The sequence below is a fragment of the Papilio machaon genome, chromosome 13 (genome assembly GCF_912999745.1).
Source record: "Papilio machaon chromosome 13, ilPapMach1.1, whole genome shotgun sequence".
Taxonomy (NCBI): Eukaryota; Metazoa; Arthropoda; class Insecta; order Lepidoptera; family Papilionidae; genus Papilio; species Papilio machaon.
In genome coordinates this window covers 6,181,752-6,325,930 of record NC_059998.1, presented here as the reverse complement: position 1 = coordinate 6,325,930, position 144,179 = coordinate 6,181,752, and the positions used below count along the sequence as shown (strand labels likewise).

Sequence of the window (144,179 nt, the reverse complement as noted above, 5' to 3'; positions counted from 1 at the left end):
AGTACACTACTTTAGTTTCAGCCTGGAGAGGCTTATCTTAATATATATTATACATATCGACCAGACAATATTAATTCAAATCTAAAAATATATAGCTTGCATTGACTTCTGAACATTGTCACTTAATCCTAGAGTTTCGTACATTAGACTTACAAAAAATAATTCTCAACTTTTATAATTATCCTTAATGAATCAGTAATGCCAAGTACCAAGAACATGCGATCTGCACTTAGCATCGAGGTATCGGATATTTAGTTTGCTTTGGGGCGGCGCGGGGCGCAGGGCGGGGTGGTTAAGTCCAACTATAAATTAGGAAGGGTACGGTTTCATTAATCACCCATACGCCGTTATTATTAATTAACCCCCTTTGGAACTATCGTCGGCATTAATTATCGACCGGTACACCAGTCGCTACTGTCAAATCTTACCCTCCTGGTATTTTTTTATTATTACATACTAATAATATCAATAACTAATAAGTATAGTATAATATTTCAATTGACTATACCATTTAAAGCTTAGCCCTTGACATAACAAAGCCAAATTTTCTGTTCCGTTTTAAAAAAATAAAGCTCAATGTATGGACAAGTTCAGATTTTGTATTAAGTTGGCGTTGGTAGGTTCATTATCGGTAAATACCGTGGTCATTGAACAGCTAGTACCTACTTCAATTATTTACTTTACTATTAATATTTAATACTATTACAAAAAATATTTAATTTTAATTTATTCCTCCCCAGTAGAGTTGACGAAAGGCCGGCTGTAAAAAAAATTAAGCCATAACATAAAACCTCGTGCGCCGACTCCACGTGACTTGGATAAGGCCAGGGAGATGATGACTCCAAGAAAAGCAGCTAATTTAATGAGGCTATAACGATAAGCTGTTAATACCTCTTCAAGGCAAACAGTGACTAGTCAGCCGCAAAAAATTCTAGAATATTACTTCTTATAATAACGATAAGACTTAAAACAAATATATGTACAAGTAAATAACTTTGTCCGGTTAAAATGTGAGAACACTGCATGTTCAGTAGTGTTTAGATACGAGAGTGCGGTCCGTCGCGAAGGGCCACGCTGTTAGCTGCAAACACCTCATTATGTAAGACTAGGGCTGTCACTGTTGAGATTGACAATAAAATAAAATAATTTTTTTACACTTAAAATTCAATATCGAATAGAAAACTGACACTATAAGAGCTATAATTTTTATGTATGTATGTTGCAATGACTTGGTAATTAAGTTTTCGACTTAATTGAATTATGAGCGACAAATAAGATTTTGTCGTAATGCTTGGGAAATAAATAATTATTATGTGTGGGAAAAATGTCACTGTATGTGGTTACTTTTTACTCCTCCGCTAAAATGACAAAGGTTGACAAGTCATTGGTCGTGTATTTTGCAGCCTGTGTTCGTGGCTTAGTTTCTTGAAACTTGGCAGCCCTAGTCGAGTGTCTCGACTTTGTTCGGAACGAAATCACCCCAGAATGTTGCAATTTAAACCTTATCTCATAGACATAGAATATAAAATATAAATAAATGAGGAGTTTAAAACTAAAACAAATGAAACTATCAAATCCCGCAATTGTAATGTAAAATTATTCTATAACTGAAGACTAACTTACAAATGAGTTAACTTGACTATGGTATGACCACATCTTCGAAGAGAAACACAGAATAATATATTGTATTAATTCATAAATGAGAAATAACCGTATGTTTCCATTCATACATAAAATATATAATTATCTCTCACATACCCATTTAAAATACAGAGATATCTATAATTTTGTACGAGTGTTTCAACAGTAGTAACTTACTGTAACACGTATTAAAAAATCAATAATTTTTACAAACCAAATTAAAAACTCTATTTAGAAAAATAATAATATTCACTAACTCTTTCTAATCTTTTTCAAATATAAGGTCATAGAGTTAATAAAAATTACTTTTTATAAATACATTAAGGACTTCTTAAAATTAATGAATCCGTCCGAATTAATAAAACCTAATTAGTACTCTATATGTCCTTCCAGGCTATGTTCTACATGTATGACAAATTTCATCGAGATCCATGAAGCCGTTCCGAGATACCTTCAAACAAACATCCATCTATCTATCAAAATTTTCGCCTTTTATTAAGATTTAGATTTTTATTTTATCTTAAGAAACCCGCCAGATACAAAAGGCAGTTATTTTAGAAACCACGCGCATAGTGTGGATGTTCCTGTCTTTGTAGCCCTTACTACTGGTTGTTTGAGTCATAGTATACCATTTTTATATAGTATACTTCTTTATTTTTTTATAACATGTATTATACAGATAATAAGTTAATAAATGAACATGATAATTAGTAAGGTTAAAAACACTATTTCAAGGTTATTTAAAAAATGTAAAACATCACGTTTGAAGCCCAGCACTATATTTAGCTGGATAAAAGCTAATTATTCATTTAATTATTCATAACAACATTGGAATTTGTACGCTAAAACATAATTAACTTTTGTTAAATATTTAAATAGACTAATTTAAATTAACAAAAAATGTACAAGTAATTTATTAGCAGTTAAATGTTGGAGTAATCTTGTTAATATAAAATGTACAATGTTAAACAATAGTTTGGGGAGCAAGTCATTATCGGCCACTAAACGAACTTCAGTAAGTACATATAAAGCAATTTATTTATGCTAATAATTTCGACTGCGTTACCTCGCGTGAAGTGCGGCTTACTTGAGTAACTTGTAGTACCGCGTTTCCATTGTTAGATCACGTCACGTCACTTGAAAATTAAATAGTTTTACATTAAAGATTTTTATGTGGCAATTGTTTACGGATCAAGGGTACACATCACGAGGTCGTGGATTCGAATCCGTCATTCGACTATTGTGAACCATATTTTTTTCTTTAACAATATGTTAGCATTTCAAATTATAAAAGAAATGGTTAATTTTAACTTAGTTTGTGTTTTCCGACGTTCTTACGGTGAAGGAAACATAGTGATGAAACCTGCATATATCTGAGAAGAAATTCAACGATATGTGTGAAGTTTACCCGAACTGGACCAGCGTGGTTGACCTAGTCACCCTAACTTGAGGTAAGCTCCGAGCCCCTCAGTGGGGACTTACAGTAAGCTGTTGATGATGTGGTTTTTGGATGCAAGTATTTTTCAAGAAAACGTTCAGTGATTTTTCACACTTTTATAGAATTAAGAAAATACAATGGAAACATGTTAAAAGATGTGTAATCTTGCTTTCGTATTTAGAGAGGTGTAAAATTAAAATTTTGTAATGATGTACTAATTTAGTCTGCAATTGTAAAATAATGAACTTATTTTTAGTCTGAACTATGAATATGCATATAAAACCGAAAATATTTAAAATGTGATGAAAGAAATCCAGTAAGTATAATAAAGCTCAACTCAAGGCTGGTTAACATATTAAAAATAAGAAGTTCAGGCTTTGACTTCAAACATTTTTATTTTTAAACAAGCCATAAACATCAATGAGTATTATATCAAGTTGTACAAATTCTATTATTAAGTATTAGTAGTATTAGTACTTAAGTATATTAATACTAGTATTTTATTAGAGTAAACATTTGAAGACCTAATCTAGTCTTCATAGTGTTTCGTAAAACAAAACTAAATTATTATAATTTGTATTTCAGCTAAACAATAGAGAGTCGCTTACGTACGCAGCCGGTTGCAGTCGACGCAAACTATACGTACTTTGACTACATCTAGCTATATCCAGCTATCCGTCGACTGACCCCACCCTTATAAATAATAGTGGTAAGTCTCCCATCCGCACCCCCTACACCCCTTAAGGGTAACCGGGCTACCCTCCGGATCTCATTTCCAAATTGCATCTCGAAACTGAATCTCGACTTTACAACTAGCTATTATCGATGTAATGTACACCTTAATTGATGACCATAAGGTTGTTTTCGAATCGTTGTTTTAAGATCGAAATTTAGTGCTTACTTGTAAGGCCATAACCTAAGAAGGGGCCGGTGGCCCGTTCTGTACAAGCACTAACTCGTATAATGAGATATGATAATAAACGCCCCGGTTGAATATTGATGCTGGCAAGTTAGGGATGCACTGCCAATGTTTACGGCCCCGAGCCACGGACTCCGCTCATTATAAATCAGCTCCGTCCGTCTTAGTATTATTTATTAATTACTAGCTATTGCCTGCGACTTCATCAGAGTTAAATTAAAAAAGAAGTGTATAAGTAATATATACTCTATTCCTTTCAGTTTTGAAGTTACGTGGTAAATTTCTATACTCTCTTAGTATCCACTAAAGTACTCTGAGTACTTCAGTTAATCTAGCTTTGAAAACTTATCTGAAGAAATTTTTGACCAATCCAGCTTGTTCAAACATGTTGTGACAACCATAGGAGCCGTATGGTTTGTGAAAATGATCGTATTACGAACGCTATATGCGTACATTCATAATTGTCCTCCATTGCTTTACCAAGCTCGCCTCTTATGATGATTGAGGCGTTTACATACGAAGTGTTAGGCGTTCATTAAGTATGACATCAGCGGATTGAACCCTGTACGTAGCGCACCGTGAGACGGATGAATCACTCGTTGACACACCGCGCGTAATCATACAGCCTCGCACCATTACGATTAATTGTAATGTTTGCTTATTATAGTATAACCTGAAAACTCAGATAAAACACGAAGTTTAATCTTACTAATATTATAAATGCGAAAGTTTGGATGTATGGATGGATGGATGTTTGTTTGAATTTATCTCCAGAATGGCTCTCCGGATCTTGATGAAGTTTGGCACAGATGTACAGCATATTCTGGAAGAACACATAGGCTACTTATTAAGTTTTTTTAATTACGCGCGGACGAATCGCGGGGGACAGCTAGATTTCGATAAATGTTTAAAACTTGTCCACTTTTGATTTATTTGTTATAAGTTCCTTTGGTTTGATTACTCTACATTAAGATGATGAAGACTGTATGGAGTATATGCTTCACCCTTTATGTAGGTTCATCGTTACGGGTAATATTTACCATAAATATCCAGGCAAAAGAAAAAAAAGAGATCTCAGAATATAAATTTTACTAATACGAACGTCTGATCACTTACCATCTCTACCCGCTATCTTATAAGATGTTATATTAGTTTCTCTACATTTTCATTGTACTATAATCTTAGCAACAATAGTGGTAAGTCAGTACGCAATTAATACTTTTACGGCGGCGCCTAAATGTGGCACTGACAGCAGATATGGCGTGATTGTGATCCTTGGCGTCCTGTATAATCTTATGTCAACGTCAAATACAATCTTACTAATATTATAAATGCGAATGTTTGGATGGATAGATGGATGTTTGTTTGAAGGTATCCTCGGAACGGCTCAACAGATCTTGATGAAATTTGGCATAGGTCTGGAAAAACCCATAGACTACTTATGTTTTTTAATTCTGCGCGGACGGAGTCGCGGGCGACTGCTAGTATCCACATAAGTATCAATATAGAAGTTATAGGAACCAAACCTTAAGCAAAGACTTGTTATAATTAGGTAACAAGTCTGTTTGATAAGCCCGTGAAGTAGCATTTGTTAATTACTAAGTTTTAGTACTGACGATTAGGATTAAAGTTGTCACAACTAAATACTTCTTAAATATCTATCATACTCCTCTGATGACACCAAAAGTGAATCTTGACACCTTGGCATCTACAAGACTGAAGACAATATATAAATAACGTGAGCCAAACCTTGGAAGTTTAATTATTTCAGATTATACCAACGACCTTAATAAAAGACAACTAAAAGTGGTAATTGTCACATTTTAATTAAACATATCAACTCATCTACACAAGGTTTCTTAGAAACCAACAATATGTGACCCACTCAGCTATTTACAGACCACTGACTCATGTATTAATTTATTCGTTTTGCCAAATATAGTACTAATAGCTGTGTTGAAGACAATAAGAGACGAGAACCATAGACATCAATGTCTATCTTAGTAAACTACGACCCGTATTACTCCAAAAAATACAGTTAGACATTGTTTAGTTAAACCATGATTAACTCTTTGAACGCCGGTGATTGATATTATGGACGTCAACGTGGTTATAAAATAGTACACCCTTAAATATCACCGAAACTGCTTCTGGTATAAGTTCTTTGTTATTTATTGGCCAAGATCACTTTTCTGAAGCCTACGCAGAATTTCTGGTAGTTTCTAATATCAGCATACGAAAAAAAAACGTTAATAAATGTTTATGCACCTGCGATTCCTCTGGTATTGCAGATGTCCATGGGCGTCGGTGAACACCTTGCTGTTCCCGCTGCTCGTTTGCCCCCTTCTCTTATAAAAAAAAGCTAAAATTTAATAGAAACACTGTCTTCATTTATTTTGGTTAAGCCTAATATGACTTTAGTTAGTTTTAGTTTAATTTAAAATTAAAATATATTTTAAATGAACTAAATTATATCAAACTGTGAATAATTTAGCACAACCATAAATTGTCATTGAGCGAACTTTTGAATAGAAAGATAATCAACCTTCGTATTTTCCTTAAAACTGAGATATCAACATGTTTTTACGAGTGTTATATTATAATCTATTGAAATACGTCAAAGGGGCAAGTTGTCCTTGTGAATATATCTATATATTTAAAAATGAATTGCTGTTCGTTAGTCTCACTAAAATTCGAGAACGGATGAACGGATTTATCTTATCTTAGTCTTGAAATGTTCGTAGAGGTCTAGGCAAGGTTTAAAAGGTGAGAAAAAATCGAATAATTTCCGGGAAAACCCTAAAAACAGTCCTTTTCTATTTCCCATACAAACGTTTTCTAGAGTCAATTTGAACTTTTTTGCTATTCTAAAAGTTTAGGTCTTTTATTTATCGATTGAGGCAGTACGTTGTCTGCCGGGTCAGCTAGTTGTCTCATACAAACATTATGTTCAATAAGTTATATACAATTTTGTAATGATTTAACACACTTATTGCATAATATATAGGTAGTATTAAGAAAACGTATACATTAGAGCGTGGTCGCTGGCTTGTGGACTCATTACAGCAGTTTCAGATCACTGTTTCAGGTCCGCACAATGCCGCACAAGTTCACGTCACATCTTCACTGTTTCCATTTCCTCCGACACAACATATTATATTTATTTATTTTTTATTCTACGAAGTTCGGATTATCCAGCCATCATCACAGTCGATTATATACTAAGATTTGCCGCTGATAAGACACGTCTTGGAGAACACTATATTAATAAAAAATATATATATATATATATAAGATTTTTTTTTAAATTTAACTAATCAGCAACAGAAACACGCGGCTATTCAAAGGATGAACAAAATACAATTGTTAATATATCATCCGAAACACAGTGATGTAGCAAAATATTTGTTCTATTTACTCAGTTTCGCCGACATGCCACAGACGCTTTCTTTCTGTTCATACTATTTTTCTTTTAGAAATGTTGACTTGTATCATCGGATAAGTTCATTACTGAAACACTTAATTATTAGGTCCTTACATATGAAATTGGTGTTTTGTATGGGAGGAACAAAAAGTCGAATATTTTTTAATATAATATATTTAATGAATCAAAGTATGAACCATTATTTTCTATGCACTTTTGCCATCTCATAGGTAGTTCATTGATCCCTTTACTAAAAAAACCAGTCGGACGGGAATCAATAAAATCTTTGAAGGTGATTTGGACTGCCCCATCGGAGTTGAATTTTTTCCCTTGCAAGAAGTTATTCAAATTTCGAAAAAAATGGTAATCTGTTGGAGCAAGGTCCGGGGAGTACGGAGGATGTCTTAGACTTTCCAATTGAAGCTCTTCTAATTTAGTAGCCGTCTGTTGCGCAGTGTGTGGTCTAGCGTTGTCGTGAAGCAGCAGTGGCGTGGAGCGATTGACCAGCCTAGGTTGTTTAGCCGCTAGCTTTTCCATCATGGTTTGCAATTGCTGACAATAGACATCAGCTGTAATAGTCTGGCCAGATTTGAGAAAACTGTAATGAACAATACCGGCACTAGTCCACCAAACGCTTACAAGTAACTTTTTTGGGGTTAATTTTCGCTTGGGGCAGGATTTGGCTGGCTGGCCAGGATCCAACCATTGCGCTGAGCGCTTACGATTATCGTAAAGAACCCATTTTACATCACAGGTAATGATTCGGTTTAAAATACCTTCATTATTGAGCCGGTTTAGTAATGTAACGCAACAGTCGACGCGCGTTTGCCGGTTTGCTTCAGTCAATTCGTGAGGTACCCACCTTTCAAGCTTTTTAATCTTCCCAATTTGCTTCAAGTGAATTAAAACAGTTTTATCACTAACATCGCAGCCTGCAGCTAACTCGGACGTGGTTTGCGATGGATCCGCTTCCACAATAGCCTTCAACTCTTCATTATCAACTTGAGTCTCAGGCCATCCACGGGGCTTGTTCTGCAGATCGAAATTTCCAGAACGAAAACGTTGAAACCAAAAACGAACTGTGTTTTCTTTTGCAACACGACCGCCATACACATCATTCACCCTTCGAGTCGTTTCCGCAGCACTAGTGCCACGGCGGAACTCGTACTCGTAAATAATGCGATATTTTAAGTTTTCCATTTTGTAAAATGAGGGACGCAAACAGAAAAAAACAGATGAAAAAAAACAAATGAATGACGGTCATCGAACCACAGATACATGAGTCTATAGCTGTACAAATTTGAATTTGGAATTCCTTACCAAAGAGGAGAAATTCGTGATTAAAGTGGCCAGTACGAAAAACGCCAATTTCATATGTAAGGACCTAATATTTGTATATCAAATTATCTCCTTACTTTGGAATAAATACCACTTATTGAGACATTGTCTAAACATCGTAACGTCGGCTTTTTTCTACAGTTATTTTAAACCGAGGATAGTCACGTCAATATCGAACATTCCGTTCCGACACATTGTGTCGATATCTATGGACACGTGCGAACTATTCGTTGGCGGGCTATTTGGCGACAGTAAGTAATTTAGTGGCACATTGTATTTCTGTGAGAGTAATGCCGCCTTTGTTATTACGCTGTTAACACGTTCACTGCGGATCAGGCCTAGATCGACCTGCCGCGGAATTTCAGCTGGTGCGGACGAAGAAAACTATGTCCCTCTCACTGGTGCGGAACGATTATCTCATAAAAAATCACGGCAGGCCTTTATCGGCCTACCACGCACTGACGGTGAAAAATATCAACTCGGTGCGGCAGGGGTCTATCGCGGCCCGCCGTCCCAACAGGCGGTTGGCGACCCGATACCGCACGGAGCGCCCCGCTTCGCTAGTTAGTGTTGAGCCATCTCACTGAACTGTACGTCGCGTTTTTTCTTTTCGTAAAATTAACGACGTACGATGGCAGGAAACAAAAGAAAAATACAAATTTTGGAAAATAAACTAATTCGCGAGGCAGATAAAAGTGATAGTGACAGCAGTGAGGAAATATTTTCCTTTAAGAAAAAAAATAGATATTTTCCTTCAAGAAAAAAATAGATATTTTCCTTCAAGAAAAAAAAAATAGGATGTGCACACAAAATCTTTGTGCGAAATGTTTTAAAGACAAGCATAAATAAATAATTAAATAAACTATTTTTCATTTCTTTTCTACAATTCTATTTTATTTTCGATATCTCTTTATTTTTGTCTTTCCATCACTACTAAAAATACTTTCTAGTGCGGTGCTGGTCGATATCGACCCGCCACTTTCCCTGGTTCATTTCTCATTTCCTGTTTGGCAGATCCCGGGGCGAATCAACTCTAAAGAAGGTGGGTTCAAGGTTTTTCTAACAGTCCAAAAAGTACACACCTATATTATGTTTTCGCAAAGTTATAGCGATTTAATCTAACCTTATGCTGGTGGGTCGAGAAAGGCCTGCCACGCACTGGCGGAAAAATCATTGGGGGCACACTTTGGCCCGCCGCCGCACCAGACGAAGGTTTAAGATTTTACTTGCCGCAGCTAAGGTGTTAATGAAGACATGTTGTGTATAATACTCGTAGCTACACTGTGTTAGAACACATAGTAGACTATTGTCTGAAGTGCTTATCAAAGTATATTCTAGGAATGATACAAACTAATTTCTGTGATTGCATAAAAATCTTTATTAAAACAATTAAAAACATGTATCAATTTTACATTCCATAACCAAATTTTTGGAACGAAGTTCCTTATCGCGCGTTGTGAAAGGGGGCTAGACGGAAAAATTTCTTACGAAAAGTTGTCACGACACTTTTTGCTATAGTAAGTATGTTAACGACGAATGAGCGCTACTTCACCATGGCAACGACGTGACAATATATAACGAAAATTCATAGAAATAAAATGTACTTCTTGTGAAGACTTAAGTTTTTTATTCATAGGATAAACATTGGTTCCTTCACTAATTAATAGAAAGGAACTTCGTTCCATCCGGGTGTCCCTTGACACCTCTCAAGTTTTTTTTGTGTAGTAAGTCATGTTGATGAAACTATTAAAGAACACCATTATTGTATTCTAAAAATACAGTGAGACACTGTTTAGTTAAACACACATTTTAACCCTTTGACTGCTGAACATTGATATAATAGACATTAACGTGGTTCTAAAAGAGTTATACTCTTAAATATGTATCACCAAAACTGCTTTCGGTATAAGTACTTTATTATTTATTTGTTAAATTCACATTTCGGAAGCCTACGCATAATCGTATTTCTTGGTTATGCATAATACTTGAAAAGAGTTCAAAAATATTTAAGCTAAAATGTATTTGAAACAGTTTTGATACTAAGACTTAAAACATTTTTTTAATGTTTTTATTCCCCGATTTTTTACAAATGATTCTTTTGCTCGTAACTTTATGACTACGAGCTCCGTGATAAGAGCACGCACTTTGGGAATTCAAAACGAACAAAGCATATCACTTACTGTAAGTTTTCATTATTAACACACTAGTACAAAAACATATTCTTACCTCTATTTTTTTAAATATATTGAAAGGCATAATATCAAGTATTATAAGGTGTTTAATAAACACGTGAAACAAAGCGTCAATAAATTTGGCCTACGATTTTATCCGCATGGAATAAAAAATCTAATAATAAATATAGCCTATGTTACTCATTGATAATATAGCTTTGTAATGGCAAAAGTATTTTTGAAATAAGTCCAGTAGTTTTTGAGTATATTCGTTACATATAAAAATACAATTTTTTTTCTTTATAATATTAGTATAGACATTTTATAATCGTAGGAGCGCAGAATTTAAATAAAACAAAACAATAGGTGTGGAAGTCCACAGTGATAATATAAAAGATCATAGTAAGGTGGGAGCGACGAAGAAACAGCTCTGTGAAATATTGGACCACCAACATTTTGGCGCCCTTTCGTCCTTTGATATATCTACAGAGTTGAACAAATGTAATTTCTTATCATTTTAGTATGACTAGACTAGTTAAATAAACATATAAATTATTTTACGTTGAAAGTTAAATGAAGAATATTTAGATTTAATTTATATTTCTAAAGTTGTTAATAATATTTTTTATTTAGTTTATTGTTCCTGCTAAGAAAATATCGTATAATATGTTGTTATTCATATTGTCAGCATGTAACTCTTTTAATTACACCTCTTAATAAACGTCTCTGTATATCGCTTAAAGATAAGTAAAAGTTACTACCGGCTACTGATTGTTAAGTTGTGTTGAAAAGCAAAGCCCAAAAAAAAATAAAAAAAATATTAACATTAAAAACAGCTCTATAGAATATACCATCTTCTCCCCTTCGTACTTTTATTTGGTAACTCGTAACCGAGTAGCAGACGTTCCTACTCGCTACCGGTTTGTTCAGTCGTAATATTTTTGTTTACCGACCTTCACCTTACGAGGTCAGTAGTACTTTTTGCACGACCCTTTAAAGCGAAAACAATGTGATCTTCGCAAATGTAACTATAGAATGCGTTCAGTAATTTTAAAAGGCATTCTTAGTAATTTAATGCGCATAATTTTAATAAAAACTGCCCATCCTGTTTTATGTTGTCAATAGAGGCATTTTATATAGATTCTAAGAATTACTAATAGTCTATTAACGAAATAGTGTCGTGTTAACAACTAGGGTGATAAAGTAATAAAAAATATTGCATGTAAATAAACACTAACAAGCCTCTTGACTAAGAGAAAACCCTAGTAATAAAATTTGTGCATACTTCAATGTAAGTTAAAAAATTCAATGTAGTTAATGACAATTCAACTGCCGTCACATTTATTATTATTTATTAACAATGCTGTTTTGACAAAGATAATTAAAGGGATAATATACAGTCGCGGAAATCCGCAGTGATCCACTTACAGCAAAGTGCCTTGTTACTTGCAACGAGACAAATTCCACCTTTTCTTTTAAATAACCAATTAGCCGTATACTCTCCAGCATTTCTTCGTACAAACACATTTAAAAGCTGCGTTGTACTAGTTACTCCCGCGTGGTCGCGTCATCTCAATATTTATAAAAATTTTAAACGACGCTTTTAAGGTGGAACACCGCCAGATATCCCGATTGTACATAAACATGTTAAGACAGTGGTGTTCTACTTTAAGTTCAAAATAATATATACAAGAAACAAGTATTCTGTTAATGAACCAAGTAGAAGCTTCTTCGTTAACTGTAATTAAATTTTTGCATAATTATTACAGTTAACAAGAATTTTAACTAGATAAAATAACTTTTTCTCATTTTGTATTTGGTAATGTATTTCATATTTACATATATTAAGTTGGTAATTTTTCATTTGTCATTGTCATTTTTGTATAATGCTGTTTTAGGGGTATGCCACACGGACAGTGCCACAGAACCATATCAATATGTCATCCGGTTACTTATCAAACGACTACAGAATTCATTATGAAATGATAATAGAGTATGGAAATGAAATTACTGGCAGTTAATGTATTAACTCGTTATCTTACTGACATTATGTTTGGATTTATGGATGGATGGATGTTTGTTAGAAGGTATTTCCGGAACGGATCTTAATGAAATTTGGAACATAACCTGGAAGAACACAGCCTACTAATTAAGTTTAATTCAGCGCGAACGGAGCCGCAGGCGACATCTAGTTTAAAATAAATTTAGATATTTTACATGTGAATTGTCTTTGCTGACATGACACAAATAAAAAAAGACATAGTGACTTGTGTGTTTATTCCATGAAATAAATTATTAAATGTTTTCTTACAACATGTACTTTTTTCAGACATTCTTATCGTTTACAATTATTCTACAGCAATTGCATTTACGTTTAATATCAACTATTTGTAGTACGAATTAAAAACTCGTCATAGTCAAAATGTCCAAAACTAGAAGCATGAAAGGAAGTCATGTGGCGACTCAGTGGGGTTACTCGGAAATGTCTCCAATGGTTTGTTAAGTCATTACTTGACATATTCTCTTGGACATTAATGACAGCTTGCAGGACATTTTAGTCCCGATAAAGTCTTAATTATGTACACAGACTATAACATGTTGCTATATTTGTTACGAGGATACTACTAATAAATCGTTATATAATACTTTGTGATAAATATGTAGAGGTTCGTTTTACAAAAAAAAAAACTTAAGTTTAAAAAATGCACTCTTTTGACTGAAGACATTAGTACTGTACTGTATAATGTTTGACGAAAATTTTGAATTTCCACGCGGAAAAATCTCTATTTATATCTGTTTTGACGAATAAAAGAGCAATATGAACAGCATGAACATATGCGAGTGATTAGGCAGTGGGGAAAATCCGTGATAATTTGCAACAGCGTCATTTAAACACGAAGGCCGGTAATGACGAAACTCTATCTACTTAATGTTCTATTTAACAGGCTAAATTACAGAACTTAACTGTCTAAACACTCGGACCCGGGTCACACAAACACCGGAGATATAAATATATGTAGAATGATGACGTAATATTATTTAGAATGGAATTCAAAAATAAAGAGTTAACACTCTAGAATTAACATTATCACGAACTCCAAAACGCAAAAATATCAATATTGCATTAAGATTAATATTTTTAATAACTTAAAGAAATACTAAAAGTATTAGAGTTATAATAAGTACGTCAAACATGGGAGCTAGTTAGAACTAGTAATTACTGCCAAGCCATAAACGTTTCGAAGATTGGCAAATTGCATACGCTCTGATATAAATGCAGTCGTAACTCGAAATTGTTCTAATTATAATTATACTCAACTCCCTATTTATTATAACTTAATAAAGAAAAATAAATAATGATTTCGTTACCTAAAGTATTTTTCTATCTTAGAAAGAATCGTGAAATATAATATACAATATTTTGCCTTGTTAAACAAGGATCTGCAAAAAGATCTGTTAAACTCAATGTAGAACATTGTTAAGCTTACGTAAGAAAAATATTTCAAAATGAATTTGAATAGTCTGCTGCAGATACACTATCTGATTTTCGGATTGAGAACATAACTATTTTTAATTTTTATAACAGCAACATAGACGTGACTCGTAGTTTGCAAATAAAGATTTTATATACAACCGAAGAGAAATGTTTGCTTGAACAGCATTGTAGTTAATAACTCACGATTGCTCCCGAGTTACAATTTGCACTAAATTTATCATACAATAACATTTGTACCTGAAAATTATTATTCAAATCGAGCTGCATTAATCAATGCGTCGATAAAAGAAAACGCGAGCGACGGCTCCCGCGCTCGCATGCCCTCCGCACGCGCGAGATGCGATAACGTGGATATCGATAACTTATATTTAATCGATAACAAATTCGATTTTTTGAAATTGCACAAATCGAGAAGATATTTCAATAAGAAAATAAAATAACGAATATAATCCTCTCGTCTTTTTTTTAGTCGTAAGCAAGTATTTTGTAACGCTATACTTAATCATATATTTCGTAACGAAAAAAAAAAATAGATCTTACCATGTGTTCATTTTTATAGAATTGTTATAAATTACTATTGTCTGTTTCGACAATATCAAAATAATAAATAGAATTAGCTTAGCACTCACTTTTTCTAGTTCAATTTTAGTACAAGAGTTCATTAAATGAAATATTACCAAAGGACAGAAATCACTTTTTACAAATTGAGACAAATAAAGTTTAATAGGCTTAAACTAAGTATGCCAAGCCTATTTCTTTTGCTTTTCAATTACTAATTACAATTCTAACTAGTTTACGTTACGTTAAAATACGTATATGAAACCCATATACGAAAGAACGGTCATCGCTTAGCAAGATAAAAGCCTAGTCCAACAATGTTTTAGGAAGAAATAGTCGTCTAGTATTTGCTTTACTGTAAAGTTCTTACATATGCAAAATAGTTTCTATCTTGTTTTTGTTTTTATCTGATAAATGAAAATACGACTTTACTATAATAAATAAATCGATAATCCACATGCATAATTAATTTTACCGCATATCGATGTTAACGTTATCGATAAAAATCTGAAATCACTAGGTCGTGCGTCGCGTGAAGCGCTGCGGTGTGCGTGTGCGCAGCCTCCGAGATAATGAACTATCTGCACTAATATATTATAAAGTTCATTATAAACAATTATTTATTGTTAGCGCATGTTTATTAATAAGGCCAGTTGATAGGGACTGCTACTGTACATGTATTCTTAAATCAGGGCTGACGAGTACTGATTTAATGCTTTAAGCTCGTTATTGTATTGCTATTTTTATAGTTTATCTTTTTTGTAATCAGAATATTATTGTTAAGCTCTGATATATAGGTAATTCAATTGCTGTCTGTTTTAAATAGAAGTAATACTTTGTAGTATAGTTAATTTTGTAAAAGCACATCAAAAGAACATAAAACATATTCAAGTTTTTCGGCAATGTGAGCACTTTATTGACATGAAAAATTCGAACTTAAAAAGTTAACCCAATACTTCTCAAATACTAATTACTTGAATATAATTCGTGAATGTATTATTATTATGTATTAATTCTACACATTTTTGCATTCCAATTTTTAAATGAACATGAAATTTCATGAGTATAAATTAGGGTTATGCCATAACAAGTTTAGGGAACAAATTAAAATAAATAGTAATGTACAGCCCTAGGCCTTTGGCTGTCAATGCAGAGAATATGAAAGTATGGTAGCCGTTGGGTTAGATTGTGCGGCGCTCGCAGATTGCATGCAGCGTCGCGCCGCGCACCGCACTACTAGCCTTAATAAAATCTATACAACGAGATCCTGATTGCTTCGGAAAAGCAAGCGCTATCAGATACATTAAAATTCATTCTTTAGATTTACAATGCAGAGATTTATTCTCGTAGTAAACTTAACTTGGAACTGTTACGACATACTTACTTCAAATGACAAGTTAGTTTTAATGGAATTTGTAAACCTTATCCAACTATGATGTGTGCACGTATTTATTTATCTGTTCTAAGCGAAATTTTTTGCGATATTGACTTATATAATATACTCTATTTATTAAACTCTACATATGAATACATGTAATATCTTAAATAGTATTACATTAAATATTAACTATACAACTAATTAAATGTAATCAACTATCTTAAATATAATATAAAAGCTAAAATATATCATTAAAAGGAGTCCCTTTAGGCAAGGTTCCGAAGATACTGGCAGCATTCCCCCTTTGAATAGCTAAACTAATTCTTTGTCCGAGGTAGCTGCCAGCTCTTCGGTCTCCTGTGATGTCGACTAACCTTTTTGCTACTTCCTTAAAAATACCCTTTAATAGCCTTTCACCCCTCGATTTTATTTATCTTATATACCTTGAGACAATGTCTAACGTAAATACAAATTATTAAATTAGAAGTAATTGAAGTCTGTTCTATATTGTAATATAGTTCCGACTAAACTTCTGAGGAGGAAAGTTAAAACTAGTTGCAAATGTACCAGTTAAAGTGAGTTCACAAAACACTAGCGGAAAGAAGAGGTATTAATAATATAGTTTGCATTATTTTTAGATCTCAGAACAAGATCTTTTGAGATCCTTAATCTTTAAAAAAGAAGAAGATTTGTATTAAATTAATAACTTGTAAATCATTACGTAATAATTTAGTTCCATTAACATAGCAATAAAAGAACTAATAAGTAACAAAATTATTAATAGCTGAACCTTTAAAACAGAGATAATATGTTTTATAGAGGATTTACGGCTGTTTCAAGCCACAGTAAGAGTTTGTTAAGACCCAGAGCCTATTGATTTCTAATCAAGGTTGCAACGAAAGGGACACAGCAACGCATAGAGTGATAAGAGATAAACGTATTCCGCATTGATAATGGCGTAGTTGGACCGTACATACGCATGGCTATATCGAACGTTTAACCCTATACTAAAGTGTGGTCCATTCGAAGCGCTCGATAAAAAAATAAGTCCAAAAAAAAGTACGCGCCACCCCTAGGCTCGACGGGAAAAAAACAGATAAAAATGGGTCTCGCTCGTAATTTAAATGTCGAAGCAGTTGTCGGGAGCCCGTGGTACCGCGCTGTTTCCGTCACACGTTATTTTTTTTAGCGTTTTTATTTTATTAATGCGTGAATATCGCGACAATTATTTTTTAGTCAAAACCAATACTTATAACTTCACAATTTTATAAAACCGATGATCTTTTTCTTTTAATATATATTTTTGGTGTTAACCGCAGAAAAAACGTTGTACAAATTGGATTTTTACAGATTTTACAGATATTAAATAATTAATATAATTTGCAAAAACCTCAAGATTCGTTTCATCATAACTCAAATATATTTCTCAGGCATAAATATTATCCTGTTCAACTATCCGACTCTGCTAGTAACAAAAAGGTTGCGTACCTCTGGCGTGTCCCTACATAATAACAGAGAGAAGCGCTGTCGAACTACCGGCCCCGATGGACGCGGCGGCGCGCTGAAATGATTTAGATGGATCGTGTTAAGATGTCACGATCATTAAAACAGAAGCTCGGCCGTGGACACTTCACACACTTGCGTATTAGAAAAATCGTTAGTGGAAATAAATTATTCATTTCTAAAGAGCGCATTTTTCGTCTAAACTTATTCAACGATAATGTGATTGTTAATAATAAATTGACAGAGCTATTTAAGATCCTCTGCCTTAACATCTGTAGAAAACTCTTTGTCAACCCCCTCCTCATAAAAAAAATATCAAAATGATTTCGAAGATTTTATAGAAACCGTGATTGTAAAGAGTTTGTTGTAATAACCTCCTTCTTTTTGAAGTTGGCTAAAATACAGTCCATCAGGTTTATTGTTTCTTTTTTTATTATTGATAATTTACATTTCAAAACACATACTTTAACCAAAACAGCACAAAAACTTCCATAATCAAAAAGCGAATGTACTATTACACGATCCCCCACTTTACAATGTTAATTCTCTCACTTATTCTAATACATAAATTACTAAACATGCTTTGCGACATGTGCTATAAATTATCCTGTTATATGCATATTAATAAGCGCGTCAGTTTTTTGCTCGCGCGGAGGTTTTTTACAGCCTTGTTATCGCTTGCTTTTGTTTTGTTTACAGAACTGCTTACCATTTTATGAAGTCTAGTAGCTTATATTTACTGTTAACAATTTTCTTTTAAAATAGATTTATCTAGATATAATTTTAAAGTTGGCCATGTCTATACTATTATTTTAGTTAAAAAATTTGATTGTTTGTTGCATTGAATACGAACCGATTTGAAAATTTTCTTTCACTGTTGGCAAACTACACTATCCTCAGGTTACAGGCTATATTTCGATGGCTCCTACGAATAAGGGTCAATGTGAAAATTGACATCTTTTCAGGAGAGGCTCTCAAAGTTTCAACCATATATAAAAATAGGCCGCATAGGACCTTTTACTTCAGCAAAAAATAACATTTAAACCTGTAAATGAGTATTTTTTTAGTGCATCTTGTTAACCAAACCAAAAATTTGCTTTTAATAAAAAAAGTAAAAATGTTCAATTTGTTACTTTGGCCCATATACCCATATACCTCTACATAGGACCCATTGGTAGTTTTTTAATTTACATTTATTAGTAGTTTTTTAATTCAAAAATACCACCAATAAAAAATACAAGCCAGCTACAGTACAACTAGGATCTTGTTACACTTTTTGACATTGACAGAGTGAAGCTAGTGAGCATTTATAATTTAGTTTGACTCATGCCCACCGGGTCAGATATCCTTGTTCGTGTATAACATAGTAAATAAGCGCGGATGTTACTTCGTACATCATTCGTAAGTCACGTTCAGTATTCGCACACTGTGACCTAGTAAATGCAATAATACAACGCATAAGTGGATCAAATAGTTCTAGAGCACCTATCCTGGCATTATATGCAGGATCTCTAAACATAGTCACAATGGTTGGTCATCATTCAATTGTGCCAGTGGAAATGGCCCGTTTATCTACAATAGAGCGATCATTTTATCACTTCATTGCATTTCTTTAAGTTTCATACATTATGTATGAGGGGGGATACTGTGATGTTTATTGTTCTATTGTGCTATATGTCTTAGTTGTGTTTACTATGTAAGATGTAATATTCACTCGTTATGTAGTACATACTCAGAACTAGTCGATCCTTTTGGTTATATAGCTGATTAAGTTGTCTAGTAATACATTTTATTTACATTTACGTTTTAATAAGACTAGTTACCGTTTGTTTCTAATACCAAAATCTCTGTATTAAACATATCGGAATCCCTACTTCGTCATTATCTTTGACAAAAAAAAAGATAATAATATATTTTAAGTGGAGATTTTGGTTTCAGAAATCTCCACTTAAAATATCCTCCAGTTATAAATAGTAAATAACTCCAGTTTTGATTAATCAAACATCGAAATCCTGACTATTATCTTACTAATCTTAATAATGTTAAAAATGCGAATGTTTAGATGAATGTTTGTTTGAAGTTATCTCCAGAACATCTAAATGGATCTCAATGAAATTTGGCACAGATGTAGATAGTCTGGAAGAAGACATTGGCTTAATGTTTTTTTTTTATTCTGTCCGGACATAGATAGCCGCGGGCGACTGATAGTCGAAATAAGATTGTAAGATTGTCTATTTCTATGAAAATTCACATTGTCAGAGTTGCAGGAAAAGACAAAGTGTTCCTGTTTCGACAAAACAAAAGCAATAGTGCGAGATCCTGAAGCAACAAATAGTAATCTGGAAAATTAATGCCAATCCTTAAAACAGTATCACGATTAAATAATATTTAACAATATAACATTTAGATGACATTATATTGAACAAGTCAAGGAAAAGCGAAATGGGCACGTCGTTAACCAGTAATTCATTAATAAACATATTTGTAATTGCGCTCTAGAATCGATTTATATTGGTGTTAAATATTCCATTACTAACATCTGCTAGTTTATTACGTAAAAATTTTTAAATTAAAAATCGTTTTTTTTTTAATAATAAACAGCTTTGTACAACAGTGTCTTTTCTTGTTTATTTAGCCTTTTTCGCCAACCATGTGATTTTTGGTTTTCACATTAGAGGATAATTAGGTAAATAGGAAAACTCAATTATGTGGACATTTTCATAGCAGTATAATATTTACTGTCGTCTCTCTCATTCTCTCAGAAGAAACATAGATAACAACATGTCTTTTTATTGATGTTTCAGCGGTGAAAACACAAGTAATCCCTGCTTAAAGATCGTAATACGTTTGGCATATAAGATTCAATGCGCAGGCGAGTGCTGTGTGGTGGATTCCAAGTGAATACATTACGTATGGAGGAAAGTGCGAAGGTGTGTCCCTGCACCGCAAATATCTGATATTGTCATTTACTCAGTGTCTTGTCCGAAATGGTGAGCAGCTATAAAGTTTGGATAGCACTATACCACATAGAGGGGAACTGTCCTGTGCGTCTGAGATCACGAGGCCGGCCGGACCGTGACCTTTGCCAGTCAACTACTATTATAAATCCTCTGCTACAGTTCCGTATTATTTAAATGATTTATGAACGGTGGTCTATTTGATCTAGTACTTATAAACATAATTAAGTAATATTCTATTAAAAAATCTAATAATCCGGAATAAACTGTATCTTATCTAACTCCAGGAGTGAATACTAATCGAATAGATTTTTTCAACGATCAAGCCGTTTGAGTTACTAGCTAACAATCGAAGAGACTAAGATAGATGCAGTAAGGGTTTTAGCTCTCCTAACACCCTAGGTGAGATTTCTATGGCGCCCTCTTTTTTACTATGCCTCATGCGGAGGGGGGAACAGGGTTATATGAGTTTGTGTAATTCGCAGACTTTCTGTCAGGCGCCCTGAGCGGCCGCCTAACTGCGCCCTATCCTAACGCCGGCCCTGTGAACACACCCGAAAAAAAAAAACACTTTTCAATCCGTACCCGTTTATCCGTGGATTTCCTCTGTCGAAATCTTATCTTTGTGTTTTCACACAGAGAATGATAGTTATAAGAATGTTTTTAGTATGTGTGTTGGCAGTGGAATCCAACTGTCATTTTGGTTTGCGAAATAATTGCGACAACCTACCGGTAAAAATAAAAACCTCTTTATCGCTCCCTATCATTTTGACCGCGATACCAAATAAGCTCATTTATAACGCTCGGGGGCTGAACAAAAACAAAAAAAAAATTTGAATAAGGAGAGCATTATTTATCGCCGCCCCAATGAAGGCCGTTAATGTGATTTTTTAATAATAAAAAATACACGAGCCAGCAGAACGAGGCTCGTGTATCATCCGCCGTTTCGACCAGTCATTGTCCATGAAAAAATTGTTTTTTTTTTATTTATCAACCTACACCGCGTAAACAAAGTATATTTCAAATTAATTACGTTTCGTTTAATTTTCATGAAGTTATAAATTATGGAATATTTATAGGTATAATATTGAAACTCTGGAAACATTTTCATTTTCATAAAAATTATAAATAATCAAATAAATTTCTAACTATTATATTAACATTCACATACGTCAAAATTAAATTTGTTTCAACACAATGTAAAAAGTATCAAGCAACTTTATCGCGTGCAATAATAGTAAAGTGCCATTCAATTTAATAAAAAAAAAACAGTAGGTGAGTAATGTACTTGTAATACGTAATAATAGAAATAAAAGCAATTCACTGATATAACCCTACCAGTGCCTAATTAAAAAAAATTATAAAAAAACCCTCTCCCCCAGAACGCGCGCTGTCACGTTCCATATTCCCGCGTTAATTACACGTCATTCTTTTTTCAAAAAGCGCGCCAATGACGCGCGCAATTAAAGCCGTGTACAGACAACGGGAAGACGCGACATAAAGCCGGCGCACACAATGCGTCCTCGGCGAAATTCGCCGCAGGCCCAGCGAAATTAACAAGGCGATTTACACTTGACACTAGGCGAATGTTTTTCACTACTTTCACAACCTTTGTCTGTGTTCACGTACCGCTTCTCGCTCGGTGAGTTTTTTAAAAATATTTCTAGGACAGAAGTTTTCTTGCTGGCAGTTTACGTTTTTACAGTGTACTGAAATATTTAGTCTGTGTAAAGTTTAAGCAGAGTGTTGTATGAATGCGAAGGTAGAGACGTCCGTCTCACACATTGGAGTAATTGTGTGAAATAAAGAGCGTTGTATCATTATTTTTGAGTTCTTGTTTGCTTGAGTGTTATTGTTTGTTTTTAAGTTTCGTACTCGCTCTGAGTATCGTCTGCAAGAGATGAAGTGTACTTTAAATAATTAGTTTGTACGTTTTAATAATGATTTTATATAAGTGTGTATATGTTTTATCTTACTAATATTATAAATGCGAGTTTTTAGATGGATGGATATTTGTTTGAAGATATCTCTGGAACGGCTCAATGGATCTTGCTGAAATTTTTCATAGATGTAGAACATGGTCTCGAAGATCACATAGGCTACTAATTAAGATTTTTTTTAATTCCGCTGGGATTTTTTTCTATAATTACAAATAAAAAAAAAAAAACATGATAACTTCAACGTTAGTAAGTAGATAAGCTGTAAGTAGTTCGTTTAGTGCCGCGTTGACCCGCCACGTAAGTTCAAAGTTCGCGAAGGTTCATTTAAATTCGTATCGCTTTAAGCAACTCTTGACTCGCTACAATAATGGGTGAAATATAAGTCTTTCTTTCTATAGCAATGAATACAATGCTAGATTACCTCCTTGCATTGCAAGTGAGACGCCCGCGGCCACACTTCATGTTCTTTGGAACGTCTTTAGTCCTTCATAACTAATTCTGTGCCTAACAATCTGCGCTTAACAATGAAATTGTGTCAAGACGTTTTTATTCTAATTTTGCTTCTTGTCACAGACTATTATCATTTGTGTTGATGCAAAATTTTCAATCGAAAAGTCTAGAAAACATTATTGTCGTCCCTTTCATTCTATTAGAAAATACTGAGATGGTAATATGTTTGTATACAAGTGTTACGACAAAAGATACAAATATAAAAACGTAATGTCGTTCTCATTGCCAAAAACCGTTGAAAAATCGTAAAGGTATTACATATTTAACAAAAATGACCTAATTTTAGTCCCCATTTTCTTTTGAGGAAAGGATGGGAAGGAGAAGTTTATAAGACGGAGGGGACATATAAGAAAGAGATACATCCTTCTTCAATTGCCGATGTCTATGGGCAGTTATTTCGACGTATTCAGGTGGCTGTTTGCTCGTTTGCCACCTAATGATATATAAAAAAAATTAAGAAACTTGGATCTTCAAAAAGTTCGTAGTTTAATGTGTGACAAAATTTGTACGATTTTGTGAGTGTTATTTTTTAAAACATAACTAAGTATAACCCCATAATAATTAAAAAAAAAAACAAATATTTAGCAACGGTAAAGTTAACCATGTTTAATCAATAGTAATTCAGTAAAAAAACTCTAAGTAAACAAATTCTAATACGTAAAATTTCTAGTGAAATTCACTAGAACTTAAAATGAAGTTATAGGGCGATAGCAGTGAATGTGTTAATTGTATCTTAGCATTTTATTCTAATAATTTTTATAGCAATTTCGTTATATTACGGTTTTTACTTATTTATATTGTAATTTTAGTTCTTAGTAATATATATTTTAATGAATTTTAACTTGTAGCAATCTGTAAATAGAAAAATGTTTAATGTAATGAGGATTATTAAAGAAACAAATAAAAATTGAGAGACTGGCCACAACGCCAGGGAAATAAAAAAACTCATAATCATGTATAACTTAGGGTACTAACTAAACAATAAGACTGATAAATCCATTGTCAAAATATAAACAGGGTACAACTTGCACAATTATGCAGATTTTATGTTACCCCTAATTGCCGAATTATTTAAAGAGGTTTGTTAATTTCCCCCCTTTCCTTTACCCCCTTTGAGCGAGCAAGAAAAGATTTTTCTTTTCTACGAAAATGCATGTAAATGTTATTAGGCGAGGAGTTATTGATGGGGTTCCAGTAATCAGTGGGCGATAAAAAACTTAATTTACAGTTTTATTTCTTTCTTTTGCACGCTTTAAACTCGAGTTGGAAAATAATTTATTCATAACATTGATTATAAAACTTGAATATTATTAAATTAATTTACAAAAATTATTTTTATTACATAAATAAATAAATATAAAACATTTATTAAATATACATAAAGAAATAAAATGCATTGTTGTCTATTTACATTATTTTTATTAATGACATAATTGACATAGTTGACACATTATTGATTATGATCTCACTGACTTACCGGCCAGTAACTTATTTATGAAAGAGGTGATACACCACAGTTTCTCCCCCCTAGCTTTGGACCAAGGGAGCAGCTAGGAGCTGGTCAATGTGCCTACGCCAGACAGAGCCGTCATCAGTTATTATTTTATAATGTAGTCTCCCTAAACGTTCCTGAATGGTCCCGAAACGCCAGCGCTGCGTGGAGCCGATGGTATAATCACGGGCCTGGATGCGGTCGCCTGGATTGAACTTTTTGATAAGATGTGGCTGGTGTTTATCTGATGGTCGTCGGAGTTCCCCTCTCAAGAACATGGCATGTAGCGACGTGCGTACCTCCCTACCAAACATAAGCTGGTAGGGGGTCTGGCCGTTAGCGTCCGGCGTTCGAAGAAGTCGTGTTTTAGTCGTGAGGAGCTTTTGATATATTGTGCCTCCTTCCCCCTCTAAGCTTCGTAGTATCCTTTTCACGGTTTGAACGTATCGTTCGGCTTGACCGTTCGTTGCTGGATGGTATGGAGCAGACGTCTTATGAACGATCATACTGTTTTTGAGGAATGCTTCAAACTCTTCTGAGATAAATTGTCGTCCGTTGTCAGAAACTAAAATTCGTGGTATTCCAAAGGTGCAAAATAATTCTTTCAGTTTTTGGACGCACCAAGTAGTTGTTGTGGTTTTGGTAGGTATTATCTCAATCCATTTTGAAAATGCATCTACTATTATAAAAAGTTGGTGACCCTGGAAAGGTCCCGCAAAATCAATGTGCAATCTTTGCCAAGGTCCATCAGGTCGTTCCCAATGGTGAAGTGGTGCTTTTTCAGGTTCATTCTGTTGTAGTCTGCAAGTTCTGCACGATTTCACCTTCTTTTCGATGTCGTTATCAATCCCCTTCCAATATACAAAACTGCGCGCCAATAGTTTCATCTTAACTATTCCTGGATGGCCGAGATGTAGTTCATTTAGCACGCGTTCTTGAAGTGTTCTAGGGATAAGAACGCGCGCTCCTCTTAGTATACAGCCGTCATGTAATGTGAACTCATTGTCCTTGAAACCGAGTGTTCTTAGCGAGATGCCTGAATTAAGTGCCTGTAGTAGAGGTCTGTGTTCTGAATCATTTTTAGTCTCAGTTGCTATCGTATTTGGGTTGATGTCTATAGTATTAATTTGCTCTAATTGGAAATTGTAGTTCTGGTCTATTTTATTAATCCTTGTAGACTCTATTGGAAATCTTGATAGGTAGTCGGCATTGGAGTTATTCGCTGAAGTTCTATATTCAATATTGTAGTCAAATCCGGACAAGAAGTGGGCGTAATGAAATAACCTCATAGTGCTCATTGCTGGTAAGGTTTTATTTGGATGAAATATGCTTGTAAGTGGTTTGTGGTCTGTTATGAGGGTAAATTTTCGGCCGTAGATATAGTAGAAAAATTTTTTTAATCCCCAGTAAATCGCCGTAGCTTCTTTGTCAATTTGACTATATCTTTTCTCGCTGTCTGATAATGTTCTCGAGGCAAACGCAACAGGCCTCTCTGATCCGTCAGTAAGTCTGTGAGATAGGACTGCACCAAGCCCTAGTGGTGAAGCATCAGTGGCCAATACTAGTGGTTTTGTTGGATCAAAGTGTGTCAATACTCTTTCGCTTAATATTTCTTTTTTGATTTTGGTGAAGGCTTCTTCACATTGTGTAGTCCATTGGAAGCTTGATTCTTTCTTTAATAAGTTGTTCAAGGGATTCGTGATGGATGCGAGATTGGGTATGAATTTATTATAAAAATTTGCCATACCGAGAAACGTTCTCAATCCTGCAGTGTTTACTGGGCGTTCTGTTTTTATTATAGCATTTATCTTGTCCTTGTTTTTGTGCAGGCCATCTTTATCTATAGTGTGCCCTAGGTAATTTATACTTGTTTTAAAAAATTGGCACTTATCCTTGTTTACTCTGAGGTTGCTTTCTTTCAGTTTATCAAGCACAAGCTTAAGTCTTTGTAACAATTTTTCCTTTGAATCTCCTTGAATAATTATATCATCGAAAAAGCATTTGACTCCTTCCAGTCCCTGCAAGAGTCTGTCCATAAATCCTTGCCACAAGCTCGGCGCGACTTTCACACCGAACATAAGTCTGTTTACTTTGTATGTACCTTTGTGTGTACTGAGTGTTTGTAGCATTGCGCTTTCGTCGTCCATGACCATATTAAGGTATGCTTGAGTTATGTCGAGTGTACAAAATAGCTTGCCGCCGTTCATTTCTGCAAAGATATCTTCTATCATCGGTATTGGGTATTTTTCATCCAATATAACTTTATTTAGTGTAACTTTGTAGTCTGCGCAAAGTCGGATTGACCCATTCGGCTTGACAACTGGTACCACTGGTGTTCCCCACTCAGAGTGGTCAACTTTCGTAATGACCCCTAGCTTGCAAAGTCGCTCTATTTCTTCATCCACTTTAGTTTTTAAAGCGTAGGGTATTCTTCGAGGTTTGATAAAAATTGGTTGTGTGTTTTCTTTAAGGTTTAAGTGTCCCTTGTAATTAGGTATTTTACCCAGGTCGGACTTAAAAACTGAAGTTTTATAAAGTTGTAAGAGTTGGTCTAGTTCTAAGTTCTTTGTGTCTTGTATAGTTTTTATATCTGCTAAGTTCAAGTTTTCCAGTTCCTTCATCCAACTGCGTCCAAAGATAGGATCTACATTGCCATTGATTAAATATAGTTTACCGTGAAATTCCTTCTCTTGGTATTTGCATTTAACGTAAGTGACTCCAACTGGTTTTATTACTTCTCCTGTGTAAGTACGAAGTTTAATATCTGTGTGGAACAGTCTTTTTCCAATATTCAGTTTTCTATAGTCTCGCATTGACATTGACGTTAATGTTGCTCCAGTATCAAATTCCATTTTCAGCTTTGCGTTCTCGATCTGTACTGATATCATGAATTTCTCAGTTCTTTCGCCAGATATAATATTGATATCGTTCAAGTCATCGTTATCGCTATTGTTCGGCTCTTCTAGTTGGTGCGAATTGGGTCTTGGTGCCTTGTAGTGCAGATTAGGTTTGCGTTGTAGACAAACGCGGGCAAGATGGCCGATTTTATTGCATTTCCGGCAGGTGACATTGCTGGCGTTACATATCCTGGTTTCATGAGAAGATCCGCAGCGAAAACATTTACCTAATAAATCTCGGCGTGTGATTTGTCTTGAGTTTGAAGTTTTAGGTCGATATGTGTTTGTAGAAACTTTGTCAATACTGCCGTTACTCGTGCTGGGCCATACATTTGTAGCAATAGTGTCGTTTTCTGTTTTTGCCATTTCGATTGATGTTGCTATTTGAACTAGTTCTTTAAATGTGCATTTATTTTGATCTTGTAAAATTTTTGTTCGTGCGTCATTATCTTTTAAGCCTCGTATGAATTGTAGGCAAAGGAAACTTTCTGATGTGTTCTTCTCACAATGTTGACAATTAAATTCGCAGTTTGTTGTTAATTTTTTTAGTTCCGCTGTAAATTGAGCTATTGTTTCATCAGATTTTTGTATTCTTGATATGAATTTATGTTGTAGGGCCCATTTACTAGGTTTTGGATCTATATATTCATTAAGTGTTTCGGTGATGAGATCAAATGACATATTAATTGGTTCTTCTGGGCACACTAAGTCACAGAGCTTTTCATGGAGCTCTGGTGATAATGTAGATAGTATAATGTTGGTTTTTGTTTGATCTTTGGTAATATTATTCAATCGAAAGTAGGCTTCCAGTCTTTTCTTAAAGTTGTTGAAAGTTTCTGATGCTCCTAGTGGTTGAAATTGTATTTTAGGTATGCTCTCACGTATCTGCTGCTGGTCATGCAACTGTTGTTCATTATGATGTTGCGCTTGCTGTTGTTGTTCTTGCTGTCGTTGGTTTAGTTTCTTTTTCGTTAATAGTTTCGTGATAATTGTTGTGTACAGCTCTTCGAAATCGTATCTGTACTCCTGTTCTTGCTCGTAAGCGGTCTCGTCATGCTGGTCGACGGTGTGGTCTTCGATCGTTTGCTGAAGCTCTCGCAGAGACTTAATCGCTGTATTAAGGCTCTCAGAGCGAGCATCGATGTCCTCGTCAGACATCGACGCCCTCGATGTTACATATTTTTCTATTCTAGTGAGTAACCCTCTTTGGGTACTCCGCTGTTTTTTTACTTTTTCCATCTGATCGTGGGTTTAAAACTCGTCGCCAATATTAAATATACATAAAGAAATAAAATGCATTGTTGTCTATTTACATTATTTTTATTAATGACATAATTGACATAGTTGACACATTATTGATTATGATCTCACTGACTTACCGGCCAGTAACTTATTTATGAAAGAGGTGATACACCACAACATTGAAAACAATTTATCTAAAGTTACACGAGGTGAAAGTTTTTGATCCTATATAAATCACATTAAAATTCTTACAAGTAGCCATTGATCTATAGTGTTTTTGTTTTCTGTGGTTTATATCTTTTCAGATTTCATGTTAAATTAAAATATATAACATTTATAAGTAACAATCTATGAATCTGGTAAGCCTGGTGACTCACAATTGTTTCCTTTTAAATCCATATTATATTAGTTACATGATATTATTACACAAAAAAAAAATCAATATTTATTTATATTGGTAATTAAAACAAAATAACGTAACTATCGCAACAACGGTTTCCCTTCGCCTTAGTTCGGGCGCTTGTACTCCGCCCACCTCCCTTGATCATTTATAATGCCAAAATGTTTTAATTAAGATGCTGTAAAATGTAATTTACATGCAAATTCGGTTTATGTTAATGTGCCGCGTATATCTGTTTGGGTGCGTGCTCGCTATCTAATTTTGCGACAGTGTACGCCGTCATTATCTTGGCTCTAATGAGAAATCTGGCAACGGCTTGATGTTTGCATAATTAAACTTGTGGTGGGGCGCGTTCGTTTTGATTGTTGCCATGATAAAATACTCGCTTGTGGTCGGGATCAGCGCATCTGTTACATGCTTCAATTTAACAACGCGTTTCGAATAAACACTGTTACTCTTGTTGGTAGGTATATGTGTGAAATATAAACGACATTTTTTTATGTTCACATGTGATTATTGTCCTCGATGTAAATGCTTATCTTGTAAGGTTTTTTTTAATGAAGCAAGTTTTTTTGTTACATTTAATCTGATAAAGTCAGTTCTTAGGCCTTTTAATAATATAAATCATATAATAGTAGTTTCATTAACTTAACTATGATATATTTTCAAATGTATGTTTATTAGTTTTTATCTATTTTTTGGAAAAATATTATGTAACAACTATACAATAGTTTTTTATGCAATAAATATTTTTTTTTATTTTTTTTTATTTGCAAATTTACTATTACTAATGCGATACTAAGAGTAATGTAATACTTACATACAGTGAAACATTAATATTACCATGTCGCTTTAACCTAAGAAAAAGTAAGGTTTGTTATATAAGGCCGGCAACACATCTGCGATTCCTCTGGTTTTGCAGATGTCCATGCGCGTCGATGAACACATTGGTGTTCCCGCTACTCGCTGGCCCCCTTTTGTTTTATAAAAAAAAATGATGCAGTAAAAGAGTAAGAAAATTATTGGGATATTACTTTACTATGATTAAACTTAAAATGCAAATTATATAGCAATAAACACCAACGGGAAAATGTAATGAAATCAATTAATTAAAAATGCTCGAGGGCCGATCTGTCTCCGGTACGTCCGCGAGACATTCATTAGCAAGGAGTTGAACACAATTCAGCTAATTTATTCCAATAAAAAGGAATAACAACCCCCCCCCCCCCCAACCTCCTTACACCCTTCACGTAGCGGTATAGCTAGATATTGTACATTTTCTATTTTTTCCGCTTCAACCCTTCTTCCGAGATTCAATTCGGCTAAATAAACTGAATTATATGCTACTTAAATGAGTGTCAAGTCGCCCTCGCCCCCTCGGGCATCTCCTCCCCCGCCTGCAAGGGCCACTCACTTCTGCACCTCACCCCGAGATTCTTCTGAGATTGTTTTACTACAACGTACACTGTTATAACTCTCAATATAAAAAATAATAAAATTTTAATCATTCCAACCACAATGACGAATTTAGCTTTAATACTGGTCACACAGTTAATAAAGCGAAATTTTAAAAAATAAGCGAAAATCTACTTACTCGATATTAATACCACTCTTCATACTTTTGAAATGAATAAAAATTTAAATAGACTAAAACGCTCCATACTTGATTTTCTTATTTACTTCCTCTTACCATTAAATTGAAAAGTATCAAACTTCAAATTGTAGCTATTGTTTACATACAAAGCAGTCTTTTAGTTTAATAAAATGCTTAACATAAAAAAAAATGAAAAATAAAAAACACGAGTTACACCGCAGAACGCTGGAGCGTTGCGGCGCGGAGACAAAAGTAGGCGGCCGCCCTTCGCGAAACGAATAGGCCGGGCGGCGGCGCCGAGCTTTTCTCACTCTCTTAAACGCTCTTGACTACTGCACTACAGCTTCACACAATTGATACTTGCATTATTATTAATTATATTCAAAATATCATGAGAAGTCATAACCTTTTGAAAAATTAATATTGAAAATGAAATTTATAAAACAAGATCCTAACACCAATACAGTTTGATAAATTTCAATACCTTTCGTTCGTGAAATATATTCTTTCATTGTTATTCCGACTTGTTAAACGTGAAGTAAGTCCGGTTATAATAATAATAATTCTTACTTCATTTAATCCTTTAACTATATGTGTATGTATATTAGCATGTACAACTATAATAGATACAAAAAAAAACTTGAGAGGTGTCAAGGGACACCCGGATGGAACGAAGTTCCTTTCGATTAATTAGTGAAGGAACCAATGTTTATTCTATGAATAAAAAACTTAAGTCTTCACAACAAGTACATTTTATTTCTATGAATTTTCGTTATATATTGTCACGTTGTTGCCATGGTGAAGTAGCGCTCATTTGTCGTTAACATACTTACTATAGCAAAAAGTGTCGTGACAACTTTTCGTAAGAATTTTTTCCGTCTAGCCCCCTTTCACAACGCGCGATAAGGAACTTCGTTCCAAAAATTAACTTCATTCTAAAATTCACAGTCTACAAGAAACCGGAAATGAAGCCGAAAACAAACTTATTAAACGTCTATAACTACAGGTCAATATTCATCCATCCTACATCTCTAGACATCTAAAGTATGCAAACTTATAAATTAATATTGTAAAGTATCAAATTTTATGAGTCGTAGTGTCCGCGGCAAGTGTCTGAGAAGTGTTGCGGCCGCGCGGCATTGTTGCACGCCGTGTATCGCTAATATAATAATGGCTATATGTGCCTTCATTATTATATCTTTGTTTCTTTTTAATTATTAAATATATGACATAACAGCAAAATAACCAGTGACCTTAAAACACAAGAAGAAATTCAGAGTAGAGACTTTGTCGGACTTGAAAAAGTTAATAAAAGACTCAACAAAAGTATTCAAATAATATGCCTGTGGTGTAGGCAGAGGTTAAAGAATTTAATTTATTTTGATTATGGCAATACTGTAGCGTTTTTTTTTATGTTCATACATTGTCACATACATGCTATTTGATGATAATCTAATTGTATTTGATTAATAAAATTGAATACATAAATATCAAGCTCTAATATATTCAATTGATTAATTGAAATAACGAATCCTTAAATAACAAAATGATACGAAATTACAATAGGAAATGTAAAAAAGCTCCGAACTCCATTAGAAACAAAAATAAATTGAATTACAACTCGATCGACATTTTCGATTTGGAGGCCTAACTCAATTAGATAAAAGCGCTGATGGAAAAAATAAAATAAATACGGGGCGAGGGGGAGGGGAAAATTAAACAAAAAAAAAGAGGAGTCCAGATATAATTTGAAATATCTCCGTAAATGCAAAGTGCGAGAGCTGTTATTTTATTCAAATGAGGGTGAACTTTTTTTTTCAACCCTTTCTCGTCGCGCGATCAAAGTGGCCTGATATTCAATTAAAAAAAGAAGAGCGGGGCGCGGGCCCGCGACTGAAAATTAATCAGAAAAAATGCTTTTAACTAGATCTACATTTTGATGAAATTATTATTGACGAGCATTATTACGGGCCGGCCACACTTTGGTGTGGTTCATTTTAATGCTCGTTTACAGAAAAAAAAAACGACAAACATTGAAGTTACACACTTCAAAGTCAAAGGAAAAACGAATTATTGCCAATTTATCCAAAAAATTAATACACTATAATGTCAATTTTAAGTGGCATGTGCTGTGTAAATCTTTGTAACTCTACATACGACATTTTATAATCATTCGTTAGGTCTTTGACATATGATAATTTTTTCTTCATTTAGTATTAATTAATTTAATAAAGAAAGAAACATAAATAGCCAGTATCATAATGAGATGCATTATTTATCGAGATATAATTAAAAGTTTTACGTCGCACTGACTTCATTCCATGCAGGCAAGCAATATATTTTTCTTATTTTCGAATTAAGAATTGCAAATGTATCCAATTAAACATGTAAAGCATTAGTTTCTTTTTATTCATAATTAAACATAATTGAATTTTAAATAGGTTAAAAATAACGTTTCACTTTCAATGACTTGTATACCGCCTAATGCGATGAAAACAGTTGCAACTATCATGAGATCGTTATATATCTATATACATATTCGGTGATCGCGACTTTGTCCACGTGAAATACTGTCTTATGATAGAATTTTTAATTACTTAGGTTGATTATTATACTTAAACTTTATAATAAAACATATTAAACTAACAAAATCATTTACATAAACCTTACATATTACCATACAAACTTTCATCCCTTATTCGGTATTGTTCTACACCCATGAGGGTGAAACTTTTATAAACTTTGAATGTCATATACATATATCTATATGAAATTTATATGAAATTAACAGCCTAAAAAATAAGTTTCAATCTTCTAACTGTAAAAATGACTTAAATGGAAGTAATCCATACAACTTTTCATCCCCCCTTACAACCCTTTACCACCCTACTTTCACATTACAAAGCTATTATGTCGTATGCTTATATCCTTTCTCAGGCTAAAGACTATCTGTGAACTTAATTCCATTTAAATCAGTTCAGTAGTTTTGGCGTGAAAGCGCGACAGACAGACATAATTAATTTCGCTATTGTAATATTAAAGTAAGGATTTTTCTATACATATACTGTATACACATAGATGTATATTTTTCGCCGGATAGATTGAAATACAAAATCTCGTTATTATTCACGACCGTTGCGAAATGAGTTCATTTTCATTTAAACACAAAATATAATTCAATTTTGAATACAAAAGTACCAAGTCTAGAAAAACCATTACATTATTTGAGTAGCTTCGAGAAAAATGATTAATATCGTATCGCTTTATAAATTGACAAACGTGAAAGTAATGTTAATTTAGAAGCTAAAATATTCGAATGGTGTTCTGTGTGTTGAAGGTAATCTTTATAAGCTTTAATTGATAAAATTTCATTAAAAATAAAAGCAAAATAACATTGGAGAATAATAATTATATTACGCTTTGCATATTAAGCTATAAAATCTAATTTGTGTAGTATTCTAGTTGGAGGGTATAAGAAAAATAATTACAATATATCATACTAATATTATAAATGCGAATGTTTAGATGGATGTATGGATGTATAGATGTTTGTTTGAAGGTATCTCCGGAAAGGCTTAACTGATCTTGTACATCATCATCATTTGGCATAGATGTAGGGCATAGTCTGGAAAAACACATAGGCAACTTATTATGTTTTTTTTTAAAATTCAGCGTTGATGGAGTCGCAGGCGACAGCTAGTTAAAATATAAATGACATTCCAATGCTCTATTTTTATGTATACTTGGATGATATTTTAATATCCGCATTGGGCAAAGTGGAGGCGCGCAACCCGCCAAATGGACAGGCGAACATAAATCGAGAAGGCTACCCATAATGGTCGGCTCTCTCAAATCTATGCCGGAGCCCCAAAAGCCGGATTTCTACCTTGCGTAATACACTTAAAACGGCTGAGCTTAAATCATCGTCATCGTTTGTTGAACAAGACTCTCCGGTCACATATCAGGCCGGTGACGCTCCCACCCTCCTCTTTCCACTTTAGCCCACTCTACCCCTTCCCCAAGCGCCTCCAATAATTTTCGGTCCAGCCTCTCTAGGCTTAGATTTCTAGTCTCAGTGCACTATAGTGCTATCGATGTAAAGATTCCTCCTTCATATTGTACAACGTGTTTTAGAGGCACTGGATATTGTACAGTCGGGGTAAGAAAACATTTTCTAATTTTTCCTTTACCAAGTCCACATTTAACAGCTTTTAAAACTATACAACTTAAAATACAGATACAACTTATATATACAAGGTTCTTTATTGAACACTAGCTTTTACCCGTGACTTTGTCTGCTGTCGCCATCGAAGTAAAAAAAAGAGTGACAATGTAGTTTTCTAATAGCAAAAGAATTTTTGAAATCGGTCCATTAATTTTTGAGTTTATTCGTTTCATACAAAAAAACAAATCTTTTCTCTTTATAATATTAGTATAAATAATTTCGTTTTCAATTATCATTTGTCACCTATTTATCAATAGGTGTAACTGTCTTGTACATGGAAATGCCCTCTTGATGGTGACGAAAGCTTTTCAACCCGACTGTACTTTTCGTGTTTCTCAATAGTGCATGAATTAATAGCAACATATTTTATTTGCGGTATAAAAGTTAATGACAGTTGCGCACGCGTCGATAGAATAAGCATACGTTACTTAATACTAAAATCAGGGCTGTCTCAAAATTCCCTACGTTATTGTGCCAGTAATTTCTTAAGGCTTATAACTGTTATCTATACATCTCAACTATTTTGAAGACAAAAGCTTTGAAGACCACATTTCCATATCTTAGACTAACAGTATGATACCAAGTTTAAATACCAACTAGAGTTAGACGAATTAGTGTGAAACTAATTTATGTGACAAATCGGCTAGCGAGCCAGTGCTCACTAGGATTAGTAGCCTGTCTTTGTCAAGCACTAATGCGACTACCACTATAGGCTGCAGATAGAAAATGCAAATGTATTTCCAACGCACATTACGGCACTGACGGCACTTAATGAATGGTACATTTACTTAATATTGCCTTTGTGTGTTATAGAGTAATTTTGTTGAAAGTAAAAATGAAATAATAAAAAAAACTAAATGACTGCCACACTCATAACTGTTAAGTGATTACTGTACCTCTTAATGTATTTTATACTTAATATTTATTAAGGAGACCACGAGTGCCAGAAGCCTAATTTTACTCCACGTTCCCTTCCACCTCTTTTAAGGAAATAATGGGGAGGGAAAGTGGATTTGGCGAAGGAGAATACGCATAGGAAGCTGAAATATCCTCTTTCTGCAATTGCAGATGTCTATGGACAGCGGTCGCTTCGCTATTTCAGCGAATACAGATGGCTGCTTGCTCGATTACTACTTTAAAATATATAAAAAAATTGCCATTTGCCAGTTAGTGTTTTGTTTCATATAAAATCTGCACTGAAAAACTTAATATGGCATGAAATTACTGCAGAACTATACGAGTCTATGTCCATCAATCGAAGGGCAATAAGTTAAACAGTTAAATTCAATGTGTTTTCAAAAATATATGAAAACAGCCCTGTTACCGTGTATAAGGCCTATAGACATTAGATTTAAACGTGTTGCGGCTTGATTTGCGAGACATTATGATAAGTGGTCGAACGCCGAAGCAATTAGAGCGCACACACCAACAGCCGGGGAATTAAATAAATTAACCAATAGACGCTGCAAAGTTACCGTGTAAGGTACCCTTAGGCTGCACACAGACTTAGCTTGCGATTGCTGTTAATTTTGCCGTGATATTTGTATTCAAAAACTATTGTTATTTTTGTTTTCTTCAAAAAGAATGAGTAACTGCCTATATTATTGGAATACAGGACTTAGGCCAGTGTCAAATTGACTTACAGATTCAATTGTTTTAACATCTGTAGACGGACAGTTTTCTGCAGGAGCTAAATTAATGTAAATTAACTGTCAAGTTAAGTCTTTTTATGGATGTTTCTATTTTGTAAAACTTTGATAAACAGGAGCCAAGAAAACATATGACCTTCATAGAGTAATTTTAATCTCTGGTTTCACAGTTTGCTGTAAAAAATACGAGTATAGATCTTTAAATGATGTACAATAAACGATATTTTTTTCTATATTATCTTTTAATTTTTCGGATTAATTTGAAACAGGCAAATAGCTTTGAATTTCTCTTCAATAAAATATTTCCTCAACCGCTGCGTGTATCGCTACCCTAACCTATAACGCGAAACGTTAGCGCGGCTTGACATCGACAGAAATATGCTTTTCTAATTGTAATATGATAATGAATTTAATGGCTCACCGGTGTTTATATTAAAAGCGATTCTAAAAGGCAACCAGACAACATGGTCTAAACAAAACATCTGAATATTTCATGCTACATACTAGACTGTATCTCTTAATGTTTGAATTAAATTTATGTATATCAAATCATTGAAGGAAGAAAACTCATGTAATATGTATGTATTCTTAAATATTTTTAACTAAAAGATAAGCTTCGAATAGATCTAACTGTTAGCAGTACATTTTGTAAATGAAGAAAGAGAATAAAAGAAAAAAGTCTGTAGATTCTAAAACCTAATATTTGGGTAAAAATAATGCTAGTTTTTTTATTTATCTTATCTTTTCTATTGAAGATCGACAAATAATGGTAATAAACAATTAGCTAATTAACTCTATAAATAGACTGGAAAAATGCCTCTACCTTCAAAAACGGCCGTTATGAAGGCTTTAAAAAATTAAAATTAAAAAAATCATACTTAAAAAAAATACATTCCTTGTTACAAATCCAAATAAATCTTTCTCGTAATTGTGTAATTTGTGATTAAAAAATTATTTAAAAAAAAATCACAATTTCAACGCATCCATTGGCTCTAGGAAACATTAATATATGTAGGAGCAAACCTGCAATGATACCGTCACTGTTCCACCGCTGATTCATTACTGGGGCAATTAAGGCAACGATAAGGCGTAGTAATTACGTATGCTAATCACGGACTTATACTTCTACGGAAATATGCCGCCCTGGTAGCCTGCGGCCGTTGTACTATGTCTACTTAAATAAGTTAAGTGATAAATAATAAAAGAAACTTAATTATAAAGTGGCTACTGTATATAATTTTGGATGTATAGTGGTGATTATGTATATTTTTTTTGGAGAAATGTATATTATGGATAAAGTAGTTTTTTTCCCGCGACTTCGTCTGAGCACAAACTAAAAGAAGGGGGGGGGAGGAGTATCTCATGCGTTATTGTGTTAAATTTCAATAATATAAGTAAATCAAACGTATTCCACGGGTATCTTACACATTACCGGGATCATAGATAGCTTATGTTTTTTCCACACTCTATCTGATATATATCTATGCCAAATTTCATCGACATCTATGCAGCCGTTCTGGAGATACAACAAACATTCATCCTTACATCCAAACATTCGCATTTATTAAATAACAATCATCTGTTTCGCTGAGTATTTGTAAATTATTTTAACCTCATGATTTTTAGGTAACTAATGAGATATGTACCTACAAATAATATCTAATATATAAAATTCTCGTGTCACAGTTTTCGTTGCCATACTCCTCCGAAACGGCTTGACCGATTTTCATGAAATTTTGTGAGCATATTCAGTAGGTCTGAGAATCGGCCAACATCTATTTTTCATAACCCCCCCCCCCATTTTTTAACTGCGAGCGGACGGAGTCGCGGGCGACAGCTAGTATTACATAATACAAAGTATGAAAAGAAATATTAAATTTCGAAAGAGAAAGTTAGGTACATTCACAATAATGTTGAGTGAGGTCAACTAACATACCGATATCGATGTTGTCGATTTCTCTATTATATCGATAACATCTGTTCAACCCTTTTTTTTTTTTTTTTTTTTTTTTTTTTTTTATAGTGGGGAAATGCGTTACGCATACCACCGCGCCCTAGAGGGGAAAGGCGCGGTGGTTATGTCGGACTCTCTCCCTAGACGGAAGCCTACCGACTAAAACCCCACTGTTTCCCTCAGCTCACCGAGCACCAGGGCGCGGGCACACTGCGCGTATTCATCGCACGCCCCGATGGTGACTGGCCACAACGCCTCCTCAACATGTTTGCGTCCTCTCGTTGCACGGGAAACCTGTGCGTCCTCACTACTTTGTCTGAGTGACGGACTTCCCCCTAGTCCGCCACTCTAGTTCGGTTAAGGAGGGATAAGTCGGGCGAAAGCCCTTCTTCTCCCCCCTCTGCGGCGGCTTCGGATGGGGTCCTGGCTGGACGCCTCCCTCAGCCTCTCCGCTTCCTCTTTCAGCGAAATGACTACCTCGCAAAAGGTTTGGACGGCCCTCCAGGCTCTGTCCGACTCCGTCATCCTCTGTACTACAGCCGGCAGGGAAAGATCTGGGCCCACTACCGCCACGAGATCCTGCCTTTGCAGCGCCCAGGCAGGGCATTCCGCCAGCGTGTGCTCTGCCGTGTCCGCAGGACAATCGGCACAGTGATGGCATTGCGCGGACGGCTCCCTCCCAATCCGGCACAGATAGCTGCCGAAGCAACCATGCCCCGTCAGCACCTGCGCCAGACGGAAGGTTACCGCACCGTGCTCCCTCCTCAACCAAGCCACCAGAACTGGGCCGATTGCCCCGACCGTTCTGGCGCCAGCCCGCGGCTCGCGGAGGCGGCATTGCCAGCTGGTCACTGCCGCTTCGCGTCTGCTCTGGCGAAACCTTTCGACCTCGGCTCTAGGGGGCAGAGAACCGTCAATACGGGTTCGATTTTCACGCCAAGCGTGAACCGCCGCCAACACTTCTGCCTCCAGCACCCACGGCAGAGAACCGGCCAGGGCGCAGGCCGCCTCATAAGATATGGTGCGGTACCCTCTCACCACCCTTATCGCCATCGTCCTCTGCGGTCGATGTAGGATGTCGACCGTTCGCCTGTTTAGGGCGCCGCTCCAGACTGGTGCGCCGTATAGCGCCATTGAGCTAACGACACCCATAAACAGGCGACGGCTCGCCGCCTTGGGGCCACCGACGTTGGGCAGCAAGCTGCCGAGTGCAGCGGCTGTCCGGAGGAGTTTGGGACCCAGCTGACGGAAGTGGCCCTCAAAGGTCCACCGACCGTCCAGCAAGAGGCCCAAATACCTCATGTGAGGTTCGATTTTAATATCGACGCCGCCGACCGTAATGTGCAACCCTGGAGGAGGTCTCCTCCGAGGACCGTGAAAGAAGAGGGCCTCTGATTTCTGGAGGGCGACCTCCAGACCTAGGGCCCGAATCCTCCCCACGACCTGGGCTACTCCCGCCGTCGCGAGGATCGCGCACTCCCGGTGTGTGGCGCCACGCGCCGTCACTAACGTGTCGTCGGCGTAGCAAGTCACGTCAACACCACGTATGAGAGAGCCTCGCAGGACCCAATCATAACCCACGTTCCAAAGAAGGGGGCCAAGGACTGAGCCCTGCGGAACCCCACAAGTAACCTCGTGACTACACCACCCGTTACGACCCCTATACGACACCGTTCTCTCAGATAAATAGTCGGCCACGATGCGGATCAGGTATTCCGGTACTCGATGATAGCGGAGGGCCTCGACAATGCAACTCCAGGGCAAGGTGTTAAATGCGTTCGCGATGTCCAAGGACACCGCGAGAACGACATTGCCCTGGGCAACTGCTTGTTCCGCTATCATTTTAACCCTCGCGATCGCGTGGACCGTGGACCTGCCTGGTCTGAAACCAAATTGTTTGTCGTCCAGGTCCGGGCCGACTGTCGTCATGTGATGGACGAGGCGGTTAGCGATTATCCGCTCCAGCACCTTCGCCGCTTCGTCTAATAAAACAATGGGCCGGTATGCCGCAGGAGAGTCCATTGGTCGACCCTCTTTTTTAATTAGGACCAAGGCACCATTTTTCCACGTGTTTGGGAATCGCCCTTGAGCGAGACAGTCGCTAAAAAGTTCGACGATCCTCTCTTCAAAAATATCCGCCGCCAGTACCCAGGCACGACCCGGTATGCCATCAGGCCCCGGGGCCGTCCTTTTGGCGCGCAGCCTTTGGATCGCCGCCCCGAACTCAGCAGGGGAAACAGGAGTTATGACCTCTCCCGTTTCGGGGCTTTCGTCCCTCGGAACCCTGTATGGCGGCGAGTGTGCCTCTTTGCGGGGAAAAAGGGAGGTCACAACTTCCCGCACGAGTTGGGGCGGCAGGCTCTGCGTCAATGGTGCCGCTTGCGCCCGGAGTTTACCGCGTACCATGAGATAGGGGCGGCCCCACGGATTCAGGTTTATGGAATCAATTAACTCTTCGCGCGCCCTATCTTTCGCATCTCGAATAGCCCGGCTTAGGTCATGTCTGGCAGCTTTGTACGCGTTAAGAAGGCTAGTCTCAACGACTTCGTCCCTTCGCCTCTTCCGACGTTGCCGCTGGTATTGGCGTCTGGCAGCTACACACACTGTGCGCAGTGCTGCTATTTCTAGAGACCACCAATACACATGCCTCTTTTGCGGTATTGGGCCTTGCCGAGGCATCGACGCGTCGCAGACACGGGACATCGACTCACGGAGCGCGGCAACCCTCCCGTCAATATCAAGCGAGCTGTTCGCAGGCGACCAAGTTTCCACATGGGCAGCTTCGACAAGAATATCCTGATTGAGTCGCTTCACCACCCACCGAGGGGTGTCCCTGTGAAGCGACTGGGGCCCCTGGTGTACTGGGACCGTGGACGTCTCCGACAAGACGAAACGGATGTAGCGGTGGTCGGATAGGGTTTCCGCATCTTCCACCACTTCCCAACCGCACACCCGTCTCGCAGTAGCAGGACAGGCAAACGACAAGTCGACAACGGACGTGCCCTGCGGCCGGACACAAGTGGGTGTCGACCCCCGATTCAGGATACAGAGTCCCGTGGTCAGGGCCCACTCCTCCAACACCGCACCCCGAGCATTCGTGACGGTGCCACCCCAGGCCGAGTTTCTGGCATTGAAATCCCCCATCACCAGCACGGAATGGGGGAGATCTCTGCGCAGGAGAGTTCCAATCTGGTCTAGGAGACTCTCGAACTCGGCGAGGGTTTTGCTCGGAGCGCAGTAGACGCCGATGACCAAAGTACCCCCGACTGTGGCACCCACGTAACCGCGGCCCTTTTGAACCCCGTCGAGAGACAGGGGTCTCGAGGACCGGGGCACAGTGAGCGCAACGACTCCATCCTCGTCGCCCACCCAGTCAGCCCTGCTGGGGATAAAATAGGGCTCAGCAACCACGGCAAGTTGCGTGGACCACTCGGCCATGCTCTGTACAAGCAGGTCCTGGGCCCTGGCGCAATGGTTAAGATTAACCTGTAGGACCTTGAGAGCCATTATTGTTGCCGGCTTCCTCCGTCTCCATGGCAACCTCTGCTGACGCCTGTTGTGCTGGTTGTGGCTGGCTTACATTTGTTCTTCGGGAGATCTTGGGGGCTGGTGCGGAGCAACCCTTACCACCCAGTCTATGGTCCGCCGGTCTCTTGGCCGCAGCACAGATGGTGCAATGCGGGTTTGCCGTGCACTCTTTAAATTTGTGGCCGTCCACCCCGCATCGGAAGCATTGGTTGCTTCTGTCGACGTCCGCACTGCACTGCGCTCTTACGTGCCCCTTCTGGAGGCAGCGATAACAGCGCAGTGGTCGAGGCTCGAGCAACTTCACGCTAGCCGCCACCCAAGACAGGGTTAGACGACCCGCTGCGACAACCCTCTTCGCCGTTGCAACCGGACATTCAATCCAGGCGTGTCCCACCCCGAATCTGTCTTGGACTACACCGGCGCACCGGAGGCTTTCCTTCGTGCAGCTCCCCGCTTCGGCTACAGCAACTAGTATTTCCTCGACGGTGGCTGAATCGTCCAGGCCCGACACTTTGATCTCGATGGTCTTGGCCGGTCTGGAGACGCGGACCAGACTTCCATCGAAGACCTGGGTCAGCCTCTCCGCTAGCGCGTCAGCCTGCGGGCCGTTTTCCGAGCCCATAACTTCGAATCTCCGCGCACCAGTGGCGCACACCCGGAACCGTACGCCGGTCGTGATGCCAATATCCTGCAGCCTTATCTTGCTTTTGGCCTCCGCGATGACAGAATCATACGTGAGACCTTTTGCAGTACCCTCCGGCGTTATGGTCACTACAACCGCGGCGGTTTTCGGTTCGCTGACCGTTGGCGTTCGTGGCGCTCTCTGCCTCTGGGTGTTGGTAAAGACCCGAGTTCGGTCCGCCTTTTTCCTTCCTCTAAGCCCTTTTTTTACAACCTCGCTCCACGGCAGTTCTTTAGGCTGCTGCTGTATCGCAGGCTCTGCCGCCAACGGTTGGGGCTGGGGCTGAGGCTCCGTCGTCTTAGCCTTAGCCTTAGCCTTAGATGGCCTATTCGGGGCTTTCCCTGCGGCTTTGCCCGGGGCTTTGCCCGAGGCACTGCCCGAGGCTTGCCCGCTCGTTCCTGGACTTGGGCCTTCCGGTGCGCGCTGGTCCACAGGCTCGGGTCTGTTGTCCGCCGCAAGCGGGGGGCGGATGCGCTTCTCCGGCAAAAGCCGGTCCTCCAGCGCCTCGAACCTAGCGTTCACCATCGTGCCCACTTGGCACAGGATGGTGCGCACAAGGTCCTCATTTTCATTCCTCTGCGGTTCCGGCCTCGCAATAGGTGCAGTGAGTCGTTCCTTCATTTCCGTGACCTCCTTTCGGAGCTGCGCCACCTCGGCCTGCAGGCGAGCATTGGCCGCCTGTAGGCCCTTGGTCTCCTCGGAAACGCTCCTGCTATGTAGAACTTTGGCTGTTTTGGAGATTTCTTCGGCTGCGTCCTTCAGGGCCTTAATGTAGCCTCCTTTTAGATTTTTAGATGTGGAGGCCACTTTCTTGATAACCTCTACGTTATCTTTAATAATTTGGCTCAGGGAGCCGGCCGCCTGAAAATCCTCGCCTTCCTCATCAGAGAGCATCCTCGAAAGCATACGAGCTCGGGCTCTTGTCCGCGTCGCGATAGATGCTGCAGGCGCTTCTGCCTCAGCCCGACTTTGGTTCCCCTCTAGTTGCTCGGCATCGATGATCAGGTGTTTGGCTTTCGCCAGACCTGCATATGTGCGGGTGCTGGGCGGTCGACCCCTCCTCTTCCTGACCACGGGACTACCCTGGCGACTGCTTTCCGACATCGAAGCCGAGTGATCACTCGGCATCCGCTCCGCGTCCAGGTCCATGCCCATTTCCCTCCCTCGTCCATCGTGGGCTTCCAGCCCACTACCAGTCGTCGTATCCATATCGCGTGCATCTTTATCCATGTTACTCGCCGAAGTCGTCGTGTACTCACAGCAGGTTTTGGCCCCCCCAGAGTACGAGGGCCGGCCAGAGGTCGTTCTGACAGGATTTGCCAAGATGACCTCTGGGAGGGATTCTCCACCGGATGAACCAGTGGTACCCTCCTGGGGTACTGAACTATTTAAACTTGCCATTCATACTAGTCCAGTGTTCTCGGACACCGGAAACCGCCTTTTCAATACAGGGTGAGGTCCCCTAGCCCTGACGCGCAACCTTAGAGGCTGCCATCCTCCGACCTTGGTCCGCTGCATTTTATCGTGTTGCCTCACGCTGCCGACCTCTGCCCTGACCTTTGCCCAGCAGGAGACCGAAAACGGTCGACCATGCCGCGCCCTCGACGTTTTAGCCCGACAGGGTGGCCGAATTGACCGACCCTGCCGCGCCGCTGCCTTGAAGGCACGCCAACCCACGACCCAAAGGGTCAGCTGGTGTCTTCCGTGGGCCCGTCCGGTATGAGAGGCCCTACCCGGCATGGCCCCACAGGTGACACCCCAACACCAGCACGACGGCACCAAAGTGCGCGCTGTGCCCAGCACCGTCCAAAATGGACGTGCTTGGGCCCCGACCTAAGCTCTACGCTAACCGTAGGACTCGGTGAGGCCCCTTAGTATCCGCGGGCCTTCCCGGTATGGGAAGCCCTACCCGGTATAGCCCCGCGGACACCGTCCCCCCCCCTAGCCAGTTGTTAGCCTCCCTAAAGTCGTTCGGGAGTTTCCAGGGTGCACCACGAGGAGGTCACTGGCCGTCGCACCCCACATCTGTTCAACCCTAGTATTGTCACAATATTATCTTTATTAGATCGTAAGTATAAAGTTTAAATTTGATTGGCAAGGGACTTTGACAGAAGTGATAGCGGGAAAAGTCCCTGTCCTGTAGTGTCGTCAATATTGTCACCGTGCAAAATAAGTTGGCAACGTTGAACGGTATCCATTAAAAATTAAACTTTGCATCACATTAATAAACCTCGAAGCAACGATCCGATGTCGAAGTGAATAAATTGAATTTTGACAATGAACGCTTTCAATACTGGCTGATATGGTTAATGTATGCAGCACTAATTCTTTTTTTTTTAATGTGTTCTTTTTTCAAATTTCACTTCCTAGTATACAATGAACATTTTTGATGGAAGCATTCACATTTTACTCACTTGGGAGCCATAAAAATACAATATAAACTGAAGTCAAGCTAAGATGTTGGTACAAGAATAAATATGTGTACTCAAAGGAAACTTCAGGCTAAACCGAGATAATTGTAACAAAAACTTTAGAAATTTACTGGTTGAATAGAAACGGACTGTATTACTTTAAGAAAAATAAATGCATTCGAAATATGAATTATTCTGTACTAACATGAAATACATCCTACAGATAGTAAAGCAAAAGTAAACAGATGGTAATGGGCGGAGGGTCGCCGGCTACCTTGTCACACCGGCGCATTTGTAAATGTATCGGCCTGGTATAAATTCATTAACCAAACGTGGGGTTAGTTCGCCGTTAAGTGACAAACACTGGAATCGCATCTGAGGGCTGTGACGGCCACTCAAAGAATCGATTACGTATTTAAATCGGAACGTATTCGGTTATTGTTTATTTTCGATACTCGTTAGTCGCGAATCGATTTGCGAACGTTGCGATTATGACAAATGCAAAATATGAATAATGGAAATTGATATTGAATGGTTCGTTTATACGAAATTCATTTCTCAAATAAGTGGTAAGTTAAATCGTTTGTGTTTATTTAAAGCTTTATTTAAAACAAGATCAGTGTTGACTACTGCTAAAATATTTTCTACAAGTTAGCGTTATCTTACATTTTATTTCAATGGGTTAGTTATTGTTACTAATTATTATTTCGTATTTCAAATACTTTTTTTTCAATCATAACTATAACTGGTTTCAATTAATCATACGTACAAAAAAACATCATATTGTTCGGTCCGTTGTTGATCACTTCAAAACCGTCCATCCGTCCGTCGTCTGTCGGTGCCCATTAAAATTTTGCCAAACGTAGTAACATAAAGCGTGTACGAGTCGTTACCGCAAAAAACTATCGGCACTGAATAGAAAAAAAATCGAAAATAAATGAACAAAAATGTCGCGCGCATTCTGTAAAAGGTCGCAGATTGTCGCGGTTTTGAACCCCGGACATCGGCGCGCAGTTATTAATTCTTGGACAGTCAGCGCCGCCGCAGGTCTCGATCGAAAAATAAAATAACAATCATTCATTTGCGGGGCATCATGTTTATGTGTATTCGGTAGCTTTACTCAATATTCACTTTATAAAGTAATCGCCCGATTTAAAATAAAACAGTATTTATCAATACAAACTTCGCAGTTTAAAATAATGAAATCCAGATTATTGGAACGTGAAAAAGAACACCAGTATTCAATGTATTGAATACATGGTCAAATAAAAAATGAATAATAAAAGTTTTTGCTTATAATTATAACAAATAGAACACAATAGAATTCCCTTGTCATACTAATACAAAGAACTTGTGAAAAATCGAACTTGAAACTTAGTTATTGTCAACATCTGAGCTGTGACATCACGAACTTTTTCGCTATTTTGTCAATAATTAAGTTCGAAACCAAAAAATGTCAATCGCATTCGGCGCACGATGGAGCGGCAAACAATATGCAATGTCTACTTACACCTCGCATTCAAACAAATGTCATTCGAATTTTGTTGACTTTTAATTTTTATTTTTAAACGATTTTTACTGGCCATTAAATAAGACGTAAAAACCTTTTTAGTCAATCAAAAAGATTACCAGTTTTAATATACAATTGTTTATTTAATAATTAATTAAATTAGAGGGTCTGTTTGTAAATATCGAAAAAATACATACATTTCGCGAATATGATGTATTTGCGTTGCAACAAAAATCCCATTTTTTTATATTTGCCCGTCTGTCTGTCCGCAAGTCAGGCTTTGTTCCGGGTAATCTCCAAAAGGGCCGATTTTGACAAAACTTTTACAGGTTGCTGGTGTATGCGGGCGTAAATTAAGCAATTTTTTGCGCGCTGACGAAGTCGCGGGCGACCGCTAGTCTTAATAAAGTCGCTGGAAAAGTAAGATATGTATCGCTTCATAGTATTTAAAAAATAAAACACAATTATGCTTTTCTTTTACAACTTAAGGATTGAACAGAGACCCAAGTTTTCGCATATATTGGTATACAGTCAAAAAACTACTATATCGGAATCTCCATTGATAGTATGTGTAGAATGGATATAAAGACTATGATTTGCTTAACAGTGAACCTTTGTATTAACTATGTAAATATATTCAGTCAAACCGCTAAACTATCCCAACTCAGTGAACTGTATAACGGGATTTAAAATGCTGCCAAAGTTCTTTTTGCGTCATTACCAAGTCTATTATACTGAAAGATAAATTTGCTCTTTAAAAATAGGTTTCCAACAAATTTGTAAGGAGGTTACTTTTTAATATCCATTATTAAATAACTTAAAATAAACCTTGAATACTTATCTCATTTATACTGAAGATATCTCATCCTGAGTGAGACTAGAAAAATTGCCTTTTTTCCTTAAGCTTTTTTGTGATAATTATTAAGTGTTTTTAAAAGTTTTCAATTCAATATATATATTTTTATATATATCATCATGAAATAAGTTTACATTTTAACAAATAGTTCAGTATATTCTCTTTTCAATTTTTATACAATGCTTTTTCGAATTTAAATATAATTTTCATTATACTACACATTTACGTTCCGCACACTAATAACAATTCGTAAAATAGTCTCATGCCTTTGTATGAATCTATCTATCTATAGGTCAAACTTAGACTTGTGTTGGTTCCCATTGCCAAAACATTCTATAAGAGATAGTAGTTTTGTTTTTGCAGGGGTGTTTCGCTAGTGGAAATCCACTGTTATAATGTAGTCAAATTACCACTATAGCTATCTGAATTAGGGTTGCCAGGTCGCCAAATCTACTAGCCAGACAGACCAGCCAGTTTGGCCGGACAGTTGGGTTGAAAGGTCGGATACCCTGTATTATTTAGAATTTTGTCTCAGTATTAATAGGTACACTGTCGTTTTGGAAATGTAAAAAGCCTAAGAAAAGTCGGGCACCGTTTATTTTGGCCGGACACGCAATCAAAAAGCCTACCTATGTCCGGCTTTATCCGGACGCCTGGCAACGCTAATCTGAATCCATCGCTTAGTTCTGACGTCATTTTTCTTCTTTTCGACATCTGATGTCTCTCGTTCGAAAATCTGAAATTAAAAAAAAAATTGTGAAACAAATAGCTATTTATTTTTAAAAGAATTCGTTGTTAAAACTGCTATCTGCATTAAGTTATGCGTAGGCTGAATTAACCGGGGGCTTAAGTGCATTGATTTTAATGAATAATTCAATGGTCGACTCCCTCCAACATGATACAGGCCAGTATACCGGCTTAGCTGAATACCTCATTAAGGTTATCTTCCTTTTGGAATTAACTATTGCTAATTATTGCATGACGAAACTTTGTAAAGATATACTTCTTTAGGGGTCAAGTAGAAGACAGTCACTGCTTGAACATAGCTGCCAATGTCAGTCAGTAACAACATTGAACTTCAGCTAACTTCACTCCTGAGAAACTCGAATTGTCAAAGAAACTACAATATTGTTAAATGATCTCGTATTTTAAATTAGTTGCAGGAAGTGATCCTATCTTTATGTTTATTTATTAGTTTATAGAATACTGAGCGGTATAAGATGTTCGATCAATCGCGACGTCGGAACTTAAAAATAGCGAAGTACGTTCCAGGTACCACGGCCAGTATTAAGCCTTATAAATAATAGGGCACACAAAAAACCCGATCGTGACTTATTCATACGGCCGCAAACGAGCTCCGTCTGTCAAGCAAATCTGTCACTTATTGCGGACCGAGACGACCGCTTTCGCCGCATTAACATTTTATTAACATTTCCCCGTGCGTCATTAGAGTTGAAATTTGAATATCTTTGGATCGGAAATGCACAAATTAAGCGAGTGATCTGTTGGCAGTAATGAGCTGGAGGTACGTAATGACGACTGTGGCCCGAACAAAACAACACTCGTGCTTACCTCAGCGAGTCGCGGTAACGAACACCGCTCGCTTGCTATGGACACGGCTTTACTTTCATTGTTAGAATGTAGACTTCAAGTTAGAATTTTAAAAGTTAACTTTTGTTTTCTAGACTTTTGAAGTAATTATTATTTATTTTATTTCATATTTTGTGAAAACCTTGCTGCGCTAAACTAGATAGTGCTGTAGAAGGGCAAGAGAAGTAAACAGTCTTATTTATTTCAATATATCTACTTCAATGCGTTTGTATGCAATTTCATTATTATTTTAACCTTGGTATATTGATTTTCGAGAAGAGACCATAAATAAAATAGAATTATAAAGTGAAAAGCCATTTCCATGCAGATTAGCCCAATACGGCTTATTAATAAGGAACGGTAGGTCCCGCACACAGGCGGACGAACACGCGGACACGGCGAGCGACATTTGTAATGATGCTAAATAGTTGCGCGCGGTAGGTGCCCCGTAAACGAGTAATGCGTTCACAACTCGGACGGGTATATGCAACACGCGACAGCAATTGTAAAAATCTATATATATAAAAGAAAGTCGTGTTAGTTACACTATTTATAACTCAAGAACGGCTGAATCGATTTGACTGAAAATTGATGGGCAGGTAGCTTAGAACCAGGAAACGGACATAGGATAATTTTTACCCCGTGTTCTATTTTTTATTCCGCGCGGACGGAGTCGCGGGTAAAAGCTAGTATGGTATAAATAAACATTGCAACTTTAAAGTGACTTTCCAGTGCCAAATTACTTGAACAAAAAAGAAAATCCTATGGTTATCTCAATTTTTCAGCGAGATAAAGAGAGTAGACAATATGGCTTTGTACGTGTTGGCAGCAATGATAATTTAGTGTAACTTAAATGAGCACAATCAAATCGAACATCTTTAATTAAGAGGAGGTTGTCTGTTTGTCAATTTTCAAGCATTTTCTTATCACTTAGACCGTACCTCTCTATTTATTTTTGCGCTATCAGTGTAAAAACGACCGCAATTTCTACATTCTGGAGTGCCACTCAAAGTTTAATTTTAGATGTGAAAGTTAATAAAATGAAATGGCATGCGTGATACAGGATAAAGCCATTCAGTCAATAAGTCAGAAGCACCTATCTGCGTAATGTCTCAGAACGGCATTTACATATTTTAATGAGCACCGCAGGCCTATCTCCCGCGAGCTCGCCTCTCCTAGCCACAAGCTATCTAGAACACCTAAGTCCGTCCAGGCATCTAGAACGCCTAGGTCCCGTCCAGGTATCCTAGATCGCCGCACTCCGCTTTGTTCCGAACTGATTTACATTAGACTCTAATTTGTTATCCTTGTTTCTAGTACTTTATTTTCTAACGTGCAACCAAGTTTTGTTCGTTTGAACTTGTGAATATTCAATCTTCAATCTAAACCCGACAATACCTTTACATATTTTGAAGGAATTTGTTAATTATTTTACTAACAAAGCGTTAAAAAATATGTACACATGATCTTTATTCTCAATAAATATTTAATCATAAATATTTTTTTTATTGTTTTATGGTGTTTAAACAGACAGCCACAGAAGGAGTACTTTTTAATACGTAGAGATTACAACATAAAAAGTGTGTATCGATTTGTAACAAATGATCATAACAGCCTAATTACCATATTAATTAGGTAAAGTAGCGAGTGAACTACTGGCCCTTGGGTGCCGTTCAGTTTAGACTAATAGGCCAAACGACTACTTTGAGTCCACAAAAAAGAGAATCCAATTTAATTGTAATCTTGTTTGGAAGGACTTTTTAAAATTAACCGAATAGAAATAACAACGTCGTCAGCTCATAAATGTCCCCACTAAGGAGTTGAGAGCCTATCCAAGGTTGATTAGGCCATAGTCAACGACACTGGCTAAGTGCGGATTGCTTGACATATCTTTGAATTTCTGCTCTGCAGGTTGCATCACGATGTTATCCTTCAAGTTAAGAACCACGGATAAATATAGATAGATAATATACTACATCGCGGGGATCGAACCTGGACGTTCATTCTAGTCCAGTCAAGCGCTTAGCAACTACGCCACAGGTGCTCTATTAGAAAGGTATGGTCTATTTCAACGTAAAACTTAGATTATTAATAAAAATGATCGTCCTTTAGAGCTAAACTTTACAACCAAATCAACTTTATCTTTCATAACTTTGTAACATTATCATCCATATTCAATTTTCACATAATTACGAAACCGAAAATTAAATAGTGTATGACCACCTCCGATAGTGTCATTTGTTTACACATTTTAGGGCTTGTCTAGATTGTACTCGTATAGTTGTCTCAAATTGTATGAGCAAATCAATTTATTTTGTCGTAAGCAAAATGTAACATATAAAATTTCCATGTCACAATGTTAGTTACCGTACTCCTCCGAAACGGCTTTACCGATTTTTACCAAATTTTATATGCGTATTCAGTAGGTCTGAGAATCGGCTACTATCTATTTTTCATACCCCTATTAAGTATATTCTAATTCCGCGCGGACGGAGTCGCGGGCCACAGCTAGTAAATTATAAATATTTTTCATAAGCATATTTTCTTATTCCAACAATACATGTTACCGAATGTTTACAGGGTGTTAGTCTACATGAAATTCATTAACAAAGCTGCCTAATAACTCCCCCCCTAGCCGCAGGGGGTGGTCAGCGTAGGGGGATGGGGGTTGACAAACAGCGCCCTGTAATGTGCTACTGTTGAATTGCAAAAATCTCATTATACTCTAACTGTCGTTATAGGAGTAATTAACCACTGGGAACAGAGAAACGAATAGAGTCGAATTTCTTTTTTTCAAGATAACTAATAAATCATTCACATAATCAAAATTTTACCTAGAATATTGTCTACAAAATGTAAAATTATATTTTTTCACACAACAGCACCGGCTTGATGATATAAGGTTAAAGGAGCGTAAGGCCATACCGAATGCTTGCTTTATGCTTAACAGCTTGCTTTGTACCTAACCTTAGAACGTAACTTGTGACCAGAGCTGTTCTAATACATTATTTATGTGTAATGCGCTATACATATCAATAAGATATGATCATAACCCAAGCTTCAAGTTATTTAGCTCACTTTAATAAGTCGTTTCATATGTTCGTAAATGGACCTTGTTTCTATCTTAGCACATAATCAAATTTAAATAATTCATATTAACAAATAGATAGTAGAAAAAGATAGTAAAGTTATTTGAATTAAAAAAAAAATAATACATATTTCTGTAGCAGCTCTGAGGATTCTTCTAGTCTTTAGTAATTGTGTTCCGTTATAACGAGTTTTTTGGCGGTCGATGTACGTACCTACTTGTTGGTTGTATGGTAGGCAAAGCAGTTTTTGTATACCTCAGATAAATTTACTGTGTTTAATTTCTAAGTTGAATTCTATTTGTTACATATCTTACTAATATTATAAATACAAATGTTTAGATGGATGGATGGATGGATGGATGTTTATTTGAAGGTATCTCCTGAATGGCTCAACGGATTTTGATGAAATTTGGCACAGATGTAGAACATAATCTGCAACACATAGGCAACTTATTAAGTTTTTTTTTTTAATTCCACGCAGGCGGAGTCGCGGGCGACAGCTAGCATTTTAATATATATAAATATAATCAGTAATTTTCTGAAGATTTCGGAATAATAAACCGCATGTGGAATATTTTTTAATCAAAAGTTAAATCTATAGTACCATCTATAGACATATCCTTAATTCTATTGTCCATTTTAAAGTCATTTTCTATTCCTTTTTCTTTATCTTTCTTCTCTTTGTTTACTTTTTCTTTGTCTATCTTTTCACTTTCGATTTCTGATTTCGATGTTGTAACTGTAAGAGTTTCTTTTAAGTTTGCCACAGCAATTGTCTTTCTTCTTTTATCTTTTGAAGTCGAAGGTTGATTACTTATTAGATCACTTAAATGTGCTTTCTGAAAGAAATTATACACAAACTAATTATCAATTTAATAAATCACTAACCGTAGGTTTCTGAGACTGAAATCCCCATTTAAAACTTTATCTCAGTTTTGTAAAAGATAATGATAATGACGATTTGTTTAATACAGAGGTTTTGGTATCCGAAACCAACGGTAAGCGAATAACTTTAGCCCTACAATAATCGAATATTATAGTTTAAAATTGGCCAAATGTAGTTTACGAAGATATTAAAAAAAAAGAAAATTCAACATAAAAGAAGCATAAAAATATGTCACTTAGATCATAAATAGACAATAGACCTATAGACATGCGTCAATAAATTTAATATTAATAAACTTACTAATATATAATTAAACCAAACCAGATTTGTTAACAGCCAGTGTGTTAGATGTAACAAATTCAAACGCAAACGCATCACGCGGTAATGGGATTTCAATTAGGTATATCATTTTAGAACGAAAACAGCAATTGCATAAATAAAGTCCATCAACCTGTGTTAGTCATTCAGAATCGTATTTAAATTAAAATTGGCGCCAAAATAACCGGAAAGCGATTCATTATTTTGGAATGGGGCGTGAGAGTCTGTATGAATAAACATACGGACCTAATCACGGATCGCAGACATAATGTATGCATTTTGCAACTATGTCTGTGGTCTGATACGATAGTTTTTATTTTGTTATCTAAAGGACCTATAACTAAGACCTTTAACGATTATAAGTAAAACATTAACTGACGTATAGCAAGGGGTTTTATCCTTTGTGCACTTCTGGTACCCATTAAAGGTAGGCAACGCATCTGTAAATTCGGATGTCTATGGGCAGCGGTCGCTTCTTTATTTTTGGGAAGGTGGCCACTTGCTCGTTTGCCACCTAATACTATAAGAGACTCATATCTTGTAGAATTAATCTGAGAAATGTATACTAATCGCAAGTTTAACCTATAAAGGACTATAAAGGCGGATAGAGACATTAAAGAAATTATTTGAATTACTTACCAAAGATGGATTTCTTCTTACTAATAGTAAGACGTCATCACAGTTGATGGTGCTTCGTTTAGCGTGCCTATATGTAACGTGAATAAGAACAAGTAGAAGTGGTATGTATATTACAAGTTTGTGATTTTTGATGTAAAACTATCTATCATTATAAGTAATAATAAATCGTATAACAAAGTTTTCGTCAAATATTACGAGAAATGGACAGGGACATTAGAAGGGTGAGTTCACACCGGGGAGAACAGAGATTTCTCTTTGCCCTATGCTCCGCCCCGGTCTGTTTGTACTGACCCTAAGGCACGTCCTAGCGTGACTCTTATTTATATATCAAAATATTAATGTGGATCATATCTATCGGCGTGACCATCTTATAAAAATATCTCACTGTTGAAATTAATTAAATAACTCTTGTAAATACGTTCTTACAATCGATTAATTGATTAAAAAACTTCATTTATTGTAATTTTTAGATTAATTTACAAACGATTACTAAATTCAAACACTTTATTGTAAGTCTCATGAGGGTATAAATAAGAATGTTCCGGCGGCACAGAGGCAGTCTCAGTACGACCGCCGGAGTGTTCAGAGCTCTTTAAGGAGGCAAAAACTCTGCTGAGAAATATAAGGATATTCATCAAAGGCTGTGTTTCATTTAAGGATGAGCAATGCTAAAAATGATGTTAGTGGTGCTACCACCACTGACGTTGTGTGTTTCTCAAACACTTCGGGCGGTGCTCATCCGACATCAGAAGTGGGATAACAAGAGCTTTCAGCCCACGAATTCACTTCGGTAGCTCATCCGCCGCCTGATGAAGTAGAACAAAATTCTCAGCGATGATGGAGATGATGCAGAAGATGTCCGAACGGCGCTCCACCCACAGAAACAAAAATCAAGATCAATGATATCTACCTCCCATCGTTTGATCCGGATACAAACGTCGGTGTACGAGAGTGGTGCCAGCACATAGATCAGGTAATCAAAGCTTATAACCTTAATGATTTAGACATCTGGATGAAGGTGTGTAGCCTGTTGAAAGGACGCGCCAAAATGTGGGTAGATGATTGGATGGTGACCACTTTTAAATGGGAGAACAGTTGACCGTATCGGCGGAGAATGAATCAACCCAGAATGAATTAACCTAAGAAGGTGATACTGTTTCAAATCAACCTCTTCCATCAACCTCTCGAGAAATACGTATGCTGATCATCAAAATAAAATTGTAAGTACACATTTTATTACTATTAAACTACTACCATAAAGACCCTCCGAGATATCTACGAGACCCTCCGAGACCCTCCGAGACCCTACGAGACCCTACGAGACCCTACGAGACCCTTCGAGACCCTACGAGACCCTTCGAGACCCTTCGAGACCCTACGAGACCCTACGAGACCCTACGAGACCCTACGAGACCCTACGAGACCCTACGAGACACTACGAGACACTACGAGACACTACGAGACACTACGAGACACTACGAGACCCTACGAGTATCTACGAGACCCTACGACACTCTACGAGACCCTCCGAGACATCTATGAAAAATCTACGAGACCAATGTTCAGAACATTCATAGTCATAACATTCATGATTGTTTGTTTAGTAATTAATTCGCAACATACACTGTTGATTAACAATAGGTTACTGATTAGTGACAAGTTGCTTACAGATAGCGAACTCAGAGAAATACTCTTCAATGATTACAGGTGAACAAACAGGTTTCTACGAGGCTGGTGCAGAGCGCGCACCGCCTGTCAGCATGGCCGTATCGGCGTGACCATCTTATAAAAATATCTCACTGTTGAAATTAATTAAATAACTCTTGTAAATACGTTCTTACAATCGATTAATTGATTAAAAAACTTCATTTATTGTAATTTTTAGATTAATTTACAAACGATTACTAAATTCAAACACTTTATTGTAAGTCTCATGAGGGTATAAATAAGAATGTTCCGGCGGCACAGAGGCAGTCTCAGTACGACCGCCGGAGTGTTCAGAGCTCTTTAAGGAGGCAAAAACTCTGCTGAGAAATATAAGGATATTCATCAAAGGCTGTGTTTCATTTAAGGATGAGCAATGCTAAAAATGATGTTAGTGGTGCTACCACCACTGACGTTGTGTGTTTCTCAAACACTTCGGGCGGTGCTCATCCGACATATCTTATTTTAAAAATAAAATAATCTTGTGTTTCGGCAGTGAATGTTCTTAACTTATCTTAACTCAATGTTCGTTTGACTTTTTTGATTTTCTTTCTTTATAACGTAAATAAAAAAAACATAAGTTAAACATACTTAGCAAATGCCTCCAAATCAAGAGCGTAAATGCATAACTTCTTATAGACAAGCTCAGCAATGATTTCCATTGAGGCTTTCGTTATGTCCAAGCCAAGGTTATGACACGTTTCTTTGCAAATGGCCTGCACGTCTCGATGTAACGAAGCTCGTAGCTTCTAGAAGTAAGAATTTTTATTTCTCATATGAAGCCTATGAATATTTTCGATAATATGAGTCTTTTCGACTAGTGCTTACGCTTTTCTTTTAAAAGTATTTAGTATGTAAAATTTTATTCAATACTAGCTGTCGCCCGCGACTACGTCCGCGCGCAGTTAAAAATAGATGTTGGCCGATTCTCAGACCTACTGAATATGCTCACAAAATTTCATGAGAATCGGTCAAGCCGTTTCGGAGGAGTACGCTTACGAAAACTGTGACACGAGAATTTTATATACATATTAGATTTAGACAGTGGTAGACGCCAGCAACAATAATATCTGTTGCACGAATGGGTCGGCTCAGTATGACATAAAAAAATGGTATGTTAAAAATATATTATCCACTGTTTTATGGAAAAATTTAAATTGAATTTCTCTAAACTAAAAATTGTTTTGTCTTGTTTATCAAATTGTGTTACAGTGCCATCTACAATAATCGTATAGCACTACGTCGACGAACTCCGAATTATAACTTAAAAACATTTGAATTTGATGTCAAACTTAAAGAACAATGTATCTTCACGGAATAAAATTGTATTAACTAAAGTAAAATAATTTAACAGGATAGAAGAAACTGGAAAACTTACTTGGGATTTTGTTAAATTTTCAAATGTCGTCATAATGTAACAATTTTAGACCTTTTTTTACCTTCCCGCTATTTCTTGGAATTCAATATCTTTAAGAATTTTAGATAAATGGAGGTGGTTTCCAAAACAATTGATCGTAAACTTTTAGACGATATTATCTTATAATTGCCAACAGAAACAATATCGAACAAATAAAAATGTTTTCATGAGTCTTTATTTGTTGTTTTTGGATTATTACGTTGACGTTGATAACTGACATTGACAGTTGTGGAATAACCATTTTTTTTTTCGCCCATGGCGCAGGCTATAGTCTTTCGACCATACTGCCTAGTCTTTCGTAGAATGTGGAATAACCAATTTTCTGAATTTTCACTATGGTACAAGCCAAAGATAAAAAACGAAAAGATTTTTTTATAGGATAAAAAAATATTTATGAATTTATAAAAACTTTGATTTGCATACGCATAATATGAATAAGGGCATTAAATCATTTAATTCAGTTTAATATTGTTTTTAATTCGTCAAGTTAAGATTGTTCTGATACATCTCTTGTATAATTTGACAGAATGCTGATTTTGATTGTTTTTTATCATTTAAAGGAAAAATAAAAATCCAATTAACAGAATATGTTATTTTATTCAAAATAACTCAAATATAAATGACACTGATCCTGAAATATAGTTACAACCGGGACAAGTTTAAAATAGGTTATTACATTTTAAAATTTTATGTTTGCAGTGGTTAGTGAAAATGATTACAACTTATGTAAATACTCAGTTTTAACGCTCAACAATTCAATTGCTTATAATTATACTTTTCCGTACTTCACTTAGTTTCAAAAATATCAATTTCTTTCACACATTAAACTTTTTTAACAATTTGCACAACATCTTCATCTGCTAGGATATGTTCTATACCAACTTTTTGTGGCTGATGTTTCACAGAAGAACCCCATACTAATGCACTGTAAATATAAGATAAAATTAAAAACAATTTTCACATAATTAACATAAATTTCTTTTAATACAAGGTTCAATATTATGTTCTATTTCAAGTTAAAAATCTATATATATAAAATAAAGTCGTGTTAGTTACACTATTTATAACTCAAGAACGGCTGAACCGATTTGACTCAAAATTGGTGGGCAGGTAGCTTAGAACCAGGAAACGGACATAGGATAATTTTTACCCCGTTTTCTATTTTAAATTCCGCGGGAACGTAGTCGCGGGCAAAAGCTAGTATTTTATAAACTGTACTTACTATTTAAATTCCTTCACAATAGACCTATGCAGCTTGTTACAAAAGTCTTCAACGCTAGTTTTATCCGCATGTAACACAACAGGAGCATTATAATCGGGTAGTTGTCCTTTAGGCTTCGTGTATATTCTAATAAGCTTCAAATATTCCCACATCTTTTCCAATAAGTCATCAAAATTCCATTTATGATGGGCGGAGATCGGTACACAGTGAGGAATTTTATAAATAACATCCAACTCTTCAATACTAATTTGATCTGAAAAATAAAAAAGCTTAATTAGGGTCTATTTATAGTCAAAACTTCATTCCAAATAAAAATTCCATTAAAGTGTATGGACTGACTACTTTTTAAATTTATATACTACTAGCTTTTACCCACGACACCGTCCGCGCGGAATGAAAAATAGAAAACGGAGTAAAAATTATCCTATGTCTGTTTCCTGGTTCTAAGCTACCTGCCCACCAATTTTCAGTGAAATCGATTCAGCCGTTCTTGAGTTATAAATAATGGAACTAACACGACTTTCTTTTATATATATAGATTTTTTTAATATTAACAGGGTACAATAAAAGTGTTTATAAACCCATTGCGGGCTTGTCCAGACACACTTGTGTTATAAAATGTAACAAATATTTTCACACATAGATAAATTAGACATTTTACGCTAACCCTCGTAAATACGTCGTAACATATTTTTGGTAAAACATTTTTATTAACATATCTACATAAACCAAAATAACTGAAAATTTGAAATTTTTTAGTAGCATGGAATTTGACATACACAAATGATTTAAATATTAAATTAAAATTATAGATACAGATAAAAAATTATTCTTACCGATCTTATTAAGCAGATAGATGCAGGGTACATAAATTCTATTGCCTTCAATAACATCAATAAGGTCGTCACTGGTTGCATCATATCGGAGAGTTATATCTGCATTATGGATCTTATATTCAGATAAAATTGTTTTTACTGTTTCTATATCCAGTTCGGATTGTGGACACTGGAAATAGATTTTTTTATTATTATATAACAGTAGTAGACGCTAGCAACAACATTAGTTGCACGAAGTGGCCGGCTCGCCCGGTGAAATACCACAACCAGAAGACAGTCGGATGTGGAAGTAATTCCGCGTTTCGTCTGATGAGTGTGGTGCCGGAGTCCTAATTTTAGTCTTCTTCTCCTTTACAATCTTTTCTTATTAGAAAAGGATGGGAAGGGGAAGTGGATTTAGCGGAGGGGATGCATAGGAAGGGGAAATATTCTCTTTCTGTGCGTCCCCTTCTCCGTTGATTTAAGGTAGGCAACGCATCTGCATTTGCGGATATCCATGGGCAACGGTCACCTCGATATTTCGGCGAATTCAGGTGATCGTTTGCTCATTTGCCACCATTCCATATTAAAAGTTTTTTTTTTTTAAATGGCGCCAACTTGATTTAAGTTGTAATTTAGATCTTTATGTTAACCTGAACTACGGAGGAATTAAGTAAGAAAAACTTAATTACTTACAGTTGTATTCAAATTGATGCCACCTTTATCTTTTTTTCTAAAGTGAATGTTTGGAGGTTGTTTGTTTAACCGCAACCCAAATCCTTCCAATTCATGTTCTAGTAGTTTCTTGTGCTGCAGTGGTTTGAGAACGTCAAGCACGATGAAAACGAGACTGCATGTGCGAGCCACTGCTATCACTTGACGACCTCTACCTTTACCATCTTTAGCACCTTCGATAATACCAGGAAGATCGAGAAGCTGCAATGGAGACAGATAGCAATGTGTTTAGCTTTTAGATGGATGTATTTTTTTTTTTCAAAAAACATTTTTTTTAATAAATACAGAATATATTATTCAGGGATAAAGTAGTGTCCGAAAGGTAAAATATGTTTTGAAATCAGTCCCATAGTTTTTTTTTAAATCAATGTCTTCAATATGGCCAGCATTTTATTATTTGTGAGCAGTTTTTCCTATGGTTGACAAATATGCAATGTTTAGTCGGGACTTAGTTATAGACCTTAATCAATATACTATTTTAACTTACATATTAAGTGTTTCATATTGTAAATACTATACTTGCCTGTATTTTAGCACCTTTATACTTGATACAACCTGGCACAGTTGTTAATGTTGTAAATTCATATGCAGCTACCTCCGAGTACACTCCAGCTAGGTTAGAGAGCAAAGTAGACTTTCCTACAGATGGAAATCCTACAAAACCAATTCTTGCATCTCCAGTCTTGGCAACATCAAATCCTGTAATGACATTGTGAATTTAATATTAAAATATCATGACCCAACTACATCAGGAAGATCTAAATGACTGAACTTTGTTGAGAGAGATGTAATTTAATATGTATTATTCTCCCAAATGTCATAGGAAGACAGTCAGAGGGGGTTTTTAATTCGATATTAAAAAATTTTGTGTAAAAGTTTCTCATAGTAAGCCAATAAGAAATTTAATTTTGTTTACATACTTGTGTAATAATGAAGTGTTACCAACTGGTATCAATTACTTGAAATACCAGCTTACCTTCGCCTGTAGCTCCACCGCCGCCTTTAGGTGTAATCAATTCTCGCCTCAATTTAGCTAATCTTGCTTTCAGAATGCCTAAATGAAGCGCTGTTGCTTTATTTTTTTGTGTCCGGGCCATCTAAAAGTACCAACATCATTTAACGTATCCTTCTATGCTTACAAACTTGACTGTGATTATATGTATATTATAAAACATAGTACTATCAGTTCAATTAACAATATTATCTTGTGTAATAAAAAGTTTCTAACATAACCTCCCTAACTTACCTCAGCCTCGATAGCGGCAATTTTCTCTAATATAGTACTCATTGTGTTAGTTTTATCTTAGCGTTAAAGTGAAATTATACAAAGGATATTAAGTATTATGATTTATCTTAAATGCTACACGTAATAAATACACAGAAGGAAAGCGTGACAAGCTGACAGTCTTCGTTTCCTTCGTTTTGAGTTTTGACCGACAGACGAGACGACAGATCGGATCATCGTTGCCAGTTGCCACGTAATTATAGTTCATAACTGCTGTCAATACTACCAATAGATTTAAAACTATTGCGATTTTATCAGGGGTTTAGTAATAGTTGTTAGTGATATTAAAATTTTTTATTGAATAGTTTTGACATAAACGAAACTCGTTTGTTGATGTTTTATCTATGTTGAGTTTTAGGTAAAGTAGAAATAAGCGCCATCTTTTGTTGAAAATTAAAAGCACTACCAATGTGGTAAGTTTTTAAAATAACTAATTTAAACCAAAGAGGGCGCTTTTATCTAGATGAATAACTACGCGAAAAAGCTTTTGCTGCAGGGTGCGCATCTTTCTCATAAGGGAAGAACCACTGAAAAACTGGAGGTACTTCGAACAGTTTTGGTTCAGTGTAACGTCGACCGTCGGTATGATTAGTCACTTTACGATTCACTCTCGTATAGTCCGTTAAGTTTACGATGATATAAACTGAATTAAAATAACTTTGTTTCAGTAAGTGTTGAAAAAAAAGTTAATCACTGCAAAATGTTTTAAAAAATTTATGTGTATGATAATGGTGGTGTAAGTTAAAATATAGACAGTATAGACTAAAAAACTTTGATAATTTACTAAGGACTATTGGTAAGTTACAGACGTAATTTAACTTTGAACGTCTATAAAAGCGTTTGTTATCCTGAAGGCAATAAAAAAGTTAAATCAGATACTATTTTTTAGAAATTTTAAAAATAAATATGGCTTTAAGTAGAAATTTTATTGTGATAAAAACTTCTTCAAAAATATTAAGCAATCTATACGTAGTTTTCAAGAAAAACACGAATTAATTATCTTTAATATTTTAATTTAAGAAAAACATATTTTGATAACTAGAAAAAAGAGTAAAACAGTTCTTATTTTTTACTGCCTTTGGTGTTTTTTATTTATTGCAGCAGTATGTAATAATTAAATGGAAAAAAAGGTTACGTGTTGCTGTCCTTTACGTACATATTCTATGTACATTTATATTAACACTTGGGACACTAAATAACTACTAACAATATAAATTATTCAACTATATATGTCATTAAGAACTGACGGGGAATTTAATTTTTAGATATAATACTGTTTTTATTGATTAAAACGTTTCTAATTCTTCTTTAATTAAATCTGTTTTCTGTAAGACGAGATGTGAAAGTATTTATATACATTATTCTATATTATTTTATTATCCTAAGAACTCTTAAAAATTTATTAGCAGGTTCACGTTGTTAACGTTTCCTGAATTATTAAATACTTTTAAAATGTTATTTAATAATTAAACGCAAATGTAATATTAATAAATTTCTTTACTATATTATTAAGAAGAGAATCACATTTCCAATGTCGTGAGCGGTTCAAAAATACATATATGGTCGTCCTTTTCATTTCCCTTGGAATAACTGTGATAACAATATGTACAAGTGTTTCGCTTAGAATATAATGTGCGCAGAAAAAGGTATACTTATATTAGGCTGATTAATTAATAAAAATAGAAATACATAAACTCTTGTACTGTAATACTTCTGTAGCAGTTGGTAACTTTCGTAGCAAGTAATGTAGCATTCGTAGAACTTTCGTAGTAATGTAAACACGAAGCTACGAAATAAATAAAGTATATAAGTACATAACAAGTGAAGTATGGCTGTGTTCCGACATTGATAACTATCGCACGGGTGACCGGTTTTGTAAGGAATTAATCGACCAAATTAATGGTATTGCTTCCTTACACTTAAATGAGCTACGGGATATTACGGATAAAGCTTTGGAGGAGCTTTTATGTTACAAATATTTTTATGTTTATATTCGCTTTTTATTAGGTGAATAAAGTAAATGTCCGATATTTTGTTTGGTTTTTACTAAAAAGGACACAAGAAAAATTTAGAAACTACACACTGTTAAATAATATGATAATTTTTTGTACTTGTGTACAAGTTGAATAATAATATTTTTCTCTTGTTTCAGGATTTGTACATAAATATGTAGCTAATGTAAGAACAAAAAAAAAATAGATTAAAATTAAGCCCAAAACTTAGACTAAATAACCAAAAAGACCAGAAATGTACCATTGGGGATGTAAAATATACATTTAAATACCAATATGTCTTCAGAAGTGTCATTAGACGATAGAGACAAGCCGAGTCTCGTCCGGCGTACTTTGACTCTGGTGACAAGGGCGGCGTGTTCACAGATAGGTCTAGTTACACTGGTGGTTATGTACGTGTTGCTCGGTGCAGTGCTGTTTGAATATTTGGAGTCAGGCCCCGACGTGCAGAAAAGATCTGCTATACAACGCTCTAGGGAAGAATGCTTGAAGGAATTGTGGGCTATTACAGGTTAGTAGATATGTGTGTATATTTGACCGTGGATTTCCACTTGCGAAGGAACTGTACAGAAAGTTATTGCCATCACTTCTTTTCTCTTTGTATTAATAGAGATAGGTATATGTTTTACAACAGTTTTATCCGCAATAGAAAACCACGGTGATACTGATTCTTATTACCTAAAACGATTTTTAGTGTTGGTATTAAAATTGTGAATTGCGGTTTCGTAAACTTTTATAAAAGAAAAAAAATCTTTAATTTAAGAAAATGAATCTTAAATTTTTATCTTAAAAGAAAAATGTTCTAGTACAAGGGATTTGAAAATTGTAAGGAAAATAATAAAAGCTCTTTTGCTTATCCTTTTCAACGTAAAATTGCAGACAAATTCTCTTTTCTACGACAATAGAATCCGTGACATTTCCGACATATTTTTATGAATTCCCATCCCTCTCATACGACAAAGAAAATTCATCATCGACTTTATACTTGGTAACTCAGCAAACTTGTTTCACAATACTTTCAGTAACTAGACACTATTATATTTTTTTTATCGTTATAACTGACACTTTAGTATTGATACTAGCTGTTGCCCGCGACTTAGTCCGCGCGGGATAAAAAAAAACCTAATTGGTAGCCTATGTGTTCTTCCAGACTATGTTCTACAACTTTGTCAAATTTGAGCCGGTGTTGATCTATCTAAACATTCGCATTTATAATAGTAAGAAGTAAGTTGTACATTTTTAACTTCGATTTCAAAACTAAGGCTCAATCTCGACTCAATTTGTCTGTATGTTTTGTCTGTATGTTTTGTTATATGTGTTATTTATAGTACAAATCTGTAATAAACAAGCGTCCAGCTGATATCCATTAAAATAATTAACGGATAGTAACTCTATCCAATTGCTTGATTTTGACTATCCATTAACGGATTGGGCCTTGGAAATTATACTGTTGTTTTTAATGTACTCGTTAGTAATTGTGTTTGTTTAAACAGAACATGCGTATAAATAATATGACTCGAACATAAACGCTTTTTTTAGAAAAACAAAGAAAAATGAATCAATTATTAGTTTTGTATTCTCTTTTAATCAGTACAGGTAATTATTAGAAGACCCATAGATAATAAAGTTGACTGATATTACATTGAGCCTAATCAAATTTTAATCAATTTACACGCTACGATTATTATATAGGAAACTAGCTGTCACCCGCGACTTCGTCCGCGCGCAGTTAAAAAATGGGGGGGGGGGGGGGGTTATGAAAAATAGATGTTGGCCGATTCTCAGACCTACTGAATATGCTCACAAAATTTCATGAGAATCGGTCAAGCCGTTTCGGAGGAGTACGGGAACGAAAACTGTGACACGAGAATTTTATATATTAGATTAGTTATGAAGCTGTAGAAATGTACTGTTTGAAAACTAGACTACATCCAGAGTTAATATAAGGTACTTTTTTAATATTGTATAAGTCATCCAAGGGTTCTTAGATACGTACATAGAAGTCTACTAATTTCAAAAAAAGCAGACAATACGTTATACAAATGCTTGTAATAAAATATTAAATGAGATCTTGTAATTTACTTTAGCTGGAATAGGTATGTCTGGTGCTACTTGGCGGGAAGATGTTTTATTATAAGAAGCCGGCTAAAAATCTATTCTTTGTGGCCAGCACGCCTTAATTTTTTTTACAATTTTTAATTATTGCATTTTATTTAAAGTACGCGGGTAATCTGGCATTTTGAATTTAAGTGATTTATATATTAATAGGACATTTAAATGGATAATATTAAAAGGGAAAAGTAGGTAGAAAAGCATGGATATGTAAAAGAAGACTAGAGAAATAAATTACCAAAGCAATGCTACAAGACGTTTCTTTGAAACAATGTGTTAATTATCAACGGCCAATCCATCTGCTTGTCGCCAACTTTACTTGGGAGGAATAAATTAAAATTAATTGTTTATTTTTTATTAGATGCCGTGATACTTAATACATATTGCAGTCTCAGTTTTATCAAATAAAATGAAAGGCGTGGCAATGTCTATTAATACAAGTGTCAATGCAGTGTTCTATAGCTTAAGCTAAGCAGAACCAGACGCATAGATAACAATACAAAAAGTCCATAGACAATGTCTGCTGTCTATGGTTCAGTTAACTCTTGGTGCGGTGGCTTGCGTATAAGATTCACACATGCATCTTTGTTTGTACATCGTTTGTTCCGACTCAAGGCGTGCGGAACCGTCTACCAACGTATGTATAATTCAAAATTCAAAGGCACAGCTTCCGTTTGCTCTATGTCTGTGTAATTGTGATGTATTATATTTATATGTAGCTTTGCCGTCTCATTCTCAGACTGTTCTTCTATTAGTTTTCATTATTAATGACAAGATAAATTTATATTTCACGGGAATTTTCTAGAGTCTAGACAGATGTCTAGTTAACTAAAGAATTAGTACCGAATAAATTAGTGATCATTTAAAAAACGTACTCTTAAATAGAGTCTTGACTACTAATTCAATCAATATCGTTATATGAAGAACAAGCCGACATGTTTAATCCGTCTGTTATTTATATTTTGAGAACCTCGCGCCTCATTCATTCTTTTTTTTTGTGAGAAAATTATGTAGTTTTTCACCAGGCGCTTTTGTCATCGGCTAGAGAACATGAAATATTCCATAGAAATGAGTTTCTTGACTATAGCTGGCATATTTTTTTTAATCCCCAAGAGTCTTGCTCATCTCACGACAAAGGAAATTCATCATCCGGTCTGCGGAGAATAAAATGGAGTTAACAAAGTTTTTTTTAGGATACTTTCAGTCGCAATGAGATACATCACAGAAAATACCTTTTTCACAGACAATTCAATTCACAATCCGATTAAATAGACGGCAAAGAAATGTTGAAAAGTCTCAAGAAATAGAATTTCTTAAAAGCTGTTAGTATCTTTAAGTATTGTTATATTTCTTTGATTTATTTTGTGATTTAAATTTCACAAGATTACCATAGACTTTACGATATTAGAAAGGCTGTTGCACTCAACGTTTTAAGCTATGTATCAACTTGTTTAATGTTTTATTTATTTTAGTTAAAATACATTTAAAATCTTTTGTATAATATTTTCTTTTTTCAATATGCCATTTCACAATTTTAATGATCAATAATAATATGCTTAATTAATTGTTCGTGCTTTGAATAAAAGTGTGTCGTTAAAATTTTTAATGAAAAATATGCTAAACTTAAAGGTCCAAGTTTTAATTAAATTATTTTAAAGCTGGAGTGACTATAACTTTAAAAAGTTACTACGCTCTTATACTTTACTTTTTATCGTACTTCAATTTAATAATAGATCATCATTTTGTTTATTTTTTAATGTGTTAGTAAGTTAAAGAGACCTTTCTATAGAGTTCAGTTAAAAATTAAATTAAGTTACCTTTAATATTATATTAACTTCAAAACACTGAACACCGAGCTTTAACAGAAATTATGGAAAAAAGGAAATTTCAATACCTGTTGTAAATATCGTTTTAAGTTGAATGGGCTGTTAAAATAATATAAATTTGCATTGAAATGTCAAGGTGGGATTGTTAAAACGGTTAACTGGCCTATGAAGGGTTGGGAAGGTTTTACAATTGTTCACTAAATGTCCACAAATCGAATAAAGAGGTCGCTGGAGACCATTTCGAATTAATTAGATTTTCCTTTCAAAGAGAAAGCAATATCTTCCAAAGTTATTATTAATGGCCGGTTATCGGACAGTTTCGTATTTGTTATACACAGATACCTCAGTGCCTCTTTCCACTGAGCAATTAGCCGTGCGACTCGGGTGTCGCGTGCTATTTTACATAACAGTCACGTCCGCGCAAGTGAAAATTGAACACACGTTCTCGTACAACTAAATAACAGTATCATGCAGCTAACAGCTAAGTGGTAATTGGAATTAAGGTCGATTTTGTCTTCAATAAACATAACGCCTTTAATAAATAAATAAAAAAATTAAATCGCTTACTATTTAATATTAACACAAATAGTCATTTCAAATAATTAGATACGTCATACTTTTGGCTGTCCGTGGGTTTATCTGTAAAAAATCTATACAAAAACAAATCGTTAATTATCTCTGTTATTTTAAAGGGAACGGAAGAGATGACTACAGTCAAAACCGTTTATGGCGACATCGTTTAGAACAACATACCGGTTAAATTGACCAAAATCAAAGGTCCTGGCTGAATGTTATTACATATCTTTCCTATTAATACCTGTCACCGGTTGTTACAACTATCGGTTTTTACGACTCAATATGAGTAGTCCCTTCGATGTCGTTATAACAGATTTTGACTGTATATGCTTTTGTACAAGTTGATACACTCGATAAAAGTTTTTATTTACTAGAATATATCTTGGAATATTTAAGCTTAAGAGACAGATCTACAGATGAAGGAAAACATCGTGATGCAATCTGCATATATCTGAGAAGAAATTCAATGATATGTGTGAAGTCAACCCGCACTGGGCCAGCGTAGTTGACTATAGCCTAGTCAACCCTATGTTAGGGTAGGCTCTCAGTCCCTCGGTGCAGACGTATAGTGAGCTGATGATTATGATATTAAGATGGATGAGAGGTGTAATAAGAAGCAATAACATTAAGAATGTGTATATCAAAGGAATTTTAAAAGTAGTGCAAGTGATGGAGAAATTGAGACGCAAAAGATAATCGTGGTACGGAAATTTAAGGCGAAAATTACTATCGTATAAATAAGAAAGCAATTAGATTAAATTGACGAAGACAGAAGAAATAATGGATGGATTGTGTGAAGTAGGATATACGTAAGAAGGGATTGAATTCAGATATGACAGATGAAGAGTAGTACATATTCTGCTGACCCTAGTAAAGGTAGAAGAACAGGTTGGTGATGATAATATCTTGGTCATTGAAAATGTATTGTATCGTCCAACCTGTGACATCAATAACATTGTTATGTTACTACGGTTACGAGCGTCGTAAAATACTGCCTCTGTAAAAAGATACTCCGAGGAATTTACATAAACTATGTAACTGCTTTTGTAAAGTAAAATTTCGTTCCCTGCGGCGATATTTTAATATTTTTATGGTTTGTCACTGCAATGGTTTTCTGTAAACTTTCGTAATGTGCATTGGAATTTATATTTTTATATACTACATAATGAAATGAGATAAATGTTAGCAGCTTCAATATAGTACAACTTACCATAAGAATATTGCTAGCAGATTTATGAAAAACTAGCAGATGCCCGCGACTATGTCCGCCAGCAATTTAAAAAAACTTGTAAAGACTAAATCACCCGGTGATGGTATAGCTACCCAACAGTGAAAGAATTTTTCAAATCCGTTAAGTATTTTTGCCAAATCTTTCCTCTTTAGAATATTAGTAAAGACAATATTATGTTTTAAAAAAAAAGCGACTGCTGTAAGAAAAAGTAAAAAGTTTTTATCTACACTAAACATTTTTGATTTAATATCGAGATGAACATTCCATTAAATTATTCAAAATTTCGTGAGACATTATTTTTAACTAATATATTATGTAGAAAACGGTACAAACACTCACGTACATTTGCCCGCGTACATTGTACCCATTGTGTACATTGTGCCGACACCGAACAAATGTACGTGTTTTAGCCGTACGTAAATGTACGAGTTGCACATGTTTGAGCCGTTTTCCATATTAGTTAAATATTCCATTATAATAATTTGTGGTTAACTATAACATATGTGTAAGTCGTATAAACTTACCAAAGTGTTGAATTAAGGTCGGTATGATCGTTTAATAAACAAATTGTGTGCGAAGTCTGCTCACGAATTTAAATCAAGCAGTTACATTCACGGCCGCTATTTATGTATTTGTCGCGTGTACCATTATGTCCATGTCACGTGAACCGCGCGAGTAACCGAGTTTCCTTTCATAATTTGTTAATTTTATTATAGGACTAAGCTAAAGTAATGCAGTATTAAGAGTATACATAGACGAGTGTGGAAGCGAGAGAAGTGTGACGGAGTCACAATAGCAGTCCAAAAATCTATCGCTTAGAGAGCGAGCCCTATATGAACCTAGTTTCCCCTTACAGTGATTAAATCAACTTTTGGGTTCGGTAGTTTTTACACTTAGGTTCCTTACGTTTACAATAATTAAAAATAGGGAATAATGGGAAGTAGTGGAAAGAGAACCTATACATACACAATATGCAGACATTTTTAAAGAAATAAGAAGCAAAGCTTCTTTGACATCGCAGTGGTTTCCAGATTGTTTCCTTAACAGCGAAAGCTACTGAGTAGTTCTCTATTTAAAATTCGCTTTGTGTTACCCAAGAACGTTGAGGTACTTAAAAACTTTCAAGTTAATACCAACGCTATTCTATTCTATTTTATTTTCTCATCTTATTAACGATTTGCAAAATATATTTCGATTACACACTTATTAAACGATAAAGAACGATACGAATTATTGACACAATAAAAAATAAACCAACTGAAGAAGTCTTTAATGGATGAAATAGCGCCATCTATTGGTTATATTTTAAAACAAAGATTTTAATTTTATTTTTAACTAAACTGTAATGTTATATATTATTATATGTTACAATATTATTATTTTGGAATATATATTGTTTAAAAGAAATTATAAGTTCAGTCGGGATCTATGGTTTGGTGGCAAAAAGATCTACTCGTATATAAAATAGGTCGTAATTTGATAGCCTTTATAATATAGTTTTCATAAAGCGTTCCTATAGAATTATAATTTATTCTTAAATTGCGTGCTTGACATTCATAAATTGATCTTAGTTGTGGGCTAATGGCAAAGAACAAATGGTAAAGAGTATGCAATAAATTCACGTGGACATTTTATTTTTCATTTTTTTAACTTTAGTTCCATTCTTAAAAGGCGATAAAGCTTACTAAATGCATAAACATTCGATGAAAATTGCAAGATTATATGATATTATGAAGTGGAAATATTTTATTGTTTGTTCGTTTGTTCGCATTAAATAGGCTCTGAAACTTATGAACCGATTTGAAAATTCTTTCACTGTAACAATATATAGGACAGTATATGTGAGGACACCCGAGGGGGTGACCTAGGCTTTAATATTAGATGTTTTTTAACGGTGACGAAGTAGCGTGGAATTGCTCGTTTTTTATATATTGCGTAATGGTATCAGTTACTTGTATTACGAATTCGACATTGTGACAGCCTTAAACGACTGAACAGATTCTGTTAAGTGTTACGTCGTATTCTTCCTTTGAGCGGCAAAAGGGACTGTCACTGTCAGTCTGTTTTTTTTTTGTTTTTTAAGTAACACGTAGTTTTTTTGGCAATGGTAGCCAACAGTAAAATTAACAATACTAGTAAAGCTTGAAAGTGGGTTTTATTCAATTAAATATGCAAATCCGATGAGAGTTCGCAACTGTACAATCAAATGCAAAGTTTAAATTAATTGAATATCGGGAGTTAAAATGAAAACAATCAGTTGGTAAAGTTATTAATCACCAGCCACCTGCCGGCGATGACCGCACTTTGATCGTTGTCCGGTGTCCTTCGAAAACTATATTATAAATTACATTACTTGTTACAGCCGTTTTAATTGCCGAAACATTGGTACAAAACATATTACCTCAGTTTATTTCATCGAATGGGAAAATCCAGTAGCTTAGGAAAAACAATAAATGTTTTTTTGTCTTTATAACATATTATTGCATAACAATAGTGCAAAAAGTACAGTTAGACAATATGAAAATATGAATTTAAATTTTATACGTGCATAATTTTTGAGCATTGTTAATTTTAGATGACATTTTCAAGTCTGTTTTATTGTTTTTTGTTTATTCTCATGAAATAATGAATTCCTGTTTGTTATTTCTAATGTTTTCATATTATTTTAATAATGCAATTCAATTCAGTAATTATTATTCAAACTTTCTACTGAATAAATAACTCTATGTATTTTTACTTATAATTTTTTTGCTTGTTAAGAAATTACTGGTATAAATGTAATATTTTAATGTTAAATTTAATTTGTTGTTATAATAACTTGAATTTTAAAACCATAAATATGACGTACAAGTTTAAATTTAAACTCAAAAACGCATGGAAGCATAAATTCTTATTACACACATAAAAGCATACCAGAATTCATTCCAGCAAAAACGCAGGCATCGTAGACAATAACTGCGGTATATTCTATTGAAAAGGAATGTACAGTTTGACTTTGTAAGTTTCAGCTACGACGTAGACAAAGCGCGCTCGCACAGCGCCCCCTGTCGCATATTAGTTACGTTACTAAAGCTTAATATTGAATACATTTGATGGGTATAAAGTGCTATTGTGTGTTCTACGTGGATTTATATTCTTGATCCTTTGATATAGTACGTAGTAACAGTTACTAAAGCTATTTTAGTTTTACGAATGGTGACTTAAAGAAAAAATGTTGCACAACAAAATGTAACCTTAAACGACTGAAGCAAGGGACTTGATTATTTTTAATTAGGCTTCCTTAATATAAAATAAATATTTAAATTTAAATAAGTTTATCTCAGATATCTATATATATAAGAGAAAGTCGTGTTAGTTACACCATTTATAACTCAAGAACCACTGAATCGATTTGACTGAAAATTGGTGGGCAGGTAGCTTAGAACCAGGAAACGGACATAGAATTTTTACCCCGTTTTCTATTTTTTACCGCGCGGACGGAGTCGCGGGTAAAAGCTAGTATAAAGATATTTAATAATATCACTACAAATCAGTAGAAAAAATAAGCATTATTTTTTAAAAAGTTATAAAAGCCCAGTGTAGTTACGGTCAAAGACCGATCAGCATATCATGCAAATGTGATTTAGGATTGACAGATGTCAATTATTCAATCTGCATAAAGTACACACGAGTTCTGAGACCAGATTGATAGAGATTCTGTTGATGGATTATAACTAAAGTTAGTTTATAAACTTAACAAGATTATGGTTATCATACTTAGTTATTAGTTACCTTTTTGTATATAGAGCATGCAAACTTTATTTACTTATATAAATCTCGTGTTACGTTTCATAAAATCGATCTCGGTGAATTTCTTACTAATATATTAAATGCGAATTTTTAGATGGATGGATGTATGGATGGATGTTTGTTTGAAGGTATCTTCGGGACGGCTCAACGGATCTTGATGAAATTTGGCAAAGATTTAGAACATAATCTGAAAGAACACATAGGCTACTTATTACGTTTTTATGTTTAATTCCGCGCAGACGGAGTCGGGCGACAACTAGTGTTATATATTACTACTTAAAAAAAAAATACAAATTCATTTTCTTTTTCCCGTAGTTCTTGTATGATGCAATAAAATTGGAAAAACGGGTTAGATTCGGATTACCCAAGCGTCGAAGTTCTTTGAACAGTCGGCTCAGCTTACAGCCTGTTTCGTACCGTTTTCTTTTGTTTTATTGCGTTATTTGCTTATTCTTATTGGCCTTATATTACATACCTATTGTCGCCGGCCGGGGAAAATTTCGTAGTTCAATATCAAATTGTTTGTTGTTTAACAGCAACGGTAATGGTATAAACTATATTAAATGTTGTATGTTTGGTGCAATAATATTATTATACTTACTTGCATATTCCCGATCAGTGCTGAAATAGACTGTAATCTCTTATTAAAACTCAGCATGAGTTGTCATGTCTAGGTTAAAAGTATCGCCAAAATTCCAATCAAAATAAAGTAATGTAAGCAAAAGTTAAATAAAATTATATATTACGATTTTTTTTTTGATTCATAAAGAACAAAAATAAATCTGAAATAGATCATTTTCTGGATAAGATCTGAATATGGAAATATGATTTGCTTCATTAAAATGAAAAAAAGTCTTGATAACAAATAAGTACAATAAGGAAAATTATTCAAAACACGTAATCATAAAAGGGAAATGTGCGTGACCACAACAAAATGTTCTAAGTGTCCTTTACAAAAATATAATATTACCGGAAAACTTCGAGCGACAAAAATTTAAAAATGTCCTTTTTTAGAAATAAAATAGTTATTTCTATAGGACTTTTAATGTACCGTGCCGTGCGTGCATTGTAGTTAAACTCTTACTGAAATAGAAATCGAAAAATTTGTTGCAATATTCATTGTATGAAAAAAAAAAATCACGTCTTACGTTTCGAAGGTCGTTTTACTCGTCGCGTTTTATGCCTTTTTTTGTGATAAAGCATGCACTTTTTTATGAGTTTATACTGCTGAAGCATTCGCATATGAAATGTAGTTGACCCTCACTATTTTTTGAAAAAAAAAAACAATAATTTTCTACAGATGTCACGTCAGTGGAAACCCACTTTTATAACAGGCTTAGCCCCTAGACCAGACCTAGAGAGATCGACTGTTTACTGACGAATCCCTATGCGATCTACCACTTAAAAATTATTATATTTTATTAAAAGGGAAACCATAACACTGACAATTATACATCGTTAATATGTATTTATTATATGAGCTTTGCATCTGAGCATCGTTCGCTATGTTATGTTTTTATATTTTTTACTTATATATAATCGACGGGACTAGAAGTCGCGATCACCATCGACTGGTTGGCAACCCCTGCTTAAGACATTAAAACATTAGGTATTTATAAAGAGAAGAATTGTTAGCGCATTAATATTTCACAAAATAAGTGAGAGCAATCTATTGATTGCTTTCAACGCTCCTCATTTAAAATCCAATCCGAGTTTCTTAGGTTTATTTTCTTACAACTTTTCTATTATGTCTTACCATTGATTGTTTTTGTATCTTGATTCATAATTAATGGACTAAATTAAATAAAACTATTTATATAGGGTAAAATACAACATTCGGGTCGTGTGCATATCATCACTATCACCATCATCATCATTATCAGCCTATATCTGTCCACTGCTGGACATAGCCCTTGCCCAATGCCTTCCCCAAAATGTATATATGGGCGATTGAAATTCGCGATACACCCAATTACTAAATATTGTGTTCAATTTTGTGAATTGTTATTCTAGATGCATATCATTACGTTCAGATACATTTCGTGTATACTCGTAACTAAAACCTTATTAAATTATAAACTCGTCATAACTACAGAATTAAATATGAAATGTTGAAATAAATGTAAGAAATCACGATTTTTTATGATCTTTTAATATAATTTATTTAAAAAATAATAATATTTCTTGTTTGTTTCATCGTTAGTATTAAGTATTTATTTTAAAATAATTTCGATGCAATCTAGTTTTCATGAAAAACAGAGTATTAGCCCGTTTAACGACTAAAATTTCAGTCATATAATTTCTTAATCTGTCAGGAATTATTAATACATTTGTCGTAAAACATTATTCAGAAACTCAACATCAAATATAAATTTACTTTATTGACTCTGTGATGATTCTCAATACCCTAATAATGCATATTCATTTTCAATTTTCCCGATCGTAATCTCATTTTTAATACCGCTGTCAAACGCACCAGGTGAATGTCGTCAGTTTATGATATGTCTACTCGTATAAGGTAATTTATTAATACTTTTGTCAATTTTATTTAAATATGAAAAAAAACAATAATATATAATATATAAACTGAAATTGATTAGCTTTGAAGAGTTATATTCTGTCAGGTTGACTTTTTAAGGCATATTTGTAAATAAATACAATCGAACTTGAATAAAACCTAACTGAGTAACTTTGTAATTTTTAACCCTTTATGAATCATTGTTTTGTGTTAATCTAATTCTATCTTTTTTATTTTTTTTATTTTTATCATTACTATTATTTTTTGTAAAGGTTCCAGCTGGAAACCAGCGCTGGGGCAGTTTAGTCTGTCCCTGCTTCGCTGAGTTGGCTCCCTTTTGACACATTATTGTACCAAGTTTGTGCCTTGTACCTATATGTGTATTTTTTCTTTTTGACATTACATCTTTTGTGTGGCAAGAAAAAAAATTAAGCGAGAATTGGATAAGAAACCTATATAACCGAGAGTCATTGTCTGGTCCGAAGCACGACCTCCGTAGGCTAGAAAAATATCGCAATTCCTTGGATTCTCGCTTATTCAGGTTCGACTGTATTGCATTTTCTCTCTCTCTTAATATCATTAGTAAAATTTAAAGGTTTTCTTGTTCGAATTCACTATTGTATTTTACTGGCGCTAACCTGGTTGAATGGAAACAAAAGAAAATGTTTTTTCTTTCAATCGGCTCGGAGAATTTTTTTTTAAAATAGAACACTTTTCTTTCGTCCATAATTTATGGTGATGTGGTTTTAAATAAAATGAAATATAGCGTCGTGTGGTTCCTCTTGTATGTGCTAGTTGAAAGATTAAGTTAAGCTCGAGGAATTTAGCAACGTATCATATATAAGTCTTTTACCACACTTTCTTAGATGCCTTAAAGTAACTAGAGTAAATCATCTATTTGAAATAACATCGTTAGTTTTAACCCTCGAAACACCCTGTCAAAAACACGTCTATTTTTTGTAAAAAATAAAAAAAGAAATAAACAGGTGTTTCGACAATGAAAAATTTTACATTTTGAAGATTGCATAAAAAATCTTATTACGTTACTTCACTTCCTTTTTTTTTACTTTTTAATTTTTTTAAATTTCCAAAATATGTATATTTTTGCAAAATTCCCAAGTACTTCCTTTCTAGAATTACTTAACAAAATAGTATTGAAAAAAATCTTTATAAAATTGTGAACCAAAAGCGGCACTTTAAAAGTACTCTTTGCTTTCAATTTTCTTTTCTATATTTCTTCGGTAAAGCGTTGACTTTTATATTTGAAGAGGTCTTTTACTGGCCGTTCTTTGCGGACGTAACTAAATAAAACTAAAAGTCTAGAAGAGATTTTAAATTAATTGAGGAACTTTTATAGCCTGTTCCACTAATTTGTTCAGTAATGCGACTTTTAATATAGTTTGCGAAATAAAATTCCCAATATTACTGTAGAATTCCACGACCGTGTCTTGACTCATGAAAAGGTCATCCTTTTATACGTAAAAATACAAGTTTTACGACAGTGCAATTCTATGGTTACTTTATAAACTGTCAATAAATGATGTTACGTGAAATTGACTGAATTTACTAATAACCTATACAATTAATAAAATTGAATATGTACGAGTAATATTGAAAAAATCTCGAATATTATGTATTTGCGTTGCACATTATGAAATATCTATAATTTTGATGTCTGCTAGTCTGTCTATCTGCAAGATTGTGTTTGTTCTTGGCCGATTTTAACGGGACCTTAACTGGAAGGTAGCTATGCATGTAGGCATATTATAGTCTACTTCTGTTTGCGCAAAACGCGGGCGAAATCTAGTGTACAATATGCTAAGTCCGATTGCAAGCTGACATTTTGATGACACGAAAGAGCAAAAGATCAAAAATCTGGATAGTTATTTTTGTAGTCTTATTAAGGTCATAGAGCGTGACTCGTAGGCCTATTGTCAGGTAAAATAACGTTTAACGAGGCACGTACATTATTCATTGATGCGCGCTGAAACTATTCACTTGAGTTATTAATGGCGACTTTGTCTGGAGGCTACGACCGCGAAAGTTCATAGAAATCATAAATGGCAAGCGTTTCATGGCTCGCTTGCCAACTTTACTAGATGCCTATGCCTCAATAGGTTAGGTCAATGCGGTTTTCGATTCGCCGAAGGAGAACATATTGTTTTAAAAAAGTGTTTACTGAAATTGTTTGTTTACATTTAAGAAATTTATATAAACCACAGATTTATTGATTTAGGTAAAATATTGTGTTTTTTCGGACTTTGTAAAAGATACCAAATGTTTTTCTTTGCTTACTACAATATTTTTTTTTAATATGGTATTTTATGGAATTAAACAAAGATTTATTTTCAACAATCAACTCACCTCTTTTTTTATAGAAAGATTAATCTTATAAGATTTTCAATGCTTAGAAAATCAATTGGAATACTATGTCTTCAAATCTTGCCATTTATAAAGACTTGAATAGGGGTGAGACGACAAATGGAGCTTCATTGTGAAGACGATTCCTGTAAGTTATCAAATAAATCGCCCACGATTGCGGCTAATCTTGTTCAAATTTTCATTGATTCTTTTCCTATTATTTTCTAATACTTTAGTGATGGAAGTAATTTCGAAAATTCTAATCATGATACATGAAATTATTAATGACCGAAATTATTTAATCCTTGACAACCAGAAAAAAATTAATTAAAAAAATCTATGAAAAAGGAGTACATAAAAATATTGAAAAAATTAAAATCGGTTAAATTTAAAATAAATGGATTTAAAAATATGTATAAGTTATATCGCTTTTTTAAGAAATAAAGATTACACATCGCCACACTGAGACTGTTAGTAACATATATAGCACAGATTAAAAACAAAAAAAAATAATAATGTGGCAAAAGGAACTCTGCGACTAAACCGTCCCCGCGCTGGTTTTCAGCCAGCTACTTTACTCACCTGTATTGTTACTCATATATTTTTTTTCAAACATCATATCAGTTTAGTAAATTAAGATGTAACTTTAGGGGTAGAAATTATACAAAAATAAGAAAAAAATAAATCTAATTATTACTAAGTCACTTGTTTATCCTCTTTGAATATTTTATCTGTCATTTCCACGAGAAAATGAGGCTGCGGATTTCGTTACGCTTTCAAGAATTATTTCGATTGTTACTCTTAATAAGATCTCTAAATGAATTATTTAAATTCCAATTGGAAACTTTTTATTATATATTTGTTTTCCGGTTCATTATCAACGATTGAACTGGAAATGTAATGGAGTGGAAATTTATTATTTTTAAGAAGTCGATGACGGGTTCGATAATTTAATACAAAATTAATGAATCGGAACATCCTTTGAATTGTGTAGAGGCAAGGATTTTGTTTTGATGGATGATATCGGATGATAATTAATTCGAGGTTTTTTAGAAACATTTAACATACATATAACTAGTTGTCGCCCGTAATTTCGTCCGCGTTGAATTAAGTAAAAAACTTCAACAAAAAACAATGCCAAACTTCATCAAATTCCGTTGAGACTTTCCAGAGATACCTTCAAACAAACATCTATCCATACATCCATCTTAACATTTATAATATTAGTAAGATCTGTTTAACAAAATCTATGTTTAAATATGAAACAGTTTACAATTAAAAAATGTTTTTTTTGCAATCTAGAGATAAATCAGAGATTGAGTTTTGATTTTTTGCCCCTGATTGGTAATTTTAGTCCTCTTTCCCTTCCACAGGAGACATATAGGAAGGGGAAATATTCTACTTCTGTGCATCCCCTACTCCGTCGATTCTACAGATATATTATTTATTTTGTACAAAACTAGTGTGATATTTTGTTAATATTATACAAAAAGATTTATACAAAACTCTTAACTATTTTTGTATTGACAATAATTTTCTATTCTTGTTACGTTGTTAAATCGTGGCATTGTGTAGTCACAAAACATTTGGGAACAACAAGTTTTTTGACTTTATTCTGGCATTCACGTATGCTCCAAGTTTTACAGGTTACTCACAATTTTTTTTTTGTCTATCTGGAGTTATTATTTCGTGTACATACTAAGAAAATAAGATCTATATGGAATTATTTTATTTTTTTATTTTATTTTATTAAGGTACTGAATAGCCATTTTACAGATGAAAAATAAAATAACATAACACACAAAAAGGCTTAATTATTATTTTGATATAATTAGACGTTTTATAATTATTGCTTTGTTTTACAATAAATTCAAAGCTTGATAAAGATTTGTATTAATAGTAAATGATTTAACCATCGTGTTTGTCATTAATTAGTTTGTAGTTTACTTAAATAAGGGCGGAATAATTTTTCATTCGCGTACTGCATTGTTAACTCCTGACATTATATGGTTCCGTCAGACCTATCAAGTACTTAGAGCGTCGAAGACTCAGAGGTTAAGCACTTGTCTTGTAATCTGTAGGTCCTTGGTTCGATTCTGGCCATGTACGTGGTTTTCAATTTTCGATTTACATATGTACATTTATCCGACGTTTATACGTTGAAGGAAACCATCGTGATCGTGAAGAAATTCAAAGATATATGTGAAGTCAACCAACCCGCACTGGAGCAGCGTGGTCGACTATGCCTTAGTCACCCCTAACTTAGGATAAGCTCCGAGACTCTCACTGGGTACGTTTAGTAAGCTGATGATGATTCAAGTACTTATCAATAGCCATTATTCTGTACAAATTACCCAAAGGCTTAAGCTTTACAAATAAATAACTCCATTGTTAGTCAAGTACAGCCACTCAGTATTTTTCCTTTGTAGAAAAAGATCCATATCGACTACTTAAAGGTCCACAGATCCGTATAAAAGTGGTTCCTTTGAAAAAAAGGTTCCGATAAATTTTTAAAGCTTTCAAGACACAACAATATGTCTGTAACGTATTAATTAAATTCTAAAGGATGCTTTCTGGACAAAAGAATTTTATCCATGTAATTATGTAGTTTGTATAATCTAGTTAATGTATGATATAGTGGAGCAATCTAGAGTCATTCAATACTCTCGCTGCCTAGCTGTTACTTCAAACTTTTGTTTACAAGGAACCGGAAACGATGTGTATGAAAATGCAATTATGAAATATTTTGGACACAAAACTGTTATTTCTTTTAAACAGTTTTTCTGCACTACATTTAATGTTTTCGTTATCAGCTACCTTTTTCTTTGATACGACGTAAGTTAATGCAGTAAATTATCGTATATCCCTAGATAATTTGGTCCAGAAAAAGGCGGGCTTAAGGGAATGTAATCTGGGAAATAGTAATAGCCGATGTCTGATCCCGCAATGCCTTCCAAAGCTTATTATCCTTACTTGATATCTTAATGCATTTTATTTACTAACATATAAGTCTCACTAGATTGTTCTTTAATGTTATTTTTATGAGCTAAGCTATCCGGAAAAGATGTGAAAAATGTAGACCATAGAGTCCTTGGCTCGAAGTATGACGATATAACCTATCTTACTTTTATGTAAAGTTGCCTTGTATGGGCACAACGATGGTCCTAATTTAATGAAAATTTTCAATTATTTTCGAACTATCTGTCGCCTACCACTCGGTTGTCGCAGAATAAAAAAAAATAATTAGCCTATGTGTTGTACCAGACTATGTTCGATATGTATGCAAAATTAGAACTAGATCCGTTAAACTGTTCTGGAGATACGTAATAACAAAAATCCATCCATACATCTACGCATTCGAATTTCTAATGTTAGTAACATTTCTCTAAAAGTCTTAGTTTTTATTTCTATTTAAACAACGGATTCGTTTAGAAAAAACCGTACCTTCTTATAAAGAATTAGTACGTTCGCAAACACGATAAAGAAAAAATGAAATTGCGTGAATATTTTTTTGTGTCAGATAAATTAAAATCATAAAATTTTCAGCCTGTGACCATCTGTATTTTGGTACATTAAACATTAAGTGTCGATTTATACAAAATAAGCGAACAGGTCAATATATTTTAACGAGGCAAAGCATATTTTACGTGGGCGATATTGGAGCAAATATTACATTGTATACAATGAAATACATTAATGAAATCGTATTAAATTTAACGCTCTGTAGAATTTAATAGAAAAGGCAATGTGAGAAGCTTTTCGGAGATGTTATTTGAAATTTCATTAAAGGTTTTAAAGTTTGTTGATAATTGCTATTCATAAGGACGTAAGGCAATGTAAATTTTCAAAACCCGGCGATTTTAGTCGCAAAGGGTACTCACGCAATACAATTTCATTACACAGCGCACGTCGCCGACATTTCTCTCTGTCATCGCCAACAGTCGCTCGCAACTTATTTGTCAAGATCGTAGTTAGAAAAGTCGCTGTAATTTTTAACATAGCGGAGCAAATCTATACAGTTAACATGTAGCCGCTATACCTGTACTTACCGAATAGACGATTCGCGTCGACGATTCAAATTTGCACGATTTTCGTGACGCAATCATACAATATTAGTTTCGACGATTTTTGTTGTCTTGTGTACGAAAGCCTTATACTATTATTTATTTTTGTAGCTGCTATCTTACTAATATTATAAATGCGAATGTTAAGTGGATGGATGGATGTATGAATATTTGTTTGAAGGTATCTCCGGAACGGCCCAATGGACGGTGATGAAATTTAGCGCAGATAGAGAACATAGTCTGGAAGAGCACATAGGCTACTTATTACGGTTTTTTTTAATTCCGCGCGGACAGAGTCGCGCGCGACAGATAGTCTTTAATAGAAATCTAAACACACGGAACGTTTCTCTGAATATCTCTCTTATAAGAATAACACTACGACTATGACTACTGTTGTAGATTTATACAAGTTGTAAAATATATTCCATACTTTATCATTATTGATATAACGTAATCTAATCAGGTCAGATTTCATAGTAAGAAGTGCAAAGTATATCTGAATGCCAGCTGTTCAAAGTTTCGAAGCGAAGCCAATTAAAATTTGAATCAAAAGCTCAACGTAGTGATTATCTGGCCAGTCCAAACTTTATTGAGTGACGATTGCGAAGTGTTGCAAGCGTTTGAGTATTTTCCCTTTGATACTGTTATTTGGTAATAAGTTATTCTTTAATGGTTTTTATTCTTTGAGTCATAATCAAGTTGCTTCTAAAGTAATTTTGAGAAGAAAAAAGTTTTTTTTTTGGATTCATCGTTATTGTATTTTAACATAGTGTAGTTACATTTTTCTACCGTATAAACTTGTACTAAATTTTTATAACATTATAAACGAAAACATCACGTTCCAACAACAATAATGGCACTTATATCTCAGGTAAATCCCTTCAGGTACTCTCATGATGGATAAAACACATCCAATGATAAATAAAGAATACTCAAGATTTTTACATTTGTTTTACGATACGTCTATTTTCATTAAGGAAAAGTAGGTCATATTTTATTGAGTTTTTCTTTTGTTTTAAATAAATGATATAAATTTTATTGTACATAAAAATTTTTACAAAAATTGTTAAATAGTTTGTTAACAGGATTAGAATATGTGTTTTATATTTTAAATTTACTTATGTTTTTAGATATTACTAGCTTTTACCCGCGACTCTGTCCCCGTGGAATAAAAATAGAAAACGGGGTAAATATTATCCTATGTCCTTTTCCTGGTTCTAAGCTACCTCCCCATCAATTTTCAGTCAAATCGATTCAGCCGTTCTTGAGTTATAAATGGTGTAACTAACACGACTTTCTTTTATATATATAGACTAGCTTTTACCCGCGACTCCGTCCGCGCGGAATAAAAAAAAATAGAATACGGGATAAAAATTATCCTATGTCCTATTCCTGGTTCTAAGCTACCTGCACACCAATTTTCAGTCAAATCGATTCAGCCGTTCTTGAGTTATAAATGGTGTAACTAACACGACTTTCTTTTATATATATAAGACTAGCTTTTACCCGCGACTCCGTCCGCGCGGAATAAAAAATAGAAAACGGAGTAAAAATTATCCTATGTCCTTTTCCTGGTTCTAAGCTACCTGCCCACCAATTTTCAGTCAAATCGATTCAACCGTTCTTGAGTTATAAATAGTGTAACTAACACGACTTTCTTTTATATATATAGATATATATATGTTTATATATGTTATATTTTATATGGTAAATCTACTAATGTTTTTAGATACTATGATAATAAAAAAGCAGTGTTATTATTTTTAAGAGACATTCAAAGTTACTTCATTTAAATTTTTACAATTTTAGGTCTCCGTATTATTACCATTTCAATATCTATTCAGACCTCTGAGACTAATTGCATTGGAAGTACTTTGTTTGTGAACTAATCCTGTTTTCCTAATATTATAATTTTTTCCAATATGTCAATTTCGTCAATATTTTCTAGCAATATGTTCATTACGTATGGTGTTCCTTAGAAATGGAATTGGAAACTATTTTTTCTGCCTTATTGCGCTAAAAGTAATACGAGTACTTACTGTAAATTTATACGTCACCGATAAATTGTGAAGATTCGGGAAAGTGCATATCGAGTTCATTCAAAAAATGAGAGCGAGCGGCGATTTGCTATATTGAGATTGATATTGTAAAAGTGTGAATTTGACAGTTGCAGAATCCCGCAGCAATAACATCTTTTGCACGAATGAACCGGCTCGCCCGGTGCAATACAACGACCACACAAAAGACAGCCGTGAAGTGGAAGTAATTCCGCGTTTCGGCTGATTAGTGTGCGTGCCGCAGGCCTGATTCTAGTCATGTTTCCCTTCCTATTCTCTTTCTCGTAAAAATGGTGGAAGGGGAAATATTATCTCTCTGTGCGTCCCTTACTCCGTCGATAATGGTAGGCTGTAAGGGCAGCGGTTGCTTCGCCGTTTCGGCTATTTCAGGTGGCCGCTTGCTCCTTTGTCACGTTATAATTTATGAAAAAAAAATATGAAAAATATTTATACGAAACAAAGAAAACACATTTTATACTGTCAAAAACTTTTTTGTTCGTGTTGTCGCCGGGCGCTGCAAAAGAACGGAACAAAACACTTGGTAACAAGTTATGCCTTTACTGGTTTATTCACTTTGAAGTACACTTGTGGAAATAAAAATTTTGTATTATTCTTTAGCCCCTATTTATATGTTTTTTTTCCATTTTAATAAACTATGTTCTGATAATTTTTATTGTCTGAAAAACCAGAAAGTGTTTCTCGCATGCAGGTTAACTTTAAACAAAGATGGCTTGTCTTGGGCACTGCCAAGATAGTCTTCGCCAATTTCTATTTTATTTAAATTTACATTTTACAGTAATATGAATTAAATAGATTATATATATTACCTATCTCTTCGATACAAATATAAATATTTTAATTTAGAGATCAAATGTAACCAATTATATTTTTTACCTGAAACGATCTTGACATCGAGCCATTTCCTTTTTCAAGATCCGGCTAATAAAATAAATATCCGTGAATTCACGTAGCTTAATATGATCAGGTCATCGTTATCTCGCAAATAGCTTTATTCGATATTTAATTCCGCGGTTTCCGAAAGGTATTCGTTATTCTTCTTATGGCATTTTATTTATGACCACGTCGTTAATTAAGCTCGTTACGTTAACTTCGAAAAGAGAAAAATGTTTAATGGTATGTTAATATTTAAACTTTGTTTACTCGACTGACTCAGGCGGGTAATGCTTTTCGCGAATTTCTACATGAGTTTCTATGTTTAGCTTTTTTTGTTACAGCTTACACAGCTGAACTGATTTTGATTAGTGAGGTATTATTCTAAGGGGAAGAATAAGGCTTTATTCTTCCTCTTACGACTACAGTTACTCGGGATTATTTTAGCGACCAAAATTTTATGTTAAGTTATGATTATAATGAGCAAGTGTTAAAGACAAAAAAAAACTTTAATTATTATTTTGATTTTAATGATTTATCAAATATCTTTAATTTAATTCTTGACATTTTTTTTATAAATACTTCACATATTATTACTTGTCCATTTTATTACTTGTCATCTGATAATTTTATTATTTATTAAAACTTTTAAGCAAAAATATGAATGGAAGAATTACATTTGAAAATATTTTATCCTCGTAACAATTATATTTGTAACAAATTTAAATAAATTCCTTTGGGCGACCCACACACTCGATAAATGGAACACATCAAAGGGAGAAAGAAGTGAGATCAGTAGAGATATTTTGGGATTCCTTTGACCACTTTGAAACATGATACATTCAGAAAGGTATCCAATTCTTATCTTGTAGTTTTATTTGAATATCATTTTAATCTTTCGCAAAGGAACGATTTTACTATTATTTGTTGTCAGATAAATAAAACTTTGAAGTTAATTTTTATTTAAATAAGTATATTTGAATCACCAATAACCTCAAAAATAACCTCAACATCTCATAGGAATCTGTGAGAAAATAATCCTATCACTTTCGTTGGTTCTAAATCAACATAATTTTTCTAATTAAACCATATTTCGCTTTTATTTTAATAAATTTTATAGCTATTATATAAAACATGTTTTATTGTAATAATAAAATATTTATTGTAGTGTAAATTCTCTAGTTTACTCAACATAAATATCAATACGCGAACGAGCTAAATCTAAACAATGTATACAAATTACATCCCACGTAGGCTGCGACCGACATTCGCAACTAGGTACTCTTTGTTGCGGTGTTCGTAATATTAAGGTCTCTCCACACTACCATGATTTACAACAGAACGTTGATCAAAACACGAGTCGAAGCATTATTGTGAATAGGTCGTATTTAAACCTATTTCGTGTGTTAAATCCGAATCTAGATTTTGACTATGCTGAAATCTTGTTTGTAGTATACGCTATTGTGTTTAAATTTATCATTTACTACAGTTGACCACAACTTCGGCCGCACGTGATTAAAAAAAATTAGTTATAAATATAGCCTGGGTGATCCAGGGATAGTGTAGCTTCGGAGCTTATTCAATGCAAACAAACAAGGAAACAAATCTTTCCTCTTTACAATATTAATATAGCTTTATAGAGCTAAGTTTTAATTCAACACCTAATTTTGCTTTAGTAAAAGATATACGTATGATTTTATAAAACATCGTGGATGCAGATATCTCGGAAGAAATTCAAATATATCTGTAAAGTCAACCAAATCGCATTAGGTCCGTGGTTGAATAAAGCCTAGTCACCCTAATTTAGAGTATGTCCAAGTCCCTCGATGGGGACATGTCTGGAAACATTGTAATTATCTTTCAATATTTTCTGTAACGTAGCGTACTGTCATTATTGTATGTTGCTACAAAATTTTAATACATATGGGTTGTCACTCATCGTCACATTATTAATTGTTGTTAACATAACAAGCCGCGCACGTTCCGCGGATCATTATTTATGAATAATGTTCTAACATTTGTCAACGATGTAAATTAGACAAACTTAGGGCGAGTCTGCACCTTGTTATTAAAGTAAATTCACTTTACGGTTTTCGTATTAGTTTGAATATTTTTATAAAACATTTATTCGGATCTTATTACATCTTACTAATATTATAAATGCCAATGTATGGATGGATGGATGGATGGATGTTTGTTTGAAGTTATCTCCAGAATGGTACAACGGATATCGATGAAATTTGACATAGATGTAGATCATAATCTGAAGTACACATAGGCTACTTACTATGTTTTTTTTTTTAATTCCGCGCAGACGGATTCGCGATCAACAGCTATAATTTATTAATTATTGTAAACAAAAACTCAATTGGCTATATTGTATGGAACAAAAGAAACTTGATTTGCTAAAATGAGTTCAACTATTTAAGCTACAACATTAAAAGTTTATTGATCCGACTATTATTATGATTATTAATCTGTAAGAATGAATGCGACGCTCTCTAACTCTCTAAGTTTTACTTGGACTGTTTCTCAATTACATTACTTGAAGGTTCCATTACATATTGAATAAATAAATCGATGTTTCGATGTGGTACCGCAATAAAGTAGAGTGAAACCATTAGACCGTTCTCCAAAAGGTAAGGGAACCGAAAATACAATTAACCTCATTGTCTATTTTGTATCGTTCTTGCATTGTTAGTTTTATTCCGGATAGATTGGGGAGTCTGTGGTTATCATCTGTAAATTTTGTTACAAGCGTTTTTATAACTTACCTTTTTAAATGTTACCTTTTTGTATTTTTAATCTACTTTTATCTACCAATCGTCAAACCACATTTTGAATAAATCTGTATTAAGATAAGTGTAAAAAAAAACTAGGACTGACCGCGATAAAATAATAGACGATCGTTTCAATACATTTCAAGATGGCCGTCCTCTAGATGTATGTATAACCACAAATGACGGTCATCATAGCATAGTTTAAGAAAGAAACATTAAGCCCGTGTAAGTAGAAATACAGGTAACTTTAATGTAAAATAACTTGAACTGTAAGTCAACTGTAATATTTGAAACTTACAATACTATGACTTATATATCAAACTTATTCCATGTTCGAGTATAATTTATTTCCAACTCGCGTGTATGTCGACAATAAGTTTTGTTTATGTATAAATAGTGAAGAAATATTTTGTTAATGTATAAAAAAATTACACACATTTTTCTAAACGATTATGTCAATATCAAATATTATTGAGGTCTAAGAAATAAATACGATAAAAATAAACTGCTTCTCATGATTTTTAGGAACATTACGTTTAAAAATCTCGATTTATAAGGACATTAATCTCATGTCAAGATGTACGTAATTTCTTACTGCCGAAGTAAACGTACAAAAACACTGTTGTATTAGTTTTTTTAAAGGGACTGATAGAGATGTCTATATGTTTTTATACTTGTCTTCGAACAATTCACAGTTATTACCCGCTGAGTCATATTCGTATGTGTGTACTTCTCTTGGGACTTCCTCGCTGTATCGTATGTCATTAAAATTACGATGTCAAACTGTCAACGCAAGTCATAAATGTTTGGGTTCATAAATTAACGCGTCATCTTTTTAAAATAATACGTCCAAATTATGTTTACAATAGCTGTTACCCGCGATTCCGTCCGCGCAGTTAAAAAAAGATTAAAAAAAAAAAAAAACGCAAAACGAAGCTAGTCAGGCAGCCCCGTTCGCCTGCGTTTCCCCTTCAGGGAACCGCGTAATTCGGAAGGGACCTCCATTATTGGCCTTGGGTAGTGCCCTAGTCAACGTTGGTCCACGCTTGGCCCTTTAGAGCCCACGGGTAGCTTTAGTTAGACCTAAGTACACACCCGAGTGCACAATAAGATCGGCACTCGGACACACTAGGGCTACACGTAGTAGGCACACATCCTCCCTGCTTAACCCAGCAGGGAGGGAGATAGGGATACACACCCCGGCATCCCACCGGGAGATTACATTTAGAATAGGTACGGTCCACCATAAGTCCAAATGGCGGACCACAGTCTAGTAGCTGTCCTGGACTTTCTCAGGACAAAATTCCCTGATGTATTTATGGCACTTAATGCCTCGTTAACAGCCGCGGAATCCCAGGCCCGCTCAGGGCCATCTATGTCAGACTCTACGTCCAGCGATGCGTCAGTACCCAATAGTGATGCCGAAGAGATGGAGTTAGACTCTCCGTTATCCCCAGAAAACCCCGACGACGCAGGCGGGTTGTTCACGGAAGTGAAGAACAAGAAGAAGCGCAAGAAGCGCTCTTCCCCCGCCCCCTCGTCGGCATCATCATCGTCCCCATCTCCCGTGCCTCAGAAGGCGCCGCGCCCATGTCCCCTGCTCGAACCCGGGTCTTCCCAGCCGGTTCAAATCCCAGCCCTTATGGCTATCCACGTTGAAAGTACTCAGCCTCCGTTATCTATCCGTCCGGCTCCCCCCGCAGCCCGCGCGCTGCTCGATAAAAAGCCACCGCCAATTTATATTCAAGCCCAGGACAAATGGCCGATGATCCAATCGGCTATGTCCAACAAATTCAAGGTCGTCGCTGCAGCGACAGCTCAAGGTATCAGGATGCAGCTGGAGACCGCCGAGGCCTTCAGATTCGTAACCCGCTTCCTCCAAGAAAAGGAGGTGTACTATCATACTTACACGCTCGCCGAAGAGCGCATCCTTAGAGTGGTGATCAAACGCATCCCTAAGGAAATCCCCGTAGAGGATATAGTCCAGTCCCTGAAAGATCAAAAATTCCCCGTTATAAGCGTATTCCGCATGACAAATAGGCGTACAAAATCGCCTATTGACTTGGTACAGGTACACCTAGACCTGTCGCCGGAAGGGAAGGCCATTTTTGACGTTAAGTCAATCTGTGGCCTAAGCGGGCTCATAGTTGAACCGCCACGCAAGAATGGCCTCCCCGGACAGTGCCACAAATGCCAGATGTACGGACATTCGGCCCGCAACTGTTTCGCCCGCCCTAGGTGCGTGAAGTGCCTAGGCGATCATGGTACATCGGATTGTTCCAGACCGAAGGATAAATCACTCCTAGAGGCTTTCGGAAAGCCTGCCTGCGTTCTTTGCCGCGGTGATCATACCGCTAACTACCACGGGTGCCCTAAGGCACCTAAGCGAATTCAATCTCAACCCCAGCGGCCGTCGCGACGTCAACCGCTTCTGCTTCCGCCGTCTATCAACGAATTCCCACCTCTCCAACCGTCGTGGAAAACGAACGCACAAAACACCCCCGCATGGGGTATCAACAGGCCCACTCCTAGCGCACCCGCGAGCAGTGTATTAACCGCGCCCATTGCTAAACCGGTACCGGTCAAGCCGGCGGCAATGCCTACGCCACCTAAAGCGACAGAGAATCCCTTTGAATCTCTCAACCATCTTTCAAGCCTCAACATGGAGGAAGTACTAACATTCGCCGACGAATATGAAAAAGCGTCAGGAAATATAGGGACCCGACTGTACTTAATTAAGAAGTACAAGCACATCGTAAGTGCTCTAGAACATAATTAGACGCCCCGATGGCTGCAAACGCGCTAAATGATTGTAGTAATCCGTCTCTCGCGAGTAATAACGGCAGAGTCAAACCGCGTTCAATTATCGTAGCTTTTTTCAATTCGAATGGTGTTAGGAAACAACGCGACGAAATTCATAACTTCCTTCGCGATCATCAAGTCGACGTGTTACTCGTGCAGGAAACCTTTCTCAAACCGGCTATGAGGGACCCGAAAGTCTCTAATTACAACATCGTTAGAAATGATAGGACCGGCGCCCCAGGCGGTGGCACTGTCATTTACTATAAAAAATCCCTGCATTGTGTACCGATTGACACGCCCGCGTTAACGCACTTAGAGGCCTCGATCTGTCAGCTAGCCATGACTGGCCATGCCCCCATTACGATAGCTTCGGTCTACCTTCCTTGTAGGTCAAGCTCAACCATAATACGCTCCGACTTTGAATCCCTTCTATCTCTAGGAGGAGCCACCATTCTTGCTGGGGATTTCAATAGCAAGCACATTCGATGGAACTCTACCAGAATCAGTAAACGCGGCCGTGAGCTTGACTCACTGTCGGACTTACTTGATTTTGAAATCATAGCGCCACTAGAGCCCACTCACTACCCCCACATACTGGGACACACTCCGGATGTGCTTGATATTGCAATCATCAAGAATATTAACCTAACCTTACGTAATATTGAGGTGATACATGAGCTTCACTCAGATCACCGACCAGTTTTGCTACAGCTAGGGCCCTCTGCACCGGCTGACCCCCCAATTAAGACAGTCGTTGACTGGCACAAACTTAGTGCCAGGCTCAAAGACATTAACTCCCCACATCTGAACGATATCCCCGACACAATTAATTCTGTTAACGATATGGGCGTCGCGATCGGCTCTCTAACAAGTCATATCCAAACCGCCATCAAGGACTGCTCAAGGCAAATGCCAGAGTCAGACAACCAACGCTGGGCACTACCACCAGATGCCAGAGACTTGTTAAGACGCAAAAACGCGGCTACCCGAGCTCACGACTTGTATCCCACTGAATCGAACCGAAAACAGCTACGTAAATTACAGCGTGAAGTAAAAACACGCATAGCTGTCATCCGGAACGAACGGTGGGATTCAACGCTTCGAAATATAAAGCCATCACATTTAGCATTCTGGAAGCTTCCCAAGTCACTTAAAGGCGACACGTACTCAACGATGCCGCCATTGTCGCGCCCAAATACAACACCAGCTATGCTGGACGAAGAGAAAGCCGAATGTCTGGCTGACAGCCTCGAGGTCCAGTGTTCCCCCAGTAGTCTACCGGTAGACCCTGACCACCTGCAGAAGGTGGACAGCGAGGTTGACCGGAGGAAAAACGAACCCCTTCTTGACTCAATTGCTCCGGTTACCAGCGATGAAGTCGAGAGTTTAATTAAAAATTTACGTCCACGTAAAGCTCCCGGTTCAGATGGCATCACCAATAGGGTGGCGAAACTACTTCCCATTGCCATTATACAACTTCTTGTAGCTATTTTTAATGCGGCAATGACTAAAGGTGTCTTTCCTAGCGAGTGGAAGGACGCCGAAGTCATAGGGTTCCTCAAACCATCAAAGCCGCCTTCCAATCCCACGTCTTATCGCCCCATTAGCCTTCTCAAAACCTTTGGGAAGATTTATGAACGATTAATATTAGCCCGCCTTCGTACATTTATGGATAGAAAAGGTATGCCTATTGCAGAACAGTTTGGCTTTCGCGCCAAACATTCATGCACCAATCAAGTGCACCGCATCACGGAGCACATACTTGTTAAACGCCAACGCGGCCTTAGCACCGGAGCTATCTTCCTCGACGTAGCGAAAGCGTTCGATAAAGTATGGCACAACGGGCTCATATACAAGCTATATGAGTACGGAGTTCCCGACCGTCTCGTATGCATAATACGAGACTTCCTAAGTAATCGCACGTTTCGCTACCGCGTCGAGGGAGTGCGCTCTCAGTTGCACCCCGTTCGAGCCGGGGTGCCCCAAGGTTCGGTGTTAGGGCCAGTTCTCTTTACCCTCTACACTAATGACATTCCCCGCGTAAACGGTGTAGAGCTTGCACTATTCGCCGATGACACCTGCATATTCACTTCCGGTCTCAAACCCGATGCTATATGTCGACGCCTCCAAACCGCTGCCAACACACTTGGTGCCTGGTTTCGGAAATGGAGGATCGAAATTAACCCTAGCAAAAGCGCGGCGCTCTACTTTTCACGCCAGAAAGGAGCTGTCCTTCCATCCATCAAACTCATGGACAGCCCAATACCGTGGGAAAACCAAGTTAAATATCTAGGTGTCATTCTGGATTCTAAACTTAACTTCTCCGCTCACGTGACCCGGGTCAGGAACCGCGCGGCTTTCATCCTAGGTCGTCTTTCCGCGTTGATTAATAGAAAGAGTAAAATGTCCCTTCGGAACAAGGTGACACTCTATAAATCAGTAGTTCGTCCCGTCATGACGTATGCTAGCCCGGTATTCGCGCACATCGCCCCGAAACAAATACACCGACTTCAGGTGATTCAGAATAGATTTTTGCGTAGAGCCACGGGAGCCCCGTGGTACATGCGCAACAGCGATCTCCATATAGACTTGGACTTGCCCACCATTGCCCAACACCTGAAGTTGGCGTCGCGTCGTTATTTTGACTCTGCCGTCGGTCATCCTAATCCGCTAGTTGTAGGTGCCGCCACCTACAATCCAATCGCGCTCGGTAAGTTTCGTCGGGATTATCGTAGACCTAGGCACGTTCTTGACTTTCAAGACGATGCAATAACTATCGCTCAGACTAAGGTTAAACATCACAGACAGATCACACGTCGCAGTCGCTGTCGGCTGCGACAGTCATTCTCGCGATATGGCCTCATAGCAGGCAGGTTTTCACCTATTAATAGTAGAAGCGTTGCTGGAGTTTCTTCCGCCACTTCTTCTCCCAGCGCTAACGCTTTCCGAAGTGGTAGTAATGTTAGCTGTATTAATAATAGCAATCAGATAATAGCAACCGATCAAGCCGTGGTTCGGCCCTCTCGGGCACCCTTGAATCGGAATGCTAAACGCGTAATGAGTAACAGCCCAAGCCGAGGTCCCCTCTCGGGGGCCCTTGAGCCCAGTTACTCCATGGAGCGTCCACCGAAGCGACCTAAGAGCTCGGTGACCTCCCAATCCGGTAATAATAACGAAGTAACAGCCCGAGCCGAGGCTCCTGAGGGAGCCCTCGAGCCTAGTTACTCATAAACGAGGTTCAGGCTAAGCGCCATCTGCGCCCGGCCACCTCAAGCCCGGTGAAACTGTAAATGCCTCCTAAAGGCAAACAGTGACTACTCAGTCACAAAAAAAAAAAAAAAAAAAAAAAAAAAAAAAAAAAAAAAAACGCAATTAGTAGTAGTAGTACTTATGTTTTCTTCCATACTGCCACATTTATGCCAAATTTCATTTAGGCCCGTGGAGACGTTCTGGAGATACCTTCTAAAAACATGTATCCATCCATACATCCAAAAATTCGCCTTTAAAAAATTAGTTAGATAGTAAGATTTAGGGTAAGAGAATACAAAACTATCTTTTAAAATAAATTTATTTAAAACAACTTCAATACAAAAATTATAATATAATTAATTCAATTTAGATTTATTTCTTCCAAATGACGTAAAAATAAAATAGCAATTTAACTAAATTTTTAAAGAAATATAAATACACGAATTAATTTTGTTGTACATAGTATGTTAGTAGTTTATGAAGAATAAAAATATTTATCTCTCACATTTAAATTTGGTTCTTTGGTTTTTTTGGGTAGTCTCCTAGGAATTATAGGAATTATAGTGGTGCTCTAAATAGATGCATTGGATTATTCTGATATCCATTCGATCCAACATCATCTTTATACAAAAGACGATCATTGAACGGTGTTGGGTTCACACAACCTTGAGGTTCTCTTCTACCAAACTGCTGACATACACCATCAAGAAGCAAGTCCGGATCCATCCCACTTATTTCATTATCCCTTGATACAAGAATCACTGGTGTGTCAGAAGATTTCAGTCTATTGAATTTCCTCTGAGCTTCCTTCATGTAATAATTAACATTTCTAAATAGGCAATTCGAGAACTTTCTAGAATCGATTGGAAAGTTGTATAAGAAATTCTCTTTCGGTTTACCTTCGGCTTCGTGTTTAAGATATGACGCTTGCAGGAAAGTGTTACCATCCATCATTTGAAGAATACATTTTCTCGGTCCCGAAGACATTCCAGTATCTATGAATTGATAATCGACTCTGATATCGGAGCCGATATTTCCAACAAGCCACGGGAATATCGTTCTAAAGAATTTTAAATCATCTTCGTTAGAGAAATCCGAAAAAAGTGTAATAACTCTTGTACTGTTAACATTTGATACTAAGATTATATATAGGACTACGATCAATGTGAAAGAAGCCATTTTACTGTAAGAAAATATTTTACCTTTTGCTTTTATAGACTATTGTATATAATTGCTATTGTACTGAGCGTTAATTCAATGCAATATGTTTGTAACGCTGATAACATTATACGAATAGTTAACAAATAAAAAATAACATTATTAGGAAAGCATTTTAAATGTAAAAGTATTACAATAAATAATTTATAAAGTATTTTAAGCTCCATTAAAGAACGAACTCGTGAACTGATTTAATTACTTTTGAAAAATAAATATTCATCTCTAAAACGCTGAATGTTTTTCAAATTTTTTTTATTATTTTGTCACTAAGGTGAAGAAGTGTGACACAAGATATTTGATTCTGTAATTGAAATGAACAAACAAAATTTTACTTGAAGTAGCTTTATTGAATGTTATTTGTAATATTCTTGAATATCCCGTATTCGTTAATAAATATTTTCTTGTGTTTACTGTTAAAAGCATTAGATATAAGAGACTAATAAACATTGACATTGTTGTCATTTTATAACGCTCACACTAGGGTAAATCAATGAGGCAGAATAGTAGACAGTACAGTACTCCTATTGTTTAAACACACTGTCAAAAAGTATTGCCATCGTAGACAAAGTATCATGGCAGAAATGTATGGAAGTGGAAGTAATATCCTTAATCTTACTAATATTATAAATGTGAATGTTTGGATGAATGGGTGGATGGATGGATGGATGGATGTTTGTTTGAAGGTATGTCCAGAGCGGCTAAACGGATCTCGATGAACTTTGGCATGTATGTAGATCATAGTCTGGAAGAAAACATAGGCTTCTTATTATATTTTTTTAATTCCGTGCGGACGGAGTCGCGGGCGACAACTTGTTATTTATATATTAACTAGTTTTTATCCGCGACTCCGTCCGCGCGGAATAAAAAATAGAAAACGGAGTAAAAATTATCCTATGTCCGTTTCCTGGTTCTAAGCTACCTGCCCACCAATTTTCAGTCAAATCTATTCAGCCGTTCTTGAGTTATAAATAGTGTAACTAACACGACTTTCTTTTATATATATAGATTATATATACATTTTGACGAATGCACGACTTTTTTGTAACTCTGTTTACGGGAACTGTTCTGCCACCGTCTGTGTGCTTGAACAATAGCAGTACTGTTTTGTCCTACTGGTATGACTTACTGTACTGTCTTCATGTAAAATTCCGAGGCGAGAAAAGCTGAGAGGATTACATGAGATGGCTCCTAGCGCAGTCTGTGGAGCAATCTCCTATTAATTGTCTATCGGGAACGTCGTTACAGCCGATAATTGGCTTTTAAGCGTTCCATATTTATGTATAGTCTATTCCAAATTATGTACTCGTATCGGATGATGCGTAAAGTGAAAATAAAAAATAAAGAAAACACTATGGGTCTTATCACAAAAACTTAGACAATTTCTCATATCGACACTTTTGTTTATATTTGAGTTGTTTGGAAAATAAGTAGCTAAATCAATCTAATTGATGAAAATATTGTTTACTGTTAAATTGAAATAACATAAATGTTCACTAAAATATTGTGGTGATTAGTATCAATAATTGGCAATGTTTTAAATAAACCGCAAAATAATGACGCAAACTATATTTTAAATGATGTCCGTGTACGTTTTCATATATTTTAGGATATGTCTGAAACCTAGTAAAGATCAAAATTCCTTATCACGAGACAAATTACTGAGAATTACATGACAATATAATGTGATGCTCATCTAAGGGTCCTTAAAAAATGTTATTAGTTCATTTACAGTACTCGTTTCCTTTTATTACAACATTCTGATTTCTTTAAATAAATTTGAATTTCGAACATCAGAAATTAAATAAATTTAAATTTCGAACATTTTATCAAAAATCTATTTAGATAAATAAATCTAAATTTTTCTTAAGGTATGATTCCACTACGATTTATCTTCCTGATTGATATTGATGGTGTAACATATTTCGGCTGCGTAAAATGTATTGCGTTGATATGATCATTGCGAATATTTGTGCGACAGGGGAGAATTCCGTCTGGCATTTCTATATGATGAGTGTTCCCGGAATGTTGAGCTTCGGGAATACCGTCACCGGCTCGGCGAATATTGTTCCCGTCCACAGATTAATTACTGTCCATTTAAAATCGCGGAAACAAACGACGATGAAATAAATGTTCCGTTAAATATTAAACATGTTGTAATAATTAATTATGAATTTTGGAACATTAATTTCAATTAATTTGTTAATGTTTTTTGTGTTTAATTCTTTACGGATGATTTGTATAGATTTCGCCATCAGTTTCTATCAGTACTTACTAAGGTTATAAACTAATGATGTTATTATGTTCAGTATCACCAACTAGCCCTTTGACTTCATTTTTATACGTAAAAAAATCTGTACAAATCTTTAAAATTGACAACGATTGTTTTAAAGAAAGTTTCTGCTCTTATTCCTTATAAAATACAGCGCTTATACCCTATTGTGAGGTCTATCCTCACCTCGTGTGTTAAATAGGGCATTCGTCCCTACTCTTGACCCGGCTTTACACCGCGTGCGGCTCTATTCCTTGTTTTACCTTTGTATCGCTACATATTTGAATAAACGTTTACACTTTCTTAAGAAGAAGACTAATCTTCACACTAGTTAGTCCCTCTTATCCTAGCTTTATTTTGTCTATTTGTAGAGCAGATCATAAATTGTCAAAGGATTTCTAGTTATCTTCTCTGTACACTTTTGAGTGTATGACGTCTCATTCTTTCAATTGAGATAAGCCTTTTAGAAAACATGTCACATTAAAATAGACAATCCTATCAGTAAAATCAGAATTTAATCATCTTTTACTCTAGTAAAAAAAACTGCAGCAATCTCAGTCCACTTAGTTCCCCTTTATAAATCCTCTCCATGCATTGTTAGACTGACATCACATTTTGCAGTGATAGGGATTCTTTGATCTTTTGTATTTAATAAAATTTAATCTGAGCTAGGAATTAGATATTCGCTACTTATATGCATCTGCTTTAAGTTTATTTCATTTCAATCTATCGGCGAATTTAAGTTAACAAAGGATACCCAAATTATGGCAGCAATAACACAAGTTGACTTATTGTTGGTTTCCGAGACCAAAAACCCTGCAATAAAACATATCATCATCTTATGTTTTATACGTAGATTTTTGTCTTAGAAACCAACGGTTATTGCTCAATTTTTTTTAAATTGTGTGACAAAGTGTAATAGTTTAAGATAATGATGTGTAATGTTATAATTATGTGAGAAAGAGTGAAAGAATAATGGTAAGGTCTCGGTGTTTTTTTTTTTTTGTTTTTAGCGATATTTTTTTCTTTCCTCTAGCGAAATGCGAATACTCCTCGCGCTCTCATTACTGTCTGGTTTTAAGAGGCACGTGTGAGCCCGGCTTTCCTTTCCTACGGCGCCAAGTTTGACCGAGATTCGTTTTTTTTTCGTTTTTAATAATTCGCCGAGCACTGAAACAAACAAGCTATGTTCAATATTTGTATAGGTTTTTTATTAAAGAATACTAGTTAATTAAAAAAAGTACTTATAACCTGCGCCTATGTAGTCTATGTCTAAATCTGAGCCAAATTTTATCAAGATCTGTTCTGCCGTTTCGGAGATACATACATCCATCCATCCATCTGAACATTCGCATTTATAATATTAGTAAGAAGTAAGATAAGAATAAGATTTTAGTCCTATCATTTTGAAGTTTTCTTTTATTCAGTAATCAGTTATTATATAGTCTATCTAGTTATTTATATTCGACTCTAAGTCCATTCAGCGCATTTAGCGTCATTTAATCATTACTTAGGATCACCCTTTTTGTAACATGAGTTTATTCAGAAAATCTAATCTGATTGAACAACTAGCAAACGATTCCGTATACTGCATTTGGATTCAATATGAAAATATCACAAAATATAAAGAAACAGGTGTGTGAAAGCTCTGTATTAAATTAATCTGTGCGCTACGGTTACACACAATAGTATGCGTATTGTTCAAATGTATTTCAACATAGAAGCACATTAGATTTGAGTCTTTGAGCGTAACGTTTAGAGATTTTCGTGCCATTGTATCACGGCTGCAAACAATGCCTGTGCCTAATTTATTCGATTACAAATATTACATTGGAGTAATATTGAAGCCTTTGACTGGTTAGTTTAATTAAGTTTGAATAGTGTTAAAATCAACTTGTGAAACTGTACCACATTTATTTAAACGACTGTGAACATTGACAAAATCTTTTGTCTGTGTGAAACCACTATACTCCATATAGTGGTTTCACACAGACTTTCTTTTAGTATTGTATGTGACGTTTCTCTACCGAAACAGCTGTTCTGTCACAGATTATTATGTTTTTGGATAATCAAATATTCATCTATGATTTATTGAATAAAACATCTTTAAGATAATTTTTCTGTTTAATAATAAATATTAATAATTGCATTACGATTATAAACATTTAACAATTAACATCTGATGATTAATTTAATTTTAATAATGATTGAAATCCTATTGGAATTAAGTATTTTAACAGATTTCAAAAAGGAAGAGGTTCTCAATTTATTTATATGTTTTTTGCCGACTTCAAAAAGAAGGAGGTTATCAATTCGACTGTATGTTTTTTATGTGTGTTACTGCGATGCTCCGCCCCTGGTGCTCCGGTTTTGATAAAAAATATTTTAATCAAAAGGAAGTGCTTGCAGATGGGTCCCATTTTTTTTAAATAACTAGAAGACTAGTAGATATTGAATTTAGCTTCAAAATTTGTTGCGAAAATTAGGGACATTTTCAAACAAATGTTTGCATTACTACACGGTTAGGGTACGGTGCGGTTGATCGACCACACGGGACGCTGGACAGAAAGGGGCGCTAGAGGTCTGCGAATTACAATCTTACGTAACCTTGTAACCCCCCAAAAGAAATGGTAAAAAGAAGCGGCGATGTAGAAATCTTTCTCTTGGCTTTGGTAGCGCTTAAACTGGCAGTGTTACTCCACATACAATGCTTGTATGAAATTATATTTATATGTTGTTAAGATAACGAGACAAGTCGTACTGATGATGCGGAAGTACTTCTTGTGTTTCTTTTACTTTCCTTGTTCGCGTTAAGCGAAGAGTGTAACCATTAAGCATTGACGTAAAGGGCCGCATACATCTAAGGAGCTCTTGAAACGCGAAGAGACGTATTCCTTTAGACATCATAAGACAACGCAACCAATCTCAAGAGATATGCAACTTTATACTCTAAGAAATAAAGTTGACTTTTCTCTAAGATTTAGTAAACTAATCATCTTTTATAGTCTTTTTAAGTCTGTATGAAGGCTATTTAGGTACTAATGCGATTGTATTTTGTTTTATTGAAATGATTTGTTATTTTTTGTACCTATGATTTTGTTAATTAATATTCAAAAATGTATTAAATACATTTAAAAGATTATAAATCAATGAAATAATCGAATGAAATTTCAGTTGGGCCGTTTACGTTGCAGACGGTCACAAAAAATCGGAACATACAGAAATCGAATTAGATTTATGGTGGGTTTTTCATTCAGGAAAAAAGAACAAGAAAGCTGTCTTGTAAAGGAAACTGCAGTACCTTATAGTTTTCGAATATTCCTTGCACTTCGCTAATTACGGAATGGTGAAACAAAAGCCGCTTGCTTTCCTGCTACGTTAAGTGCTAATATTTCAACTAGAAAGTGCCAACGTCCCCGCACTTAGTGAACACTTTGCTTTTTTATAATCATTTTAAATTACTACTTTATAACAAGTTATGCTTGGTTTAAGTATTTTGTCGGCAATGGATTTCTATTAATAGGTAAAATCTCATATAATACTAACCCCCTTATTCATAATGATCTGCTAAAAGCATTGCTAATTCTCACTCTGTCTTCTTTTATTACCTAAGTCAGAATGAAAAAATAACACTAGCAGTGTAGCAGCTGTTTTAAGTTAGCGGACCATTATGAATAAGGGGGTAAAATTATAAGTGTAAAATTAAGTGAGCATATCTCTCTCTGAAAGGCCGGCAGTTATCTGCAGTTTCTATGATGTTGCGTATATTCATGGACGTCAATGATCATCTCGGTGTTTCTGCCGTTCGTTTTCCCTCTTCTCTTATATAAAAAAAAACATATTAATATTTCTATTAGCTTTTTACTAGACCTGTAGTAAATGTTGACATTAAACAAAAAAAGGAAAAAGATCGGTCCAGTAGCGTTTTGAAACTTAGCGAGAGAATTTTAAAAACAGCCACTTTATGTTAATTAAATTTCACTATTAAATTAATATAATAAAAAATATATATTTTATAGATATGTTTTTATAGCAATAAGGTATTTACTCGTATATAAAATATCATCCATTTTAGTGTCACGTGCATATTCTCTAGTATATAGATATATATAACAGAATTATTGTATACGTGAATCAAAAACTTGGTACCTCTTTTTTGAGGAAAATGCACGAACTGATATAAGTTAAATTTGACGCAGTTGAATTAAATGTGGAGAAAAAACCCAATGGCGAATGGCCAATGTCCAATGGGCGATACTAGTTTGTTTATTTTTGACCAATGGGCCACCACTAATTGTTAAATTTACACTAATGGGCGACCACTAGTTCTTTTAATTTCTACCAATGAGCGACCACTAATTTGTTAATTTATCTTGTAGTTACGTATACAGAACATCAATATTAAATTAAAGCAATAGATGTTTTAACTGGAGTAACGAAAATAACAACATTGCACAGGTGGTAAAACCTACGTATTGTTCTCCGCTAAGCCCATTCCGCTTGGATTTTATTTGAATTTAAAATTTGCTTGAAAACAATGAAACAAGGAATAATCACAGCGATAATATTCAAGAGTTTTTCAAATGTTTTCATGAAAATAATGTTTTTTTCAAGTGTTTTATAAAATTACGAATAGTCTTATAATCGGTAGTACGAGGGGAGGTCCAAAAGTTCGCGGAATGAAAGGGTTGTCAATGAAATATAACAATAAATTTATTTTTCCTTTTCAATATAATCACCCTTAAGTCTAATACATTTATTCGATCTATGAATTAATTTTTCTAAACCATCGAAAAAATATTTTTTGTCTTTGGCCTCAAAATGGGCCGAAATTGCCTCCTTCACTTCATTATCGTCGGAAAATTTCCTTCCCCTTAGCTCTTTTTTTAAATTTGGAAATAAATAAAAATCGCTAGGAGCCAGGTCTGGACTGTAGGGTGGGTGAACAAGTGGTTCGAACCCATGTGTGTGCAGAGCAGCCATGGCAACTCGGCTCTTGTGAACCGGCGCGTTGTCTTGCAAAAGCAACACACCCTTGGCCAATTTTCCTCGACGTTTTTCTTTAATTGACTCCTTTAACTTTTCTAATATGAGTGCGTAGTATTCTCCGGTTATAGTGGTACCTTTTTCTTTATAATCAATGAGTAATATTCCCTTACAATCCCAAAAAACAGTGGCCATCAACTTTCCCGCCGATTCTGACACCTTGAATTTTTTGGGAGGTGGTGTACCCTTTTTGTGCCATTGCATGGACTCCTGTTTGGACTCAGGTTCAAAGTGATGAACCCATGTTTCATCTCCAGTAACAATCCGCTCCAAAATCTGCACGGGCTCGTCTCCACACAACTCCAAAAAGTGCTTAGACGCGTCGACGCGCTGCTGTTTTTGAAGCGGCGTGAGCATTCTCGGCACCCATCTTGCACTGACTTTTGTCATGCCCAGGTGGTCGTGCAGGATACGCAAAATAGTTGTATCTGATACTCCAACAAATGCAGATAATTGTTTCTTCTTCAAACGTGTGTCTTCGAGTACAAGTTTTTCGACTTTTTCGACGATGTCTGATGTGGTGGCGTCAGCTGGCCGCCCAGAGCGAGAGTCGTCTTCAATTGAATCTCGACCATGTTTAAAAAGACCATGCCACTTATAAACCATTGTTTTACCAGGGCACTGATCTCCATAAACGGCTTCCATTTCATTTAAAATGGTTTGAACGTTTTTTCCTTGCTTGGTAAGGAATTTTATCACAGCGCGATGTTCAATTTTCTCCATAGTTGCAGTTTGCTTCCGGATTGACTTGTTCAGCAGGCGAGTACTCGTAAACGAATGGCACTATAGGGTTGAAATGTTATATATATACTAATTATGAGTGCCCAATTAGTATGACACTAAGCGAGCTACCCTATCCCCACTCCATCCCCTCCATTCCGCGAACTTTTGGACCTCCCCTCGTATTTCTAAAATTGTATTGTTTAAGCTACTTTTTCAATTTATAGAATTGTACATGGCCACATAAAACGTATGAATAACTAATAACTAAATAATATTAACTCATCATATTGCTTTTCGAAGAAATAACTTTGTATATGACTAAAAACCTTTTCTAAATTAATATTTACATCTTTATTAATTATCTTGTAATATTGGAGCGTCGAAGGCTCGGGGGTTAAGCACCAAACGTTCTTACGCTGAAGGAAAACATCGTGATGTAACCTGCATATATCTGTCAAGAAATTCTAAGTTTTTTCATATCAAAAGGTGGCAAACACTGTTATCCATACATATCCACAAATGCAGATGCGTTGCCCACCTTTAATCAACGGAGATGGGGACGCACAGAAAGCGGACATTTGCCCTTCCGATGCGTCCCCTCTTCCGCCAAATCCACTTTCCCTTCCCATCCTTTCCTAATACGAAAAGGGTGGGAAGGGAAAGAGGACTAAAATTAGGCATTCGGCACCAAATATGTGTAACGTCACCAATCCGCACTGGGCCAGTGTGGTTGACTATGTCCTATTCACCCCTTACTTAGCGAAGGCACCGAGCATCTCAATGGGGAAGTATAATGACCTGATGATGAAATATTTATTAATAATTATAGAGTGACGCTTTATCATAAAATTATAATATTATTCCTTATGGCATGTCATGAATAAAATATATTTGATAACCGTCTGTTGATAAACTCGAACGTAACACATTAATTTATCGAGTAATTATAATTTAAATTTGCTTCAACGTCGGATGTAAATTAAAAATAAGAGAAGGTCAAAGGGGCAAATCGAAAAATGCTGATCGAGTTCGCGGCGTGTTCTCATCATGAAAGCCTTTCAAAAAGTAGCGCTGAACACATAATTACGATGAGTTTTTGAACGCAACTTTTAATTGTAGGAATGTTATTAATTGCAACTTTAAAAAATAACAATATTTTATTAGGTCTCATGTCATTTTCATAATTAAAAGAACTAGTTCGCGCAATGAGCTTGCTTGTTTAGGATGGTATGTAAATTTAATTATTATTCTTACTGATTTAAATATTGTTTTCATTAAAACCCACATGGTTAAGAAGAAATATCAGGTTAGTTAAAAAAACACAGTCAAGCTCTTTTGAAATGTACATAACATTATGACATCAGAGCTAAAACGCTTTTGTACTTAGTATAAATTCTATTAACGGTTTTGATTGCTTGTAATTGCTTTAAATATGTATACCCGATCTTTTTATATCAATTAATTTATGGCGTCAAATAATTAAAATAATTAAAACAAGAATGGGTCAGAAGGACTGATAGTGTATCTAAAATGTAGAAAAAATAAACTTATTAAGCAGTCGATCCGATTAAAAAAATGTGAACAAATTTACGCACGGATAGATTTCCTTTTCTCGGATCCGAAAAGGATATCCGCCAACAGTATCACTTGTGTAAAGCAAACCGTAAAATAATGTAGTAAAAAGCGAGCTCTTCGAATTTTTATATCTTTTTTATTTAATGGCCGCAGTGTATTTCTAACAAATAAAACGTGGGCATTTCCTGTAAGTACCCTTAAACTTTGTAACTGTATTGAAAAAAAACGTGAACTGACTGAACGCTGTTTTTTATTATTTATTTATGATGTTACGTTTAACGTCATTTTAACGGGTATAGGAAAAGGAGGAAGCTGTTATGTGTGTTTAAACATTATGTTAGTGTTTTGAAAGAATTTTTAAAGCAAATAGAAGTAACAGCTTTTCTAAACTGAATATGAATATGCTTGTGTGTACTTTCGTTGAATGAACAAATATGAATTAGAGCATCATTGGAAAGTGGTTTCGTCTAAACGTTTATTCTTGCTGATATCAAAATGAGTACTTTCCGTAGTTAAATCTTGGATGAAAATTAGCTATCGTGTTGTGTGTACATGCACTCTATTTTAGTTAAAATTTTACAGTTTGATATTTCAGAGTGGAAGGTTGCGAAATAACTTGCCTTTAATATACAAAATTACCGTAATTTATCACTACCAGTTTGGAAGGAGTAAGTTTCAGTAAGGCGTAAGCGATTTTTTTTTGTTTTGAATTATTATTTTTGTCCCCAACAAAAACTGACATACTGAAACACTTCTCAGATTTATGTAATTTTAACAAAATCAAGCGCCCTTTAAATGATATAATTTTTGTCACTTTTATCCATTTGAAATGTTTGATTAATATATTGATATATAATTACTGGGTTATTTAATATGAAAATAACGGTTAGAAGTTTTTCTTTTTTTTAATTTTTATCGGATACAGTTGTTGTAGTAGTAGGTGTTGTTTCAACACTTGTCGCATCAGTAACAATTGTCTTGGCTGCTTCAGTAACAGATATTCCTGCAGTTTTTGCTTCTGTAACAGTTGTTTCTATATTGCTCCTAGTTTCCGTTGTAATATTTGTTTCAACATTTACTGTAGATTCTGCAGGAATTGTTGGATTATTATTTTGTTTAGTTGATGTAGGAAAGTCTTTTGGGTTTAAACAACCGAAAGGTTGATTTCTTCCGAACAATATACAAATACTCTTTAAAACAATTTCTGGATCGTTTCCACTGATTTCTTTCTTTCCAGACAGAAGAATAACGGGTGTTGTTTCGGATTTTAGTTTGGAGAATTCTCTATTAGCCTTTTTAATAAAATTTCTGACTTTTCTTTTTAAACATTGTTGTAATTTACGATCATTGATTTTACAACTGCCAACAGCATCTCTCGTTGGCATACCTTGAGCTATTTTACTTAGAAAAGATACTTGAAAATAGGTGTTACCTTTCATTTGTTCTAGAACACATTCTTTTGCACCATCACTGTCTTTGAAGTGATAACGAATCTTCAACACGTTTCCGATGTTATCCACAATCCATGGTAAAGTTGATTTAAAGAAATTGATGTCATCTTCATTGGAGAAATCTGAGAGGATTGTTATTTGTTTTGTATAACACGCGTTAACTAACGCACTTGGTACTAGCAGTAGAAATAAAGTTTTAAACATTATTGTGATTTAAATAAAAGGATAAACACTTGAAGTGTATCGTCGATTACTATTGTAATAATTACAATGAAATTGTCTAATTTGTAACGCTGTCTTATCTGTTAAATTATATTGCTTTATTATGACATTTTAACAATGCCCATAAATCTACAATTAGTACAAAAGTAATTAAATGCATATTTCAAATAATTCTGACTTAGTTTCTGTAGTTAAATGTTAGGCATTTGTTTTTTTTTTGTTATTCTGCAATCACTGTCTGTTGAATCTAGACGCAAAAATAAATTTTCACAAAAAGTTCACAATTATAATATGCGACATTTTGGGGTCCATTTATTATTTTTAAAACTATAATTTTTTTAAGCTATACAAAATGTCGTGCTCAGTAGGAAATAAAAAATAATGTATTTTCAATGAAGAGCTCAGCAAAATCATTTCAAAACAACCCGTCCCGTTTGAAAATTGGGGAAGTCATTAAAATGCTTTAGCTAAGAGAACAATTAGAAATCTAGCACAATAGAAATGATAAAGTTCATTTTCGAAGCTGCAATTGTTAGTTTAGTAAATTAAAATCCTGTGAGGTCCTAACAAAGTTGAAGTTTTTGTATACAAATTATTGCAGGATTTTATTTTTGAAAAAAGCTGCACATGACTGAAATATTTGTACCAAAAAAAAGTAATTAATTTTTTTTCAATATTTTTGTGCCAAAAAGGTCACTGTTGGGCTTGAGGTGTCCAGGCGCAAATGGCGCTTAGTCTTAACCTGGATTGTTGTCAATAAAATAACTGATATGTTTTATACGGGTGTTTTGGTTGTGGAAACTCACGTTATCAACATTAATGTGATTAAGCAGTTTTATGTTGTTTTGTTACCAATTTTTATAATAGAATATATGGTCGTTAAAAAGCAGTAAAACATTTTTATTTCAGTGAAATTTTTATTTAGATGCGTTGTAACTGCGTTGTTATAACGGCAAGTTATTTTTTTTTGTACTTATACTTGTTTATTAATATAGATAAAAAATCAACTAATTTTTTTTTTAAATATAGTTTTAAACGAAACCGTAATAACTTATGAATAGTTTAGTAATTAAATTAAATTATGCCATAATATGAACCACTCTATTTGACTTCAAATGATTTTTGAATTATTAAATTAATTTTATTATAAATGTATTCCCACTAACGTACTTTAAACTTACATCAATTCGATAGAGTTGTAACGTACCACTTTTTCTTCAATAACTATATGATTGGATGGATCGTAATATATTTGGACTAAAAAGGCAACCGTTTTCTTGTATAAAATATTATTACGACCTAAATGAGAGTCAGGCAGCTATTTGTAACGTTCAGTTCAGAACAGGCCTTTGAGTTTGGCGATGCGCCAGAAGCCCATGCAAGCGTAGGATATACCAAATATCAACTATGCGCCCTACATACAAAATTGCAAGTCGAATACGATTTGGTGGTTTATCAAACTCATACTTTGGCATAAAAATTGCTGTTTGAAAGTATTCGTCTCGTCGTTTTGCTGAATCTTTACCTTGTTTCGTTCCAAACCGTTAACAAAGGACAAGCTGCCCATTACTTTAAATGTAAAAGGTTATTTGGATGGATGGATATTTGTAACAAGGTATCTCTGGAATGGCTTAACGGATATTGATGAATTTTGGCACAGATATAGAGCATAGTCTGGAAGAACACATACACTACTATTAATTTTTTTTTTTTAATTCCGCACCGATGGAGTTGCGGGCGACAGCAAGTTCCAAAATATTTTTGGCAAAGCTGTACAGTCTATTTCAAACATGACATTAGCTACACTTGTTTAATATATTTTATCCCACAATTCGCACAAATTAACTAAAAACTTCATATAATTTGATATTTCTATGTTAACTTAATTTCCAAGTTGGATCGTATCTAGGTATATCAATAGCCTGGTGTTTGTATCCACATATGTCAATATTTGTTTAAAAAAAAGTCTATATTCCCCTTCAAGAGATTCCGCTTCAAGAGAATTCTCGTAATTACAAGAATAACCAGCATGATTCAAAGAAAATCTCCCAAACTCTTCATAATTATATACTTTGTTACAAAAGCGACAGTATAATAAGTAAAGGGATTACCGCTTTACAATTTTGTATTCTCCAACAGCTCAAAGTATTACACCTGTCTTAGTATTCCTTGTCATAAGGCGGAGTGTTTTAAAAGAAACTTCTCGGACTCGTCTAATTCCTCACATGCAAGTCAGTAGCACTCTCAAGCCAGCCCGGCCTTGGCCCCTTCTATTTCTAGTATCCACTGCGTCGACCTTGCGCTATGTTTTAAGTACGACAACGCAAAAATTATGCATAAATTTTCATATAAATTTTCGCTAAATTTATTCTGAGACATTGTTAGTATACTATTGAACTAAGCCATTCCATTTGCAATTTGTATGTTCAGTAGTTTTAGTTGAATAGAGGCTTAAGCTTGATAAAAGTTTATTCATCTCTCTCAGGATAACTGAGTTTTTTACGCATAAAGTTGTGATGAAAAAGTTAGTGAAGATATCAGAAGAGGTCAACAGTAACGAGAAAGTATAGTAAATATAAAAAAAACAAATGACTACAGAAGAAAACTAAAGCATTATGAATTATGATGTTTTATTTATCTAATCTTTACATATTATTTTCTTCAGAAGTTTGTATTAAGGCTGTATTAATTTCTTAAGGCTTAGAATATTAGTGTTGTATATGACTTGTTAATTCTGTATTCCATAGTTTAGGGTATCGTATGAACGATCTATTTCGGTAGATCTCTTATCGTCGGTTTCTGAGACCAAAATCCCCATTTAACATATATTGAAATCTCTGTTTTGTCAAAGATAATGATACGATAATTTTAAACATTAGTAGATCCTGCAATAACAATACCACGACCACACACAAGACAAGCGTGAAGTGAAAGCAATTCCGCGTTTCGTATGATAAGTGTGGTGCCGGAGGTCTAGTCCTCTTTCCCTTCCCATCCTTTTATTATTAGGAAAGGGGGGAAGGGGAAGTAGATTTGGCGGAAGAGGGATCGCATAGGAAGGAGAAATATCCTCTTTCTGTGCGTCCCCTTTTTCCGATGAGTTAAGGTAGGCAACGCATCTGAATTTGAGGATGTCTATGGACAACGGTCACCTCGCTATTTCGGCAAATTCACGTGGCACTTAGCTCATTTGCCACCTTTTGATATAAAAAACATAGATTTTGGTCTCAGAAACCAAAGGTTATAAAGTTAATTTCAATAGTTTGACTATTAATTAATGTTTCTATCACTAGATGGCATATCGTGGTAGTACAATTAGTGAAGTTGTTTACATTAATGAATACTACTAGTTCAACGTATTTTTTTTGGCTTGCAGTGCTGATTCATTCGTTTGTCGTTGAGATTTACCGTCCCGTGGGTGTTGAGTTAATTATGCGACTTCGAGCTTGTTAATCTCACTGACTCACAATTTGTCTGCAACGGAATTTTCCAGTATCAGATTATGGACTATTTCAAAATAACTGTTGTTGTTTTTGGTACATTAGTAATCACTGGTAATATTATTATTAACCGCTTTATCTGTAGAGAGAAATAAATCAGGATGTCAATTCATTTGAACGCTAATCCAACCATCATTATGTATCTCCCGGAATATATAGATAGTTGTTTCGTAGATCTGCCGTTCGTAATTAATTGTACTTGACGTTTATATACTGCATTTATATTTAAACGAGAAGGGATACAATAAAATATTGTCCTATTTACTTTTGTATTTTTATTCATATTTTCTCGATCTGTAATTACGTTGATAGTTGTTTAATTAAGAAGTTTATTTGCACAAGTCTTAATTTAATTTTTAGTCGAATTTAACCGAGGAGCGAATTTGAATTTCGAAAAACTATAGTCATTTTTGTACAAGACCATTGTTATAAAGCGTTTCCTAAAAATATAACGTAATTATTCGTTGTGTACGGCTTTGTTTGACAATTTTGTAAAACCTCGATCAAACAAATTTGTCAAACATTTTGGATCGTTAGTAAGAAAAGAAACGTTAGAAACTTTTAAAAAGTGATGTCGTAGTTTCATTTATAGCCTTATTATTATGTATCCTACTAACGGTCGCCAGTGACTTCGTCAACGCGGAATTTTAGAAACAAGGAGACTATAATATACCCGTGTGCTTCAACTACGTTCCCGTGAAAATCGGGCCGACTGTTTCAGAAATTATAATCTACCAACATATACCGCACGGAACATACTAGTGATCTGCAAGTTGTATGATCCAAACGGATTTCCTAAACAAAACGACCAGTTTGAACACATGAAAGTGTGAAGTATGCTTGACATACATACTCTATATAGAGACACTGGCTGAGTGTTCCGACCTACGAATGCCGAAAAACACAATACGACAAAACAAAGGTATTTGTTTTGTTTGTTGCAGCTGTGTTTACGTTGTTTTATATTTCAATGGCTATGCACGACCCCTAATTTTGGTCCTCTTTCCTTTCCATACTTTTCTTATACAGAAATGATGGTAGGGGTGATGGATTTCAAGGAAGAGGGTGCCTTTTGCGTCAATTAAAGGTAGGCAACGAATTTTCAATTGCGGATTCGCTATTTAGGCGAAATCAGGTGGCCGCAATCTCGTTTGCCACTAAATAGTATATGAAAAGAAATACTTTTTTACTTTTAAGTGACAGGTTTGAATAAATAATGGATATGTCTAGGGTTTTTAAACCTCATTATTTAAAATCCAATGTGGTAAAAGTATCAAATATATTTGTTACTGAATTAATTTATGTTTTCTATTCAGATATATTGTTATTAATATTCAAAGATATAACTTGATAGATTCTTTTTTCATTTAGGTATATCTGTATTTACATTTTCATACGTTTTCTTTTTTTAATACTAGTTAGTTAAATATTGGAGTCCAATCATTTTTAATTAGTGCAAATCCAATTTTTAAATCTATCTGCAAAAATTTCCCGGAATATATGGAAACATCCAACTTCCGAATATGAGAATAAGAGCAATAGACACGTTAAAAATCCTTCATTAAAAATAGAAATAGTGGAGAACATTCCCTCCTACATTTTATAGACTTCCGATGTGCAGATAAATTTAAATTTTTCAATTCAATAAATTGTTACTTTCCTCAAAAGCTAACTTACTTTTTTTGTGACTGAGTAGTCACTGTTTGCCTTAAAGAGGCATTTACAGTTTCACCGGACTTAAGGTGGCCGGGTGCAGATGGCGCTTAGCCTAAACCTCGTTTAAGAATATCTAGGCTCGAGGGCTCCCTCAGGAGCCTCGGTTAGGGTTGTTACTTCGTTATTATTACCGAATTGGGCGTTGTATTAGTTTATTATTTTTGTTAAATAAGATTAGAAGCTACGGTCGAATCGAGGTCATTGACAGGAAAATTTATATTTGAAACGTATAGTACGTAAGGAATCGTCAAATACCCTTATTTAATTAAATATAACTTATGATTATTTTTTGAAGGTTTAATTAAAATATAAACTCACATAACAATGGGTGCGGTATGCTAAATACCTCGCTAAGGTAACATTAAATTATACATGAAACCTTTTGGCGGCTTTGTTTTTACTTTTACCTTTGTGAAGTTCAACCAACTGTAGAGATTAGAATTAACTAAAACAATATACGAAGGTAGGATTGTTTCTTTAATCCCTCATGTTAATTCATCCATTCTGAAGGTACTTTGAAATTATTTAACATAAAGTTAGGCGTTATCTCTCGACCACTTAACATATGCGAGAAAGGATTGAGTCACATTCAGAATGAAAATATTATGGTGACCAAACCGCCTATTTGAATATCAAATTGTAATTATATCTCGGTAAGATAGGGGTTTTAAAATGCGGAACAATTCATTATTTCAATATTATTAACTCCATTAAAAATTTACTGGTTTTGTTGAAACTACTGCTGCAACTTTTATTCTTGAACCTGTGAATCATTATTTTTGTTTCCCGTCTTCATACTCACTTCGGTTCTTTTGTAGACCCCAAGGTCATTGATTTGAATAATACCTTCTGTTACATCTCAATTCGTTATTAAATGGCATTAATTTATTTGCAACTCTTCCTGGTGAAAACTTTTGCAACAATCAATGGCGTTTGTCAACGAAATTTAATTTGTGTACAAATTCAACGTTTTGTTACTTGAAATAATAATTTAATAATCCAATCGAACGAATAATTTGTGCGATTGAGAATTGATAAATTGATCTTTTCATGACGTACTTTTTCAATCAAATTTTACGCGTACCTAAAATTTCATTCAATATTCTGTAATATGTACATGTTGTTATGCTTTCCTAGCTTTCGTCCGTGACTCTTTCCGCGACAATTAAAAAAAAACTTAATTAGTATCCTGTGTTCATACAGATTATGTTCTACATATAAGCTAAATTTCAACAAGATCGGTTGAGCTGAATTTAAGATACCCTTTACAAACATCCGTCCATCCATCTAAACATTCGTATTTATAAAATTAGTAAGATGAATATTGAATTTTAGGAGAATTCTTCACTCTTTTTACAAACAAATTATCTTCTTTACGACCAATATTGTCGTGCTATTATCGTAATTATTTTTAAACTTTTTTACTTATAAAAAGCTCCAATAATTTCTTTTACAGATTAAGTCTTATTAGCAACATACAAAACATGTATAAATTCATTATTTTTTTACTCCGTAAACTTTAATGATTTCAGCTTTTATCGAAATTAAATATTTAAATATTGTTATAACAGGCGATCTTTTGATTTAAGCCAACATTCCCTTTGAAGGGTGAAAGCTTATAAACATTTTTTTATTTTATAAAATGGCTTTGAGCTCAACAAATTACGGTTGGAAGGTTGCGGCGACCCTATTACACGGAGTGTCCAGTAATCTAACTATACGATACTTTTTTTTTACCTAATAGAGACTTTTAATATCGAACACTCCAAAAGTCATTTTATTATGAAATATAGGTAAATGTATGTTGTACGGATTGTGTGAAACTAGATATTTTGTAAGAAGAGAGTGAATTCACATCTGACGACAAATAGATATGTAGGGAAGAGCAGTTCTCACTATACCGACTCTCTGTGGAGAAATAAAAATATTGGTTTTATTTTTTAGTACTAACTCCTTCTTTTATTTATTTTTCAACAGCGCTGTCGTAATAAATGAATTCTAGCATCTTATGATTATTTAACACTGAATTACTATTAATTAAGTCAATTAAAATAAAGCTTACTTCTATGAAGCCAAATTTATACTTCCATATCTTACGTCGCTAGTTCATTTTTATCAAATAAAACAAGCACTGATTAATTAAGGATATCTTTTACATACTTTTGTACCCATGTCACGTTCTACAAACATTCACCGCATCTTTTTGGGGTCAAACATGATACTTTATAAAGAGGTTAGTTCCAAATTAATGACGTCACGTGACTTAGTAATCATCGTTATTTTGTACACGCGTGGCTTGTGCGAGTTGATTTGTAGGTCGCATAATGTTTAATTTATTTACTTCAGACATATAAATTACTAGCTGTCGCTCGCGACTCCGTTCACGCGGAATTAGAAAAAAAGGAAATAAGTTGCCTATGTGTTCTTCCAGACTATGTTCTACATCTGTATCAAATTTCATCAAGATTCGTTGAGCCGTTCCGGTGATACCTCTAAACAAACATCCATCCATCAAAACATTCGTATTTATAATATTAGTAAGATAGTAATGTTAATGTCCATAGTCAAATTTAATGGATAAATGAAGTTATATTTACACAGTGAAGTTATAGTGTTTTAAATGATCAAACAAACATGTCTGTTTTTAATAAAAGCATTATAAAGTAAAGTCATTCAAATAGGTTTGTTACAACTTCTTATTTTCTTCGAATTCTAGTTGTATTCACTGTCCTCTTTAAGATTTCTGCCATATACACTACTATTGCATTGAATCGCAAAAATGAATAATGTGTATTTTATATTTGTTTTAAATAAATTAAAAAAAGATAAAATTTTTACATAAGCTTAACAATAACTTTTCAAGATTTATATTTCCAATACTTTTTACGATATTCTTTCATTCAAATCAGGGAACCTAAATGTTTCTAAAGACAATATCATTAACACTTAAAAGTTTACGGTGCATTTAGGACGGCTATTATTCTTTAGTCGTTTTTTTTCCAGAAGTTTACGACTGTTTCATCTTATCTTTTAGATTGTAATGACACTCAATTCCAAGGATCCCCCTCAGCTTGCTTTGAAGCTTAATAAAATAGCTGTCATTTTATGTGATTTGAGCAAAATAATCTTACGTTTTAAGCTTCTGTTATAATAATATCATTAGTCTAGATCTGATATACTGAGGATTTAATTCAAGCCACACATGTCAGATTTTGAATGACGGTGTAAACCTTGTAGGCCGTAAACCGGCAACGCATCTGCAATTCTCGTAGTGTTGCGGATGTCCATGGGCGTCGATGATCACTACGGTGTTCGCGCCGCTCGTTTGCCCCCTTCTCTTATTAAAAAAAAAAGGCATTTTGGTACAAGGCGGGAATCGAACTTGGTGTAGATTTCGGTTCGGTCTAGTCAAGCGCCGGAATAAGCAAGTTTTATAGCACACTAAACCGAATAGGATGACCACAAATTTTATTCCGCGCGAACGGAGTCGCGGGTAAAAGCTAGTATGTTATAAATGGAGACTGGTCTCAGAAACCCATGCTAAGGGTGGTTGCTGCTTATTTGGTTTTTTATAAGAAATTTTCATAAACAAATCGCTTCAAAGATAATCAATATCCGTATACATTTAGTTATTTTGGTTTAAACAAAACTCACAACTTTATACGTAGACATTGCAGTCTAAACACACAACACATTTGCTGCGAGCTTATAAAGTATTCTATGAGGCCTAACTCAATTCCATTCAATTTGAAAAGAAAACATCGTTGTTCCATTTGGAACACCTTTTTACTGAAATTGACTGGACCTTTTTTAAATCGAAAGATGTTATCTTTTCCATTTAATTTAAGATAGACTCGGCTAGGTACAGTCAGGTCTGATTCGCGTTTGGGACTCGGATATGTTAAACGTTATGTAAGCAAATAGCATTGTTAGAACGAATGAGAGGAATAGATTTGTTTTGTTAAAATTGTAATACTATTTGTCATCACTTTGATTTAAAGTTTACAGTAATCTTTTATTTTATTTTAACACGAACCTTTTTTGCCCTCAATTATTATTTGCAACTCTTAAATGCAACAACACAACTCTTAATATAAAATACCATTTGTAAAGCCTTCGAGCAAGGAAAGGTAAATTGAATTACATCCAATTATAAGAAAACAACATGAATTGTAAGATCAGATTGTAAGGGTCCCGTGTTAAGTTATTCGACCTTTTCGGTTTCTCCAAGTCAATTGATTCAACATTTTGTTACATCTAAAGCTTTGATTCCATAATATTATTAGAACACCACATTTAAGGTGACGTGATATATTCTTTGTCTAAAAGTTTATAATAAATTCACAATCGTTATTAGCATAATTGTCAAAAAATATATATTGTTACTTTAGATGTGTAATTCTACAATGAAAATACGTAGAAAAACTTTACGCCTTTCTCAAAAATTAAAATTCTTCTGACTGTTTAAAATATGATGATTGATATAAATTAAGAGAATTAGTTATGAATATTAAATTAATGGCGATAAGTTTGAATAAAGACATGCGATTATTTAAGTAGACATCATTTGTAAACGCGGAAACGTTTGCTACATGCAATATAACAATTTAGTGTTTGATAAACAAGTTGATCGTGAGTTTTCAGTGTTGAAACATCTATTACAATAATAACTCATCTCTGTTCTGCAAAGAGGTATGGAGGGATGACGATATGTTTTGGTACATTTATATTGCGAATAGCAGTTTAGACTGATTACTTAGGTTGAGTTAGGATGGGAAGGGGACTTACCGCAGGAGGGGACACATAGAAAGGGGAAATATTCTCTTTCTGTGCGTCTCCTTTTCCGTCCATATAATTGCGGATGTCTATGGGCAGCGGTTGCTTCATTATTTCGGGAATCGGGAGGTGGCCGCTAGCTCGTTTACCACCTAAATATATAAAAAAAATCTAAATGGTAGTTCCAAAGGGTAAGTATAATCTGTATTTCTTGTAAGAATATAAACTAATGACAAGGATCGCGTTAATATTCTACAAAAGGAACCGAGGTAACAGCGGAATACGATATGTTCATACTGAGCAATAAATTTACGTAAATCGCTTTTCTACGCAGCAGAGTTTAGCTAGCGTCAGCAAATAAATCATTATTTGATATTCGATAGGTCAGCCAAATGATATTTTGCATTTCATGTTCGGTTTATTGCGTGAACATAGATTCGATTTATTAGACTATAACTTAATTACAAAAATTAAATTAAATTGTACTGACAAAATCGATTTTAAATCACTAAACAAAAAAAAAACAGACAATGAAACGTTTAATTTTTTTGCGAAATTAAATTAAATTATTAAAGTACGTCATTTAACTTAGTTTTCTAGCTGTACTTTTATGTTTATTGAAAGAAAAATAAACGTTATCGGATGTAGAATCAATCTGAGTTTGTCTGTACAGTTAGTGAACAGCTTTCTTTGTTTAAAAGTTCCTTGTTTGTCCTTTGTGAGACTTTGATAAGGTTTAGTGTTTAATGTTAAGATTTTAGCCCTTTTATTCCTTAAAACTGTACACTTATAGACCGTCTTATTCTCAATTTTAACGAATAATATTCAGTTTTGATTTCTCTTCTAATGAACTATCAATTAACTCAACAGAGTTACAATAACCAAGAAAAGTTTTTTTTATGTTATGCACATAATCAGTTTCCCGCGAAAGAAGTTTTACTAATAATAACTTATGGAGTAACCTTTTCATATGATAGTGTTATTTAACCACCTTATAATAACGAATCAGGTTCCGTTCAGATAAACCGTAGCTGAAAGTAAACATTTAACGCAAATAAAATTGATCTTTATATGATAGTAACAAGGTTTAATATTACTTTACACGTCTTTCCTTATCAAGATCAGTAACAACACTTGAAAAGTAAATTTAAGCCTTGTTTCAATCGCATAATTATCAATTTTATTTGCTATAAAAATCTGCTCTGTTTTAACTGACCCTTATGATTACTTTTTGGAGATTTTACTGTTTTAAATCGTATAATCTTTACCATACTGAATATTCATACGTGAGTGAAATAGGTTTTTTTAAATATGGAAAATCTGTTTATCTATTATCGTCATCGAGTACAGTGAAGTGAACAAATTTTAAACATTAGTCAAGAGCCTGCTGTGGACAGGGGGAGGTCATTAATAAACTGACACTGTTAATCTTCCCTATCCCGATAAATGCAAAAACGTATACTTTCGTATCTAACAATTTGAACTTCATTAGTTAACAATTTGCGATATAGTATAGTACTGCATCTAAAGTTATTAGACTTTATAAAGTTAGACTGAGTAGACAGACCGTAAATATTAGAAAAAGTGTATCCATACGAATGAGTTCTGTTGTGAAATGGAGTCATCATCAGCTCACTATACGTCCCCACCGAGTGGCTCAGAGCCTACCCTAAGTTAGGGGTAACTAGGCCATAGTCAACCACGCTGACCAAGTGCGGGTTGGTTGACTTCACACGTGTCTTTGAATTTCTTCTCAGATATATGCAGGTTGCATCACGATGTTTTCCTTCAACGTAAGAACGTCGGAAAAGAACTAATTCTATCAAGAACTTATAGAAACGTTATATTTAGTTTCTAATACATGTTTAGATAAAAATGCATATAAACTTTGTTGTACAAGATAATATCAACAATTGCTGTTCATAATTTCCAAGAGTATTGGAAAAGCAGACAGCGCAACGGGAACAAATGTTTGCGCGAACTAAACATACTTGAATAGATTTTCTAAAAGCTCCTATACTGCATAATAAGGGAAAAATATCATCTTACATTATTCAGTATAATTTTGTATTAAAAATATTAAAATGGAGAAGAGTTTACTCTTTTTATAGATGAATAATTTAAGTTATATAAAATAAACAATTTTTATAAACAAAACAAGTACCTAATGTAATCGATTTTGTTCATTTAAATGTTGTATATATTAATGTATTATATAGATAGCGATTTCCTTACAGGAAGAATACAAATATATTTTGATTGTAGACTACTGGGATTTAAACACTTTTTTACAAATTGACAAATCCTACGAATATTATAAATGCGAATGCTTAGATGGATGGATGAATGTATGAATGGATGGATGTTTGAATGATATCTGTGTTGAATAGCAGAGATGTGTGATAACATATTTGTAGTGTAATTGTAATGATATATGATATATTGTATAAAAATTTTGTAATTGTAATTGTAATTGTAGTGCATCAGATCAACACTTTTAGAGTTATTTTGAATTACAACAACACAGATGTTTATTTATTTATCAGTTATGATACATGTATTACGACAGTGGGAACGTGAGTACGCGGATAAACATTCCACGACTTGAGCATAAAAGCTACATACATTTCATAGGATGGCTGGCCGCTCGTTTGTGTACGTAGTACGACGCTACTTTATTTTATCTAAATTACCATTATGTGACATACAGTAAATAAACGGTGCTAAAATGGCTTACTGGCTTAGGATGAAAATACTTAAGCGTCCGGATGAACGTTATTTCGTTGGGTTATATTCGTTGTGAAAAGTAAGAGAAAAATATTGTGTTGATTTTGTTAACTATCAGTTTATTCCCATCTTCCGGTGTGTGAGTACAGAGAACAAATTTTAGGCATTAGTCAAGGGATCTGCCGTAGACAGGGGGAGGTCATTAATTCACTGACACTGTTAATCTTCCTTACTTCCAAAAATATAAAAAAGTATTGCATACAAAGGCTACTAATATTATACAAATGCCTTTTTTTATAAAAAAAAAACCTTGTTCTTGTTTGTGAATTGGTTTATATGAAACATTTTAGAGAAGTTTTGTATTCCATTTTTTAATTACAAATGTAACGATAATGTGAAAAAAAAATTACTGGCCACTATGACACTCCGGGAATAATACCAAATTAAAAGAATGTCTTAACGTTATTCTTATTTTTTATATCTTCTTATTTTATGGAATACAAGCTGTTACCCACGATTCCGTGCTCGCGGAATAAGAAAAAACATAATAAGTAGCCTATGTGTTCTTCCAGATTATGATCTACATCTATGCCAAATTTCAATTTCAATCAAACATCTATCCATCTAAACATTCGCATTTATAATATTATTCTAGTGTTCAACGTTAGATGTACATATTACATATGTATGATGTACGCGGAACAGAACACTATAAATCAGTCAGTGTACGCGGAGGTAATTTCCGCTTTAATTCTGACATGCTACTATCGATAAATAGCTCAAATCTACATGTAATTTTAGGCAAAGGGAAAATACAATTAATAATAAGCCTTTATTAAAAAAAAAAACACGTAATATTTTATGTATTCTACTAATTTAAATATACTGTATTCTGTTAATAAATTTAAATAAAGAAGTTGAACATTGTGCAAATAATTTGTAACGGAACGTCAAATTAAAATGTTCAAAAAGCCGTAGTAAATCATTCGTTTTTCAACATTGAAATAATTGTTTGCTATCGGAAAATCTTCGTAAAACTGCGCTGCATTTTTCATGAGCCGAGAAATATATGATTTCTGCGAATCACTGATTAAATTATTGGAATAGCATCTTTTATTTATTGAATTATGGATTCACATTCGTTTCTATGATATGTTTTTATAACGCTTATTTCAAAACACATACTATACAGTATGATAGTTATTTGTGCATCAATGAAAAACACTTATTCAAAAGCACTTAGGGTTTGGTTAACCTTATAGACTATACATGAAGTATCAACCTGTATCCAAACGTCATTTTGCATAATAAACTTTCACAACTATTTTAATTTTAGTAAGTCACGATGTATGAATTTAAAAACTAGCATACGGAACTATTTTGAATACCGAATAACAAAAAAAAAAAAACTATCATTCGAGGAACTGATAATAACGTACCTTTACATAAAATGGAAATTTACTTCAACTATTTGTTTCTTACATTTCAAGTACTCGTTTGTTTCTTTACTGTGTATTACAAAAATACGTATTTATTTTTAGAATAAATGATCTTTAGAATACCGATCTTAAATATATGTTAAAACGTTTATGAATATTAAATTATATTCACAAGGGTGAGTGTATGATTCGATTTATGTTCAAAGTACTTGTATGTTAAAGAGTCGACATTCCCGACTCTCAGTCGATCTAAATCGAGCACTCTTCACAACTCACACACAGAATTTAAGGACTCTACGATAGTACGACGAATATTCTATCATGAATTCACATACCGTTCTAGATTTATTATCACTTAACCTTTTCAATGCTTTCGTAAATCGATTTGGATTTGTCAAGAGATTTGTTATTCTTGATAATAACAAATCGCTTGACAAATATTCATCTATATATCTAGATGAAATTTTAGTAATAATATGTTGTTTAATCTTTCGTAAGACATAATAATGACTTATTTAAATAATCTTTAAGGCGAGTGTTTATTTTAAGGTCGAGGTCGAGCCTCAACCGCGAAGTCCTCAAAATAAAATAAGATGGATCCCCGACGGGTCCGAAATTAGTCGGTGCCGACACCGGACAAACACACGTGTGTTAAGCCGTTCTTAAATAATGTAATAATACATTCTTAATATACTTATTATCTTCTTACTATTAATATACTAAAAAGATAGGAATAAATTGACTGTTGTTATTTGATGAAAAATAAATAGATTAGATACTAAAATAGAAAAAGAACAGTATAGTAATCAAACATTAAGATTGAGATGTCACTATTTAATATTAAAGCTTTATCCCTATTATATCTAGTTTATCCCTTTAACCTTTAAAAATTATTAACAAATCTACCTGGAAAATTATCTGTAACCAAACTATAAGCCCCAGCTTAAAACAAAAACTGAATTGTATGTGAAATAAACTGCCCATTAAATTTAATGGTTTTAATAGGATTTTATTCGGAATTGTGAATCGTTTTTCTGTACTGTGTCAAACTGTAATTTTAAATAATTCGCATTTTAAGTAATTTACATCGTTTATAGTGTGAAATACAACAAATTATTAGGTTAAGAATTTTTTATATATTATTATAATCTGTATTAAAAAATTAGATGAATTAATAATTGGACCATACAAAGTTTTATAAATTTGAAATTGAATTTATAAAAAATTATATTTCTATGTATTTTAACATTGTTAATAAATAAGTACGTACAACAAAAAAATAACAGATATATAACATAAATAAACCAACAAAGTTTGTTGTTATATGTAACTAGCCTTTACCCGCGACTCCGTCCGCGCGGAATAAAAAAATGCACACAAGATAAAAAAGTTCCTATGTCCGTCTCCTAGTTCTAAGCTACCACCCCATCAATTTTCAGCTAAATCAGTTCTACCGATCTTGAGTTATAAATAGTGTAACTAACACGACTTTTTTTATATAGATGTGAAAAAGTTTTTTATGTATAATTTTGAGAAAATTATATAGTCAACCAACAAAATGTCGGTAAAAATAATCTTTGTGAATGATATAAAAATTATACGAAAATGATTTACAACGTTGTCTAGAAGCTATTTCAATATTTAAATCGGGAATTTATTGCGTCCGATATTTCTTGTCTCATGAAAAATGCATCGTAGCAATTTACGGGATGTTACAATTGATGAATAATTTAAGTTTTTTTTTATTTTTATTTGAACATCTTAAAGCACCTGAAGTAGTTTTATTCAGTATTTATTAAGGCAAATAGGTTTAAAATTAATAAGTTTGAGCTAATACGATTTTCTCTTACCCTATATATAATTATTTAAAATCTAGGCATCAATGTGATAAAACTAAACCAAAAGTTAATTGTTAACTATAATATTCAATATAATTTCTAAGTCAGAATAATACATTCACGTGTAAATTTAATATATTATAGCAGTAACCGAAAACATTATATTTTGATATCTTCATACTATAGAAATACGAACATAAAATTGGTTTATTATTTGCCATAATTGTATTGATCAAATAAATTCGTTGTTATAATATGAAAAAATATAAGTATGCTACAAATTAAAATGCTTGCTAAAAGTAGAAAAACTAGTAGTAATTATTTATTTTTATACAGATTCATTCTATTTCAAGATGTCATTTGTCCAAGCATAGTACCTTAAGTAAAATAGAAATAATTGCTCCGAGAACTAATTGTGCCAGTTTAATTCCTTCCAGTAGAAGCCATAATCGACCATGTACTCGATTGTTAATTAAAAGGGTACTTTTCACAATAGCAGCAAACGGCCTGTCGTGATTGTTACATGAACACCCATCTTACATATCTATTACTAGCTGTGCTCGCAACTTCGTTTTTTAATACTATCTTCGGATAGCATATTAATTATTGAGACTAATTGTTTTACTTAAACCTACAAAACATTAAAACAAAACACATTAAACTTACAAAACATTCACATAAACTGTAACATAACAAACTTTACATATTCCCATACAAATTTTCATACCCTATTCCCTATTGTTGTATTGCCCACTTGAGGGTAAAAGTTTTACAAACTTTGAATGTCATATTTATTTAATATAAAATAAACAGTAACAAATTATGTTTTTCGCATTAAAAAGCCAAAAAGTATCCTTTCTCAGGCTCTAGACTATCTGTGCATCAAATTTCATTTAAATCGGTTCAGTAGTTTTGGCGTGAAAGCGAGATAGACAGACAGTTACTTTTGAATTTATAATATCTTAATATATATAAATCTCGTGTCACAATGTTTGTCCTCAATGGACTCCTAAACCACTTAACCGATTATAATAAAATTCGCACACCATGTGCAGTTCGATCCAACTTGAGAGATAGGATAGTTTAAATCTCAAATTATAGTCGCAATTTTAATTTATTGCTAATTATTTGTCTGTTATTATTTGACAGACACAATTATCTGTTAACTCCAAATGATTCTAACAGATGTCGATACCTTTCGACTGGGTTGAGTAAGTAATCAATAGATGGCGCTGCTATGGTAAATCTACGAACGTGTCATTTAAGCTTATTAACTGCGCGCGGACGGAGTCGCGGGCGACAGCTAGTTAATAATATATTGTAAGCAAATAAGGATTAAAAATTACCTATTTATTATTAAGTATTTTAATTGAATGAAACAAAACAAATGAACGGTGACTTGAGAATTATGAATTCTATTTCAAGTCTATTTCAAAATGAAAAAAAATTGTAATTGAACAAAATGAAATTTCTTACAGAACGTCTGAACGTGCTATACGAGCGCAACTGGACAAGGCTGGTGCACGAACAGCTACGCAAGTTCGAGTCGTCCGTGGTTGCGGCCGCGCGGCATGCGGACACGCAGCCGGAACTCACCATAGACAATAAGTGGACGTTCTCTGGAGCATTGATATACTGCATCACTCTTATAACAACAATAGGTGATAAATCTGTACTTGATTCCACAAATAAATACTGAAGTAAACTGAGTAATCATCGTACGTATGAGAAGTGTTCATTATGTGGTTTCCAAAATCTACTGCATGACCAGTATTATCAAAGAAATATCTAGCTCTACACTTAATATCTTCTTGAATGTGGAAACTTCCTAAGACTCAAATGTATCATAATATAGAGTTGGAAAAAATAAATCTCGTTTCACATTAAACTTAGGCACTTCTTTTTTTAACAAGAGAATAAACTTTAAATTACAACTGATTTGGGGTTCAGTATTGAAATTATCTTTTTTTTTCAGGTTATGGTAACGTGTCTCCACGTACGGCAGCCGGCCGAGCAGCAACTGTAGCTTACGCAGCAGCCGGTGTGCCATTAACACTAGCCTGTTTAGCGGGCCTCGGAGCTTCGTTAGCACGACTGGCTAGAATAGCCTGGTTGAAAACAAATAAAAATAAAATTCCTAACACGTGGAGGAAAGAAGGAGAAGTAAGTAACATTGATAACTTCTTTTCTCTTATTATAAATAGTTATATTATGTATTGCCAGAAATTGTAGCAAAGTCCAAAAATTCTTTTTTTTTTTTGTAGCTGGAAAATCATTTTCAACTTCACGAACAACAACGTCTGTTACCTCAACCAGCTCAGAATAATCAATACACCTCATTTCCACCACGACCACATAGATACGCTGGGACTGTAAAAGCTAGAGCTGGAGAAAAAGGACAATATTCTCAAGTATTTGAGAAAGCGCCTGCAAGTCCGAGAGCGGCAACATTAGGTCGCATAAAACGTAGTGCCTTATCTGATGGTAAGTAAACTAAAGTAAACTTATTATGTTAGAAATAAGAGTAAATCTAGAAAAGTGCCTCTTAATGGTATTTTTACAAATCAACTTAAGAAAGACCATCATTCATAATAGTCTTTTTACATCAAGACTAAAGCTTTTTTTATAATAGTTATAGTCTTTCGATTCGTGATATTATTAATTTCATTTTTAGAACCTCATTCATCTGGAACTCTTCAAACGCAGACATTAGATCGAAAGAAAAATATGAACAGTATGAAATGTATGGCCACAATTCATGGTGTTGGCCGAGGTCGTGGAAGAAGTCCAGTGCAAAGACCGCGAGGTGTCGCTATCGAACAACTGATAGCTGAGGAGTGCGGAGACGTCATTATGAACAGCTGTCGAGAGGAAGTCGACGAATCAGAAGATGCCGATGAAATGTAAGTGAACATAAATATTAGTCGTACTTACCTCGTTTACATAATATAGATGGTTAAATACCGTAGTAAAGTTTTTAGAAAGAATTACTTAAGACAAAAATCATTGTTTTTCTTACCACATCAAGTTCCAACTCCATTGTAGTAAAATATTCTTTTGCAAAATTATTTACTTGTACTACATCTTTTGAGTGTTTAGAAATTGATGCATATCAATGATCTTTGATGCGTATTGTTACAGAATATGTCCCCACGATACGCCTTCAAGAGTGCCTTTAATATGGAATGAGGAACATCAAAAAGTCAAAAGCTGTGCAGTACCAAGTTGCAGTACATCTACGAGTGTGCCACATCAAAATCACGGCATCGAGCACTGTCACATCCCAGTGGGAATTGTTCTATTCTTACTACTCGCATATATTTGTGTAGGTGCAACTATATTCTCAGTCTGGGAAAATTGGAGCTTTCTAGATGCAACATATTTTTGCTTTATAGCATTAGCGACTATAGGTTTCGGAGATTTTGTACCGACAAGTTTTCTTACCTCAAAGCATAGTACGGAAAGTTCTAAGAATGAATACATTCAGATGATAGCTTGTTGTGCGTATTTAGTTTTTGGATTAATTTTAATAGCTATGTCATTTAGTTTGCTACAAGATGAAGTGGTGGCAAGATGTTCGCAGTTAGCCAACAGTCTTGGTATCACTCGTCAATGACAGTACGAGAAAAGTGATTGTAGCTCAACTGACAATCACTTGAGAATGTTATGATCGTTGATGTAAAATATGATTGAGTTGATCTACGTTCGATCTTTTTCTATACTTCGTATTATAACATTGTATTTCATGCTATCATTGTAAATAGATGTAATATTACTTTCTCTTATGTACCAAATTTTTGATTTAACTATAATATTGTGCGAGTGACTGATGATGTCTGTGCTGTATATATTGTATAAAATTAATAATAAAAGCAAGGCTGAAATTTTAATGATACAATAAAATTGTGTGACTTGTATTGATGTTCTTTTATTAATAAGATTCCCAAAATGAGATATGATATTAAATTAATTTCTTCTATTTCACTTGTTTTTTGTTGTTTCGATTTACATATGTACATTTATCCGACGACGTTCTTACGATGAAGGAAAACATTGTGATGCTGCACATATCAGAGAAGAAATTCTATGATATGTATGAAGTCAACCAACCCGCACAGGACCAGCGTGGTTTATTATGGCCTAGTCACCCCTAAGTTAGGGTAGGTAGAGCCCCTCAGTGGGGACGTATAGTTAACTGATGATTATGATAATGATGAAATTTCTTAGTAGTTAATTAGTGAAAAATACATGAAGTCACTAGAATTTTCTTTTCATTTATTAATGAGTAAGTCACTAGATATAGTACACAAATTAACACATACTGTAGTAGACATTGGAGATGACATCAGAGCATTTCATATCAGATAACTTTAAGACTATGTCGAATACAAAGTGATGTTAAACAATTTGGTTAATTAAACAAATTCCAAATTTGGCGGCTTGCTTTGTTATATTGAGACATAAGAGATTCTAGTAAATGTTATTGTCGTGTACTCGTATCGTGGCTTCGAACAGTTACCAAAATTAATTACTTGATAATTCGAAGTAATATAATAAGTAAGAATTTCGGTATACATTTCTATAAGACAAATATTTTTTTTTTGCTTTAATTTATATAATTATTTAAGAATTAAATTAAAACGAGCTTAGATTATATTTCTTAAAGAGAAATACGAAACTAATCAAGACAAATCTAATGAACAACATGCGATTTCACAATTAACGATTAGTTCTCAAATTATTCCAATTAGAAGTAAAGTTTATCGCCTTTGTTTTTTGAAAGTAACTCAGTTTTGTGGCGTTTTAGTTATCTGATATATTTGATACTAACCATTAGCTATAATTATTTGAAATAAATTAATCTAGTATAGAATTTACATAACTAATAACTATCGCCCGCGACTCTGTCCGCGCGGAATTAAAAAAAAACTTAATATGTGGCCTATGTATCTTACATATATGTCCTAGACTATGTTCTACATCGATGTCAAATTCAGGAGGCACCTTGTAACAAACAATCCATCTATACTTTCGCATTTATAACATTGGTAAGATTATTCGAAGTCTTTTCATAGTGTACACAGACGCAATGGAGTATTTTGGTCATGTGATTCTCGAAAAACTTACGATTACGGGCACAACTGAGAGAAAGAGACTGGATTGACCAAATATACGTACATACTATAAATCATAGTTGAATACATTTTTTTAATATCATAAGGTAGCAAACGAGCAAACGGCCACCTGGATTCGCCGCAATAGCGAGGCGACCGTCGCCCATAGACATACGCAAGTGCAGATGCGTTGCCTACCTTTAATCAACGGAGAAGGGGACGCACAGAAAGAGGATATTTCTCCTTCATATGCGTCCCCTCTTCCGCCAAATCCACTTCCCCTTCCCATCCTTTCCTAATAAAAAAAGGGTGGGAAACAAATATTGTGTTCCGGGATCTACCACTGTTATTATTATTAGAACATTATTAAGCTCCGTGTACACAAACGCTACTCTGGTTTGTAGTCACGTTCCTCTATTTAACAAAGCAACAATGAATCATTTCATAATAATTTCTATGCTGCGAAAGTATTATTATTAAAGTATGCAAATAAACATAAAAGACTTAAAATTATGAGCAGGAATAAATAATAACACTGGTCTGCAAAAAAATTTTTTTTTCTCTCCTTTAAATGTTATGCAGTTATCTTGTCTGATACAACAATACTGAACATAAATATATCATTCAAAGTTTTCTAGCACGTCTATATTCTTTGGGACGGAATTTTTAAGAAAAACAATTTTTTAATATGAAATTTTTATCATTCATTTAATTACTTAAATAATGTTGGATGTACACCATTACACAACCTTTAAAACGCATATTACAATATCATTACTAGTTGTTAATCCCATTTTACTTAGTCGTTTTTTTCCTTTTCATATTTTATAATGGAGTTTCCTGATAAATCGACCAACAAAAATCTGCAAGTATTGCTTCGGACCATTTCCCGTTGTGTCCTCTCTATATGCAAAATATCGTTATGAAACCTCTCACAGTCTTCATCAGATACTGTTCTGAGATTTGGTGCGAAAAATTTTAAGTGAGAGTGCAAAAAATGAATTTTAAGAAACATGTTACTTTTTTGAACCTTGCAGGAAATGAGAAGTTCTTGTTTGATTTCCTGATAGTTCTGATTTTTTTCCAAGAAAATTTTGGCACAAATTTTCTACAAAAGCAGTGTGCGCCCTTTTTTCGAATTGATTTAAATTTATTTTAAAACTTGAGTCCTTCATAAGCTCGAGTATTTGAGGACCTACAAAAATTCCTTCTTCTAATTTCACCTGATCCGGGGAAACTTTGTTTTCTAGTACTGAAAGTACTGGGCTTTCATAAAGTTTTTCATAAGACCCAGCTTTATATGAAGTGGTGGAATTTTATTTTCACTAGGAACGAAAGGATATTCCTTTACATTTTTAGATACAGGAGACAAACTCAGAGAGGTTTTGATTTTGAAAAAAAAAAAAACGTTCTTTGTGGTCAGCTTTTTACTATGTTGTGTTTGTCTTTTGCGCGACTGTCCCACTCACATAAAAAACCACAAAATTTGGTATTTACCATTTGGTGATTTTAACTGGACTGCAATGAGGACATCCTCCTTGCAGGCTAGTTAAAATTGCTACAACTGTTAGATCAACACAAATGTTCTATGCGTATTGTGAATTTTTGATTTTTTGCAGTAATAACATCATATTCCCATATAATTTTCTTTCATATTCGCTTAAAAAAGCGTCAGATAATATTTTTTTCTCTCTTTCTATCACTGCACACCGTTTATTTGTGTGCAAATACAATCTCAACCAATTAAAGTTGCTTTAACGCGAGAATAACATAGTATAGTAATATTAGTATAGCAAAAAAATCCCATAATTTCTAAAAATCTAAAATCAACATTAAAAAAAAAAATTTGACGTGATAGCATAAAACGAAAAGCAGATATAGATTGAGGATGGTAAACTCTTTAAACGGATCATACTTTTATTCAAAGGAGGATTTCGTTGCAGACCAGTGTAATCAATAAACAATAATCTAAATTTAAAACTATGTTATGTGTTGTTTAGGGATATTAGTAAGTCTAAACCATTTTGTTTCGTCCGTATTGATGGTTATATTACCATTAATATATATTCATCATCATCAGCTCACTATACGTCCCCATCGAGGGGCTCGGAGCCTACCCCAATTTAGGGGTGACTAGGCCATAGTCAACCACGCTGGCCAAGTGCGGGTTGGTTGACTTCACACATATCATTAAATTTCTTCTCAGATATGTGCAGGTTGCATCACGATGTTTTCCTTTACCGCAAGAACGTCGGATAAATGTACATATGTAAATCGAAAATCGAAAAAACACATTGGTACATGGCGGGATTCGAACCCAAGACCTGCAGATTGCAAGTCAAGTGCTTAACCCCTGAGCCACCGACGCTCGGTATTAATATATATTATGTGTTACAAAATAGTACAATAGTTTTATATATACTTACATGTAGAATGTAGTATAAAGAAAAAAACGATATCAAATTATATTCAAACTTCTGTAGTTTAAAGAAAGTGGAGATGACAAAAGTTTTATTCGGGAAAATACGAGTATAACCTTTCTATTGATTTTGTAAGGTTAAACTCCGAAACGAGGGGAATAGTTGAAGAGTTCTCTAGACCTAAATCAAATCAATCTGTAATATAAAATCTATGACAGATGACAGACAAATGTTAGCTCTTGTGCCACCTACTTAGAGCTTTCAGTTTTTCTCCTCATGGTTGGATATTAAGGCTTTTGTGATTAAAAAGGTTAATGGTGATAATTTATACCCTTGTAAAAACTTACATAAATATCTGTCTTGTAACTTTAAATGTCTATAATGTAACCAGATCAACATTTTTTGGCACACGATAACTTTTTGAATAGTGCAAGCGAAGCTCCGTGTTAGGTAACATCAGACCACTTTAATTTGGCACACTTTTGTAAATTAACTTAGCAGATTTGTAAAATTTTAGAAGTGTAAACTTTGTAATTTTGTGTGTCAGGTCTATAGTTTTGAAAGTCAACATTTGATTACGTTCACTATATTCAAAATTTCATGAATTATCAGTGTTTTTTATTTAATACGTATTCTTTTATTTTACTGCCATTGCCAAGGATGTCCGAGAGGGCCGAACCTCGGCTTGATCGGTTGATATTATCTTATTGCTATTATTAATACAGCTAACATTACTACCACTTCGGAAAGCGTTAGCGCTGGGAGAAGAAGTGGCGGAAGAAACTCCAGCAACGCTTCTACTATTGATAGGAGAAAACCTGCCTGTTATAAGGTCGTATCGCGAGAATGATTGCCGTAGCCGACAGCGACTGCGGTGTGTGGTCTGTCTGTAAGATATCTTCGGAAAGGCTTCTTGAACGGATCTTGTTGAAATTTGGCACAGATGTAGAACAAAATCTAGAAGAACACATAGGCTTTATTATGTTTTATTTGTTATGTTCTGCGCAGACAGAGTCGCGAATAACAGCTATAATTTCATAAACACTTAATGAGATGTCAATGACTTTGCGAAGTGTCAAATGATATCGACGTGTGCATGCGTTGCTCATAAATTAACTATTACTGAGATCGAGTTACATTAAATGAGTAAAATTAACTCGTAAATCAAGGCATGTTATGTGGACCAGTTAATGCAATCACTTTACGTGCAATTATACGTATTGTCAATTAAGTGGTTACAATATAATCAATAACTAAGTTTAAGTCTAATGTGTATTTACTTGTTGGATAGAAAAAGATTAACAGCAAATCTTTGATGTTGCTGGAGATATGCATAAGTTTTCTCGGTGATCCGAAAATGGCGTGAAAGGAATGTTAGTTTCAGATTTGATCTGTTTTGCTATGGTTTTATTATACAATTGGACTGAAAACATATTCATCGTGAAGTCAAACCATGTAAACAGAGTATGAATAGGGAACTGTCATTCGGTTCGTAGTCATGTCATAGATCCAAAGCAAAAATTTAAAGGTAGTTTTTTTTCTAACTAAGTAACTAAGTTCTTTAGAATATGTTTTATAATTTAATGCCATCACCCAAACTAAATCATGAACTAGATACGTACGTACGATCAATTAGTTGAAGCTCTCACTTCATGCTCTGTTAGGACAAAGCCGCTGACCGTATCTAAGCAATTTCATAGTTCGTCTGTTTGTGATAGATTCGAATTAAATTATATGTTACGCTATCAGCATATTATTATTATTCATTGTAAAAAAAATATCTTAGGTTTTTTAAATCAAAGTCAAAATATCAAGTTACTCTAAATGTAACGCTAAGAACTTTTGAAGTAAATACAACTTGCAGTTATACCTTATATACCTTTTAACTTGTACATAATATATTGCATTTTGTTAGGAATAAAAAGAATAACTTTTTTTTTGTTTTTCAAATATCCTTTCTCTTGTTAAAACTTTGAAGTACTTAAATGAACATTCAAGTACAAACTTGACTAAATGATTTCTTGTTAAGAGGATAACTGGTTTTCCGGTTCAAGTTTCTTTAATAAGAAAAGTCATTTTGGTTAAATGGGCTGTTAAAGATATCGAATAACGATGTTCCAAGTACAATTTAATTATTATCTTAATTACGTCGTAATGTTGTGTCTGGGAATTGAGGTTTTTTAATTTTTATTCTAACCACAAACCTTGAATCTTGTTGGATCGAATAACAAAAACGCATTTAGACTTATACTTTTAATAATCACCATACAAAATGTGCCCGACAATTATAGCGTGGGAAAACATGACAGTCATTGACCAAAGAGTAATTAAAAAAATTCACTGGCATTGGGTACTGTTGGAGTAGTATAATCTGCTTAGACGCTGAGATGTGCACTGGCTGTTTTAGTTTTATGAAAGTGTACGTCTGACATGTGTCAAGCATTTTATATAGTCTTTCAAGAATAAATTTTCCCATGTAAACGTGTGTTCTTCATCAGGTTATGGGCCCAGAAACGCAATATTATCAGGTTATGGGTAAATAATATAAAACGTTTACATAATGACGGCTCAATCAGTGCGAATAGAGTTACTGAATAAAGATAATTATGAAACGTGGAAAATACAAGTTCAAGCATTGTTAACGAAAACGGAAGGTTGGCAATACGTAAATGGGAAAAATGTAAACGTGTGTTCTTCATCAAGGCTATCATTAAATCCGTTGACAGATGCCTTAAGGTTAAATATTTTTCTTTCATAACACGTACAGGATGTACACAACGTTTAGGAAATTCAGCCAAACAAATCGCACCTCTATTGTCAACATGCATCACCACTTTAGCAAGTTCATCCAAACCTACTTCAGCTAATAAGCTATTCAAAATTTTCCCATGTAAACGTGTGTTCTTCATCAGGTTATGGGCCCAGAAACGCAATATTATCAGGTTATGGGCAAATAATATAAAACGTTTACATAATGACGGCTCAATCAGTGCGAATAGAGTTACTGAATAAAGAGAATTATGAAACGTGGAAAATACAAGTTCAAGCATTGTTAACGAAGACGGAAGGTTGGCAATACGTAAATGGGAAAAATGTGAGACCGTGTTCAACACCAGGTAATGAAAAATTATTAGATGATTGGTTAGCTGCAGATGAAAAAGCGAAGGCAGATCTGATTTTGTCAATTAGTCCGAGTGAGTTAAAGCACGTAAGAGGGTGCATAACTGCACGAGAGGTGTGGTTGAAACTCGAGTCTATATATGCATCGAAAGGACCTGCACGTAAAGCAATTTTATTGAAACAGTTAACATTACATCGTATGCAAGAGGGCGAGGATGTGCACGAACACATTTCAAAATTCATGGACGCTGTAGATAAACTGAATGATATTGGAATCGAAATACATCGAGATTTGTTATCAATATTATTGTTATATAGTTTACCAGCAAGTTATGATAACTTTAGATGCGCAATGGAATCCCGCGATGATTTACCTACGGTGGATATATTAAAAATAAAAATTTTGGAAGAGGATAGCTCGAGGCGACAGAGTAATAATACTATGGAAATACAAGGAGCTATGTATGCTAAGAGAAATGGGACGAGACATAAGTCATTCAAGAACGTCAATACTGCATCTAATTCCAGTGCTACATTCAAGTACAAATGTTATAAATGTCATAATTATGGTCATAAAGCTAGTGATTGCAAAATAAAGAAGAAAAACTATGAGATAGGATGTGTAACTGAAGAACAAAACAATTATGAAACGTTTAATTGTAATGGTTTACCAAATAATTTAATAAGCAATTCTTTTATTTTAGATAGTGGGTGCACATCTCATCTCTGCAAAGATCCTGAAACTTTTGTTAAAGGGGTTTTGCCGTATACTGCAAAATTAAACTTAGCTAGTAATCTGTCGACAGATGTCAAAGGTAAGGGTGATATTAATTTCGTAGCTTCAAATGATCGAGACAAACGTCAAATTCTGCTTCGCGATACTTTGTACGTTCCCAATTTAAGAAGTAATTTAATTTCAGTTGCCAAAAGTACTGAAAGTGGTCATAATGTTCTTTTTAAACGTGATGTTGCTTATGTCACTGACAACAAGGGCATTGTCAAAATGACAGCTGATCGTGTGGGTAACTTATACAGAGTGAGAGAAGTGAAAAATAGAATGAATGACGCGTTAGTCGCTATGAATGTTGATGTACGTTTGTGGCATGAGCGTATGGGTCATTTAAATGCACGAGATCTTATGAAATTACTGAATACTTACGGATTTGATGTTAAGACAGAGGATATGAATGTATTATATGACTGTGAAACATGTACGAAGGGAAAAATGACTGCACTACCGTTCTTGAAGACGAGAGGCCCATGTAATACTAAATTAATGATTGTCCATTCGGACGTGGTTGGACCAATGAGAATCGAATCTCTCGGTGGAGCAAAATACTTCGTTACTTTTATAGATGACAGTACACGTTGGTGTGAAGTGTACTTGCTCAGTAAGAAAAGTGAAGTATTGAACGCGTTTAAAACGTATAAAACTTTTATTGAAAAACAATCTGGTATGAAAATTAAGGCTCTTCAGTCTGACAACGGAGGCGAATACTGCAACAAAGAATTCGATGTCTTTCTAAGGACAGAAGGAATTCAACGTCGTTTGACGGTAACACATACACCTCAAATGAATTCTGTAAGTGAGCGTATGAATCGTACTCTCACAGAGATGGCGAGATGCATGTTGTTATCTTCGGGACTGTCTAGTTGTTTTTGGGCTGAAGCTGTGGCAACTGCCTGCCATATTAGAAATCGCTGTCCGACGAATACTTTTAATGGTGACACGCCGTATAACAAGTGGTATGGAGAACCAGCTAATATTGAGTACATGCGATGTTTTGGTTCTAAATGTTTTGTTTTAGACAAGACGCCTAATAAAGATAAGTTTGTCGCACGTGCTCGAGAAGGCATAATGGTGGGATACCCACGAACTTCTAAAGGATATCGAATATGGATACCAGATGAACATAAAGTTGTTATTGCACGAGATGTGAAATTCCAAGAAAATCGTATTACCAAAATCAATGAAATTTGCGGAAGTAAAGAAAGCAATGTAGATGGAAATGAGATTATCGAAAAGGATAATAAATCAAGTAATGAATCGATTATTGACATGGTATTTGATAAAGATACGATATGTGATGATATTGAAATTGTTCATGAAAATAGTATAAATGATAACAATGATCATGGCGATGCAAGTGAAAATGCAACTGGTGGAACAAATCAGATTATATTAAAAAGAATGCCTGGAAGACCGAAAATACAAAGAGGTCAACGTGGAAGGCCAAAGAAGTTATATAATGTTAGAGAAACCAGTCAAGAAGTCAATCAAAATGAAATGACAGAAAATACAACAACTCAATATGATCAAGAAGACAGTCAAAGGCTTTATGAAAATGAACATTTTGCTGGAGCTATAGAAATATCTATAGATGAAGCTTTAACGGGTGACGAACGCGAAGGTTGGATGGAAGCCATTTCGTCAGAAGTTCAAAGTCTAATTAAAAATAATACTTTTGATATTGTTTTGAAGCCTGACAACTGTGATGTTGTAGGATGTCGCTATGTTTTAACAAAGAAACAGAACATTGATGGTAGTGAAAAGAAAAAGGCAAGACTTGTAGCCAAAGGTTATAACCAACGATATGGTGTAAATTATTTCCAAACGTACGCTCCGGTAGCTAGACTTCAAACTATAAGGTTATTGTGTGCTCTTGCTGCTGAATTTAATATGGAAATACATCAAATGGATATTAACACAGCGTACTTAAATGGAATGCTTGATGAGGAAATATACATGAGAATTCCAGAATATTTAGAGAAAACTTTAAAACATATTATAGAAAATGATAGTATAGATGAATATATTGTGATGCGGGCAAAAAGGGTGTTGAAGGATCTACAAGGTGGTGGTAATATATGTATACTGAAAAGGTCTTTGTATGGATTAAAACAATCCGGACGACAGTGGTACATACGTTTAAATGAAAAATTAGAGAAAATGGGAATGAAACCTACACTTAATGAGCCTTGTTTATATTATAAGAAAAATGAAGATGGTCTATTACTTCTGGTGACTATATATGTGGATGATATCCTTATAAGCTGTAAAGATCGGCAATTGATTCTACAGTTTAAAAGGGAGTTAGCAACAGATTTTGACTTAAAAGATTTCGGAGAAGCAAAGTATTGTCTGGGCTTAGAAATCGAAAAATGTGATGATGGTGTAAAGCTTTCTCAAAGTAAATATATAAAAGAAGTTTTGCAGAAATTCGACATGGAATATTGCAATATTGTATCGACGCCACTTGAAGTTGGCATGAAATTTACAAAAAGTGTCGATGTAACGCATCAACAGTCATGGCCTTACAGAGAACTCATTGGTTCTCTTATGTATCTAGGTATTGGAACGAGGCCAGACATTTGCCATACGATATCGAAACTTGCTCAGTTTACGGAAAATCCAAGTAAGTTACACTGGATATGTGCAAAACGTGTGCTGAGATATTTGAAGAAAACTATAAACCATTCTTTATTTTATAAGAAATCTGGCAAATCTTTATATGGTTTTAGTGATGCAGATTGGGGCAATTGCTTGATTGATAGATGTTCATATTCTGGATACGTGTTTATACTTAGCAACGCTGCGATATCTTGGAAATCGCAGAAACAGAAATCGGTAGCTACATCGTCGACGGAAGCTGAATACGTGAGCCTGGCAGAATCTATGAAAGAGAGTATATATTTGAATAGCTTATTAACTGAAGTAGGTTTGGATGAACTTGCTAAAGTGGTGATGCATGTTGACAATAGAGGTGCGATTTGTTTGGCTGATGATCACAAATTTCATAACAGAAGCAAACATATCGATATTAAATTTCACTTTGTACGTAGTGTTATGAAGGAAAAATATTTAACCTTAAGGCATCTGTCAACGGATTTAATGATAGCTGACATCTTTACTAAATCTTTGCCAATATCCAAACATTTACTTTGTGTAAAAGGTTTAGGGCTCGAAGATAATGCAGATTAAAGGGGGCGTGTTGGAGTAGTATAATCTGCTTAGACGCTGAGATGTGCACTGGCTGTTTTAGTTTTATGAAAGTGTACGTCTGACATGTGTCAAGCATTTTATATAGTCTTTCAAGAATAAATTTTCCCATGTAAACGTGTGTTCTTCATCAGCAGATCTGATTTTGTCAATTAGTCCGAGTGAGTTAAAGCACGTAAGAGGGTGCATAACTGCACGAGAGGTGTGGTTGAAACTCGAGTCTATATATGCATCGAAAGGACCTGCACGTAAAGCAATTTTATTGAAACAGTTAACATTACATCGTATGCAAGAGGGCGAGGATGTGCACGAACACATTTCAAAATTCATGGACGCTGTAGATAAACTGAATGATATTGGAATCGAAATACATCGAGATTTGTTATCAATATTATTGTTATATAGTTTACCAGCAAGTTATGATAACTTTAGATGCGCAATGGAATCCCGCGATGATTTACCTACGGTGGATATATTAAAAATAAAAATTTTGGAAGAGGATAGCTCGAGGCGACAGAGTAATAATACTATGGAAATACAAGGAGCTATGTATGCTAAGAGAAATGGGACGAGACATAAGTCATTCAAGAACGTCAATACTGCATCTAATTCCAGTGCTACATTCAAGTACAAATGTTATAAATGTCATAATTATGGTCATAAAGCTAGTGATTGCAAAATAAAGAAGAAAAACTATGAGATAGGATGTGTAACTGAAGAACAAAACAATTATGAAACGTTTAATTGTAATGGTTTACCAAATACCGTCAAACGCTACGCGACTTCAAAACGCAAAAGGAATCCGGTAGCAGCAGTATGAATACTCGCGGCGCGGACAAGCTAGCTCCAGTGGCGCATCGACTGGCTAAGACGGAGAAGTCGACTCACGTCATGGGTCCTGCTGTCTACAACCGCCTGCCGGAGCACGTCACAGCGGCTACCAGCCTCGCGTCTTTTAAAAATAAACTAAAATCATGGCTTATTCAGAAAGCGCTGTATAGCTACGAAGAATATTTTGTCTAAAATTATGCATATATATATATATATATATATAGTAATTGTGTGCTCATTGTTATTCAAAATATTTGAGTAGTGAGATTTTGCTTTATAAAATAGGTAGATATTATAGCTTTTACTTGTATGACCTGTAATTTATATATTACCAATAAAATTGTAATTGTAATTGTAATTGTAATTTAATAAGCAATTCTTTTATTTTAGATAGTGGGTGCACATCTCATCTCTGCAAAGATCCTGAAACTTTTGTTAAAGGGGTTTTGCCGTATACTGCAAAATTAAACTTAGCTAGTAATCTGTCGACAGATGTCAAAGGTAAGGGTGATATTAATTTCGTAGCTTCAAATGATCGAGACAAACGTCAAATTCTGCTTCGCGATACTTTGTACGTTCCCAATTTAAGAAGTAATTTAATTTCAGTTGCCAAAATTACTGAAAGTGGTCATAATGTTCTTTTTAAACGTGATGTTGCTTATGTCACTGACAACAAGGGCATTGTCAAAATGACAGCTGATCGTGTGGGTAACTTATACAGAGTGAGAGAAGTGAAAAATAGAATGAATGACGCGTTAGTCGCTATGAATGTTGATGTACGTTTGTGGCATGAGCGTATGGGTCATTTAAATGCACGAGATCTTATGAAATTACTGAATACTTACGGATTTGATGTTAAGACAGAGGATATGAATGTATTATATGACTGTGAAACATGTACGAAGGGAAAAATTACTGCACTACCGTTCTTGAAGACGAGAGGCCCATGTAATACTAAATTAATGATTGTCCATTCGGACGTGGTTGGACCAATGAGAACCGAATCTCTCGGTGGAGCAAAATACTTCGTTACTTTTATAGATGACAGTACACGTTGGTGTGAAGTGTACTTGCTCAGTAAGAAAAGTGAAGTATTGAACGCGTTTAAAACGTATAAAACTTTTATTGAAAAACAATCTGGTATGAAAATTAAGGCTCTTCAGTCTGACAACGGAGGCGAATACTGCAACAAAGAATTCGATGTCTTTCTAAGGACAGAAGGAATTCAACGTCGTTTGACGGTAACACATACACCTCAAATGAATTCTGTAAGTGAGCGTATGAATCGTACTCTCACAGAGATGGCGAGATGCATGTTGTTATCTTCGGGACTGTCTAGTTGTTTTTGGGCTGAAGCTGTGGCAACTGCCTGCCATATTAGAAATCGCTGTCCGACGAATACTTTTAATGGTGACACGCCGTATAACAAGTGGTATGGAGAACCAGCTAATATTGAGTACATGCGATGTTTTGGTTCTAAATGTTTTGTTTTAGACAAGACGCCTAATAAAGATAAGTTTGTCGCACGTGCTCGAGAAGGCATAATGGTGGGATACCCACGAACTTCTAAAGGATATCGAATATGGATACCAGATGAACATAAAGTTGTTATTGCACGAGATGTGAAATTCCAAGAAAATCGTATTACCAAAATCAATGAAATTTGCGGAAGTAAAGAAAGCAATGTAGATGGAAATGAGATTATCGAAAAGGATAATAAATCAAGTAATGAATCGATTATTGACATGGTATTTGATAAAGATACGATATGTGATGATATTGAAATTGTTCATGAAAATAACATAAATGATAACAATGATAATGGCGATGCAAGTGAAAATGCAACTGGTGGAACAAATGAGATTATATTGAAAAGAATGCCTGGAAGACCGAGAATACAAAGAGGTCAACGTGGAAGGCCAAAGAAGTTATATAATGTTAGAGAAACCAGTCAAGAAGTCAATCAAAATGAAATGACAGAAAATACAACAACTCAATATGATCAAGAAGACAGTCAAAGGCTTTATGAAAATGAACATTTTGCTGGAGCTATAGAAATATCTATAGATGAAGCTTTAACGGGTGACGAACGCGAAGGTTGGATGGAAGCCATTTCGTCAGAAGTTCAAAGTCTAATTAAAAATAATACTTTTGATATTGTTTTGAAGCCTGACAACTGTGATGTTGTAGGATGTCGCTATGTTTTAACAAAGAAACAGAACATTGATGGTAGTGAAAAGAAAAAGGCAAGACTTGTAGCCAAAGGTTATAACCAACGATATGGTGTAAATTATTTCCAAACGTACGCTCCGGTAGCTAGACTTCAAACTATAAGGTTATTGTGTGCTCTTGCTGCTGAATTTAATATGGAAATACATCAAATGGATATTAACACAGCGTACTTAAATGGAATGCTTGATGAGGAAATATACATGAGAATTCCAGAATATTTAGAGAAAACTTTAAAACATATTATAGAAAATGATAGTATAGATGAATATATTGTGATGCGGGCAAAAAGGGTGTTGAAGGATCTACAAGGTGGTGGTAATATATGTATACTGAAAAGGTCTTTGTATGGATTAAAACAATCCGGACGACAGTGGTACATACGTTTAAATGAAAAATTAGAGAAAATGGGAATGAAACCTACACTTAATGAGCCTTGTTTATATTATAAGAAAAATGAAGATGGTCTATTACTTCTGGTGACTATATATGTGGATGATATCCTTATAAGCTGTAAAGATCGGCAATTGATTCTACAGTTTAAAAGGGAGTTAGCAACAGATTTTGACTTAAAAGATTTCGGAGAAGCAAAGTATTGTCTGGGCTTAGAAATCGAAAAATGTGATGATGGTGTAAAGCTTTCTCAAAGTAAATATATAAAAGAAGTTTTGCAGAAATTCGACATGGAATATTGCAATATTGTATCGACGCCACTTGAAGTTGGCATGAAATTTACAAAAAGTGTCGATGTAACGCATCAACAGTCATGGCCTTACAGAGAACTCATTGGTTCTCTTATGTATCTAGGTATTGGAACGAGGCCAGACATTTGCCATACGATATCGAAACTTGCTCAGTTTACGGAAAATCCAAGTAAGTTACACTGGATATGTGCAAAACGTGTGCTGAGATATTTGAAGAAAACTATAAACCATTCTTTATTTTATAAGAAATCTGGCAAATCTTTATATGGTTTTAGTGATGCAGATTGGGGCAATTGCTTGATTGATAGATGTTCATATTCTGGATACGTGTTTATACTTAGCAACGCTGCGATATCTTGGAAATCGCAGAAACAGAAATCGGTAGCTACATCGTCGACGGAAGCTGAATACGTGAGCCTGGCAGAATCTATGAAAGAGAGTATATATTTGAATAGCTTATTAACTGAAGTAGGTTTGGATGAACTTGCTAAAGTGGTGATGCATGTTGACAATAGAGGTGCGATTTGTTTGGCTGATGATCACAAATTTCATAACAGAAGCAAACATATCGATATTAAATTTCACTTTGTACGTAGTGTTATGAAGGAAAAATATTTAACCTTAAGGCATCTGTCAACGGATTTAATGATAGCTGACATCTTTACTAAATCTTTGCCAATATCCAAACATTTACTTTGTGTAAAAGGTTTAGGGCTCGAAGATAATGCAGATTAAAGGGGGCGTGTTGGAGTAGTATAATCTGCTTAGACGCTGAGATGTGCACTGGCTGTTTTAGTTTTATGAAAGTGTACGTCTGACATGTGTCAAGCATTTTATATAGTCTTTCAAGAATAAATTTTCCCATGTAAACGTGTGTTCTTCATCAGGTACTTGCTTATTGAGCCTACAAACTGTGAAATATTCTAAAGGTATACTTGTTTCTGAGTTCATGTTATTATTTCTTAATTTAGTGTCCCACTCACAAACGTTCATTGAATTAAAATAGGTAAACCTAGCACAAATATGTGACAAGCGTCATCGTATCGTTATCTACAAAATTTGTATTAATAATTGTGCATCATTTACTCCTGTGTAAAGTACACCCGAAATCTCATACTAATGTTACTAATACTGTAAATACGAAATTTAAGATGGATGAACGGATGTTTGTTAGAAGGTAACTCCGGGACAGCTCAACGGATCTTGATGCAATTTGGCTTGTATGTAGAACATAGTCTGAAATAACACATAGACTACTAAGTTTTTTTTAATTCTATGCGTACGGAGTCATGGTCGTCAACTAGTTTGACATAATTGAAGATGATACAATAGTGTTTGTCGCAAATATTCGTGCTAAGTCACTGATTTCATATTAAAAAATTTTTTACTACGTTAATTACAACGTGGTAAGTACTTTAATGATAGTAAACTCTTTAAGGAAACAAAAGCAGGAGTCGCGTGAATTTTTAAAAATTCCTTGCACAATACACTAGCAGTCGGCGAGGCGACTCAGCCGGCTGGAATAAATGTTTTACCGTGACAATGGAACACGCGAGATATCAAATGAAATATATGTAGTGTTAGACGAGACTGTCAACTAGAATTTATACGGAAATATTAAAGAAAATATTTTTATGTTGACTCATATTTAAAAAAAAAGAGTTCTCCGTCAGTTTTCAATAAGGGGAGATTAACGACGTGTCGAAGGTCTGATTATATACAATATTGTCTTAGATGGAACATCCTTAAAACACATATTATTTTTTTTAAAGAATTTCTGTATTGAAATACACCATTGCGTTAACATAGATCTGATATATTCACTACAATTCCATATACATAGTTGAATAATTTATAGAATGGTGTTAAAAAAATAATTTAATTCAAAAAAATAGTTATTGCATGCCGTGAAAATAGAGCAGAAAGTTGAAGAACGTCACTCGATGTTCATTGGTAAGTATTTTAAATGTGCAATAAGTATTGGTAAGTATTATAATTGTGCACTAAGTATTGGTAAATATTACAACTGTGCATTAAAAGTATAGTGAATTTCCTCCATTGTTTTGTATCATATTGTGCATTTCTCATTAAGTCGATCGCAACAATCGCCGTTCTATTTCTCTCCCTCGACGTCAATATGAAACAATGAAAGGACATCGTCCCGTTTACGTCTAACACAATACATTGAAGCTTATTCAGAATGTTGGCAAGTTTTATATAGTAAGTATGACAGGGTAATGGAAAATGAGCAAGTGTGGTCTGAAATCTATAACTATTGTTGTTAGTTAGCTTGAATAATAGGTTACAATGTACAATAGACATTAAAATTATGATACTACTAACCTGAAATATAATAATAAAAATAGTGGTTCGTGTTAATTTGGGCAAATGTCTTGCATGCGAATCTCAAATGTATGCTTTTAGATTCGAAAATTGCCGTAAACCTGAGTGAATTAACATATAAACATGTCATAGTGTCAACAAAATCATCCTAACATACTAGCTGTCGACCGTGACTCCGACCGCGCGGGATTAAAAAAAAACGTAATAATAAGCCTATGTGTTCTTTTCATCAAGATCCGTTGAGCTGTTTTGGAGATACCTTCAAACAAAACATTCGCATTTATATTATTATTAAGAAGTAAGATTACTAGAAAATACACATTGAAAAATAATATATTCACATAGGAACTTTTTTTTTTTTTGCATTTCCATTGCATTTTCTAATAATAAAACTTTATGTTACTTAACATATGCGGCGTTGGATGTGAACAATGCAATTGTATAGTTGTGGGTTTGATCGAGTTTGGTTATTAAAACTTTACAACATTGGTTTTGTCGACACGAAGTTTGTCTCGAGGTTGTGATCGCAAGTTAAACGAACATCAGATATGTGTTATCGATTTCTTTATGATAATATATCTGATATTTATTTTTGTATATTTATTTATTTTAATAACAGATTAAAAATGTTAATTAACATCTCTATATCTCTAATATTTAAAATAAGCTTTTGCATATTACTTAATCTTTATTAGAAAACAATAGTTATAAATACTGGTCGTTAGACACATTTGTATTTTTATAATAGAACTAGCTGTTGCCCGCCACTCCGTCTGCGCGCAGTTAAAAAACTTAACTATTAGCCTTTGTGTTCTTTCAGACTATGTTCAACTTTTTAGACAATTTTTTCAAGATCCGTTAAGTCGTTCTGGAGATACCTTCAAACAAACATTCACATTTATAATATTAGTAACGTCATGAATATTACGAGTAATATAAGCTTAAAGTAAAATAAGAAGGTGGATTTTTATAAAAGACAAGGCAACATCAAAACGAAGCTAATGATCCGTGAACTCCACTATTTAGGCTGAGTGGCCGGATGTGACGGCTTATGGGCCGGAAACAATCATATAAAATATACAATGACCTGCCTCCATTATACATTACATATGTAAGTAAATATTCATATATACAAATATAACATATTGTTTAGTCATTTAGAGAAATCGTTATTGTTGTACTAAAAACTATAAGCTTTTTGGTTATAAATTACATTTTTTTATTTTTTTGTTAAAGA

General features: G+C 34.8%; 5 protein-coding genes across 5 annotated transcripts; 1 reads left to right on the top strand and 4 right to left on the bottom strand.

Annotated features, from left to right (window-relative positions):
* Positions 1-24,800: 24,800 nt before the first annotated feature.
* LOC123721593 (uncharacterized protein K02A2.6-like) lies at positions 24,801-28,820 on the bottom strand. Its single transcript, XM_045680712.1, has one exon. The coding sequence runs from the start codon at positions 28,818-28,820 to the stop codon at positions 24,801-24,803; it is 4,020 nt and encodes a 1,339-aa protein (XP_045536668.1).
* A 13,482-nt stretch (positions 28,821-42,302) lies between these two features.
* LOC123721592 lies at positions 42,303-44,337 on the bottom strand. The gene is made up of 2 exons (XM_045680711.1): positions 42,502-44,337; positions 42,303-42,422 (listed from the first exon to the last, which is right to left on the bottom strand). The coding sequence occupies exons 1-2, from the start codon at positions 44,335-44,337 to the stop codon at positions 42,303-42,305; spliced, it is 1,956 nt and encodes a 651-aa protein (XP_045536667.1).
* An 8,629-nt stretch (positions 44,338-52,966) lies between these two features.
* On the bottom strand, positions 52,967-57,567 carry LOC106714515 (centromere protein S-like). Its single transcript, XM_045680710.1, has 4 exons — positions 57,318-57,567; positions 56,531-56,688; positions 54,236-54,302; positions 52,967-53,231 (listed from the first exon to the last, which is right to left on the bottom strand). Exons 1-4 carry the CDS (start codon positions 57,348-57,350, stop codon positions 52,971-52,973), a joined length of 519 nt encoding a protein of 172 aa, XP_045536666.1. The 5' UTR covers positions 57,351-57,567; the 3' UTR covers positions 52,967-52,970.
* A 433-nt stretch (positions 57,568-58,000) lies between these two features.
* On the bottom strand, positions 58,001-61,536 carry LOC106714495 (GTP-binding protein 128up). Its single transcript, XM_045680617.1, has 7 exons — positions 61,375-61,536; positions 61,105-61,225; positions 60,652-60,827; positions 60,090-60,329; positions 59,415-59,583; positions 58,579-58,831; positions 58,001-58,281 (listed from the first exon to the last, which is right to left on the bottom strand). Exons 1-7 carry the CDS (start codon positions 61,414-61,416, stop codon positions 58,179-58,181), a joined length of 1,104 nt encoding a protein of 367 aa, XP_045536573.1. The 5' UTR covers positions 61,417-61,536; the 3' UTR covers positions 58,001-58,178.
* A 2,165-nt stretch (positions 61,537-63,701) lies between these two features.
* Positions 63,702-125,797, top strand: LOC106714466. Its single transcript, XM_045680611.1, has 6 exons — positions 63,702-63,936; positions 123,660-123,842; positions 124,157-124,344; positions 124,446-124,665; positions 124,856-125,084; positions 125,323-125,797. Exons 1-6 carry the CDS (start codon positions 63,702-63,704, stop codon positions 125,795-125,797), a joined length of 1,530 nt encoding a protein of 509 aa, XP_045536567.1.
* Positions 125,798-144,179: the final 18,382 nt, after the last annotated feature.

What these genes read in the sequence shown, in the direction of transcription:
- LOC106714495 (XM_045680617.1), bottom strand. Translation starts at nt 61,416, where the DNA reads ATGAGTACTATATTAGAGAAAATTGCCGCTATCGAGGCTGAG. An exon ending in ATAAAGGTGCTAAAATACAG is followed by an intron (nt 60,330 to 60,651) that starts GCAAGTATAGTA and finishes TCTCCATTGCAG; the next exon opens with CTTCTCGATCTTCCTGGTAT. An exon ending in ATTGTGAAGGAATTTAAATA is followed by an intron (nt 58,282 to 58,578) that starts GTAAGTACAGTT and finishes TTATATTTACAG; the next exon opens with TGCATTAGTATGGGGTTCTT.
- LOC106714466 (XM_045680611.1), top strand. Translation starts at nt 63,702, where the DNA reads ATGTCTTCAGAAGTGTCATTAGACGATAGAGACAAGCCGAGTCTCGTC. An exon ending in CACTCTTATAACAACAATAG is followed by an intron (nt 123,843 to 124,156) that starts GTGATAAATCTG and finishes TTTTTTTTTCAG; the next exon opens with GTTATGGTAACGTGTCTCCA. An exon ending in CGTGGAGGAAAGAAGGAGAA is followed by an intron (nt 124,345 to 124,445) that starts GTAAGTAACATT and finishes TTTTTTTTGTAG; the next exon opens with CTGGAAAATCATTTTCAACT.
- LOC123721592 (XM_045680711.1), bottom strand. Translation starts at nt 44,337, where the DNA reads ATGGCAAGTTTAAATAGTTCAGTACCCCAGGAGGGTACCACTGGTTCA. An exon ending in GCTGCCTCCAGAAGGGGCAC is followed by an intron (nt 42,423 to 42,501) that starts GTAAGAGCGCAG and finishes ACAAATTTAAAG; the next exon opens with AGTGCACGGCAAACCCGCAT.
- LOC123721593 (XM_045680712.1), bottom strand. Translation starts at nt 28,820, where the DNA reads ATGTCTGACGAGGACATCGATGCTCGCTCTGAGAGCCTTAATACAGCG.
- LOC106714515 (XM_045680710.1), bottom strand. Translation starts at nt 57,350, where the DNA reads ATGACGACATTTGAAAATTTAACAAAATCCCAA. An exon ending in AAAATTTAACAAAATCCCAA is followed by an intron (nt 56,689 to 57,317) that starts GTAAGTTTTCCA and finishes TCTTACTTCTAG; the next exon opens with AAGCTACGAGCTTCGTTACA. An exon ending in GATTTGGAGGCATTTGCTAA is followed by an intron (nt 54,303 to 56,530) that starts GTATGTTTAACT and finishes CGTTACATATAG; the next exon opens with GCACGCTAAACGAAGCACCA.